General features: G+C 42.4%; 2 protein-coding genes across 4 annotated transcripts; one reads left to right on the plus strand and one right to left on the minus strand.

Annotated features, from left to right (window-relative positions):
• The first annotated feature begins 1750 nt into the window (after nucleotides 1–1750).
• LOC131204958 (pre-mRNA 3'-end-processing factor FIP1-like) lies at nucleotides 1751–47863 on the plus strand. 2 transcript variants are annotated; one of them, XM_058196670.1, is made up of 15 exons: nucleotides 1751–2138; nucleotides 13305–13341; nucleotides 14539–14620; nucleotides 17482–17582; nucleotides 18408–18466; nucleotides 19283–19393; nucleotides 23012–23142; nucleotides 25604–25728; nucleotides 27260–27365; nucleotides 30007–30172; nucleotides 32521–32578; nucleotides 34948–35003; nucleotides 40532–40688; nucleotides 42604–42762; nucleotides 45398–47863. In XM_058196670.1, exons 1-15 carry the CDS (start codon nucleotides 2066–2068, stop codon nucleotides 45528–45530), a joined length of 1554 nt encoding a protein of 517 aa, XP_058052653.1. In that variant the 5' UTR covers nucleotides 1751–2065; the 3' UTR covers nucleotides 45531–47863. The 2 variants fall into 2 exon arrangements, with proteins under 2 accessions (XP_058052653.1, XP_058052654.1); XM_058196671.1 differs by lacking the exon at nucleotides 45398–47863 and adding an exon at nucleotides 41915–42116 and having other exon boundaries at nucleotides 42604–42742.
• Nucleotides 47864–48005: 142 nt separating this feature from the next.
• On the minus strand, nucleotides 48006–117252 carry LOC131204956 (ligand of Numb protein X 2-like). 2 transcript variants are annotated; one of them, XM_058196669.1, is made up of 10 exons: nucleotides 117042–117252; nucleotides 77055–77513; nucleotides 74892–75118; nucleotides 70656–70852; nucleotides 68956–69312; nucleotides 60862–61053; nucleotides 56026–56200; nucleotides 55302–55530; nucleotides 51969–52127; nucleotides 48006–50717 (listed from the first exon to the last, which is right to left on the minus strand). In XM_058196669.1, exons 2-10 carry the CDS (start codon nucleotides 77441–77443, stop codon nucleotides 50582–50584), a joined length of 2061 nt encoding a protein of 686 aa, XP_058052652.1. In that variant the 5' UTR covers nucleotides 77444–77513; nucleotides 117042–117252; the 3' UTR covers nucleotides 48006–50581. The 2 variants fall into 2 exon arrangements, with proteins under 2 accessions (XP_058052652.1, XP_058052651.1); XM_058196668.1 differs by having other exon boundaries at nucleotides 117022–117252.
• Between the last annotated feature and the right edge of the window lie 26927 nt (nucleotides 117253–144179).

The following is a 144179-nucleotide window of genomic DNA, read 5'->3' on the forward strand; positions in this document are numbered from 1 at the left end:
AATTGGCCAGGCCAATGTAACATCCAGCTCATTGGTAGGTTAGTTGATCAGTTGCAGCATCTCCTACTGTGTCTCACCTTTCCAGCAGATTCTGAAGCGGAGGGCCTGGGGCTTCACTCATGCCCCAAACCAAGCATAGGGCACCCCCATGGTCCCCCAAATCTCAGTGCATCTTCCCTCCTGAATTTCAAGTCAGGAACTGGGCTTGGCAGACTTCTGCCTGCTTTGGTTTGATAAGGTTTGGCCTCTTCAAATATAGGTGTTCCTTTACTGACAATCACAATTGAGCCCCAAATTTCTGCTGCTAAGTTCTTGCCACAGCGGGTAAGTTAATCATTGTAATTGTTAAGTGAGTAACGCAGTTGGCTTCCCCATTGACTTTGCTTGTCAAATGGTCTCAATATGAGACCGTGTTGTCCCAGGAGAGTGCCACTGTCGTAAGTGCTTGCCAGTTGCCAAGCATCTGAATTTTAATCACATGGCCATGGGGAAGCCACTGAAAACTGACCATCGGTCACTTTTTTCAGTACCCTTGTAACTGAACGGTGGCTAAATGAATAGTTTAAGTCAAGAACTACCTGTAAAGCATTTACATCTGATGTAGTTTTAGAATGTAAAAAATGGTTCAAGTTTGCCTTAAATCGATTTCTAACCTCTGCCCACTTTTCCTTTGAACAACCATTTGTCTGAAATAGTGTAAGGTCTGCTTAAGAAAGAGGCTGGACTAGAAGACCTCCAAGGTCCCTTCCAACTCGATTATTCTGCAATAAAATGGAAATTGATAGAATTTTGACTTCACCTACATCCCTGCAATCGCCTAGTGGTCTCCCATCCTAACCCTGTTGTATTGAAATCCTTCCCAGCCTTTTCCCTGAGCACCCAATGCCGACTAGCAGCAGCCTGGAGGTTTGCAGTGGAGCAGCTTCCCAATCCCCCCACCCCCCACCCCCTGAAACTTCCCCCCAACTCATCCTACAAACGGAAATACAAGGATGAGGTTTCAGGGTTTGCAGCCTCTCAATCTCCTTTCTTCCCGCCGGGTAAGCAAAGATGCCATCTTAACATCAGGGTGGGGCCCCCAAATTCCCGCAAAGCCCCCTTGGGCGAGATTAGCGGAGAGGTCGCTCCGAATCCACGAGTCCAGTCCAAGAAAGGCGGTTTGCACTTGGGAACGCCAATCCCGGGTTAACCGAATAACCCGAATTGGAAGAAGGGACCTTGAGGGTCTTCTAGTCCAACCCCCTTCCCGAGCCGGAGACCCCAGAGTTACTACCACTCCGAACAAACGGTTGTCCAGTCTCGGGTTAAAAGCTGCCGCTGATGGAACACCCACCACTTCTGGAGGCAAGCCGTTCCACTGGGGCAGGGGTCTCCAACCTTGGCAACTTTAAGCCTGGAGGATTTCAACTCCCAGAAACCCCCAGCCAGCAAAGCTGGCTGGGGGATTCTGGGAGTTGAAGTCCTCCAGGCTTAAAGCTGCCAAGGTTGGAGACCCCTGCACTGGGGAATTCTTCTGTCGGGAAGTTTTTCCTTCGTTCTAGGTTGCAACCCCCGCCGCCCACTCGCCCGCAGATGATCCCCTTGGCGCAGCCGGCCACCCCGGAGCCCATCGCGCGGGCCCGAAGCGCCGGCTCTGCCCAGGCCCGGGCAACTGGCAACTCGGCGGCGCGCTCGGGCTGCGGGGCGCTAGGACCTGGCCGTCTCTCGCTGCAGGGGCCGCCGCCGCCGCCGCCGCCTCCCTCTCCCGGCCTGGGCGCCGCTGGCTGCGGCTCCCCCGCCGGAGCTGGGCTCTTTTTGTGGCGGGTGGCTGGCCGGCGACCGAGCGAGCGAGGGAGGGAGGGAGCGAGCGCGCGCTCGGCGGCGGCTGCTGCTGCTGCTGCTGCGGCGCCTCCGGGGAGCAGCCGCGAAGGGCGAGCGGGGATGGCGGCGGCTGCAGGGGCGCTTTAGCCCGGCGGGGCTGCCGCAGCGAGCGCTCCGTGCAGGATGCAGCAGCCGGGGCGGCGCTGAGCCCGGCCGGTTCTCCCTCTGGCTGCAGGCGCGGCCCGCGCGCCCCCCCGGCCCCGCCATGGCCACCGACCTGGAGCCCGCGGCCGTGCAGCTGGAGGCGGAGGAGGACGAGGAGCAGTGGCTCTACGGAGGTGGGGGCGGCAGCGGGGCGGGGGGAGGCTGTGCACAGGCCGCCGCTCGTCCGCGCTGGGGAGTGGGCGAATCCCGGGCTGCCTCCCCCGCCGGGCGTTGCCGCGGACCCGGGATGCAGCCCGGCGAAGCTGCGGGAGGTTGGAGCGCTTTGCGCTTTCCTCTCCGGACAATGCTGCTCGCCGGCCCGGGCTTGGAAGCCCATGATCCTCGGGCTGGTTGGGGATGATGGGATTGGCCGGCCGGCGCGTTGGAGGCAGAGCCGGCGGCCCCTCGGTGGGAAATCGGAAGAAGAGCGGGCCGGGGGCTTCTCTGGGCAAGGGCGCCCCCCGGGTGCAGGAATCCGCGGGCCGGGGACCTCCGGCTCGGGGATGCTCCGCCCGGTGACACCCCAACGGACAGGGGAGGGTTGGGAACACAACAACGCACCAGCAAGGTCAAAGCCTTTGAGAATCCGAGCAAGTAGGGAGGGTTCCAGGCCAATGCGGGTGCCCCCCTCCCCGCCCCCCCGGCCCCCCTTCCAGAAGATGGGATCTGCTGCCTTGAAAATATTTCAGTCTTTCCTTTAACAGAACAAGAGAGCTGGAAGGGACCTTGAAGGTCTTCTAGTTCAACCCCCTGCTCAAGCAGGAGACCTCTATCTACCATTCCAGACAAGTGGCCCATCCAGTGTTTTCTCAGAGACCAGCCGACCCCTTTCAGAAGAAACAATTGATGGTTCACCGTGATTCACACTTGGGCTGGGTTTACGCAACAACTTGGACCTCAAAGTAGCCAACCACATTTTCATCCAGGTTGTTGTGTGATCCTGACCTCTTCTCTCATGTGACCCAAGCAGGGGTCTCCAAACTTGACAACTTGTAAGATTTGTGGCCTTCAACTCCCAGAATTCCCCAGCTAGTAGGGCTTGCTGGGGATTTCTGGGAGTCAAAATCCGAAAGTCTCGAAAGTTGCCAAGTTTGGAGACCCCTACTTTAAAGTAAGGGAATAGAAACTCACCTGAGCATTCAGGAAGGCTCTCCCCAATCTCTGGCCAGGTCCAATAGTCCAACCCAGATTGATCATATCATCTGTCAGTGGTAGATGAATGAAGAATAAGGTTTCCCGTCCCATGGGGGTTACAGTATAATTTGATAGGAAAATGAGCAGCAAGGAGAAGTCGACGAATGGAAGGAGAGCTTAAACTTTAAGGAGTGGTTGGAGAATCTACATTCAGGTGGGTTGACACCTCCTGAGAGTTAATCACAGCAAACAAGTGTGCTTAAGTGGAGACTTCAAAAAACTTTGGGGAGGTTATAAGGAGGGATTGGGAGAGATGGCTTGCCATGGGGGACAGTTCTAGGACTAAGGGGAAGCACGGCCTAGTGAATGGCCCTTCAAAGGAAACAGAATTTCAGGTGAGGCAGCTGCATGACCCTGGTTGGGACATTTAGGCCCAACTGCTTCTCAAAAGTGAAATGCCTGGTGGGGGAAAAAGGAAGAGTCCTCTTCCAAGTAAGTAATTTAAACAAAACTTGTGGTATATTATTAGGGGATTCAAACGATTGAATTTGTGCTTGCCCAGAATGGGGTGGTAGAAAGGACTTGCCATGGGAACCACCTGGACAGGACTTCCAGATGAAACCAAATTGTATACTTTCATAACTATGTTAAAAGAATGTTCGTTTTCATTGTGATTTCTGAAATTCAGGGAGAACTGGCAAGAATGGCTATTCTTCCGTGTTGTCATTGTATGAACAGCTAGGATTGAATTGGTGGTTTTTCAATACAGTGGTTTAATGTTAAACTAGGGTTTCCCAACCTTGAGAACTTTAAGTCCTGAGGAATTCAGCCCCCAGAATTCCCCAGCCAACAATTGTGGACTTTAAATCCCAGAAATCCTCAGGCAGCCATTGCTGGCTGAGGAATTCTGGGAGTTGAAGTCCACAGGTCTTGAAAGTTGTCAAGGTTGGGAAACCCAGCATTAAACCATGATTTTAAGTTAAGTGCATAAGCAAAAGAAGGGGGAAAAAACCCCAACCCCATACTGAGCAAAGTTTTAATTGTCTTTTTTAGGTACGAAAGAAATGGTTCCATTTTATTTCTCCTGGTTGCTTGCTCTTGGTTCAGTACAAACCAAGTTTTGTGTCTTAAAATATAACACTTGCCAATTGCTAATCCAGCTGTTTGCAAACCTTGTATTTAACCTTGTTAAGAAGTAGCTTGCATTTCTATCAGGCCAAGGATTCCTGGTTTATATAATAACATTCTGGGTATCAGAGATGGTTTTTCCTATAGATTTGTGTGTTTTTTTCCACTTTTAGAACTGTGCTTTAGGACCATGCCTAAATACAGTCAGAGACTTCATTTATCCATCAAAGCTTGGCCATTCAGTACAGTATAGTAGTCCTTGACTTTCAAACATCCATTTAGTGACCATTCAAAGTTACAATGGCACTGAAAAAAGTGACTTATGACAGTTTTTCACAAATACAACCCTGCAGCATCTTCGGGTCATATGATAAAAATTCAGACATTTGGGAATAGAATAGAATAGAATTTTTATTGGCCAAGTGTGATTGGACATACAAGGAATTTGTCTTGGTGCATATGCTCTCAGTGTACATAAAAGAAAAGATACGTTCATCAAGGTACAACATTTACAACACAATTGATGATCAATATATCAATATAAATCATAAGGATTGCCAGCAACAAAGTTACAGTCATACAGTCATAAGTGGAAAGAGATTGGTGACGGGAACTATGAGAAGATTAATAGTAGTGCAGATTCAGTAAATAGTCTGACAGTGTTGAGGGAATTATTTGTTTAGCAGAGTGATGGCCTTCGGGAAAAAACTGTTCTTGTGTCTAGTTGTTGTGGTGCACAATGCTCTATAGCGTCGTTTTGAGGGTAGGAGTTGAAACAGTTTATGTCCAGGATGCGAGGGATCTGTAAATATTTTCACGGCCCTCTTCTTGATTCGTGCAGTATTCAGGTCCTCAATGGAAGGCAAGTTGGTAGCAATTATTTTTTCTGCAGTTGGTTCCTATTTATGACGGTTGCAGGGTCTTTGGGTCGTGTGATCATCGTTTGTAACATTCTGACCCGCAAAGTCCGTGGGGAAGCCGGATTCATTTAACAGCTGTGTTACTAACTTAACAACTGCAGTGATTTCAATATGGCAAGAAAGGTCATAAAATGGGGCAAAATTCACTTGAAACTGTTTTGCTTAGGAATGGAAATTTTGGGCTCAATTGTGGTTGTAAGTTGAGGACTACTTGTAATTTGGTAGTTGGAATATTAAATTAAGAATGTGACACGAAAAGGTAATTGTTGTTTGACTGCAAGGTGATTTTAATCTTAAGACTATTCCGTTTATTTGGCTTTATCAGTCCCACCAGATTTATTATAAGGATACACAGCTTTACATTCTTGGTGGAAACACAAAGGGATTCAAACATTTCTGAGTCGTCGTAGGCTTTGTAAAATTAGTGCAGCAAATTCCAATAGTAGCATGTTGGTGCTTTGGGTGTGAACTTATGGTTCAGAAGTAGCCTTGTGGATCCATCTCTGCAGTTCTAGCTGAGTTAGAGCTGGAGAGCTAAGCAAGCATGGATAAAATTGGGTCATGGAATCAAGTTATGCAGTATTGTAGGCTAAGGAACATGTTGCAGACACTTCTCCATTTTTCTGGGTTGTTTTTTTGTTCGTTTGCTTGTTTGTTTCTAAAAAGATCTGTGCAGTGGCCGTTTTAATCAATAGGCAGATTATCTAAGAACATCATTGGCATCCTTCAGTCTCAAAAGTCTTGGGTATCGTGCTCTGGAAAGAGGTCCTAAAACAGCATCTAATGTGGCTAAAAAGGCCAATTCAGGAGTGGCAATCCCTTCCACACTGAGGGCAGATACATTCGGTCCCCTGCCCAGCCCCCAGATTTCGCTGGTTCTGGGACTGCCTCTTTGCCTCAGCCTGCCGAACAAATGTCTCTTCTAATTGGAGAAGGCGGTGCTGTGTCTTTAGCCTCCAAGCTGAACGATCGGAGGTGAAGGTTTTTCCATTGTTAATGTCCATTCCCAGGGCCTTTAGGTCCCTCTTGCAGATATCCTTATATCACAGCTGTGGTCTCCCTCTGAAGCACTTTCCCTGCACTAATTCTCCATACAGGAGATCTTTCGGAATCCGACCATCAGCCGTTCTCACGACATGCCCAAGCCAGCGCATATGTTGCTATTTCAATAGTGTATACATGCTAGAAATTCCAGCACGTTCCAAGACTGCGCTATTTGGAACTGTTGTGTCTTGTCCGCTCTCACCGCAGCCGGGGTCTGCTTATCTGCTCCTGAACACGGAGGAATGTATGCCTCCCGGCCCCAGTCCTGGCTCCATGCCCATACAAGCTGCAGAGGAGGGGGCACCTCCCGGTCCCAGCCCTGGCTCCATGCCCAGGCAGGCTGCAGAGGAGGGAGCATCCCCTGGCCCCAGCCCTGGCTCCATGCCCAGGCAAACGGAGGAGCTAGACCCCTCCCCCTCCTCCACAGCATGTGAGCCTGAGGAAAGTTTACTTCCAACAACAGCTGATTGGAGTGACCCTCGCATCAGAAGATTGGATAGGCAGAGGCAACAGAAGGAAGGGAGGGGCAGGCCTTCATGAGTGCTGAGTCATGGAGCCACACCCCATGGCCTATATAAAGGATCTGCTTTCTGGCAGTCTCTGAGTCAGGCAAAGTCGAACTTATCTTGCTGAAGTCACTTACTGGTCTCCTGCCTGCTCTGAGGACTTTGCTAGGACTTTGGGCAGAGCTGCAGAGGCAAACCTGATTCGGATTTCCCTGACCCGGCCGTCAGCGGAGGAGTGGGACACGACAGGAACTTTGTCTTGCCAGGTGATGCCAAGAATATGTTGGAGACAGCACATATGAAAGATGTTCAACTTTCTCTCCAGCCGTATGTAAAGGGTCCAAGACTCATCTAAGAACATAGAGAACAAATTAATGTGGGAGATCAGGTTTTAGTTTCTTAAGGTTGGGAGTTAACAAGTATGCTAAACTGCTTTAGTTCCCAGATGTTATTGTGATAAAGAATAATGAAATAGAATAACAGAGTTGGAAAGGACCTTGGAGGTCTTATAATCCAACATCCTGCGCAATACCATTTCCTACAGAGGCTGTCCAATCTCTTCTTAAAAACCTCCAGTGATGGAACACCCACAACTTCTGGAGGCAAGCTGTTCCACAGGTTAATTGTTCTCACTGTCAGGAAATTTCTCCTTAGTTCTAGGTTGTTTCTCTCCTTGATTAGTTTCCATCCATTATTCCTTATCTGGCCTTCGGGTGCTTTGGAGAATAGTTTGACCCCCTCTTCTCTGTGACAGCCCCTTAGATTGGAACATAGCTATCATGTCACCCCAGTCCTTTTCTCCCTTAAACTAGCCATACCCAGTTCCTGCAAACCATTCCTTGTATGTTTTAGCCTCCAGCTCCCTAATCATCTTTGTTCTTCTTCTGTGCATTCTTTTCTGGAGTCTCAACATTTTTTTTTAATATTGTAGCAACGAAAACAAAATTCCAAGTGTGATCATACGAAGGCATAAAGTGGTATTAACACTTCACGTGACCTTGATTCTATCCCTCTGTTAATGCAGCCTAGAACTGTGTTGGCTTTTCTGGCTGCTGCAGCACATGGCTGGCTCATACTTCAGTGATTGTCCACTAGAACTCCAAGATCTCTTTCACAGTTACTGGTATTAAGCCAGGGGAACAAGAATGAAATATGGCTGCTCTGTCCCTTTCAGAAAAAAAAAATGTCTTCATTACATTTTAAACTGCTAACTCTTATCTATGGATCAGGAGTCTCAGCCAGACATAGTTTTCATCAGTCTGTATTTTGAGTTTCCTGGCAGTCATCAAGAGTGACTTTTATGCTCTATTTTTTAGCAATGTTATTTCAGACTTTAAAACTATTGGTGTGATGATACTCCCTAGTTAGCCAGGTGTTTCTAGACACATACCAACAAAAAGCTATCCAGTTTTTTTAAGTTATGTAAACCATAATAGATCTCTTGGATGGTATCAAAAATAACATTCTGGGGACCTTTAGAACCTTACTTGGATAAATAGGAATTTTTCTTCTTTTCTAATGTGTTTAGGTTATTATAATGGCACAGTGTTGAAGCCTATTGGTTCCAGGTCTCTATTAAAAGAATGTTAGCTTCCGTCGTGAGCTTAAAACACATTTATTCATCTGCGCAGGACTGGACTAGATTTTAAATTTATAGTGGTTTTAATTGGTTTTAATATTTATACTATTTTTTTAATAATTTGGCTTTTAGGATAAGTTTTTTAATGGTTATCTTAATTTGTACATATGTTTTTTACTTGCCTGTGAAGCGCCCTGAGTCCTCCGGGAGATAGGGCGGTATACAAATACGATTAATAAATAAATAAATAAATAAATGTTAAGAACGGAGTCATCTGACCATGCATTACTCTTGAGAAGATGAACCGAGTCTTTGGTTTTGCACATAGGCCATCAGTGCAGAGTTTCCATCCTTTTTTATTTGAAGCAGAAGTGCTTTAAATAAACAAAGATAGGTAACTGAACCCAGAATGAATTAATGGCGCAATAAGAGCAAATCTCTCCAGTGAACTGTTTAAACAGGCCCAGCACTTAAGAAGGGAGAAACATGTTGTATAGAGGAAGTGAACTGTCATACATGCCATCTCAATCAAGAGGGAATTTTTAAAAAAATTTCGTAGGCTGTTTGTCAGATCAGTACTAAGGAAAATGCCACTTCCTTAGCATCTGCTTGATTGGAACTGTTGCTATTATCCCGGTATATTAAATGTGAATGTTATGCTGCTCTCTGAGCTTGCTGTTTGCCTGAAGACATTTTGTTACCCAACTAAGTAACATCATCAATGCAAGAGAATGTAGGGTTTGCCCCCTGTTTATGTATAGTAGCCTGGATTGCCAGGGTTAGTGGAGGTCTGGTTCTGCTCCTTCCAAGTTCCTTGATTAGAGTATTGTTTTCTGCTTGATCGTTCAGTGTTGGTCCCTGCTTAACTGGTTTATCTCTATGTGTCTGTTGTGTCAGTCAGCCATAGACACAGAGACACAATAAACGTGTGTCAGACATCCATAGAAACACAGACAAAATAAAATAAATGTGTCGGCCATTCACAGATGCATAAGCACAATAAAAATGTGGTAGCCAGCACATAGGCGGAGGGGTCTAGGACGACTTGTTGCGGCTAACTAAGTTGTCCCATTCTGTAGACAGAGATAAGCCACATTTACACAGCATTTAAAAGAAACAATTAAAAAGTAAGAAGGTAACAAAAAGAAGAACTCAAAAAAGAACAGAACACAGGCAATCAAACCAGCAGAAAATAGTATCTTAATTAAGGAACTACCACAGGGAAACTTACCCCGCAGGGTAAGCTCCTGTATATAAACAGGCAGCAAACCCCATACTCACTCACACTGATGATGTTACCTAGTTTGGTAATGAAATGTCTGCAAGAAAACCACCAAGCTCAAAGAGCACCAAGGACTCCACCGTTCAACCCTGAGCTACAATTTGTTGTGTCTTGCCCGCCCTCAGAGCAGCCGGGGCCTTCTTACCTGCTCCCGAACACTGAGGAATGTATGCCTCCCAGCCCCAGTCCTGGCTCCATGCCCAGACAAACTGCAGAAGAAGGAGCACCTCCCGGCCCCAGCCCTGACTCCATGCCCAGGCAAACGGAGCAGCTAGACCCCTCCCCCTCCTCCACAGCATGTGAGCCTGAGGAGGGTTTATTCCCAACAGCTGATTGGAGTGACCCTCGCATCAGAAGATTGGATAGGCGGAGGCAACAGAAGGAAGGGAGGGGCAGGCCTTAATGAGTGCTGAGTCATGGAGCCACACCCCATGGCCTATATAAAGGATCTGCTTTCTGGCAGTCTCTGAGTCAGGCAAAAGTCGAACTTATCTTGCTGAAGTCACTTACTGGTCTCCTGCCTGCTCTGAGGACTTTGCTAGGACTTTGGGCAGAGCTGCAGAGGCAAGCCTGATTCGGATTTCCCTGACCCGGCCGTCAGCGGAGGAGTGGGACACGACACAATTATTCTCTTCTAGTGGAAGTATGAGTTCTATTTTGCAAAAGTTTTAAAGAGTTTCTTTTGCACAGAGAGGGGGGGGGATTATTAGCCCTACATGAGTGAGGCATGCAGATCCATTTGTATAAACATAAATTATACAACCAGCCTGCTAATATCAAAATAGGCCCCAGATCAAAATTCGTGTGCATCCTCTTTGCCCAGGAAATGTGATGTAGGAAACATTTTGAATGTGGCTTCTTCCCTGATTTCTAAATAAAAGTAATTATGAATGAGCTGTCTGAGGTATTACTCCTTACCAACCCTTAGAATCTATGGAGTCCGGACACAGGTCCCGAAGGATGATGGGTTCTGTTGCACTGGCTGCAGAAAACTTCCCTGACTGCCCATTTGGAAATCCTGCAGTTGGAAGATCCTCAATTCAGATTTCTGCTAGATGCAGGAATCCAAATGAAAGCATCCCCTACAGAAACACACCCAGCAAAAGGGAGATGATCACTTTGCTTGGTTGCTGCTCCTACTGCCAAATTGCTGTCCTCACTTATTCTTGGAATGTTTTTCCAACATTCAACTGGCATTTGCTTTCTTGCAAATTGAGAGCGTTGTTCTGTCTCCTGATATGGGATGATCTGGATGTTAGGAAATCCTGGAGGTTGTAAATAAACAAAATATTTTGGCAAAAGCAGCAGCAAAACACTTCCATGTGGCTGCCAAGAAAACGCCATGGAAAAGTTCTCGAAGTCATCAGGGTTGATTCCGGGTTGAAGGATTGCTGCTTGGGTGTCACTATTTATTTATTTATTTATTTATTTATTTAATCAAATTTGTATACCGCCCTATCTCCCGAGGGACTCAGGGCGGTTCACAGGCAAATAAAAACATATAAATACAAATTAAGATCACAATTAAAAAACTTATTCTAAAGCCAAATTAATTAAAAATGATATAAATACTAAAACCAATTAAAATCAATATAAATTTAAAATCTAGTCCAGTCCTGCGCAAATAAATAAATGTGTTTTAAGCTCATGACGGAAGGTTCGGAGGTCCGGAAGTTGACGAAGTCCTGGCGGGAGTTCGTTCCAGAGGGTGGGAGCCCCCACAGAAAAGGCCTTTCCCCTGGGTGTCGCCAGACGACACTGCCTAGCTGACGGCACCCTGAGGAGTCCCTCTCTGTGAGAGTGTACGGGTCGGTGAGAGGTATTCGGTAGCAGCAGGCGGTCCCGTAAGTAACCCGGCCCTATGCCATGGAGCGCTTTAAAGATGGTTACCAAAACCTTGAAGCGCACCCGGAAGGCCACAGGTAGCCAGTGCAGTCTGCGCAGGATAGGTGTCCTATAGTTAGAAGAGAGACATAAGATAGGAAGAGATGGAGTACAGGGACAGTCTAGAAAAGCAATTGCTCCTTCTTGCTCACTTTTTTGTCTGCATCCAGTGGTGAAGTTCAAAAGTTTTCCCTACTGGTTCTGTGAGCCTGGTTTGGTGGGTGTGGCTTGGTGGCAGTGGTGAAATTGATTTTTTTTTAACTACCAGTTCTGTGGGCGTGGCTTAGTGGTCATGTGAGTGGCTTGGTGGGGCTGGGGGGGGGGTCATGTGAGTGGCTGGATATGGCCAACTCAATGTCACTCCCAGCCACATCTACCCAGGTTTTGTGGCTCCTGGTGTTTTCTGTGAGAAATGGGTCATGTGACTGAGTGGGCATGGCCAACTTGATTGGTCTCACCCTTAGGAAATTTCTCCTTAGTCCAACTCACAATAAAATAGCACAATAAAATACCACTGTTCCAATATTTAGAATAGAATAGAATAGAATAGAATAGAATAGAATAGAATAGAATAGAATAGAATAGAATAGAATAGAATAGAATAGAATAGAATAGAATAGAATAACAGAGTTGGAAAGGACCTTGGAGGTCTTCTAGTCCAACCCCCTGCTTAGACAGGAAACCCTACACCATTTCAGACAAATGATTATCCAGTCTCTTCTTAAAAACTTCCAGTGTTGGAGCATTTACAACTTCTGGAGGCAAGTTGTTCCACTGATCAATTGTTTTGTCAGGAAATTTGAGGGGCTCCTACAAAAATGTGGCAGTTAAATCTATTTTCCAAAACACCAAAAGGTACAACAAGGAACAATGGATGGAAACTAACCAAAGAGAGAAGCAACCTAGGACTAAGGAGAAATTTCCTAAGGGTGAGACCAATTAACCAATGGAATAGCTTGCCTTCAGAAGTTGTGGGTGCTCCATTACTAGAGGCTTTCAAAAAGAGTGAGGGAAGTACACCTCAAAATGACAGTGCCAGGAACCACTAAAACAATGCAGAAAACTTAAAACAGCCATTCCCCCTTAAAAAAATCAACCCCAAAGCAAACGCAGCAGCTGAGGGAGACTAAGAGCAGCTGCTCAGGCTAATTGAAAACCTGGGCATGCTGCCAAAAGCCATTAACCCTCCCAACTCTATTATTATGTTCTCTATGTTCTAAATTGGGTGCTTCACAGCAGAGGCAATACAGCTGGCTGGACCACACATGCATTAAATTTACGGCCTGTATGATCAAGCTGCATCATTGTCCCCTCCTGTATCTTTCCCCCCAGTAAGAAACAAGAAGTAGCCAACATTGCAGCAGCTATAAAAGGTCTTGGGAAACTCCAGGGAGTAGCTCCAGCTGATCACAGAGGTGTTACTTAATACTCTTTATAATGAAAATGTTCATAATCTTATCATTTTATCCTTCTTCCTGAAGGGAAGAGGTTAATCCTGTCAATTTGTGTTGTTTATTGACTTGATTCAGCTGCATTTCAGCTGCAACTCTTAAGTGGAGCTATTAACTGAAGGGAGGGAGAGAGAGAAAAAAACCTCTCTTGCTCTTTATTTTTAACCAGTTCTCCGAATTGCCTAAGCAATTTGGGGCAAACCGGTAAGAACCAGTTGAATTTCTCCTGTGTCCGCATCCCACCACCCTTCCATACTCCATTGTAATTGGTCAATAGGAACACCTCATAAGACTACAGTGAGTTCTTGTTTACAAATGTTGAAGGATTAATCTTTGCCTTTAATTAATATTTGTCTTTCTCCCTATTTTTAGATGACAATGGTAAGCCAGAAGATGGACCAATATCTGGGTAAATCTTCAAGTTTTTCATTTAGAATCAAACATATTTAGGTCAGGTAGCAACCTTCTGTAACATGATGCTCTTCAGATCTGTTGGACTTCAATCTCCATGACACCCAGCAAGGTTATGCCATGCTAAATGAACATCATAGCATATAACATATATAAATGCTATATTTCTATATAATATTATATAACGTTTCTGGAGCACATAAGTTACGGAGGTACTTGATGTTACATTAAGTTAATTGAATTACATTAAATTTACGTTACCTTAGATTAAATTAATGTTGTTACATTAATTGTAAAAGCTTTAGTGTAGCTTTGTCACTTCTGCTTATTTTTTTATTTTTTTATTTTTTTATTTTTAATTTACATTTATATCCCGCCCTTCTCCGAAGACTCAGGGCGGCTTACAGTGTATAAGGCAATAGTCTCATTCTATTTGTATATTAGAATCAAACATATTTAGGTCAGGTAGCAACCTTCTGTAACATGATGCTCTTCAGATCTGTTGGACTTCAATCTCCATGACACCCAGCAAGGTTATGCCATGCTAAATGAACATCATAGCATATAACATATATAAATGCTATATTTCTATATAATATTATATAACGTTTCTGGAGCACATCAAGTTACGGAGGTACTTGATGTTACATTAAGTTAATTGAATTACATTAAATTTACGTTACCTTAGATTAAATTAATGTTGTTACATTAATTGTAAAAGCTTTAGTGTAGCTTTGTCACTTCTGCTTATTCCCAGCATCAAAACCTCATTACTTAAAAAACCCCAAAAATTCTTTTTTTATATCTGTTATTTGCATTTTATTTTCTCATTTGGAGTTCTAAATTCTGTTTTAGTCACATTCCTTTGGATGGATGGATGACCAGGAGCAGGCTTGCTTTCCAACTGAAGACAGGATAAGAATTTGTGAAACCAGTGCAAAACTCAGCCAGGTAGTTGGGAACCAAGCCTGTTCCTGGTAAACCAAGCCCATTAATTGTTTCTTGAGCTCAGGGTCCTGCAGGAGCTTAGTTTTGGCTGCAGTTGAGCATGCCAAGGATAACCCTATATGTGACATCTGCATAGGAAGGAATACTTTGTACGCTGGAGGGTCAGTTGTCCTACTGATTGACCAATGTAATCTTTATCTTATTGGATGGAGAAACTTGCCCTTATTGTTGTGTTTACATTTATCAGACACACTGAATCTCATCCATTGCAAGACATTCCTAAGGAGACCAGGATTGTTATCAGTGAAGACCAAGAACTGTTGCAGCAAGTAAGTGATGATCATCAAGTAGAAAGTCCAGCACAGCGTTTCCCAATCATGTGTCTGGCAAATATGTTGGAATTCATTCCCAGTCCTGTCCAGCATAGACAAGCACTGGATATTTTTCTGTCAAGGTCTAGCTGTGCTCAGAAATCTATAGAGAGTTATGTCAATGATGGGCAGAGCTCACACTAACAATAGTTGGGACCTGCCTCTTCTTTTTTTTTTTATTCAAAAAGTTTTACAGAAAATGTTTTCCCCCCCTTTCCCCCTCCCTCCCCTTCCCCCTCCCTTCACAACCCCCCTCCCCCCCCCGACTTCCCGGAACGAGCACAAGGTATAGTTAAAAATAAAACAAACATAACCTGCCTCTTTAAGTCCTGCTTTGCTGCCTCATTCTGGCAAGAGTTGGGGTGTGTTTTGTTTTGTTTTGTTGTTTACATTTATACCCCGCCCTTCTCCGAAGACTCAGGGCGGCTTACAGTGTATAAGGCAATAGTCTCATTCTATTTGTATATTTTTACAAAGTCAACTTATTGCCCCCCCAACAATCTGGGTCCTCATTTTACCTACCTTATAAAGGATGGAAGGCTGAGTCAACCTTGGGCCGGGCTTGAACCTGCAGTAATTGCAGGCTTTTGTGTTCTTAATAACAGGCCTTACCAGCCTGAGCTATCCGGCCCCTGGGGGAAATGACCAAAAGTGGGAGTGTCAAGCTAAAGTAGAGGAAGAAAGTCACCCATATGGTCTTAAGCACATTGCCATTTTCAAACAGAACATCAAAAGTTATTTTGAGTCGTGAACATCATTGATAGATACCATGCAAGTCTATGACTGTAATAAATATGTGATTGATTGATAATTGATAGAAAACCAGAGGAACCATGGATTGGATTTTAAAAAGTAATTAAGGATAAATGTGAAAAGATACTGCTGAAGAGGAAAAAGAGAAGAAAGCAAACTGGATTTTAGAACAAACCATGGAAACTGATGAAGGGAAGAGAAGGGAAGGGAAGAAGACCAAAAAACCTTCTGAAAGGCAATTAACTAAGAGTTCCAGAGACAAGAAGCACTATTACAACTGCTGTAAAGACACTGAAGGTAGAAAAACAAGAAACATCTTCCAAAAGATTTCTGAACAAAGAGGTTCCAACCTCATATCAATATGCTAAGGGACACCAATGGACAAATAGTAACCAGTTCAGTGAAGATCAAACAATAAGTAGACTGAAATTCTGTAGAGTACAGATGTCAGCATCAAGATTCTTTATAGTAGTCTTAGTATTAGCAGATGAAATCAGATCAATATTTCCATTATTACCAAGTCAGAAGGCTACAAGAATTGAAAGAACTACAGAAATATGGCAAGTAACAGAAGTATTGGTAATGGTTCCAACCTAACACAGTGGCCAACAAAGAAGTTGGTCTACATGTCAGTACCAAAATTAATGAGACTTTAGCAGACTGCACATGCTATTGTATAATATCTATAACATGCTATAACATCCAACACAGAGCTCCACATGTAAGAACTTATAAAGCTTATTTTAGAAAAGTTCAAAGAATAAAGTTCAAAGAATGGGGTTTTTTTCCAAAGAAAAATATTCAAAGAACGGTTGCTAATGCACATTAGATATCTGGAAAAAGCCAAATAATAACCAAAAATTAATCAGTAGGTGCTTCATTGATAAAATGATTGTTTTGTCAACATCAAGCTGTGGAATGTCCTTAGGAAAATGGGAATTCCAGGACACCTCGATGTCCTTCATGTATATGCAGTCAGAAAGCCACAGTCCAGACAGGACATGGCAAAACTGGCTTCAAATTGCAAATGAGTGAGAGAAGGCTACATAATTACACAATAGCAAAGTTGGCTATTAGTTAGAGATCTTCTAGTCCAGCCCCCTGCAGAAGACCCTAATACATTCCAAACAAGGGGCTGTCCAGTCTCTTCTTAAAAACTCTAGTGATGGAGTGCCCACAGCTTCATGAGGCAAGCTGTTCCACTGATTATTCTCTTTATAAATTATTACCATACATATATTTCAACATATATAAGACTATATGTTATTAATTAGTCAACCCACCTGTGGAATTTTTATTGAGAAAAGCTGGATTGGGAGAAAATGAACATGGTTGTAAAATTGAAGGAAGAAACATCACTTGCACTATGCTGATGATACTACTCTGAATAATTAAAAATGCAAATAATCTAGAAGTTCCTAAGATTAATTACAAGCAAAAGTAATAATAACTGGCCCAGCAGCCCCCAGGAAAGCCTTAAAAAAGATCATTCAGATGCCCAGTTGTGTCTCTGAGCTAAAAAATCAGAATTACACAAGACATTTTTTTTCCTGGTGACATTCTGTGGAAGTGAAAGTTGGACTTTAAAGGAGCAGGACAGAAAGAATACTGGTATTTCTCACCTTTGGTGTTCAAGAAGTCTCCTAAGAAACCTGCGGATAGCCTATGGATAGCCAAATCTGGAGTTCTCGATGACCAAGTTCAAATTACCCTACTTGGGAGGGATTATGAGAAGACCTGGCTCTCTGGAGAAGGTTCTGAGGCTCAGTAGGATGGAAGGAAGCAGAAGAGGAGAGTCAACAGCAGAGGTTCATCAGCCCAAATACAATGGTGTGAGGGCGTTGTTGGAAGACCCGAAAGAAAAAGTTTAGAGACAGATTGTCATGGAGAAAAAGTTCTCTCTCTGATTGGCAACAGTCAACACTAATCTGATAATACATAATCAGGATCCAAATCCAATTAGATGGAGCTCCCTGTACTCTCTTTTTTTTCTCATGTTCTCTCTTGTTCCTTGTGACAACTCACCTTAGTTTCTCATACTGGACATGTTACTGTCTTTGCTGTAGATCATCCCAAGTGGGGAAGATGATGAGGAGGAGAGCGACAGTGATGATGATGACATTCGAGTCACGATTGGCAATATCAAGACTGGAGCCCCATCTTATATGTATGTGTTATACCCTCCCCCAAATCCTATTCTTTACCTAGTCATGCAAGGTTTTTTTTGAGATTAATGATGCTTTGCTTGTTTAATTTATCCTGCCTCTATTATTTTTATAAATGACTCAAGAAGGTGAACATGTATAATATTCCTTCCTCCTCTATTTTCCACATAATCCTGTAAGGTGGATTAGGCTAAGAGAGACTTGAGTGGACCCAAATCACCCAGGCACCTTTCATAATTAAGGTAGTAGGAGAACTCAACCATCTCCTGATGATTGACCCAAAGTCACCCAGCTAGTTTTCACACCTAAGGCAGGACCAGAACTCATTGTCTCGTGGTGATTGGCCAAAGTCACCCAGTTGGTTTTCATGCTTAAAACAGGACTAGAACTCACCATCTCCTGGTGATTGGTCCAAAGTCACCCAGTCACTTTTTCATGTCTAAGACAAGACTGGAACTCGCCATTTTCTGGTTTCCAGCTGATCAAATTTCTGCTGGATGTACAAAGTCATTGAAACAGCTTTCAGTTAAACCAGAGTGACTCAACCTGACACCATCCAGATGGGCAGGACCTCCGCTCTCATCATTCCTGAAAGCCAATTAGAATGGAGGGAGGGCACTACCAGCCCTGCAGTGTTGTCTCTGCAAAGAAGATTCCACTCGCCCCTTCTCCTGGGTCAGCCTGTCCATTCAGCCAATGATTGGAACTACCCAGTGATGTTTTTCATGCTGTTATTGTTTGATTTGTACTGGTTTAAGTCTGGTAAAGATGAATGGAGCCAAACCCTACATAGATTGCCCAGAAGATCTGTCTTCATTCTCTTTTAGGGGGACTCCGATGAACCTGAATCTAAAAACGGGTCGAGGCTATGGAGCACCAGCCACAGGTATGAATGGAGCTTTATTATTATTATTATTTATTATTATTTATTTGATTTTTATACCGCCCTTCTCCCGAAGGACTCAGGGCGGTGTACAGGCAGAATAAAACGAACAATACAAAATACAATTAAAACGGAATTTAAAAAACTTATTTAAATTAGCCTGAAAATTTAAAAATTTACCATACACTAAAACCCCATTTAAAATTAATAAAATTTAACATTTAAAATTCAATTTAAGCCAGCCCCGCGCGAATAAAAAGGTGTGTCTTCAGTTCACGGCGGAAAGTCCGAAGGTCTTTATTTTTGGTTATCTTTTTTTCTTTGGGCAAATGAATACTTTATTCTGAATTAATGTTCAATACAATCAAAATAGCTTGTAAGCCTATCTCAGACCATATCAGGCTTTGTAACATATGCTATTAATTAATTAGGCTTATTTAATGAGCATACTGACTCTTCTTTCCTTCCCTCCTTCCTTCATGTCCTTTCCCTTTCATATTTCCTTCCTTCCTTCCTTCCTTCCTTCCTTCCTTCCTTCCTTCCTTCCTTCCTTCCTTCCTTCCTTCCTTCCTTCCTTCTTCCCTCACCTCTACTTGCCATTGTTTTCGCCATGGAGCAAAACAGTGCATTGTGTTGAGAAAGACACACACACATACACACACAAAGCTATTTTATTTGCAAATGGGCAGAGCTCAGGAGCTGAAGCTAAATTTATCCAGGAAGAATTTTCTGGTTTTTCGAGCTGCACAGTTTCTTCACCCTGGAAACAGTTCCGCAGGCCGTCTTAAGCGCTAACCATCTGCTTTCCTTTCTTCAAAGCCAAGTCGCAGCCTAAAGGTATTGATTTAGAGGCTTCGGGGAATATTAACGGCTTGCCAGTAATCGAGGTGGATTTAGAATCGTTTGAAGACAAACCGTGGAGGAAACCAGGTGGGGCCTCAAAGTTTCTTGTGGTAAATATGATCAACGGCTTTCTTTTTTTCCCCCCCTGTAATTTGGTTTGGTTTGGCCCGGCATCGCCAGTCCTTGATGAGGTGGGACAGGTGGATACAGTCTCCAATTTATGGGCATGCTCTCCATAATGTGTGCTGAAATCTAAGAGCAGCGCTATCATTTTGGAAATGGGGAGATCTTTTTCTGTGTAGTCTGACCATCTGATTGGTTCACTTGGGTTTGGATAAATAGAGTCCTTGCGGATTTTACTCCGCTAGTCATTGCCGGCTCTAGGGGGCACTGCTCATCTCCATTTCAAGGTCATTGAGCCAGCGCTATCAGAAAACAGTTCTGTGGTCATGTGGCCAGCATGACCTCACAGAGCACTGTTACCTTTCCACCAAAGTGGTACCTATTTATCTACTTGCATTTGTATGCTAGGTTGGCAGGAGTGGAGCAAGGATGGAAGCTCACCCTGTCATGTGGTGCTTGGGTCTCAAACTTGGGCTTAAAACCCAATGTCTTAACCTGCTGCTCCTTGGGGTTGGACAGCTCAGCTCAGCCAGGGATGGGCTTTTCAATCATTGTAGCTCAGCTTCTGAGCTTTGCCTTGAAGCAAGAATTTCTCCTGGCTTTTTTTCTTGTTGCTCCTCATTTAGAAACTGAAATGAGGATAACCTTGAGGAAGAAGAGGAAGAGAAATCCAAGTCCAAACCAAAAGTGGAATTGGAGAGAGTCTTAGATGGCACTTTCCCTTGTTCTCTTGAGCGTGAATGCAGTTGCAAGATTGATGTACTTTTGAGGTAGATCTGTCAGGCTTCAAAGCAAGAATGACACACAGTTATTCTTCCAAGCTGTGTTCTTTATTATTTTCACAGCTATAGACCAAATCTTGGCAGGCTCCACCTAGAGAGCATGCATGAGAGAAAGATGGTGAGGACAGCCGCTTCCTAATAGCTCAATAGATGCAGATTAAAGTAGACGCTTGATCTCTAGGCTGAGTTGCCTCTTCCATTTCTGAAATAAATTCCCTTCCATCTAGGGATCCACATTCCATCACAACATTTGTGGACTGCAGCTCTCAAAATCCTTCAGCCATCATGGGTGGACTTCAGCTCCTAGAATTCCACAGTCGGCATGTGTCAGGCTCAAAACCATCTTTCCAGGCTGAGTTATTTATTGTTTTCACACCTATAGACCAAATTCTTGGCAGGCTGAGGACTCTACTTTCTGCATCTACAAAATATATTCTGGGAACTGTTAGGGAGGGGCTGTCTCCATCCGCTTTCTCTCACACATGGTCTCTGGGCTGAGTTGCCTCTTACTCTTCTGGAATCAATCCCCTCCCTCCCTGGGAATCCCCCTCCTCACCACATTCAACATAAGTTCAGACTTGAACATCAAAGAGATGAATACTAAATCTGCTTTTATTTATAGGGTTGCAGTAACAGACTGGTCACTCTCAATGCACCTCCCTCTCCCTGCCTTTCTCCTAAACAGAACTAGGGAGGGTCCAGCCTGAGACGTTTTCTCAAGTTACATTCCTGCTTTGGACTCAGATTTCTCTTATCTAACTTGTATCACTTCCTCCTCAGAAGGTTATTCTCACAGCCCTTACACAAACAGCCCTTGTTGGTGGAATATTTTTTTTAAGGGAATTCCAGAGAAAACATCTTGTTTGGAGTGTGGGGTTTTTGCACCTATCTAATCCAAAGAACCACAAACATAGATGTGAATTGTGTGTCTCCTGTTGCACAATCCACTCTCTGGAGTCTGCAGCCTCTGTGGCTTCCTCTACTCCAGGGATCTCCAAACCTGGCAACTTTTAAGACTTCTGGACTTCAACTCCCAGAATTCCCCCAGCCAGTTACTTTTTTCAACTTTGTTGTCATTTCAAACAGTCATTAATCAACTGGCTCTAAGTGGAGGGGCACCTGTACAAACTCTGGCTGATTTATAACCACAATTTGTGCACCTGCTTTGAATCTTAGTTTCAGCAATCATGGTTATAAATTGCCTCGTTGCACTGAAGATGGGTCCATTCAGATATTCATCAGTTTTCTTCTGGATTATTGCCATTAGCATATGTGTGTGTGCATGTCTTCATACTTGAAATATATTTCACCGTAAATGTTCCCAGATTTCAGGACCTTGAGAATGTTTAAAAGACGAAACACTTATTTTCACCTTCTACGACCCAAAAGGACCCTTTTCATCTCACAATTGAACGTGTCCAGAAATATTTTACAAGAAGAGTTCTCCATTCCTCTGTAAACAACAAAATACCTTATCCCACTAGACTTGAAATCCTGGGCTTGGAAAACTTGGAACTCCGTCGCCTTCAACAAGACCTAAGTTTAACTCATAGAATCATCTATTGTAATGTCCTTCCTGTTAAAGACTACTTCAACTTTAATTGCAATAATACAAGAGCAACCAATAGATTTTAACTTAATGTCAACCGCTTTAATCTAGATTGCAGAAAATATGACTTCTGTAACAGAATCATCAGTGCTTGGAATACTTTACCTGACTCTGTGGTCTCTTCTCATAATCCTAAAAGCTTTAACCAAAAACTTTCTACTATTGACCTCACCCCATTCCTAAGAGGACCATAAGGGGCGTGCATAAGCGCACAAACGTGCCTACCGTTCCTGTCCTATTGTTTTTCTTTTCTTCTTCATATATATATATATGCTTATACCTTTATATACTATATAACCTTTCTGTATGATATTTACATATATTGTTGTGACAAAATAAATAAATAAATAAATAAATAAATAAACAATCACCAACCTAAAGAAAAAAATGGTGCCAAAATAATGGTCCCATCCACTCGTGGGGGTCCTCTGGTTTGCGGGCCACAAAAATGTGTTGGGCTTGCACGTGGCCTATAGACCACGACTCATGAAGGTTACCAGGTGATCTTCAGCCTCCATAGAACCCTAACGAATGTGTCTGATGGTAACAGAAGATGGAAATTATCCTTCAGCAAGATTTGGAATGTTATAAATTTCCACTACAGGAAAAAAAGAAAACCTTGCAATTGTGCTGAACTGTAGCCACAGCTGGCCCGAGTTTTGGTGAACTAAGACAGCAGAGATAATTTGCAATAATGAAAAAGGTCATTAAAATTCCCCATGAGTCATGGAGACGGAGAGAGTCTACCTACGTGGGAGAATGAGGTAGAGACTTGAAGGATTATTGAAGGTTCTTGATTATTCTCCAGATCATCTTTTATAATTCATTTTAACTAGGGAAGGGGTCCCCAAACTTGGCAACTTTAAGTCTTATGGGCTTCAACCCCACCCCCCACCCCTGAATTCACTAGCCAGCCTTGCTGGAGAATTCTGGAAGTTGAAGTCCACAAACCTTAAAGTCGCCAAGTTTGGAGACTCCTGAACTAGGGGTGTAATATGCCAGCATCCCCTTTTGTTCTTTCCAGTAACTTTTATTTATTTTTAGTGGAAGAATCCCGAAAGAAGATTTCTCTGCTGCAAACAGAGGTTGCTCCAAGCCACTTTTCCACTTCAGCCCACCCACCACCCACCCCGGCCCCCATTTCTTTCTGCCTGGAGACCCTGTTCGTCAACACGTTTCGTTTCTTTCCAGGTGCTGACCTTTCTGATTATTTCAACTACGGTTTCAACGAGGAAACGTGGAAAGCCTATTGTGAAAAGCAGCGCCGGCTTCAGCTTGGCCTGGAGCCTTCGGTTCCCATCTGCACCGAAAACAAGATCACGGTAAAATGCAGAGCTTGGAAGTTGCTTTCTTTCAATCGCCCTGCTTCCCAAGGAACTCATCAACGTGCACGGGCTTGGAATGGTTGGGGGACGTAAAAGCTGTAATAATGCACAGGTAATCCTCGACTTACAACAGTTCGTTTAATGACCATCCAAGTTGCAACGTCACCGGAAAAAAGTGATTTATGACCATTTTTCACACTTAATGGCCATTTCAGCATCCCCATGGTCAAAATTTGGATGCTTGACAACTGACTCATATTTATGACAGTTCCAGTGTCCTGCAATCAACTTTTGCATTTTCTTATAAGCGAAGTCAATGAGGAAACCCTATTTACTTAACAACCATGTTACTAACTTAACAACTGAGGCAAGAAAGGTTGAAAATAGGACAAAATTCAATTAACAAATGTTTCATCTAGCAACAGAAATGTTGGGCTCTATTATGGTCGTAAGTCAAGGATTACCTGTAAAAGAATGTCAGTTTTAAATGCAATGAAGATGAAAAGCAAGTCAGGTTCTGATTTTGACATTTTGATCCTTCGGAGGGAGACAAAAGGCAATAAGTTGCTTCTAGCCTGTGGACCAAACCACAACCAAACTTAAGATGCCTGGACTTCAAATTCCCAGAATTCCCCAGTCATCTTCTGGGAGTAGAAATCCACCCATCTCAAAGCATGCTGCCTGGGGAATTCTGGGAGTTGAAGTCCACACATATTAAAGCTGTTAAGGTTGAAAAGCATTAAACTTTTGCTTCCTGTATTAAGATGTACAATTAGAATTAGGGTTATCCCCAGGCCCATCTTCTCTTCCCACGATAGAAAAATGGACGGAAAAAACTGATGGGTTCACTGAGAGAGCAAAACTAATTGTTTCAGTCAGAGAAAAGAATAGATCCAATTTTGTTTCTTTGTGTTCAAGATAGAAAACAGTGAAACCTTAACTCTGGAATTTGTCAATTAGATTAGTGGTTGTTATAGAAATGGCTAGTATCTACTAAGAGTGTGAAAATAAAAAATATTGTATTCTACTGTGGTGAAAAAAGTTGGAAATTAGTGCTTTTCTTTTCCTTTTCCCCCTTATCCTATACTTTTCCTTCCCCTTCCTTTCCCTTTCCCATTTCCCTACCATCTTTATTTTCATTCGTATTTTGTACTATGTTAATCTTAATTAAAAATAATAAAAACCAGAATGTACAATTTTAAAAACTCAGTAGGCCATCTCATGCACTTTCTGAAGAAGACTTGGCAAACATGTACGTATAAAAATAGTAGAAGGCTTTTCAGTCCAATAAAAATAGCTAGCGTGTGAACACAGAAAATTTAGGAATTCCAGATTAAAAATTAGATCCATCTGCATCCCTTCTACAATAGAACTTAACCCTTCTCCACTTTAAGGTGCTTTATAAAGACAGTCCTCGACATACGACCACAATTGAGACCAGATTTTCCATTGTTAAGCAAGGCAGTTGTTAAGTGGGTCATAACCAACTTTATGACCTTTTACCACAGTTGTTAAGCAAATGATTTGCAACTGGTGTCAATAACTGAAGTGAATCTGGCTTTTCCCCTACTGACTTTGCTTATTGGAAACTGCCTGGGAAAATCCCAGATGGCCACCAGGGTGCCAAGCCATCATATATGGAGGTGGTCCTCGTCCTGCAACAGTTCACTTAGTGACTGTTCAAAGTTACATCGGCAGTGCAAAAAGTGACTTATGACTGGTTTTCACACTTATGACCATTGCAGCATCTCGATGGTCGCCTGATTAAAATTCAACCACTTGGGAACCTGACTCATATTTACGACGGTCACAGTGTCCAAAGGTCACGACAACCGTTACTGTTACTAATTTAACAACTGCAGTGATTCACTTAACAACTCTGGCAGGAAAGGTCGTAGAATGGGGCAAAATTCCCTTAACAAATGTCTCACTTAGCAACAGAAATTGTGGGCTCAGTTGTGGTCCTAAATCGAAGACTACCTGTATGTGCCAATGGCCAGATGCCCAAATTTTTGATCACTTGACTGTGGGGAAGCTGCAACAGTTGTGAGTGCGAGGATGCTGCTTATCCAAGTAGCCTTTTTAGCCCAGCTTGATCTAAAGAAGCCTCTTGGATAAGCAGTGAAATGTTGCAAACCAAAAAAGAAAAGAAAAGCCCAGTTACCAGGACTCAACTTCCAAATGGTGGTAGGTCACTTTTTCCAGTTCTGTTGTAATTTCAAGTGCTCACTAAACGAATGGTTGCAAGTCCAGGACCACCTGTAACGGTCAGGTGGTGGCTGCAGAAAAGAATTCCATCTCCTGGAAAGCAGCAGGAGCAGAATAGTTGCTGTCTCCGTTTAAAGTCGACCCCTTTAGTTAGTGAGAAAATGATGATTTCAATCGGAGGAGAAGGAAAAATACCTCGGATTTAAAAGGTCATTGTAGCACTGCAGTGTTTTTTTGTTTTGTTTTTAAGGTTCAACAAGGAAGAACCGGCAATGCTGAGAAAGAACCAGAGAACAACATCATCAAGATGGATTTTAAAACTGATTTTGTTGCCCTCGTTGGTGGAAGGATAAAAGCTGGACCTCCTCCAAACAGGTACTGAAGGGACCCCTCTTGAGTGACTGTTTTTGAGAGCCTTTTGCTTTTTCAAGAGTTTGAAGCCTTTATCTCTGGCTTCCTTATTTGCAAGACTTTCAGCAGCTTAAACTACCTCATGAATCGTCTCAGGCCCCTGACCTTCTCCAGATGAAGGAATCTTAAGCTTCCAAACAAGCTAAAATTCAGGGAAGCCCAGACCCAACCCATCCAGGGAAGACTCATCTAGATGGTCACCCAAACTGTGGCTAGGCAGATGGCCGTGTGCTGACCTGGAGGCAGATCCATCAGGTTTCCCACAATCTCAATCTTACCCCCTCAAAGCAAAGAGTTCAGTCATCTGCCCTTCAAATAGTGTTATTTGAACAAATATTCAAACAAATATTGTTCATTCCATAGAGCCTTGCAGATAGTTAAGACTTTAAAGCATTGTTCGTCAACCTTAGAAAATTTAGGATGTATGGACTGCAACTTGTAGAATTCCTAGCCAGCTTTGCTACCTGGGGAATTCTGAAAGTTGAAGTCTACACATCTTAAACTTGTCCAGATTGGCAAACACTGCTCTAAAGAAAGGATAAGTAGCTCTGGAGATGGTGACCATTTGGAAGTTTGAATGCAGTTCCAGGGAGGGACATCTAATCCCAAAATGGCTGCCACAGTAAGTATGGCTATCCCCAAAAACCATTCATCAGGAGAGAAATTGTCCCATAGATAACTCTCAATGCAGGGGCCGGGATAGCTCAGGCCATTAAGAAGCCTGTTATTAAGAACACAAAGCCTGCAATTACTGCAGGTTCAAGCCCGGCCCAAGGTTGACTCAGCCTTCCATCCTTTATAAGGTAGGTAAAATGAGGACCCAGATTGTTGGGGGGGCAATAAGTTGACTTTGTAAAAAAAATATACAAATAGAATGAGACTATTGCCTTATACACTGTAAGCCGCCCTGAGTCTTCGGAGAAGGGCGGGATATAAATGTAAACCAAAAAAAAAAAAAATATTTAGGAGGCCTAGAGGCATTGAAATAAATAGATTTATTTTTATTTTTTAAAAAACTAAACGGGATGGCGGTTGGTATTGGGTGCAAATCCAAGATACCATGTTGCACACCTCTGCACTAAGTCTTTGGAAGATTTTGAACTTGTGAGCAATATCCCAAGCCGTTTCTTGCTAGATAAAGTATTGTAACACTCCTGTCCATAGCATAGCAGATAATAATGTCCCAAAAAGCAAGATGCAAGTCAGTTTTTGATGGTTTTTTGATAGCAAATTCTGCTTTATGGAATTTTATCCAGACAATTGGGAAGCAAATGCCCATGAAGTTGCACAAAAGAAATTTGACTGTTAATGCATTGGAACTTAAGTTATCATCATCAAATTATGATGGTGTCCTGGTGGATGATGTGCAGTTATCACAACATGGGAGTTGAGTGTGTTTACAGCATCCATTATTCCAATGATGAGCTGTGTTACAGGAAGAACAATGTAATCAAGATCAGCTGCTGAGGCTGAATAAGTTTTCTTTTGGAAACAGGAAACTGGGTGGGACAATCGACGTGATTGGTGGACAGGCTGGCACTATCCGGAGGGTGGAAGGAAGGCGGCGTGACAAACATGCATCTGAAGAAAATCCCATTCAGGTAAGAACTGACAAGTGGACCTCAGGCCTTGCACATGCTTAACTTTCCATCCAGATTGGACGTTCCTGACTGGGGTAAGACTACACTTGGGCAATGCATCCATTTCTGATCACCACGATACAAAACAGAGGTTGAGACTCCGTAAAGTGTGCAGAAAAGAGCAACACAGATGATAAGGAGTCTGGAGGCTAAATTGTATGATGAATGGTTGAGGAAGTTATTGTAAGTATGTCTAGTCCAGGGGTCTGCAAACTTGGCTCTTTTAAGAGTTGTGGACTTCAACTCCCAGAGTTCCTCAGCCAGCAAAGCTTCTGGGAGTTGAAGTCCACAAGTCTTAAAAGAGTCAAGTTTGCAAACCCCTGGTCTAACAAAAAAGAGGATCTAAATCGCCTGTTGATTCATGGGGTATATTCATATCTATGCAGATAATTGCTTTAGTCTGGCAAGATTCTGCCTTAGGCGAACAACAAACTAAGTCTAACAAAGAGAAGGACCAGAGGTGAGCTGATATCAGGCTTCCAATATTTGAGGGGCTGTCACAGAGAGGAGAGGATCAACCAATCCTCCAAAGCATCTGAAGCAGGACAAGAAGTAACAGGTGGAAGATTGTGAAAGAGAGATTCAACCTAGAGCTAAGGAGAAATTTCCTGACACTGAGAACAACTGGAATGGCTTGACTCAAAAGTGGGTGGGTGTTCCATCAATGAAGGTTTTTAAGAAGAAGTTGAATAGCCATTTGTCTGAAAAGGTATAAGGTCTCCTGCTTGAGCAGGGATAGACTAGAAGACCTCCAAGGTCCCTTCCAACTCTGTTATTCTGTTACTCTATATCTTTGTATGCAAAGTTGGATTTTCCTCCTCTTTATTCCATTTTAAAATGTTCCTTCTTTCAAACTACAGTATGTTGAACATCATCTGAAGATCTATCTCAATATAGTATACCCCCAGATCATCTTTTCCTTAAATCTACTGGCATCTACCGACATCCCAGGATAATGCTGCAGGATCCAATCTTAGTTGGTTATTGAGACCAAAGTTTATTCTTCCAAGCTTTTGAGCTCGTGCTGGAGCCCATCGTGATTGTTAAATGACTTAATAGCCAGCCATCAACACCCTAAAAGCTACCCACAATCAGGAACCATATAAATAGAACATAGAATAACAGAGTTGGAAGGGACCTTGCAGGTCTTGTAGTCCAGCTCCCTGCACAAACAGGAGACCTTTTGCCATTCCAGATAAATGGCTGTCCAGTTACGTCTTAAAAACTTCCATTGTTGGAGCACCAACAACTTCTGGAGACAAGCTGTTCCACCGATTAATTGTTCTCATTGTCAGGAAATTTCTCCTTAGTTCAAGGTTGCTTCTCTCCTTAATTTTCTCCTTGATTAATTTCCATCATTGTTCTTGTCCTGTCCTTTGGTGCTTTGGAAAATAGTTTGATCCCCTCGTCGGACCCCATCCCAATATTGGAACCCCCTCAAATACTGGAACACTGCTATCATATCACCCTTAATCCTTCTTTTCACTAGACTAGACATACAAAATGTGTATGTATAGTATATGTGTTGCACTAGAACTACAACACAAATAGCCCAGTCACACACACAGACGTTCCCTGAGGATGGGCTCCAGCACAAGCCTGAAAGCTTGGAAGAAGAAACCTTTGGCCCCGACGGCCAACTCTGATTGGATCTTGCACACCTGAGTGCTGTGATAGGTCTCATCATTCTTATTTCAGTCCTGAAATGTTTCTGCTTCATGAGATGATCTGGTAAAAAGAGGCAAATATTTGTAGCTCAGGTTTGAAATGAAGGGTCCTTCCTACTCTCTGAGCTTGGCTGTTTTCTTGCATGAAAAAATGCACGAAGAAGCATTTCTTCATGATCCAAACTGAGTAACATCATCAGTGAAGAGGCAGTCTTCAATCTGAGGGCTATATATACAGGTAATCCTCGACTTACAACAGCGCTGAAAAAAATTACTTAGGACCATTTTTCATACCTACGACCCTTGCAGCATCCCCATGGTCACACGATCAAAATTTAGATGCTTGGCAACTGATTCATACTTACGATGGTTACTGTGTCCCTGGATCAAGTGATCCCCTTTTACGACCTTCTGACAAGCAAAATCAACGGGGAAGCCAGATTCACTTAACAATTGGCTTACTAACTTATCAGCTGCAGTGCTTCACTTAATAACTGTGCCAAGAGAAGTCGTAAAATGGGGTAAAACTCAAGTGTTTCGCTTAGCAACAGAAATTTTGGGCTGAAGTGTGGTCGTAGGTCGAGGACTAGCTGGCTTCAAAAACTTTCACTCTGAGCAATGAAATCTGAGCTCTGAAATAAATTAGGCAAACGAATGAATGGACAAGTATCTACGCAGGAGATGTTGAAACTTTGGAAGTCTTCTTAAGTGGCCACCGGCATGAGGCATTTCAAGTGTCCTTCAGGGTTGATTTGATTTGCTTGGGTTTCTTTTGAAGTTCAGCTGAATTCAAGACGCAGGATCTCCTTCTCCCATTCTTCTGCAGTCCCACGGTATTGCAGCCTGATGCATTTCCTGGTTTGGGACTTGCTTTAACTATGTTTCTTTTTTTCTTAAAACCTAACCTGTTTATTCTTCTGTGCCCTCTTTGAAAGGTACTTGGAGACCATGGGAGCAAAACTCAGCCTGCTCAGCCCCCTCAGCAGCAGCCATTTGTGCCCCCGGCAGGCCCACCTCCAGCATTAAGTGGGCCTCCGCCCCACTTCCTCCATCCTCCACCGCCACCAGTTGCCTCTGTCCCACCGCCTCTCCATCCTCCAGGTAGGTGTCCTGCTAGTGCAGATACTAAAACCAGAACTAGGACACACAACCATCTTGGTCTTTAAGTAGGGTGAGTTGAGCCAGAAGTCTGCTCTGGCAGACATTTGCAGGAGAATTGCCTTGGGGTTAAAACCGGAGATGCTCTTGCTTTTAAATTGCGTGAGGGGAAGAACGATTTACTCCTTAGCAGAACTCCGTTTCTGCAGAGAAGATTGGAAAGAGGTTTAAAGACCGGCTGGGCGTGGCTGGGCACAGTCATGTGACTGAGTGGGTGTGGCCAACTTGATGTCACTCATGGCAAGAAGGGGGGGGCACAGGTGGGCCAAAGTGGCCGTGGCCAGAGCCTTTGACTTACCTTTGTGCAGCAACAGCAACGGTGATTCTCCGATGCCTCATCTCTTGCTGGGTCTTGCTGCTCGACAGGCAGGGGTTTTAAAAAGATTTTTTGCAGCAGGAAACGGCAGGCAGATACTTTGGCAAAGCAGCTGCAGGCTTCTCGCACCGGCAAAGAGGTGATGGCTGGAGGATTCTTGGGGAGGTGGGGGGGACACAGTGAGGCCCGGCCACCTTTTGGGCCTTGCTCTGGGCTGCTGCCTGCTTGACCTCTGCTCCGCCTCGGGTCCTGCATCCAGCCAGCGACAAAGGGACATGCCGCTTCCAGGCCAGCCCAGCTGGTGGATGGGCGAGCGGGCAGCCCTCGGGGGATTTCCCTGGCTAATTCACATCCTTAATATTACCTGGTGGTCTCCCACCCAAGGACTAAGATCAGGTCCTCTCCTTAGTCTTTCTGAGATTATCTAAAGAAATAAGGAACATTTCCCTTAACGTCGTAAGGCACATCCACATGTAAGCATCAGAACGGCTTTTTCAAAATGTTCCCATTTGATTTAGATTCACACATACATATCTTTGTGATCTTTATCCTAGTTAATTTTAAACTGGATTGTAAATGTGACATGTAGTTCTTCTGTATGTATGTACGTGTACAGTGTGTAGGATAACCATCATTAGTTTCCTGGAAGTAAAGACTCTTTTGTAGAAAAGCATGGGAGAACAATTTGTCCCAGTCTGAGCTACTCGAGATCTGGAGATTGCTGAATCAGCAATGCTGGGAGTCAGTGGATTGGAACCAATGACGGATCAAGCCATTCCTGCTTTTTTTAAGGCATGACTTTTTGCCATATTTTCCTCATTTGAGACAGCCAAGTCCTTCTAGAATCTGCAAGTCCTTAACTTGCAACAGTTCATTGAGTGATTGTTTGAAGTTACAATGGCGTTAAAAAAGTGACCGTTTGTCAGACTTAAACCGTTGTAGCATCCCCATGGTTATGTGATCAAAATTCAGATGCTTGGCAACTGACTCTTATTTATGGCAGTTGCAATGTCCCGGAGGTCACTTTTTGCAAACTTCTCACTGGCAAAGGCAGTGGGAAACTCAAATTCACTTAACAACCATGTTACTAACTTAACAACTGCAGTGATTCACTTAACAACTGTGACAAGAAAGGTCGTGAAACAGGGCAAAACTCACTTAACAAGAGTCTCACTTAGGAACAGAAATTTTGGGATCAATTTATGGTCGTAGGTTGAGGACTACCTGTTCATGGTCCTAGCGAATTCTTCTCTGAAGCCACCAAAATGAAATTGTCCTTCAGATGTTCCTGACCTACCATGATCATCCCGATTGATTTTACATGGATCCATCAGGTGCTGCATGTGACATCCCACCCAGGCACCAACCCCTGGCAACCAGATCCATGTGTCCTGCTTATCTCGTGTTTATCCCATTTATTGTTGCCAGTTGACAGAACAGGAGGAAGGTGCAATGTGGTGACTTGTGGCATCTTGGCAGGGGTGTGTTAAGAAATTCAATTACTGGAATAAGATGGGAATTGTTTTCAGTGGTCCCCAAAGAGAAAGTGCTTGTCATATAGAATAGAATAGAATAGAATAGAATTTTTATTGGCCAAGTGTGATTGGACACACAAGGAATTTGTCTTGGTGCATATGCTCTCAGTGTACATAAAAGAAAAGATACGTTCATCAAGGTACAACATTTACAACACAAATGATGGTCAATATATCAATATAAATCATAAGGATTGCCAGCAACAAGTTATAGTCATACAGTCATAAGTGGAAAGAGATTGGTGATGGGAACTATGAGAAGATTAATAGTAGTGCAGATTTAGTAAATAGTTTGACAGTGTTGAGGGAATTATTTGTTTAGCAGAGTGATGGCCTTCGGGAAAAAACTGTTCTTGTGTCTAGTTGTTCTGGTGTGCAGTGCTCTATATAGTGGCCATCCTGTCTTCTAACGATTATTACTGATTTCTCATCATTAACAGGGCTGTTTCCTCCTCCTCTTGCTCCTCCACCCGCTCTCTTGATTCCAACTCTGGATGGGTAAGTGAAAATTAGGTGGGCTCTCTTGCTGCTGGTTCATGCCATTCGCTCAGCTTATGAATCTGGATACAGGTAGTCCTCGACTTACAACAGTTCATTTAGTGACCGTTCAAAGTTACAACGGCATTGAAAAAAGTGACTTACCACCATTTTTCACATTTTTCACGACTGTTGCAGCACCCCCTTGGTCATGTGATCAAAATTCAGATGCTTGGCAACCAGCTCATATTTATGACCATTGCAGCGTCCCGGGGTCATGTGGTCGATCCCCTTTTGTGACCTTCAGACAAGCAAAGTCAATGGAGGAAGCCAGATTCACTTAAAAACCGGGTTACTAACTTGTCAACTGCAGTGGTTCACTTAAGTGTGACAAAGAAATGTCGTAAAATGGGGCAAAACTCACTTAAATTCTCACTTAACAAAATAAATTTTGGGCTCAGTTGTGGTTGTAAATCGAGGACTATCTGTATTACTAAAACCTTTGCATCTGTAACCTTTTACTGGATGAAGCTGCGCAACGGGGCAAAACTTTTTCAACTAAGGTACCTCAAATGGGCTAAACCTGCAGAATGCTCCAATATCCAAGTTCCATGACTCCTGAGGAACTGAAATGTGGCAATTTTTATCAAACACTTTATGAGATAAAAATGATCATAAAGCAATTTATGGCATAATACCAAATGCCATAAAAGATTTCCTGCACTCAGCTACCCATGTTTGACTGTGCTGTACGGTCCGACCTGGGCTACTTTCAAGGCAGAGACCTCTCCCTGAATTTTCCAGATCCTTTAGGATCTTTTCAATCTGCCATGATTGAAAGTATTCAGGAATCTGGGAAGAAAATCTCTCTGAAATGATGACCCAGCAGGTCACTCTTACCATCACGTGTGTGAGATTAGGCATTTATAGAATCCTCAGGAAATGGGGCATCGAAGTAATATTAATAATATTTCACACCTCTCCTAGGTATTTCAGTATATAGCATATTCAAATATCACAGACATTTCATACTTCGCCTGAAAACATCATGCTGGGTGGGGAATTCTGGGAGTTGAAGTCCACATTTGTTGCCAAGGTTGAGAAATACTGATCTGGTTGTACATATTGCGCAATCATTTAACTGATTCTTGGCATCCATCACTGATAAGCAGGGAATGCAAGAGGTTCCTGAGATTAGGAGCCATGATTTTCTGAATCACTGGAATAAATGAATCGATGCAAACGTGCCGCGGTCACTGGCTTAGATGGCTTTATAAGGGAATTCCGGGAATTTGTGAGGAAACATCTAGTTTTCAATAGACTCTCATAAGTGAGATGGCAGTTTTGCTTTCAGAGAAAACGTTCAGCAGTCCCAGTGACTGAGAAGCAATCACAAGAGCAAAGGCAATTGCCATTCTGCTTTGTGGCAACTTGAAAGCTTTGCACATGTCAACTTGAAAGCTTCACACAGGCAACTTGGTTGTGAAGACCAGGATTCTGTGAATGAGATTTCTCCTTTGGCTTGATCTGGCCGGGTTTCTATTTGTTACTTCAGTACACATAGTCCTCAACTTACAATTCATTTAGTGCTCAGCTGCACTGGAGAAAAGTGACCTATGACCTTTTTTCACACCTACGACTGTTGCAGCATTCCCATAATTGTGTCATCAAAATTAAGACGCTTGTTAACTGGCATGTATTTATGAAGGTTGCAGTGTCCCGGGGTCACATGATCTTCTTTTGCAACCTTCTGGCAAGGAAAGTCAAGGGCGAAGCCAGATTCACTTAACAACCATGCTACTAATTTAACAATTGCAGTGATTCACTGTGGCAAGAAAGGTCGTAAAATGGAGCAAAACTCACTTAACAACTAACTTGCTTAGCAATGGAAATGTTAAGCTCAGTTGTGGTCGTAAGTTGAGGACTACCTATATTTGAATTGCTTAGTGCTTCCCACCAATGTGCTGGTCCCAGTGGATAGATTATGTTTGGTTAGGCAGTGGAGAAAAAATGCGGAACTTGCCATAGCTTATGTACCACTTCATAGCCCTCTATAGTGGTTTACAGAGTCAGCCTCTTGCTCCCAGCAATCTGGGTCCTCATTTTAGTGACCTTGGAAAGATGGAAGGCTGAGTCAACCTTGACCCAGTGGGAATCGAACTGCGGAACTGCTGGCAGCAGGCGGTCAGCAGAAGTAACCTGCAGTAGTGCATTCTAACCACTGCGCCACAGTGGCTCCTATAAGGAAGCAGTGGGTTGTTTACAGAGATAATCCAGTGAGGAAGTGGGATTATCATTTCCCTTCGTGATTTTATTTTTCAGCCTGGATTAATGATGGGGATTAGATGTCGCTAACCCTTCTTGTGTGTTCTCTCCCTCTCTCCTCAAAGCCAGCCTGCCAGCTACAGCAACCGGCAGCCGCCTCCCTTCAGCTACAACTCCACAGGTGAGCCTCTCCGAGCCCTTGCAGCAGATAGGCGGAGTGGATTGTTGTTTTGCACAACCCACGTTGGGTCACAAGGATTGGCCAGTTCAGCTCTTGTGGGTCAGCTCTGGACTCTTCTGTGATTGTCCTACGTTGGCTGATCATCTCCACCAAACTGGAGTTTACTGCAATGCTGCAGAATTCTGGCCTTTTGCTCCTCTTTCTTCCCTCAGGGCATCATTTGGACACCACTGTTAAAACTGGAGTTTTGTAATGGTATTTTTTATGTGTGCAATTATCTCTTCCTTTCACATATCAATGAATTCGTTTGCAAGGATTTTTGCCTTTCCACATATGCCTTATTCTTGCAACCTGAAAAAGACCCCACCCCAAACTGTGTTCCAATGGATCAACATTTATTTTTCACTGTCCCCCTGTCTTATTGTTAGGCAAATGTTATCACCGACCTTGATTGGGAATGTGGGGAAATACACACACCTCTTCATTCAGGCTAAAACCTGATGGTTTCTTTTCCAGCAGAAAAAGAGAAACTTCTGTGCAAAACAATTGCAAGTTATACATAATTCTGTGCATTTCTATATGATTAATTTTATGAATTGAGGACTCTCCTGTACGGGAAAAGTTACCAGAAGGATTCCATACTATGTCAAATAATATCTTCTATGACACTTTAATGATACTGATGTACACATATAGAGAACCATATCATCTCCTGTATGTCTAATTTTCCAAAGGGGCATCTTGACATCATGCTGAGATCTTCTTGGCCTTCATCCTGAAGGACTTGCTGGGGATCAGTGATATGGCGACTCCTTTGACCTTAGGAAATATTTATTACAATGTTCAGTGAGCTCCGTATAGTGTAACTGAACTCTTGTCAAGGATACGACGACAAAGGCTCCAGGAAAGAAAATTCTTAACATTTGCCATAGTGGGATCTATCATAAAACAGGATTTGTGGCAAAAGGACACCGAGACATATTTTACCCTGAAGCGACACTTGGCATTGACAAAGCATTTCCTTAAAGGCCAGGAGGAAGTGAGTAAATGTTTTGTCCACCACTGCAATAGTAAAATGTTCTGCAGGACAAGAGGACTTTTTACATCAAGATAGTGGAGCTTCTATAGGGGTGTAATATGTCTCCCTCTTTGCCATAAGGAAGACATTACTCATGGTAGTTGCAACAGTCTGGGACAGGGTTGGAGCTACTTATCCTGGCAGCTTTTCAACTTTGAGGATGCCAAATAGTTTAATACTTGGGGTTGTAAACATCCCTTCATTTAAAACTATGGTCAGGCCTGTGGGAAGATAGAAGATGCGCATTCTTCCATTCCTCTTTTGTTCTGCCCAGTTCTGAAGGAATTTGATCAAGGGACAGCCTGTTTGCTTGAAAATAAGTTCCAAACCTCGTTTTAACTGCAACTGACCCCACTCAATCCCTCTGCCTGGTTCTCAGCACCATAATTTAAGAAGGATTCGGTTGAAATGGAAGAGCTGCAGAGAAAGACTTGGAGACATCAAGAGATTGAAGTCTCCTGAGAAGCGATTGAAGGACCTGGTCATGTTAATAGGAAAAAAATAGAGGGTATATCATATTCTTCTCCATTATTCTATAGTTCAGGTCTCAGAATAATGGTTACAGGAATGCAAATTCTGGTTACAAATTCTAAGAAGGTCTCACCTTGCTTGAGTAGTTCAGAGGTCTTCAAACTTGGCAGCTTTAAGACTTGTGGACTTCAACTCCCAGAATTCTCCAGCCAGCATAGCTGACTGAGAGCTGAAGTCCACAAGTCTTAAAGCTGCCAAGTTTGAGGACTTCTGGAGTAGATGCTTGAATTGAAACTTCTGCCTGGCTAGGAAAGCCCTCTCAGCTCCCAGTTTGCTGAATGAGGGATGACACACAAGCAAGAGGTCCTTTGGATAAGCAAGTTCTTCATTTGTTTCAGGGATTAAGGTTTCAAGGGAGTTCAGTCTTCTTGCTTCTAGGGCAGAGATTCCAACCTTGGCAGCTTTAAGACTTCTGGACTTCGACTCCCAGAATTCCTCAGCCAGCCATGCTCGTGTCTGAAGTGGGCAAGAAGATTCTTCTCTCTCCAGGAGGCATTTCAAAATAACAGAGTTGGAAGGGACCTTGGAGGTCTTTTAGTCCAACCCCCTTTTTCAGTAATGATGGATGCTGCCCTTCTGTTATGCTTGGTGTGAACCAGGTAGCAGCAGCAGTGAGATTAGTCTCAGAGCGTTCTGGGCTTAAGAGTACAAATTGATCGAAAGAGGTTTATTGATTGGTTTAGAAGGCATTTATAGCCACCTATCCTGTACATGACAGTCCTAGGCAGCGCACAACATTCCATAAAATCAGAATAAATATAACCCACAAAATCTCCCAATACCATTCTATATCCTATCACAGCACTACAGCCTCCCATCAATTCTATACGTTTCATTTGCCGGATTCATTTCCCTCCTAGCCCGATGCCTGTGCAAAGAGCCAGGTTTTCAAGTCGCTCCTGAAGGGTAATAAGAGTTCGTCAGCACGAAGAGCTCAGCCATAGTTACTTGACTTTATAATTAATGTCTATAAGCAAACTATGTGAAGAGGTTCAGCACTAGGTGTCATCCACACTGCACCTAAGATCCTCTTTAGAATAGAATAGAATAGAATAGAATAGAATAGAATTTTATTGGCCAAGTGTGATTGGACACACAAGGAATTTGTCTTGGTGCATATGCTCTCAGTGTACATAAAAGAAAAGATACCTTCATCAAGGTACAACATTTACAACACAATTGATGATCAATATAGCAATATAAATCATAAGGATTGCCAGCAACAAGTTATAGTCATACAGTCATAAGTGGAAAGAGATTGGTGATGGGAACTATGAAACGATTAATAGTAGTGCAGATTCAGTAAATAGTCTGACAGTGTTGAGGGAATTATTTGTTTAGCAGAGTGATGGCCTTCGGGAAAAAACTGTTCTTGTGTCTAGTTGTTCTGGTGTGCAGTGCTCTATAGCGTCGTTTTGAGGGTAGGAGTTGAAACGGTTTATGTCCAGGATGCGAGGGATCTGCAAATATTTACACCCTAAAGCTTATTTTTATTAGCCTTTGATTCGAATCCCCAGAGGCTGGCTGTGTACCAGCAGATGTGTTGAGTAGGACTATAGGTAGACCTTGACTTACGACCATTCATTTAGTGGCCGTTCCAAGTTACAGCGGCACTGAAAAAGGCAAATTAGGAGCATTTCTCACACCTCTTGACTGTTTCATCATCCCCGTGGTCACGTGATCAGAATATGGATGTTTGGTGGCTGTCTCATCTTCATGACGGTTGCAGAATCCCATGAATCCTCCTTTTGCAACCTTCTGACGAGCAGCCTCAGTGGGGAAGCCAGATTCACTTGGCAACTGCAAGGGTTCGTTTAACAACTGTGGCAAGAAAGGTCGTGAAATAAGGCGAAGTCACTTAACAACTGTCTTGCTTTGCAACAGAAATCTGGGGCTCAGTTGTGGTCGTATATAGTGAATCCTAGCCGCGTGGGTACGGTGGTGACTTCAGCAGTACGAATGAAGGGCTGCCTGGCTGCCAACCTGACTGAGTAGGTCGGGCGCTTTAAATACAGAAAGGAGCCCCATGAAACCCCACTTGGTTCTTTTTAACCTTCTTTCTTGAGAAAAGAGAATCTGGTATCTATAATGTTTTCCAACGGGGAAATCCCGTCTGGTCATCCTTCACCTTAGAGAGGCTGCTTTCTCCAGAAAAGAGAATCGGCGTTTTTTCCCCGCAGCTGGGATTATCCTTGGAGACTGTCTGATGCTACAGCTGTGCAGGCTCTTGCTGCTGATAGAACACCTGGTCCCTCGCTTTCTTGTCTTGCCCTCAGGTGCTGTGGAGAACAGGTGGATCCCGTCTCCTTTGTGGTAGCCCCTCAAATATTGGAAGACTGCTATCATGTCACCCCTGGTCCTTCTCTTTGTTAAGACTTTATATCGTTGTTCACCTACAGACAGAATCTTGCCAGATTAAAGCAATTATCTGCATAAATATGAATACAAGTAGTCCTTGGCTTATGACCACAGCTGAGCCCAAAATTTACATTGCTAAGTCAAACATTTGTTAAGTGAATTTTGCTCCATTGTACGACTGTTCTTGCCACCGTTGCTAAGTGAATCACTGCAGTTATTAACTTAGTAACACGGTTGATAAGTGAACTTTTGCTTGTCAGAAGGTTGCGAAAAGTGATCACGTGACCCCGGGACACTGCAGCCTTCATAAATATGAGTTGCTAAATATCCCCAATTTTTGATCATGTGACCATGGGGATGCTACAATGGTTGTAAGTGTGAAAAACACTCACATTTTTTAGTGTTGTTGCAACTTGGAATAGTCACTAGATGAACTGTTGTAAGTCGAGGACTACCTGTGTAGTCCATGAGGCCATCTTGAACCTCGTCCTGCCTTCCAGACATTCCAGCTCCGCTGCCCCTTGGCCCTCTGGGGGGCAGCCCCTCCCTCCTGGGACTCCAGACTACATTCTACCACATTAGAACAGGATTGGGCGGTTTTTTGGTGTTCAAGCTGAATTCTGATTTATGATACGTGATACATCATAATTTTCTGGAGGAGCACAACAATCTGTGACATGCCTATACAGTGCAGGATGAAAAATGGAAGAATACATTCAACGTATTTGTCAGGAATCAGGTCACCATTGCTCATATTCATCAGCTGGCCATTGGTCATATTCATCTTCCTGTCCCCGTATTTTGTGGAAAGGTGCTTTCAAAAGTAAGGAGCAGGATTAGCCCTTCTCTGTATCAGGGTCTCCAAACTTGGCACCTTTAAGACTTGTGGACTTCAACTCCCAGAATTCCCCAGCCAGTCAATCCTACTTCTTCCACAAGTCTTAAAAGTTGCCAAGTTTGGATGGGCACACACACTGTATTGGGATGTCAAATTCAATTTCATTGAGAGCCACATCAGGGCTGTGGTTGACCTTGCGTGGGCGTGGCCAGCTGGGTGGGCGTGGCCAGCTTGACGCCACTCCCCAAACTGCTGGCATGTTTCCTCTTTGCATTGGGTAGACCAGGCTGAAGTGACGTGGGCCTGGTCTCTTACATTTTCCAGGGTGGCCCTGTGGGCCAGATCCAACCACATCGCAGGCAGGATCCAGCCCACAGACCTTGAGTTTGATAGCCTTGCTCTATATGCACAGAACCTCTTCCCTGACTGAGTTTGAGCTGAACAGACTTGCAGTATTCTAGTGCAGGGGTCTCCAACCTCGGCAACTTTAAGCCTGGTGGACTTCAACTCCCAGAATCCCCCAGCCAGCAAAGCTGGCTGGGGAATTCTGAGAGTTGAAGTCCACCAGGCTTAAAGTTGCCAAGGTTGGAGACCCCTGTTCTAGTGCACCGATAAAATTTCTCTTTCCTAATAAACCTGATATTATTTCTAGCTCCATCATGCAAGCGATGACATAGCTCATGTCCACTCCAGCTGATGCAAAGCTCTGCTGTTTCTCTCTAGATTCAGGTTTCATCACCTACCCGCCCATTTCGACCTCCCACACTCCCTGGGTGACCACCGTTGACAAGGCCTCCAGTGCTTCCGACAGCAGCCACTGGGAATATGCGGGCTCAAGGAGAGAGCGGGACCGGACACCCACCACAAGCGAATATAGCAAGTGAGTGTGGCTTCTAATGCAATATTAATCATGGTACAGCTACATAATTCAAGTTTGAAACTGAAGCTGGAATCACAGCATAATCCCTACAAGTAGTCCTCGACCTACGACCACAATTGAGCCAAAAATTTATGTTGATAAGCAAGACAGTTGGTAAGTGAGGCTTTTATGACCTTTCTTGCCAGGGTTGTTAGCATGGTTTTTAAGTGAATTTGGCTTCCCCATTGACTTTGCTTGTCAGATGGTTGCAAAAGGTGATCACATGACTTTGGGGCATTGCAACTATCATAAATATGAACCTGTTGCCAAGCAGCTGACTTTCAGTCACGTGACTGTGGAGATACTGCAATGGTCGTAAGTGTGAAAAACAGTCATAAGTCATTTTTTCAAACCTGTTGTACCTTAAATCAGGGGCCTCCAACCTTGGCAACTTTAAGCCTGATGGACTTAAAATTAGTGAGAACTTTAATCCCTTTAGTTTTTTGGAGTAAAAACTCAGTTCCTTAAATCAGGGGTCTCCAACCTTGGCAACTTTAAGCTGGTGGACTTCAACTCCCAGAATTCCCCAGCCAGCTTTGGCTGGGGAATTCTGGGAGTTGAAGTCCTCCACGCTTAAAGTTGTCAAGGTTGGAGACCCCTGCCTTAAATGATCACTAAATGAATGGTTGTAAGTCAAGGACTACCTGTATTCATTGTTTTCTTTCTGTCCTATCTTTTTTTTTCTGGTCAACAATCAGCATGTGCAAGATCTTGGCTTGTATTTCAGATAAAAAACATGACCCTTTCATGTTACAAGACAAAGGGTGAACTAATGTAGAAAAGAGCTGAGAAGTTAAGATTCCATAGCTGCTAAGAGAGAAGCTTAGTATAATTGCACAAACATAACTCAGCTTTTCTTGGCAGTGAAATCAAGTTATACTTTAGTGTTAAATCCACAAAATATCACAAATGGAAATTCTAAGAACAAACCACAGCGACAAAAAATGAATAGCCAGGTTGAGACTACCTGAGGCCATAATGATAGGCTTTCAGTTTGTTTTCAGCTTTTAAAAGAATTTATTTGGGTTTAAAAGTAGAAATGGAAGAGGAAGCTTTCGGGAGACAAACTGCTCACACATCCCCTTCCTTAGACCTCCCAGATGGTTTGCTGGGATTAGCATTTTAAAAATTGGGATGCCTATTGTTTGATTCTCAAATTTGGAGTGTGAAATTCCTGTCTCCCGCAGCCAGTTCCTGCACTGTATAGGCATGTCACAGATTGTTGTGCTCCTTCAAAAAACTAAGATGTTCACCCCACGCATGGCCACCCGAAATCAGAAATCGGCTTGGACACTGAATAACCTCCACACTCCTGTTCTGATGTGGTGGAACGTAGTCTGGAGTCCCAGGACCGAGAGGACAAAGGGGCAGCAGAGCTTGGAACGTCTGGTAGGCAGGAAAAGGCTCCAGATGGCCTCGATTCATGGAGTATATCCATATTTATGCAGATAGTTGCTTTAGTCTGGCAAGATTTTGTATGTAGGCAAACAACAAACAGAAGGACCAGGGGTGACATCATTTATTTTATTTTATTTATTTTATTTTATTTTATTTTATTTGAGATCAGGACAAGAAGTATTGGATGGAAATTTACCAAAGAGAGAAGCAACCTAGAGCTAAGGAGAAACTTCCTGACAGTGAGAACAATTAATCAGTGGAACTGTTTGCCACCAGAAGCTGTGATTGCTCCATCACTGGAGGTTTTAAAGAAGAGATTGGACAGCCATTTATCTGAAATGGTAGAGGGTCTCCTGCTTGAACAGGTGTGGGACTAGAAGACCTCCAAGGTCCCTTCCAACTCCGTTGTTCTGTTACTCAGAAGTAGTCCAAGTGTTGCTCTTGGTTTTTGAGCCTGACACCCATACTTCTCTCCTAGTGACGATGAAAGGTACCGTTATTATAGCCGGGAACGCAGTTACGATTTTGAGCGTGACTACCACAGGAGTAGAGATCGTAGTCGTGAGCGAGAAGATCGTCACCGGGAAAGGAGGCACAGAGACAAAGAAGAGAGCAGCAAACATAAATCATCACGGCGGTAAGTCACTGCCTGCTCCTCTTTTTGGTTCAGGCCAAATGCTTTTAAATGTAGTGATAACACAGGTAGTCCTTGACTTATGACCACAATTGAGCCCAAATTTTCTGTTGTTAAGCGAGACATTTGTTAAGTGAGCTTTGCCCCATTTAATGACTTTCCTTGCCACAACTGTTAAGTGAATATAAGGAGGAATTTCCTGACAGCGAGATCCCATCAACCCATGGAATAGAAGTTTTGTTTTTTTTTTTGTTTACATTTATACCCCGCCCTTCTCCGAAGACTCAGGGCGGCTTACAGTGTGTAAGGCAATAGTCTCATTCTATTTGTATATTTTTACAAAGTCAACTTATTGCCCCCCCAACAATCTGGGTCCTCATTTTACCTACCTTATAAAGGATGGAAGGCTGAGTCAACCTTGGGCCGGGCTTGAACCTGCAGTAATTGCAGGCTACTGTGTTCTAATAACAGGCTTTTACCAGCCTGCGCTATTCAAGTTGCCTTCAGAAGTTGTGGTTGCTCCATCACTGGAGGTTTTTAAGAAGAGACTGGAGTGCCATCGGTCAGAAATGGTAGAGGGTCTCCTGCTTGGGTGGGGGGTTGGACTAGATGAGCAACAAGGTCCCTTCCAACTCTGTTAATCTGTATCTGTATTTATCTGCATGAATCACTGCAGTTGATAAGTTAGTGAGTGAACCCGGCTTCCCCTTTGACTTTGATTATGAAACGGTCGCAAAAAGGGATCACATGACCCCGGGACACTGCAACCGTCATAAATATGAACCAGTTGCCAAGCATCTGAATTTTGATCACATGATCATGGGGATGCTGCAAAAGCCGTAACTGTGAAAAACGGTGACAACTCACTTTTTTCAGGGCCATTGTAACTTTGAACAGTCATTAACTGTTGTAAAGTTGAGGACTACCTGTAGTAGCACTGAACTGTATTCCAAACTAAGTTTGAGTTAGTAAAAACAAATCTCTACCTTGCCCACCCTAGTTAAAAGCTTCTGGTCAGTTAAAAGATTCTTCCCATATTGTATCCCAAGAATTTACTCCAGCTAGACTTGGAGTAAATTCTTCAAAAGTCTGGAGTCTCCACCAGAGGGAACCTCTTGGTCAGCATTGCCATGAGGTGTAGCTGAAGAGGGCAGAGGGAGAAAAGGAGGAAGGGCCATCGCCAAGGCAAAGACTTAGATAAGAGAGTCTCCAGCCCTGGTCAAGGAAGTTACTTAGAGACTGTCTCCCTCAATTTCTGTCTGGTTCACCTGAAGATAAAGGGAGTTACTTGAACTTTACAATGAAGGTAACCCTGATCTACAGGTAGTCCTTGACTTGTGACCAGTCATTTAGAGACCAGATGGACCTACCTGGGGGTTACCTATGACCCAGATTCAAAATTTCGATGGTCGGGGCCCCATGTTGCACTTGGGGCACTCAGCCACCAGGTCACACTTACCACCTGTTTGCAGCGTCTCAAGATCACATGACAGGGTTTTATGACTGTCATTCACTTCCGATTTTTGGCAAAACTGCCATAGCAAGCTATTGGTTCACTTAACGACCACCTATTAAAATTTGCTTAATGACCAAGTGATTTGCTTAAATTTTATGCAAAAATAGGTAAAATCGCATTGTATGACCATCTTAACTTGCAACCATGATAGTCAAGCTCCTGTATGGTCATCACTCAAGGACTCCCTCTCTATAATTTCAGTTTCTTAAGCTGGTCTGCCTTGTAGGGCCGAGAGTAGCACTGGCTGGAAGAAGTTCTGTGCTAAAGCAGGTAGTGACCCTCACAGTGAAAAGGTAGAACATAGAATCATAGGGCTGGAAGGGACCTCAGAGGTCTTCTAGTCCAACCCCCTGCTAAAGGCAGGAAATCTTATACCATCCCAGTAAAGGGGTTGCCCAATCATTTTTTGGACACCTCCAGTCTCAAATGATGGACCACCCACCAGGAGGCAGGATATTCTATTGAAAACGTGCTGGTCATCAGATTTTTTCAGCCTCATTTGGGATGGCCAGAATTTATCGTACTCAAGTATTCTCTGCAACCTTATGTGAATACTGGAAGCACACAGGCATGATGGGTTAACCGTGAGGCTTATCCAGTTGGTAATAAACAGAATATGGCGTCTATTTAACATGGCATCTATTTAACATGTCTATTTACTAGCTCGCTGCCTTCTGTTCTTTTCATAGACTGTAATATTTTTTTTGCCTATCAAAATGTTGAGCTACTGATTTCTAATAAGGTGTGGAATCTCTTTTAGAAGTATTACCTTTCTAGGTTAGGGCTTAAAAAGCTCAACATCAATAACCCTCATGAATATAGGGCAAATATACATATCCCAGAATAATGTTGCAGGATCCAATCTGGGTCGGTCACCAGGACCAGAGGTTTCATCTTCTGAGCTTTCAGACTTGTGCTGAACTTCTCTCTCTCACCAGAATTTGGTGAGAACATTCAAGTAAGAGAGAAGTTCCTTGAGGATGGGCTCCAGCATGAGTCCGAAAGCTCAAAAGACTAAACCTCTGGTCCTGGTGACCGACCCAGATTGGATCCTTTGTCAACAACTCTGCTGCATTTGTTCATTAGAGCTTATGCTGTGTTTCTTTCCTGGTCTTCCATCAGCAAGCAGCATGAGAGTGAAGAAGGGGAAAGCCACCGTCGACACAAGCACAAAAAGAACAAGCGCAACAAAGAGGAGAAGGAAGCAAGCGAAGATGGACTTGCAGAAGGAAACGAACAGGACGGCAAGGAGTAGCGAACCTGGACTCCACCAACCGAGGGTGGTGCCTCTCCAGCCAACATTTCCATTTTGGGTGATCTTCTTCATGGGCGAATGTCATGGAGATGACAGAGGTGCCCAAACACGAACACAGGTTGGGTTGCCAACATGGAAACTGCAGGACTTTGAGGAGAGGACCCAATCCAGCACCTCTGGCCTTGAGTGGTTCTATATGCAGGCCAACTCCATTGTGTCAGATCCTATGGCTTCTGATGGGAGTCCGTTTCAGCAGGAATTAATGCATTTAGAGACTAGGACAATATTGGGCAATTATTACTGTTTCCTTTTTTAAGAAGAAGCAGGACAGCAACCACATGGAACTGTTTTGGTACAAGAAGAAACCAGTGTTAGGTCATCCTCCAAGCCAGGCAATCTGGCTCCTATAAGCTAGTCCCATTTCGCCTTTGCCCCTTAATTGTAGCTTTGAACTTTGGACTTCATTCAAGGAAAGCTTGGTGGGAAACCACAAGTCAGCCACTGGAACATGAAATGTCCACTTTCTCTGAGGCGGCCATTTCTACCTAGGCCTCTGGAGTCTTCTAGATCAGAGAGTTTTATTATGACCAGGTTGAGTGGGCTTCGTGGTGAATTTCAACAGGGCCGTCTTTTCAAAGTTTGACACAAGCTACTTACTTATCAAGAGCCTCTCTTTTTTACCTAAAACGAAGTTAAAAATTGGCAATTTATCTCTAAGTCTCAGAGTTACTTTTCACAACTCTTAAAACACTAAATGTAGACATAGGATTTGTGGTTTCCTTTGGAAAAGAATACGTGAGGAGATACTCTTAAGGTCATCGCTCTTTTGTGCACATCCATCCTTGCATTATCTTCCACCCGTGGGAAATGTTTAAAAACGCTTCCTAAAAATTATTTCAAATTTATACTTTTTTTGTATTGTAGTTATGCGAGTTTGAGTGTTTATATGAAACTAACAACCTTGGACATGTGAGCCAGTATACCCATTGTATTCTGATTTGTATGCTATGATGGTGCAGTGAATGGGTAAATAACAGAAAATACGTAGGAAAGAAAACTTTTTTTGTGGGGGGAATGTGATTAGTTTCTGTGTGGTCATGGCATCTAGGACTCGGTGAAAGCAGCACTTAATACTAAATTTTACACTGCAAACTTAATTCACAGAAGCTTTCTTGCCGTTTTGTTTGTCATGTGGAAGTAGTGTGTTCTTAAGTCTCTCGGATGATACAGACTAACAGTGTCTTCAGGAGGACAAAATATGACCCAAGAGTTCACATTTCACTTTCTAGACCAGTGTTTTTCAACTTTGGCAATTTGAAGATCAATCAGAATAGAATAGAGTTGAAAGGGACCTTTGAGGTCTTCTAGTCCAACCCCCAGCTCAAGAAGGAGACCCTACACATATTGAGACAAGTGGCTGTCCAGTCTCTTCTTAAATGCCTCCAGTGATGGAGCTCCCACAACTTCTGAAGGGAAGCCATTCCACTGGTTAATTCTAACTGTCAGGAAGTTTCTCCTTAGTTCTAAATTGCTTCTCTCCTTGATTAGTTTCCATCCATTGTTTCTTTTTCCTGCCTTCTGGTGCTTTGGAGAATAGGTTGCGCCCCCCCCCCACTTCGTGGCAACCCCTCAAATACTGGAATCCTGCCATCATGTGAGGGTCAATTCTGGAAGTTGGTCTTCACATCTTCCAGTTACGGAGATTGACGAACACTGCTGTGGGGCAAGGGTCCCCAACGCCCGGTCCATTCAAACAAGCAAAGCCCAATCCATGAGATGCAGGCAGCGTGTGAAACCAGGCCCCTTCTGGTCCGTGGAAAAATCTCTCTCCACGTAACTGGTCCCTGGTGCCCAAAAGGTTGAGGCCAGCTGCTCTAGCGTACTGTTTTGTGTGTGGATTTCAAATCCCAGAATCCTTTGCAGTGGCCATGCTGGTTGGGGAATTCTGGGAGTTGAAATCTGCACATTTTTTAAGTTGCTGAGATTGAGAAACACTGGTCTGGACATGCTGTGTAATCATGGAAATGATACTTCAAAATAGACAAAACAGATTATAGGCTCTCCATACAAGGTTAGTAGTTTTTAAAGAGCATTTTGTTTAAAAAAAACAACACACCAAACCTTCAGCTACTTGGTTGTCTCAACGACTTTGTGGCCTTCAAAGATGACTATTTATAAAGTGTATGGTTCTTAGTGTTTTTACCTTTATGGCTGATAAAAGCTGCCATAACGTTTTAATAGGAAAGTTGTTAAGAGCCCAATCTATCTTGGAATATCTTCATGGAATATTTCAGATGCTGAGTGCTGGGAAGGGATATGATCTTCCAAACACCACAATTAAAGTAAGAATATATTTCAAGCTTGCAGGAGCCCAGTCTTCTCTGCATAATAGAAAGATACCAGTGATCACAAGGAAAAATGAAAGAAGTCTGTGAAAGTTGATCTCGTCGGAACAGAAAACCCAAACGTCTTGCATAACTTCAGAATAATAATTTATAAATGTATCAGAGCAATGACAAATGTCTCTACAAGTTTCAACAAATTCTTTGGTGCAAAATAATACAGTAGCTACTAGATTTCCTGCTGATTGTTGAAGGCACATTGAAATCAGAGAATACAATGAAATGAAAACGCACGTCCCCTTCATTTGAGAGAGAAAAAAATCCTTTTTATAGCTATTTCAAGAGTCACACATTACAGTGGTCACACGGGACTCAAACTCAAAGACAGAAGTCAGTCAATTAGGCAGACCAATATCCTTTCAAAGCACATCTGAAGGCAGACACTGACTTTCAGAAATATACTTTGACAAATACATTTTTAAGTGAATCAACATTCTTAAATGGAGCACTAGTACCTACTTGCCAGATTCAAATGAGGCAACAGAATCCAAGCATGAATCAGATTTAAACATAAATCATAAGTCCTTTTTTGTTTATTAGCTATTTCACACAGCCTCTGTGAATGCCAAGTCCTGTGTTTTCGTCAGCCTGACTTGCTGTTCAGTTGAAATAAGGCTCCAACTGAGAGGCACACCGGAACCTCCAGGAAGCGAAGGTCCGGAGGGAAGCAGAAGCCCCTTGCAAGTTGTTTCCTGAGATGTATGTACCTCCCACCCACCCATCTTGTGAGCAGATGAGAGAAGCACATTGTACAGCAGGGTCTCCAACCTTGGCAGCTTTTAGACTTGTGAACTTCAACTTCCAGAATTCCTCAGCTATCCATGCTGGCTGGGGAATTCTGGGAGTTGAAGTCCACAAGCCTTAAAGTGGCCAAGGTTGGAGAGCCTCGTAGTAGAAGGTTGCCGTGTTTCAGTAACCTAAAATTGCTGTGCAAATCAAGGTCTAGGAAATCCCTTTTAATTGGAGGTAGCAGGCCCTATTAATTTCCTAATTACGACAAACTAATAAATTCTCTAACTTATTCCACAACCACACAATATTTGCAAACGGGCTAGTGGAATCCCTTCGTAAATCGTGGAACTTTGTAGAGCACGGACAACAGAAAGCAGGTTTTCAACCCAGTGAAATAAATGTAGTGTATCCTATGCTTAAGAAAATAATTATTAAGGCTATTTAAGGAAAAAAGATTGCTTTTACAAAAAGAAAATGTCTTATCTTCAAGTGCCAGCATATGTGTGCATACACACATGTGCAAGAAAACATAGCAAAGGCCTTCCTTAGGCACAGGTTTGGCTATCTTTCCATAGGGCGGGCTGCTTATTCCTTTTTTTAATTTGCTGTGCATCTGTTCACAGGACAAAGTTTCTGGCCTGAACAAAAGGACATTCTTGTAAAGCAATCTTGCTAAGATTGTTAGGCAATCACAAAGATGCTCAATTAGTTTAGGAATATGACCCATCTAAAAACAAACAGCGCAGGGATCAGATTGAAGGAAAACAACACAGGGAGGTGGCTTTTGATGGCTTGTTTCCAAGCAAGTAAGGATGGTACGCTGAACACCTGTTCATCTCTTCTCTCCCCCCCCCCCATAAACCGCAGATAAAGAAGACAGCTGGAGGTTGCAAATTTATGCATGGGGAGGGAGAATGCCCTTGAAAGGACAAGCAGGGGTAGATGGCTTTATTTCCTCCTAAGTATTTTCTTTGGACGTCTTAATGAGCTACTGTGATAAGAAGCTAACTCAACCAGGATTGTGGTCCTAATGAGATTGTCGGATGGGAATGAGCTGGAAGAGAATCCTCCTTCAAGACCCCATGGGAGGGACAGGGCAGCTGGCCCTGCTTGAAAAAACCCCACTGTCTGCAGAGACACAATAAGCCTCTATTTAAGTGTATATCAAATGGCCAAAGTCTGCCTTTCATCAGTAGTGATACGCTCTTCCGGAGCTCATTTATATCCCCCTCTCACATGGGAAATAAGTGACAGGAGAGGAACCCAGAAAGGGGGCTCGGCTGAATAGGAACATCCTTCCGTTGGGCTTCCAAACCTCCTTGAAAGCAACTCCTGAAATCAAAGAAGGCTGTGAAGCCTTACATAAGTCTCGAGACTGGCTCAAGGCTGAACAACCAGATTGAGCAAGAGGCATAAATGCACCTCAACAATGGCTGAGCCTTCCCAGGCCGCCTACTTTGCAAGGCACCAGTAACTACAGTGAGACCGAGCTAAATGATTCACCCGTTGCAATGATTAGTATCTTGAAGGGTGCTACTTCAGTTCACGAAGAGCCGAGATTATCGTATGAAAGGCCATCAATCAGTTGAGTTTCAGCCTGCTGAACTTTAGTTCGGCAGGTTTAAGAGAAGAATTCAGGAGAACCAGGCTGTGGCTCAGAGTTTCCCTGTTCAACAAAAAATAACCACAGCACAAGATGCCTCCAGAGCCGCTTATCAGAGGACAGTTTTTAGCTTACCGAGTAGATGGATCTAAAATCAAACTCAACAACAAGCTACATTTGCCTTTTCTGTAGAAAAACCTGCACCTTGGAGGAAGCCTGTCTGAGACCTGCTCAGCCACTGGTTGGTTGATTCACTCCAAGGAAAGGTTCCCCCAAAGGCAGTTTGAATTAAGCATCCTATTACAGTTGGCACCTTAGACGTGGCTGCCAGGCCATGAGACCACCGTCAGAGTCACTTTATTCCGTTGTTCTTTCAGCATCGGAATGAGCTGACTGTTGCTCATTCCAACAGCAGACACTCCGTTGACAGCCACAATTTCATCTCCGCACCTAGTAAGGGAAAAGGAAACAGCCCTGTTACAACAGCATTTTTCACTGGGACTCGAACAGCAACTAAAACATGCGTTATGTTAAATCCCCTTTTCACAAACACAAGTCACTTTTCTTGTACATTTGTTTCTTTCTACCATTTTTACTTTTTTGCACTTTTTTTTCCTATTTCTTTCTTTTGCTAACCATTTGTTTTTGTTTTATAAAAAAAAATAATGTTTTTAAATACCATCTGTCAAAAGAAACAATAACAAACATCCAGCGCAAAATATTTTCAAGCCAATTCATGCACTAACTTCCAATTGCAAATTAGTTTATAGTAGTACCTTGGTACTCAACTGCTTCAAACTAGTATTCATTGTTTGTTTGGTACTCAATGCACAAGCTAGAACTTTTCAGTGTCACCTGTCTTGTGACTCACTACATTATTCCTTATGGGAAAAATCTGTTTTTGATACTCATTGTGCTTCCTGGAACCAATTAATGATGGACACCGAAGTACCACTATACTATAGGTGTATAACACAGTTTATAAAGATGGCATTTGCCAACTCTCTCAATTACAGCCTTGCTTCTAACATGCTACATACCAAGTCACTCCTGTTTTTCAGGAAAGAAAAGGGGGGAAACTAACACTTCCTTCCCAGACATTGAGCCATGGTGCACAGTGGTTAGAATACAGTACTGCAGGCTAATTCTGCTGACTGCAGGAGTTCGATCCTGACCAGCTCAAGGTTGATTTAGCCTTCTATCCTTCCGAGGTTGGTAAAATGAGGACCCAAATTGTTGGGGACAATATGCTGACTCTATAAACTGCTTAGAGAAGGCTGGGAAGCATTGTGAAGTGGTATATAAGTCTAAGTGTTATTGCTATTGCTATTTGAGGGGAAGTCATAAAAAGCCAGCTGAATTGCCCATTCAACCCTCACCTTCAAGTCCTGCTCTTAGGGGCAGTTGCAGTTTTTGCATGCTCTGGGGAAATCTTAAAGCAATGTTGACCTCCCTCCCACCAAGTCAATCTTGACTTCTAGTGCCTGCCTAGACAAGCCTTGCAGTTTTCTGGGCAACATTTTTCAGCATGCCATGGCCCTCTCTTTCCTAGGGGTGAGAGAGAGGGATGGTCCAGGGTTATCCAGCTGGCTTCATGCTTAAGACAGGAATTCAGTGTCTTTCAGTTTCCAGCCTGGGGCATTTAACCACTACCCCAGGCTGCCTCTCATGCCAAAACTATAGGAGCAAGAATGCACGCACTTCAGCCGCCGGTCCCAGAAGGCAGGAGTCTCAGGCACAATGGTTTTAATGAAGAACGGCTGGTTTCCTTTGCTTTCTTCGAATCCACCCACTATGCTGAATCCCCAGCTCTCCGAGTTGCTTTTGCGCAAGACGATATCTTGACAGCAGTGAAGCTGGCTGAAAGAGGGGAAAAAACAAGAACAGCCCACTGGAGTTATCGCTTACCTTTGTGTAGGGAGAAGGAAGAAGCATCACAGCAGGAGTGAATAACTATGGCAACCTTATGACTTGTGGACTTTAACTTTCTGTAATGCAGAGGTGGGGAATTGCACCAGGTGGTAGAACTTTGAAACAGTCTTGCAGGTATCACAGGTAACATTCACTCCAGTGTCCAGGAAATAATAAGGGATGACAAACTAGTTTATATTCCAGTTTCCCTGAGTTTATCAGCTTCAGTCATAAACACACAAACATCCATCCCACCATAAAAAAAGTCCCGCAGGGTCAGCTTCAGTTATTCAGTGATTCTATTCCATCATGCTTTACTTGTTCACACAGTCATGCCAAAATCCATCTCTTTCCTCCAAAGCAGTATCTGTCATATTGACTTCCCATGTTTCATTATTTCACATAATGCAAACTTGGAAGATGCTTAAGGAGGGTTTGGAAGGAGGGCCAGCCAAATCAGTCTACAGAAGCCCAGGCAGAATCCTCCCCAATTCCACTGCAATATGGAGTCCTTCCGAACCTGGAAGACCACCGAGGACTCCATAGTTCAACCCTGAGCTACAGATGTTCTCTTCTATGGGAATTACTGCAGTCCCCTGATTTGCCTGCCTGATCACCTACTAAAAAGTGTTCTTTGAAAAGCCACAGGATAAAATCAATCACCCAGCTGTAACAATCAGCAGGCTCACATATCAGGTTCATGGAAGGTAGCCAGAACTTGGACTAAAAGCAAAAAGGGAGAGGAAGGGGATTCACAAAGCAGGTGTTTTATGTGGATTCAAGGAAGGGTGTGCTGGGATTAAGTACAACAGTAGGGAAAGTTCTTTAGCACTGCAGGTCTGCATTTTCAATTGTCTCAGGTTGAGAACTGTGAAACAGCTCTAAATCAGGGTCTCCAGCCTTGGCAACTTTAAGACTTGTGGACTTCAACCCCCAGAGTTCCTCAGTCCACAAGTCTTAAAGTTGCCAAGGTTGGAGACCCCTGCTCTAAATGACAGCATTTCGACTCAAGCGTGGCTGTTTAGGCAAGAAAACCCAAATGCAGATACAGAATAGGTGACATTGGTTAAACAGCAGAGGGACCTAGGTGTCCTAGTGGACTATTACTTAAGAATGAGCGAACAGTGTGCTGCAGCTGCTAAAAAAGCCAACACAGTTCTAAGCTGCATCAACAGAGATATAACATCAAGATCACTAGAAATTACAGTACTGCTCTAATACTGCCTTGATAAGACCACACTTGGAATGCTGCATCCAGTTCTTGTCACCATAATACAAAAAAGATGTTGGGTGCAGAAAAGAGCATCAAAGATAATTAGGGGACTGGAAGCTAAAACATATGAAAATGGTCGCAGGAACTGGGACTGTCTAGTCCAAGGGTCTCCAACTTTGGTCTCTTTAAGACTTGTGGACTTCAACTCCCAGAGTTCCTCAGCCAGCTTTGCTGGGAGTTGAAGTCCACAAGTCTTAAAGGGACCAAGGTTGGAGACCCCTAGTCTAGTCTAATGAAGAGAAAGAGAATATTTAACAGGCTGTCACAAAAAAAGGGGATGAACAGTTGTGGGAACTGGTATGTCTAGCCCAGGAGTGTCAAACTCAAGGCCCGTAGGCTGGATCTGGCCCGCAGTGCTGCCTTGGGAACAGCAAAAAACTGGGCCACGTGCAGCCCTCCCAAACTCCGTTTTCAATGGCAGAGCACTCAGGCCACCACAGGCCCCCTCCGCCATGAGTGACATTGAGTTGGCCATATCCCCCACCCCAAAGATCAAACACAACCCTGATGTGGCCCTCAATGAAATAGAGTTTGACACCCCTGGTCTAGCCTAACAAAGCGAAGGGCTAGGTCTTATGTGATTGCAGTCTTCAAATATTTGAGGGGCTATCACAGAGAGTAAGAGGTTCATCTATTCTCCAAAGCACCTGAGGGCAAGACAAGAAGTAAGAGATGGAAACTTATCACGGAGACATCCAACTTGGAACTAAAGAGAACTTTCCTGACAGTGAGAACAATTAATCGGTGGAACAAACAGAACTTGTGAGAGCTCCACCACTGGAGGTTTTCAAGGAGAGACTGGACAGCCCTTTGTCCAGAATGGTACAGGGTCTCCATTCAACCAGGGGGTTGGACTAGAACAGGGGTCACCAACCTTTTGGACCTCAGGGACCACTAAATTCATAATTTTAAATCCCGTGGACCACTAATATGATCTGCCTAATGACCAGCTGGGTGGGCATCGCTAGGTGGTCATGTGACAGGGTGGGTGTGGCCAACTCGATGTCACTCACATCGAGTGGCGTCTCGACGGCCTCTACTCGCCCCTCCCCTCCCAGCCACTCCTCGCTTCCTCACCCAGGCTCCTTAGGGCCCCAACAAGAAGCAGTTTTTGATAGCTAAGGAGCCACCATGTTGGCAAAACAGCTGGCTCAGTTCAAATTGGATCTGGCCGAGAAGGAGGCTCAGCAGAAGCACCTCACTGAGGACTATGAGCATAGGCTTTCCAAGCAGAGGAAAGACCTGTGGGAGTGCAAGGCCAGGTACCAGTGCCTGGAGGCTCAACAGGCTGAGATAGTTAGCCAGTTCCAGGCCATGAAGCAGTCCCACTGGAATGAGGCCCTCTGGCCCTTCACCACCAGCGGTGCTTCCGTCCAGCCTTCACCCAAAGCCCCGCACCAGGAGGCTGAAGCAGACCCCAAGTCGGAATTTCTGTCTGTGTCTGACCCACACAAAAAGACTCTGAAGGGGGAGACTCTCTGCAGCAACACAAATGTTCTTTGCACATATCCAACCCAGGGGGCGTACTTTGAGGACCCCTAATTTAGTGCAATATAAAACAATGCAAATAATTTTTCTGCAGTCCATCAAAATTTTCTCGCGGACCACCAGTGGTCCACAGACCACCAGTTGATGACTGTTGGACTAGAAGACTCCAAGTTCCCTTCCAGCATTATTATTCTGAATTCTGTATTTTAATTCCACTGGCATCCTAAGCACACTTTCAAGCACGACTGTTGAAAGGCTAAATCAAGAAAAATGCCCTAAAGCATTAAACAGTTTTGTTGATCCAGCTGAGATAAGCAAGAAATACTTATCAGGAAGATTTCCTCTGCCACCACCAACCTTACCTTGGCAATCCGAGCCAGGTGATCCAGAGAGGAGACCAGCTTGCCCAGCTGTGCCCGTTTTCCCTGCTGTCCAGGCTCTCAGCCCCTTCCAATGCCTTCTCTGGGATTACAACCTCCAGCGCTTTCAGCACCACTGTCTGCAACGCTGCGTTCGACTTCAGTGCAGAGACAGCTTCGTTATAATTCAGATGAGTCAAATCGATATTGTTGATACTCAAAAGAATATCTCCTGTTACAGAAATCAGGAGGAGACAGATTAGAATCAAGATTTTGGTAAAAAAGGTATCTTCCTAGTTTCATTCACTAAGATCTTTGCAAATTCATGAAAGCACCATTCCAGAGGTGGGTTTCAGCAGGTTCTGACCAGTTCTGGAGAACCGGTAGCGGATATTTTGAGTAGTTCGGAGAACTGGTAGTAAAAATTCTGACTGACCCCGCCAACATCTATTCTCTGCCTCCCGAGTCCCAGCTGATCAGGAGGGAATGGGGATTTTGCAGTAACCTTTGCTGGATTGGGGAGGGAATGGAGATTTTACAGTGTCCTTCCCCTGCCACACCCACCAAGCCATGCCCACCAAGCCACACCCACAGAACCGGTAGTAAAAAAATTTTTTTGAAAACCATTCCTGTGTCAGTGACAGTATAATCAAGAAAAGAAAAGAAAAGAAAAGAAAAGAAAAGAAAAGAAAAGAAAAGAAAAGAAAAGGAAGGGGGGTTATCCTACCTTTCTTAATTCTCCCATCCCTCAAGAGACATCCAACTGGCTGGATGCTGGTTACATAAATAGGGAGTTTTGCTTTGCCGTCTCGTCCTCCTCCTATCGTTATCCCAAAAGACTCTTTGGGGTCCTTTTTTATGGTAACCACCTTTTCCTGGCTGAAGTATCCTTGGGGGAGTATCTAAAAGTTCAGAGGGAGGACAGGGAAGAAAGAAAATAACCTATATATTAAATGTACAACAGTTCATGTTAATTAACTCAGCTGATAAGATGTATATCCCAAGCCAGCAGAATTCCCTTACATCAGACTGAAACAGCTCATTTTTGTATTTTCATTTCCAAGCGAGATTTTGCAAAGGATGGATGATACTATGGCAATATCCAGAGGAGCTACATAGTGATTAAAATATTAGAAGACATTTCTCATGAGAATCTATAGGTGCTTTTTCCAAAGGCAACTGGACTTTCTTTGTTTTTCCTTGAAGATGTTTCACTTTGCATCCAAGAAGCTTCTTCATTTCTGACTGAATGGTGGAGAAAAGAAGAATTAATATTCCTTGCAGTCATCTGGTTATTAGCACTCTCAAGAGTCGTTGAGGTCACTTGGAGGTTTATCTGTACCCTCAGGGTCACTTGAATACTGCAAGGAATATAAATCCTTCCATTCTCTACCATTCAGTCAGAACTGAAGAAGCTTCTTGGATGAGAAGTGAAACGTCTTCAAGGGGGAAAAAAGTCCAGTTGCCTTTTGAAAAAGCGTGTTTGGGACAACCCTGACCTGGATGACTGAGAATCTTCATAGACATTTCTCAGAAGAAATTCTAAATAGTTTGATTTGGAGAAAGGAAAAAAATGTTATGTTTAAATGAAACCCAAAAGTCTATTGTCTGGGACAACTTTCAGAGTTGAAAACCTATTTTTTTAGGTTTGAATTCCTGGGTAATGGGCTAAGAGAGGAAGGTAAAATGATGTATTCAAAACACGTTTCTCAGCTGCAAATGTTGTGCCCGACACCCTCACAATTGTGTCCTATTCTCTCTCGTGTCTTCACTATATGCTTAATTTTCGTGAAAGGGATACAGAGTCAGTTTCTTTCCTGACGTTAAAGGTGAACAGGAAGTGAGCCAGACAGGCATCCTGGCTAGAAAACAGGCCAGCCCATCTTTTGCAGAAAACAAGCTGGCTTGCAAAATGTTCCTGAATATAATTAAGAGCAGTTGTTGAAAATGATTTCAAAAAGCACATTTATGCTTTTGTGTGGATCACCAGCTGCTTGAACTATTTCTGTACCATACAGAATGTTTGTAGTGGTGCATTTTTTGTTCCAGGGTGGATAAAAATTGATGTTTTTTAAAAAAAAATCAGATTTTTTAAAATTTAAATTGGATTTTTTTTAATTTTATCCAATTATTTTAATAAAATGCTTTTGGAGTAAAAATTTATCAAAAGATAGTTTTCTATTTAAGATACATTAATAATTTAGTTTATTCAGCATGAAATGGAGCTAGTTATGTATCATGAGGCTGTATATTCTGCAGTATTGGGATTGTCGGTGAGTCAACCGCAGGTCAGAGGAGGAGCTGCTGCAGGACAGAGATGACAGCTGCTCTTTAAAAATTATGATTTAAATCAAGTTGATTTAAATCAAGCCTTTTCACTAGTGATTTAAATCATGATTTAAATCGTGATTTAAATTGACTTGATTTAAATCAAATCAAATCCAGCCTGTTTTGTTCACATTTCAGTAGAGACAGATAAATAGCTACTTCAATTCAGAATTAGGATGAAGTCCCAATAATGGTAAAATGAGAAATACCCTCTACACGGACCATCTGTATGGGAATAACAGGGTATGGAAAATTCATTAATCATTCTGTTTTTTCCAGGAGACAGAAGCCCTATCTGTGGCAATAGATTTTGGACCATTAAGTCCTGAGAATAATATGCAGATCCCCGGCAATCATGGGAAATGAGCAACCTCATAGCAATAGCAATAGCACTTAGACTTTTCACAGTGCTTTACAGCCCTCTCTAAGCTGTTTACAGAGTCAGCATTTCCCCCCTAACAATCTGGCTCCTCATTTTACCGACCTTGGAAGGATGGAAGGCTGAGTCAACCTTGAGCCAGTCAGGATCAAACTGTTGGCAGTGGGCAGAGTTTGCCTGCAATACTGCATTCTAACCACTTTGTCACCACAGCTCCTTTAATTATGCTTTAATTAACCAGGATAAGGGGTCTGGGAGCTAAAACATATGATGGACAATTGAAGGAACTAAGTATGTCTTGTTTATTGAAAAGAGTAAACTATAAACTAATAGGGATGACATGATAGCAGTCATCCAATACTTGAGGGGCTGTCACAGAGAAGAGGGGACTGATTTATTCTCCAAAGCATCTGAGGTCAGAATCAATGGGTAGAAGATCATTAAAGAGAGATCCAACTTGGAACTAAGAAGGAATTTCCTGACAATGAGAACAATTGATCAATGGAACAATGCCTCCAGAGGTTGTGGGTGCTCCATCACTAGAAGCTTTCAAGAAGACATTAGACAACCATTTGTCCGGGATGGTATAAGGTCTCCAAGGTCCCTTCCAGCCTTATGTTCTATGATCAGGCTTTTACCTGATCCCATCCAGTGAAATCAGTGTTTCTCTACCAGAAGAAGACATTGATGATGACACTAGAACAGGCCTTCTCACAAACAGCATTCCGACTGTTGAATTTCTCTCCCCAAACCAATACAGATTTATTCACACACACACTTCCCCCTCCCCACTACATTCTATTCTACCTTGCCTTACTTTTGACCTTCTCTGCTACTTTAATGACTGGGCACTTGGTACCATTTTCATGACATTCTAGTGTTTTTACCCAGAAGATTCCACATGAGCCCTTATAAGTGGCAAGGGGGGAAATGTTGCAAAGTCAGTTTAAAATGAAATTAGAGCATCAAATCTCTATAATCAGCTCCCTGTTCATGTGCTCTTTTCCTACCCACTGTCATCAGTTTCCTATTCTGCACAACTTCTAAGTTCCTAGTTATTTATTTATTAAATTTATTTGCTGCCCATCTTGTTATTCAAAGAGTCTCTGAGTTAACACAATAGAAAACATAAACATAAGTACAATTAAAAATATAATACTAATCTAAAAATTACAAGAATTAAGTACAGACTAACTCAATCGGAAATTTCTGAGAACTCTAGGAGTGGAATGGTCTGATATATAATGGATTGGAAGAAAAGTATCTTCTTTGTCTTTGGAAGGGGAGTGGAGGTTTTAAGGAATGAGTATGGATTATGATTTGTGCTAGATTTTAATTTTTGTTGTTAGTTTTATACCCTGTATTCGGTTCTCGGAAGTCCTGGGGGGTGGGGGGAGGAAGGGGAAGGGAGGGAGGGGCAGAAAATGGATTGATAGTTAATGTACAAAGATGATTGAAGATGTATAATTAATGTAAGATCGGACCTGCCTGGCTACTACTTTAGAATGATGGGAAAGAAGGAAGTAGAAGAGAGAAGGAGGAAAGAGAAGAGGAGGAGGAGGAAAGGAAGGAAGAGGGGAAGAGGGAGAAGAAAGGAGTAGGGAGGAAAGAGGAGAGGATGTAGATAAGAGAGGGGGAGGATGGTCATGGAAAGTAGAAGAAGGTAGAGAAGGAGAGTAAAAGGAAAAGGAAGGGGGTGGTGACCGGGCAGATCCGATTAATTGTATATGATGGTACATTAAATATGTTATTGGATATGTTATTGGATAAGAATGTCAAAATAAAACTTTTTTGAACAAAAAAAAGAATTAAATACAGACTGAAAGCCAATCACACGACCAACTGACCAAACTGGCACACAAGATAATAAGCTAGGGAGAATCGGACCAGAAAATCCTGATGATGATGTTACCTACTCTGATAACGAAATGTTCAGCAACTAAACTGAAACGCGTTTGGAGAGCAAAGCACTGCCAAAATAAAAGCCAAGGTCTCTGTCGCTGCACCAACCGCCTCCAGCCTAGAGCGCCTCCATTAGGGCCCCCAAGCCCACTGGCAGAGCCATTACACAAAATGGCACTCCCTCTTGCCAGGCTGAGAGGGGATCAAAGGCTGCTTCCAAAAACAGAGAGCAGAGCCAAGGCAAAAATTAATTTTCATCTCATTTCACTTCTGTTTACAGAAATACAGTTAGCCTAATTACTTACTCTCGCACAATGCATTTAACAATCCCACCCAGGTCATATTTTAAAAGTTACAATCTGAGAGCCATTTTTTGGGGGGTTCTGGGGGCTGGGCTTAAGACTTGGGAGGGATGGGTGGGGGGCTAAATTCTTCCTTATGCATTAAAGTAAAGGACACCGTCTGCATCCTGGAGCAAGCTAGACCTTTGTAAAGGAGATCATCTTAACACTGCAAGTTAAAAACATTCCCATGCAAAGATCTTTAACCAATTACAGGTAGCCCTAAACTTATGACCACAACTGAGCCCCAAATTTCTGTTGTTAAGCAAGACAGTTCAGTGAGTTTTGCCCCACCTTGCTTGCCACAGTTAGTAACATGGTTGTTAAGTGAATCTGGCTTCCCCATTGACTTTGCTTGTCCAAAAGGTCAACAAAGGTGATCGTGTGACCTTGGGACAAGCAATTGTACGCGCCAGTTGCCAAGTGGCTAAAATTTGATCACGTGACGATGGGAGTGCTACAACGGTCGTAAGTGTGAAAAACAGTCATAAGCTGAGGGCTACCTGCATGTCGTATCGTTCGTTCACAAATGGCATTTTCAAAACAATCTTTGCTCAAAGCAGAGCAGAGATCAAGTCAACGTCCCAACCAAAACTGACTGAGCAGCCAATACCTTCTGATAGTTGGATCTTCGCCGGAAGTGATTTTGCTCCGGCTTCCGGCGACTGTGCTGCACAGGGCTTCCCCCGTTGCTGCTGCTGCTGCTGCTGCTGGCGTTGGAGGCGCTGCTGCTGTCCTCAGTGGCTTCCGGATGCTGCACCCCAGACTGACGGAGGACCACAAAGCTGACCCGGGCTTCACTGCTCTGTCAGGGGACGTCACAGAAAAGGAGATGCTTAGAAGAGAAACAGCCCAACTTCTTTAGCGCCCAATGAGATCATTTAATCAGAGGCTTTTAAAGAACCTCCAGGGTCCCTAGGAAGCTAGAGTAGCCTTCCGTTAAGGGTTTGTTCTATTGTTTAAAACTGAAGTGGCTTTATGACAGCCTTAAAAAAATAGAACTTTCAATATATGTCAAATGGGAAGACGTGGCCAGCGTTGCGATGGGATGACGCGAACCCTGGGAAATCCGGGAAGAGCGCCAAAATTTGTCGTTTTGGGGGTCACCACAGCTGTCCTAGAAGGACAGCGAAGAAAGAAGGCACCAGCCGGCGTGAACAGGGAAGTTGCGAATTCCCTGCAGCATCGGCATCCAGCCTTTGACCCAACGACAGGAAAGGCAACCATTAGAAGCCGCCAAAGTCGAGACGGCCACACAAGAAGATTGAGCAGGAGGAGAGATCAGAACAGAGTATTGTTACTGGGCAAGCGATTGGCCAACTCGTAGATAAGAAGAAAAAAACGTTTAAAGCTCAAAAATTCTCCTGCTTGAAGTTAGCAGCTAATTGGCATGCAGAAACTTAAAGTGAGTGGAAACAAATAGTAAAGAGGATCTATAAGACAAAAGCCCTAAAAGAAACAACATTCCATCTGGACTTAAAATTGGTTTTGGAAGAAAATATAAATATTAAAAGGAGAAGAAGACTGAGAGAAAGCATCTTTTGCTAACAAAAGGATTTAATAGAGGAAGAAAAAGAAACTGCTTTTGTGGATTAATGAGACACATTTTGTTGCTAGGAGTTGTGGATTGGAGAGAAACATCGCTGGAGAAGGAAAAAATAATAATATTGCATTGTTTAGGTTACTAAGAGAAAAAGAAACACCACAGGAGTACTTGTTTGAACAGCTGTGGCATAGTTTCAAAGAAGTGGAAAGATTAAGATTGGAATTAGGAGGACCTAGGAAAAAAACATTTGAACTAGCTTGCATTTGGAAATAGAAAAAAGAGGGGGGGGAAGAGATAATATTTTGGACTTGAATTTGGACTATACATAAGTTAAAATAAGTAAATTTTAAAACTCTTTCTCCTTATATTGAAAATATGGAGAGTTGGGAGGATGAATATGAGGAACTATGGGAGATGCTTCAAATGGTGCGAGAATCCTTTAATGGGAACAAACAAGCAGAGCTGTGGCTTAAAAATAAAAAAAGAAATTATGAAGAAATTATGGGGAAACAAGAAGAACAAAAATATAATGTTGAAAAAGAAACAAGTGAGGATAATACAGATGATCATATTGGGATTGATAGGGAAAGAATAAAAATGGAGAGGGGGGGAAAGATATTTAAAAAGAAAGGAAAAAAAGAAAAGAAGAAAAGATTGAGGGGGGAAATTAAAAGAGTGAAAAAAATAGATGATTACACTGGGATTAGCTGTGACAGAACAAAGAGAAGAGGAAGAAAGAGAAAAATTGAGGGGGAAAATTAAAAGAGTAAAAGCTAGAGAAAGGAGGTGGAAAAGAGGATGCAAGAAAGGGAGAAAGAAGAAGATAAAAGAACAGGAGAAAGGGAGAAAAATATTAAAAGATGGGATTTGGGAGAGACTGAAAGAAAATGGTTAAAAGAAAAAGAAAAATGAATAGCAGAAAAGAAATTAAAATAGTGGTAGAATATTTTTTTTTAACAATGGAAATTAGAAGAAATATATAGATTATTGTAAAAAGGTAGTAAAAAGGTTGAAATGAAGAGAATGAAGGGAGTAAAGAAAAAGGAGGAGAAGTAAATTAAATGTGAAAGATATAATGGGATATATGGTTTTTTTTCTGTTTGTGTTTGAGAATGCATGGAATGAGAGAGAATTATAGTTAATGGTAAGGAAATAAATTTTAAATATATAAAAGAATGGAAAAATTGATTGAAGTTAAGATATAAAATTGAAAAAAGGTAAAACAAAAAAAGAAGAACTACATTGTTTAAAAAAAAATAGTCCAGCAGATGAAATGTGAAAGATAGTATGGTTTATAAGTGAAAATGATTGAAATTAAGATGTAAAAGGAAATAAAATTGAAATGTTAGTAAATGATGTACACTATTGGAAGAAAATAATAAGTATTGAATTGTGAACAAAAACTCTAAGAAAATAAGAGGTGGAAAGTTGCATTAATTGATTGTAAGATAATCAATCAATTAGACAATGTTAATAACTAAAATATAGGAGGGAAGGTTTGAGAAATATGTATAATAAATGAGAAAATCGGGGGTTGTCTGGACACCAGAAATATTGAAATGAAAATAAATACAGCAATGGAGAGAGATAAAGAAAAAGGGAGAAGGAAAGAAAAGGAAGAGGAGAGGAGGAAAGGTAGGGGAAATAAGAGTAGGAGAGAAGGTTAGATAGGAAAGAAGGAAAGAAGAGGGGGAGAAAGGAAGGGGAAGTAGAGAAGGAGTAGGAGAGGAGAGGAGAAAGGAGGGAGGATGAAAGGAGGGAGGAAGAGGAGTAAGAAGGAGAAGAAAGGGTGTGGAAAAAAAAGATGAAATGGAAGAAAGGCAACTCTGAATATATTTGAATATATTAGGATAAAAATTGAAATAGTTAAAAAAAAAGAATGAAAGAGAATGAACACTAATAAAAATGGAGAAATTAGAACTTGAGTGCAAAAGAAGACGTGACTTAATGAAATGAGCAAGAAAATATTAGGAAATGAATAAAAATTATAAAAAAAGAATATTCTGACAAAAATTGTAACTAAGTAAAATATATTTGAATATATTGAATTGTATAAGATATGATATGGCCAATACTCTGTTCATAAATCATGTATGTGTGTAGGGGGGGGAACTAAAAAATCAATAAAAATTTGTTTTTAAATGTGTGTGGGTGTGTCAAATGGGGGCACCCGATATATTCAAACACAGAGACCTAAAATAACTGAAATAGAAGTGAACAACTAGCCATTTGCACAATCAATACATAACTGTTAAGGAAACGTGTCATTATTTATATCCTAACCTTATTATTTGTATAAATAACTCAAAGTGACAAACATACCTATCACTCCTTCTATTTTCCCCACAACAACAACCCTGCAAGATGTGTTAGGCTAAGAAAGAGAGGGACTGGCTCAAAGTCACCCAGCTGCCATTCATGCCTAAGGTGGCATCGTCTCCTGATTTCTAGCCTGGTGCCTATAGTTACGTAGAGGTGAGTTAAACCAAACTGGCTCTACCTAACTATTAAGCATGACATGAGCAATAGCACTTGGACTGCTTCATTGTGCTTCACAGCCCTCTCTAAGTGGTTTAGAGTCAGCATGTTTCCCCCAATAATCTGGGTCCTCATTTTACCAACCTTGGAAGGATGGAAAGCTGAGTCAATCTTGAACCAGTCAGGATCGAACTGCCAGCAGTTGGCAGTCAGCAGAATTAGCCTGCAATACTGCATTCCAACCACTGCACCACTACGTTATAAAACTGCAGCAGTTTCTGTTTTACCTGTATAGCCTTGAATCCAAAATTTAGGGCCAGAACAGGAAATCGACATGGAAAAGTCCGAGAAGGAATTCCTGATTCCCCCATCCCCAAAAAATTCCTCTCTTATAACAGGAAGGGTCAAGATTACTATACACATTTAGAAAAAATGGACAACTGCAACTTATAATGCATAACCTTGAAATATTAATGCAAGTTAGTGTTAATTTATTCTGTCAAATTCTTGGATTTACTCTTAACCCAGCTCAAGTAAACACTTAAACTGCGGCCCAAACTAATTGCTCATTTACTAATACAATTATTCTAAAACCTGTTGATACATCACACTACAGTGCAGTGTTGTTCTTGTTTACTCAATGCAATCCCATAATTATGATTTGCAAACCACAGTATAAAGCTTAAGGTTTGTACATCACACCAATTATGGTTTACACAATAAAATATGAGTCAGCATGCCAGCCTGTCAGCAGAGTTTCTCTTGGTTTTGTTAGAAAGAAAGACAGGGGATTAGTTATCCATTATCTTAATCACCAAATGGAATTCCTTAGAAACAATACATATTTTCTTCCCATCCTATTTATGTGTAATTTATCATCAGCATCCAAATAAAAGCACATATTGGAGTCTTTGGTGCTCTCTGAATGTGATAGGTTTTGTTTGGGTTTTTTTTTCCAGATGTTTCATTACCAAACTAGGTAACAGAAGCAACAGGACTGATGAGGTTACCTAGTTTGGTAATGAAAAGTCTACAAGAAAACCATCAAGTTCAGAGGACACCAAGGACCCTTCATTGCCTAGTTCGTATATAAGAAAACCACCAAGAGCCATGGTGGTACAGTGGTTAAAATCCAGTATTTCAGGCTAATTCTGCCAACAGTTCAATCCTGATCAGCTCAATGTTGACTTAATCTTGCATCCTTCCGAGGCCAATAAAATGAGGACCCAGATTGTTGGGGGCAAGATGCTGATACTGTAAATCACTTAAGAGAAGGCTGTAAAGAACTGTGACATGGTATATATGTCTCTAAGTGCTATTGCTAAGCTCAGAGAGCACCAAGAACCGCAGAGTTCATCCCTGAGCTACAAATATTCTTCCTTTCTATTAGTTAGGTGTGCTCCTAGAACCGCATAGGTTACACCTCTGCTCTGTGAGCTGTACTGATTTCCAGTTTCCTTCTGGGTTCAACTCAAGGTGTTGGGGATGACTAATGAAGCTATACATAGCATGGGGCCAGGTTGCCTGAGGGACGGCCTTGCCTCTCCCCAAACATCCCATCAGATCTGGCAGGAGGGTCATTGTTGTGGGTCAACATCAGCCAAGGAGCCTTTTATTGGCAGGACCTAGGACGAGGGCCTTCTCTGCTGTGGTACCCTCCCTTTAACACATCATGTGAAATTGGCCAACCCAATTGGCTTGTCCAGAAGACCCTTCAAACTCTTGGGGGTTGGGGATCCCATGGAAGTGTGGGGCACATTAAATGGTTGTTGGTGTGTATGGCATTCTCTCATATTTTTGTTATTATAGTTTAACTGTTTTAGTTATTAAACTTATATGCCACCCATCTGACTATAACTGCAACTCTGGGCAGCTAATTTAATTTTAATTGTTTTTTAATTATTGTAATTGGGTTTTTTTTTCTTTTAGTTGTGTACACAAGCATGAGATGGGTGGTTGTATCAATCTAGTACATAAATACAGTGCTCAGTACATAAATATTTGCTTTAACTCCTTGCATTTGTGTTTCTATTGTATCTGTGTTTCTTCACACGTGCTTGCAATCCTTGCTCCATAAATTCTTTCTATTTTACCAATAGTTGTTTTGTTTTATTGTTTAACTTCCCACCAGCATTATGAATTTACAAAGTGACAAACTTGGCTTATTTTCCCCAACCTTTCTTGAAGATTATTTATCCCCTTTCTTATTATTTATGACTCAATATCTTTCCAATTTCACAGCTGAAAATTTAAATCATGTCAGTGCTGTAGTATTTATCAAGTATTTGAAAAACGTTTAACAGCATTTAGGGGAAAAAAACACGTCTGGAAAGCTAGCAGACCTTGGTGCACAAACAGAACTGATTCCAGGAATTCCGTGCCAAAATTCAAAGAAAGAAAATTAAAAAGAAACCCAACCCCAGACTACAATTTGCTTTGATGTATCTGTTTCTGAGCTGACAGGAAAATGAAGATGTGCAAGGCAATTATCTGACTTGATTAGTCTGTGGTTCTTGGGGAGAGGCCGTACCTCCTCGCTGGCAAACATGCTCTGAATACAGGAGGAGCCAAGTTTAGTTGCCACAGGTAGTCCTCGACTTACAGCCATTTGTTTAGCAACCAAAGTGGCAATGACACTGAAAAAAGTGACGTGACCAGTTTTCACATTTACAACCATCGCAGCATCTCCACGGTCAAAATTCTTTAGGAGTCTTGCAGCATCCTGTGGTCATGTAAGTGGATCACAAGCTTCCTAACAAACAGGAAGCAGCAGGTGAAGCTAAGCAAGATCACATCAAATACCTGTACAATTAGCACAGGGGCCCCCCAAGGCTGTGTGCTCTCCCCACTTCTCTTCTCTCTGTATACCAATGACTGCATCTCCAATGATCCATTTGTTAAGCTACTGAAGTTCGCAGATGACACAACAGTGATTGGTCTCATTCGAGACAATGACGAATCCGCATATAGACGAGAGGTCGAACGACTAGCCTTGTGGTGCAACCAAAACAATCTGGAACTGAACACACTCAAAACCGTAGAAATGGTGGTAGACTTTAGGAGAAACCCTTCCATACTTCCACCTCTCACAATACTAGACAACACAGTATCAACAGTAGAAACCTTTAAATTTCTAGGTTCTATCATATCGGAAGATCTAAAATGGACAGCTAACATCAAAAACATCATCAAAAAAGGACAACAAAGAATGTTCTTTCTGCACCAACTCAGTAAGCTCAAACTGCCCAAGGAGCTGCTGATCCAGTTCTACAGAGGAATTATTGAGTCTGTCATTTGCACCTCTATAACTGTCTGGTTTGGTTCTGCAACCCAACAAGAAAGACACAGACTTCAGAGGATAATTAGAACTGCAGAAAAAATAATTGCTACCAACCTGCCTTCCATTGAGGACCTGTATACTGCACGAATCAAGAAGAGGGCCGTGAAAATATTTACAGATCCCTCACATCCTGGACATAAACTGTTTCAACTCCTACCCTCAAAACGACGCTATAGAGCACTGCACACCAGAACAACTAGACACAAGAACAGTTTTTTCCCGAAGGCCATCACTCTGCTAAACAAATAATTCCCTCAACACTGTCAAACTATTTACTAAATCTGCACTACTATTAATCTTCTCATCATTCCCATCACCAATCTCTTTCCACTTATGACTGTATGACTGTAACTTGTTGCTGGCAATCCTTATGATTTATATTGATATATTGACCATCATTTGTGTTGTAAATGTTGTACCTTGATGAAGGTATCTTTTCTTTTATGTACACTGAGAGCATATGCACCAAGACAAATTCCTTGTGTGTCCAATCACACTTGGCCAATAAAAAATTCTATTCTATTCTATTCTATTCTATTCTATTCTATTCTATTCTATTCTATTCTATTCTATTCTATGTGATCTCCATTTGTGACCTTCCCAGTCAGCTTCTAACAAGCAAAGACAATAAAGATTCACTTAATAACCACATGATTCACTTAACCCTGGCATAAAAGGTCATAGAGTCAGGGGTGACAACAATTGTTTTGCTTAGCAATGGAATTTCTGGTTCTAAATGGGGTCCAAAGTCGAAGACTGTGTATTACTTTCCACAGAAATACCTCAGATTACAAGGGTGAAGAAACATCTCACCTTGATAGCTGCAGCAATCCAAAACAGTCAACACTACAGGATACGGATCAAGATGCTGTCTCTCAACTTGCAGTGGCTTCATACAACCAAAGCTTCTCTAGATTGAACTACCGTACTCCAGATTACAGGTAGGCCTTGACTTGCAACATACACACTCTAGCCCAAAATTTATGTTGCTAAGTAAGACAGTTGTCAGGTGAATTTTGCCCCATTTTACAACCTTTCCTGTTACAGTTGTTAAGTGAATCAGTGCATTTGTTAAGTTAGTAATGCAGCTGTTAAATCTATCTGCCTTCTGCATTAACATTGTTTGTTGGAAGGTCGCAAGAGGATCACATGATCCCAGGACGCTGCAACCGTTATAAACATGAGTCAGTTGCCAAGCATCTGAATTTTGATCATATGATCATGCTACAATGGTTTTTAACTGTGAAAAACAATCACAAGTCACGTTTTTCTGTACCGTTGTAGCTTCAAACAGTCTGAACTGTTATAAGTTGAGGACTACCTGACCTGTCTTTCAAACTTACCTGAATTATCTGCGCAGCTGCTTCAGGCGTTCCTTGGCGTAGATCCTGACCATTTATAGACAGGACTTTATCATTCCGATGCAGCTTCCCATTCTTGGCTGCCAACCCTCCGTCTAACAGGTCCAGAATAAAGATCCCAGGTTCATCTGTTTTTCTGATCAGTTTAATGCCGAGGGGTTCGGATCGGTCTCTTTTGACGAGGATAACATGGACCACTTCCTGGTTCACGACCGGGGGAGCCGTCCGATTGGTAAAGCCCTTTTCTTGGAGCACCAGGAAATGGAGCTCATCACAGGGTTGACGCAAGAGCGAGATGGCTTGGCAGTGGGTCACGCTGCTGATGTTCACACCATTCACCTGGGAGAAGGACAGAAAGACGGGCTGGTCAGAAGATGGTTTCCTAAAGGTCCTTGTCTCAGGGTACTTTTCCCTCCTCTCTGTACTACGGCAAAAGAAAACGAAAGGATGTAAGCAGTCTAGGAAGGAAATCCTACAAAGAAACTGCCAGGGCTGCCCTCCTGCTACCTATGCATTGCTTGCTGGCAGCCTGCCATGCTAGTAGGGGAGGGAGAGCAGCGGGGCAGGATAAAGGAGGGCTTCGCATGAGAGGAATCGGCTGTCCCAAGGTCATGCTGTGGAATGCAGAATCCATCACCTTGCGAAGACAGGAACTGTTACCCAAACAATATCCAAACAATTTGTTGGCGCCTTGATTGGACACTCAAGGATAATCAGGGGAAAAGGTGGGAGCAAGGAAAAAGTTTGGGCACAAAAGCCTCAGATCCAGCTTTGCTTCTTCTGTAACCACTTGGCTTTAAAAAAGTCTTTCTTTTCTAACTGAAAAAGTTGGGACACCTGACAGAAACATTTGATTTCTCCAGAAATTTGCCAATTTGCTTAAATAAGGGCAAATAAAATAGGATCATTCTGAAATATTAAATATACTGGTTGTACCAGAAGTGATTCATGGAGGACCGGCACAAATCATCACCATGGAAGGTCATGAAAATCTGATGAAAATAAAGAAGAAAATAGACCAGGAGAAGCATTTCCTTTCTCTCATAAAAATCAGAAAAAGTAAACCAGAAAAGTTGCAAAGGTTTTTAATACACCATTGTTCATTCAAAAGCACTGCCCGGTTTCCACACATCCTGGCACCGTACCTATTTTATGGCTTCCCGCCGTCTCTGTCTCCTCCATGCTTTACAGGTAGTCCTCAGCTTACAATCTTTCATTTAGTGACAGTTCAGAGTTACAATAGCACTGAAAAAAGTAACTTATAATTTCTCACACAACTGCTGCAGCATCCCCATGGTCACATGCTCAAAATTCAGATGCTTGCCAGCTGGTTCCCATTTAGGAAAGTTCCAGTGTCCCAAGGTCATGTGATCCCCTTTTGCGACCCTCTGACAAGCGAAGTCAAGGGGGAAGCCAGATTCATTTAACAACTGGGTTACTAATTTAACAACTGCAGTTATTCACTTAACAACTGTGGCAAGCAAAGTTGTAAAATGAGGCAAATCCCTTAACAACTGCCTTGCTTAGAAATCTTGGGCTCATTTGTGATTGTAAGACTACCTGTACAACCTTCAAAAATCCAAGTCTACTGATATCACTAGTCTTTAACTCTGGTTAAAATCTGCTACAGCCGATTACCAACTGGTCATTTTGCCATGAGTTTTTAACGATAGCAAACCCACCTCTAGGATGTGGTCTCCAGGTGCGAGTTTCCCATTGGCAGCCACCAGAGAATCCTGAAATATCTCCTGCACAACGATGTTCCCGAGAGGAGTGTCTTTGCCACCAACTATACGCATGCCAAGCTCTTCCTCGGGGGTCTCTCGGTGGATTTCGACAGTGTTTGTCTCCGCCACAAGACTCGCTCTCTGAGGTAAATCTGACAGAGAAGTCAGAAAGTGCATGAGTGAAGAGGAAGGCCTGGATTTTTAACAATGTACAGCAAATATGAGCAGCTTGCATCCATCCCATCCTTTCTCATCAGTGGTCCTGCAATCTCCAGCTTGGTGAAGGTAGAATTTTGGCTACTTGAGGAACCGTCTCATGCTGATGGGATTGACCCACCCCGCCCCATCGGCAGAGGAGGCATTCTGTGGATCCCATCCGTCAAGGAATGCCAGCTGGTGGGGTCCAGGAGAAGGGCCTTCTCTGATGTGGCTTTTGCCCTTTGGAACCTCTTAACCCATGAGATGACATGGGCTCCACCCTCTTGATTTTTCTTAATAGCCTGAAGATCTGGCTCTGCGTGATGACTTGGAGACCCCATGGGGGAGCTTCACACTAGAGGTTGCTGACTAATTAAAAGCTAATCTCACCTCCAACTCCACCCCCATGTATCCAGCTCCCCTGTCACTGTCTTGTGTTAATTATTTTAATTTATCTGCTTTGTCATTTTATATCTGAAGATTTTCATGTTTGTTAATGTTCTTCTCCTGTAAGCCACCAGGAGTCATTTGACACAAGACAGACATCAAATAAATTTCATAATAATTAAATAAATACTAAATTTTGTGTCTAGAGTTTTTCCTTCCTAGTTTCTAGAAGCTAACCCTGGAATAACTTGACTTCAGGCTTCTGAAATGTACTTTGGAAAACTTTTCCAAAATAGAAAACTTAGTAAAAACTTTCAACTACTACTTCTGAACCAAGACGTGCAAGTCAAAGTATGCCTTTCTGTTATTACGGATGAAAACTACATGACACAATTTTCAAACTGAATAGCACAATTGCATAGTGCTATTCCATCAACCCAAGTATAACCATAACAGAACACATTTATTTAAGCAATATTTACAAACCTTAATTAAAGTTTTTTGTAATTATACAGAAATCCATATAAAGATCTACCATAAATCCAAACCTGCCTTCTGGCCAGTTATACTCAAATCAAAATTTTTGACTAATATGGAATTTTTCCTGGATATCTTAAAATCCAGCAAGGCAAATACATATTTTAGTTGTTGAGGGCATTTTGCCTCCTTGTTTCATCAATGAGTATCAATGTCAGAAGTGCTCCCTCTCTGCCAGTCTGCCATGAACCCTTGGGGGAGGCTGGAAGAGAGGGCAAGGCTTTGGGGGAAAGTGGAACTGAACTTTGAGAACCGAGACGTCTTCAGGGCCGTTTCCCTGGGAGAAGAATGGCAACAAGTAGAGTGACTGTTTCCAAAACATCTCTTTTTAAATTGATTGGACACTGAGAGAAAAGCAATGAGAAGGAACCAAGGGAAGAAAGTTAACTGGGAAATTTCGGCACGCTTTGCTCTACTGCAATTCACATGGCTCCAAGTAAAATACACCTTTCTCAACAATGGAATTAAGGATTGTTTTTTCTTAGAAGTTAATCAGTTGAGACAGCTAATCTGACAATTTAGATTAGAAGAGCAGGACTAGCTTGAATGTAGTTTTAAACTGGGATTTTTAAAAAAGGGGTTTAAATGAGGTTTTAAATTTGTATTTAAAAGTTAGAGCATCAATTGAATTTAACTATCTATTCTTTTAGCTGTTTTTTATGTATTATATGTTTTCTGCTGTTTTTTTTGACTGTGAACCGCCCTGAGTCCTTCGGGAGATGGGTGGTATACAAATATAATAAATAATAATAATAATAATAATAATAATAATTAATTGTACAAATATAGTCCATTCACGACAATGGCCCATGGATAGAAGATATGGGGATCATATGAAAAGTAATGCCTAAATGTACTAAGTTGCCAATAGATAACACTTCTAGGCTCTGGCATGTTCTTTTTTTTTTTTTTTTGAATTTATATCCCGCCCTTCTCCGAAGACTCAGGGCGGCCCACACTGTGTTAAGCAATAGTCTTCATCCATTTGTATATTATATATAAAAGTCAACTTTTATTGCCCCCAACAATCTGGGTCCTCATTTTACCTATCTTATAAAGGATGGAAGGCTGAGTCAACCTTGGGCCTGGTGGGACTTGAACTTGCTGTGCAAGCAGCTGTGTTAATAACAGACAGACTTAGTCTGCTGAGCCACCAGAGGCCCATTCTTCAGCATTTGCTGTTGGGTCTCCTGCTTGATCAGGGGGTTGGACTAGAAGACCTCCAAAGTCCTTTCCAACTCTGTGATTCTGTGATTCTTTCACTTCAGTTAGGGGAATTTGCTGTGTGAAAAGGTTGTGTTTGCTTTTATTCATGAAAATGGAAGCCTGCAGTGAATACTCCTCAAAGGGCTGTGACTGAATTCTTAACTGCCGAAGGAGTCCCTCCAATTGAAATTCACTGCCCTATGAAGACTGTTTACGGCGATTTCACTGACGTGAGTATTCTGCATCATTTGGTCAAAAAAAATGCAGAGATAGATTTTTGCACATGAGAAAGGCTGATAACTGGCGAAAGACAATCAACATATCACTCAAAGGGATAGAGTGTCAAGCTTGGCATTTCAGAGGAATGTGTGGATTGTATCACCGATGTTCTTCAACATTGGAAGGCTTGTACAAAGATGAAATGCGGGTAGGTGAGACGAAAGCTTCACAGTTGAACAACAGTTGGAAGGGACCTTGGAGGTCTTCTAGTCCAAGCCTAGATCATTTCAGACAAGTGGCTGTCCAGTCTCTTCTTGAAGACCGCTAACAATGGAGGGACCACAATTTCTGGAGACAAGCCGTTCCACTGATTCATTGTTCTCGCTGTCAGGAAGTTTCTCCTTAGTTCTAGGTTGCTTCTCTCCTTGATTAGTTTCCACCCATTGCTTCTTGTCCTGCCCTCAAGGTGCTTTGGAGAATAGATTGTCCCCCTCTTCTTTGGGGCAGCTCCTCAAATAGTGGAAGACTGCTATTAAAAAGTAAAGGTTCCCCTCGCACATACATGCTAGTCGTTGCCGACTCTAGGGGGCAGTGCTCCTCTCCATTTCAAAGCCGAAGAGCCAGCGCTGTCCGAAGACGTCTCCGTGGTCATGTGGCCAGCATGACTCAACTCCAAAGGCGCACGGAACGCTGTTACCTTTCCACCAAAGGTGGTCCCTATTTTTTCTACTTGCATTTTTACGTGCTTTCGAAACTGCTAGGTTGGCAGAAGCTGGGCAAGTAACGGGAGCTCACCCCGTTACACGGCAGCACTAGGGATTCGAACCACTGAGCTGCCGACCTTTCGATCGTCCTAGCCCCTGAGCCACCTAAGACTGCTATTATGTCACCCCTAATTCTTCTCTTTGTTAGACTATCAATACCTGATTCCTGCAATGATTTTCATGTTATGAGAATGAAAGAACCGCAGGGTCCTTGGTGCTCTCTGAGGCTGATCGATTATTTGCAGATTTTCATTATCATCATCCACTCTAGTGGTTGAAGTCCAGTGTTCTACCCTGAGCTGCATGCATTATTTCCCCATGGGAATGAAAGACGTAATGAGAATGAAGGGAAGGAATTTCTTCACAGCATTGTGACAGCTGACAGAATATGGGATCATTTTTTATTTATTTTAATTTATTTATTTCTATCCCGCCTTTATTTTTTATGAATGACTCAAGACAACAAACATACCTAAAGCGCCTTCCTCCTGCTATTCCCTCCAACAACAACAACCCTGTGAGGTGAGTTAGTCTGAGAGATACTGATTGGCCCAACCAGCTTTCACGCCTAAGGCAAAGACAAGAAGCAATGGATGGAAACTAATCAAGGAGAGAACTAAGCACTTTATTGTAACCTAGAACAAAGAAGAAATTTCCTGACAATGAGAACTGCTTGGCTTCAGAAGGTGTGGATGCTCCATCACTGGGGGCTTTTAAGAAGACAGCCATTCATCTAGAATGGTAAAGGGTCTCCTGCTTGTGCAGGGGGTTGGACTACAATATCTCCAACTCTGTTTTTCCGGTTCTGTTATTCTGGAAATTTGCTCACGTGCGCTCTCACATCAGCCTTCATTTCTCTAGCAGTTTAAGAGATGCCTACCTTCTTCACTCCCATCAAAGGCTGGGTTAACCAGGCCAGGATCTGGGGTCTCTGGCGACACAACGGCAGCTACCGAGCCTCCAGTCGCTGAAGAGGACACTCCATTTGATACTTCAGGATCTTTTACAGCCTTTGCTTCCACCCTAGAAAGAGAATCTCCCTTCATCCTGGACCGAGGATTCCTCTTCCTTTCCAGACGCTCCATGTATTTCTTGAAGCCAGGACACCTGCATTAGACAGCAAACACCAATTCCCAAAAGAGCTCCATGTCTGTCCTCTCACACCCTAAATTAACCACCTGAAATATTTTTGTAACTTGTGCCTGAATTTGGGTGGACAAGGATGTTTTTTAAGAAAAGCAAAAGATTAATAAGTGCAGCAGAAAGTCGAGAGCACAAGTGTGCAACCTTGGCAACTTCAAGACTTCCATACTAAAACTCCCAGAATTCCCACACCAGCATAGACAGCTAGGGAACTCTGGGAGTTTAAGTCCACTCATTAAAGTTGTCAAGGTTGGACACACGTGTTCTAGAGGAAAAGGAATTAGAACAGTTGATAATGAAACCCTGATCTTTCAAATGTGATACCTCAGTACTCATCATTAATTGGTTCCAGGAGGCACAGCAAGTACCAAAAATGAAGCGTACCAAACATTTTTTTTCCCATAAGAAATAATGTAAATAAATGTAATGCATTGCCAAACCAAAGACAATGCACATTTTTAAGGCAATGTAAATAAAAAAATGGGATTGCATATCATTATTTGCATGAGAAATAAACCTAAAAATTAATAAATACTTAGATTAAATAAAATAAAAATGTCACTTTACCTATACCGATGAAAAAAAAGCACATACTCAAAATGACCACAGAAGCTAAGTTAAGACTGCAAGGGGATGTGCACAGGGCAAGAGCCTCCATGTGACCTTTTCACGTCATAAGCCTGTAAAACATATGATCCTTTGTTCTGGCTGGAAAAGATAGCAAGTCATAAGGCAGCTGACACCGAGAAGTTCTAGCATACGCATCGAATACCAAACAAATGATGAGTACATGTAGTTCAACTTAAAACAATTCATTTAGTGACCGTTCAAAGTTACAATGGCACTGAAAAAAGTAACTTATGGCCACTTCTCACACTTATGGCCATTGTAGCACCCGTGGACACATGATAAAAATTTGAACGCTTGGCAAGTGATTCATATTTACGATGATTGCAGTCTCCCAGGATCATCTGATCAGCTTTTGCGACCGTCTGGTAAGCAATCTGCAGTGAGTCACTTCACAAGAAAAGCTGCAAAATGGGGCAAAATTCACTGCTGTCCTGCTTAACAACGAAATTTTGTGACTCAACTGTGATCATAAATCAACCTATACTGGGACAACATTTTCACATCAAAATGCATTTAATATGACATTCGACAAGTTTCAAAGCAGTTAAGTACCAAAGTATGACCGTATACTATTTTTGAGATACAAGTAAATAGGTGAACCTGAGAAGAAGCAGGCACATTGGCAGTTTATAATTTTTTTAAAAAAATGCTTCTTATATGCACAATTTCCTTAAGTGAACTTATAAATAGTTGGAGCTATTTTTACCTTGAGCCAAAATGTTTTTTTCAAACTATCACATTCCATCTAAAACTTTCAAGAACCAAAAAAGGGCAGATTAGTATTTCCAGAAACACCAGAAGTGTCCATCAATGGAGATTTTAAAGAAGAGACTGGATAGATTATCTGAAATGGCATAGGGTCTCCTGCTTGAACAGGAAGTTGCACTAGAATTATCCTCCCAACTCTGTTATTCTGTTTTCAAAATCATCCTTTTTTTTAGTAACTCCCTACCAAAATTTCTCAATTCAATTTCTTCCATTCAAGTTTCTTTCTCCACCCACCCTTCCTTAATTAGTTTCAGTTTCTTCCCAAAACTAATAGGTAACTAAGCAGAATGTCATCCTAGCGTCATTCAGACACTTACGGCTTTTACTTGAGTAATGTGGACAGAATATGAGTCACTCAAGGACATTCCTCTCTGAATTGTCATTATTATGTGCAATATTCAGCACAAGGCTGACATAAAATTGTAAGTTACTAGCCGTGTCAAGAATAAAGAATAACATGCAAGCATCGCTGAGGCTACAAGGGAAAATTAGGCACACGCACCTGTTCTGCAAGTGACCTTCGAGTTCACATCGCTGCATCGTCTGTGCACAGTCTTCTTGAAAGGGACAAAGGACAAGGAGCTTATCCAGCAGATTCCGCACCAACAAGCTAGACTTCCGGCAGTTCTGGAAGGACAGTTTCTTCCGATCCATGGGGCAGAAGCTGTACTCCTGCATGAAGTTTTCAAGGCATTTGAAACAGTACGTGTGTCCACAAGGGGTGTCCATAGGCTGGAGCAAAGGCTGGAGGCAAATGTGACAAGTCAAGTCATCATCTACTTCATCCTGGAAGTTATAAAGATGGTTGTCGGGCAACAAGTGAATTTGTCCACATTCATGGCAAAGTTCTCCAGATTTAGAGACAGGTTCTTCTCCTGCAGGATTGGCCATGACTTCAAACCACCGATGAGCTTACGTCAGCTGATCCTCCTTTCCACTGGCGATGATAAAGAGCAAGTTCCTAAAATGAAAAGGAAAAATGAATATTGTATAGCTTTAGTAAATTAGATTAATTTTTAGTAAATTAGATTAAATTAGCAAAATCACCAATACGATGATCAAATTCCACACATTTGGGGAAAGCAGACTTCACAATGAACCTTTTTCTCTGAAGTACTATAAAAAACCAGAGATGACCTTGAAGGGAATATTCAGAAGCATTTACAGAAACTAGAAGGGCAGAAGCATTCCTTAACCCCCCGGGGAAAGGAGATAGTATTAGGAAGAGGCTCAGGCTGGCTTTTCCTTGACTTGGGGGGGGGGGGGGAGAGGAAAAACACAACCAGATTTGAAAGGTTTGCTTATTCTAGTCTAGCTCAAAAAAACATACTTCTAGTTCTCTTGTGCAGTCAGCTGGTCTATTCTACCTCATATGGCTGCTAAATACACCATATCTACTGTAAACATTAAATTGAAAAGGATTTTATTTATTCCAGTTGTAAAATGAACGTTGGACTTACCTGAACATTCGTTCTATGTGCGCTGCATGAGAGTCCAAGCAATGGACTGATTGGCCAGAGGTGAGTTAAAAATTTGTTTGTTTGGCCACACCTCCTCCACCTGGGCTGGGCTCCAGTTTCTTCAACAATAAGATGGTGTTGGAGAGGCGTAACCTGTAAAGGTAGTTCATCTGCTCCTATAACCTGGACCCTTACGGAACCACGGAGGGGTTGGACTTTCATGCAGCGCACATAGAATGAACTTTCAGGTAAGTCCAATGTTCATTCTCCTGTGTGCTGTTTAGAGAGTCCAAGCAATGGGATATACCCAAGCCAATTATCCCCAGGGTGGGACCTGGTGGGTCCAGGGTTCCCCCAACTGGAAGAACCTGTTGTAGCACCCTTTTTCTGAACACTGCCTCGGCCAAAGCAAACTGATCAATTTTGTAGTTCTTGATGAAAGGTGAGGGCGACGCCCAGGCAGCCGCCATGCAAATTTCCAGGATAGAAGCCTGTGTAACCCAAGCCGCCGAGGTGGCTGCGCTCCTTGTCAAGTGCGGCGTAATATGGGCGGGCTGTGACCTGGCCTGATGCTTGTAGACCAATGCGATGCACGCTTTGAGCCAGCGACCGATGGTAGATAGAGTGACCCTTGATCCCACGGACTTGGGTTGAAATGAGACAAATAGTGATTCATTTCTCCTGAAGGAAGCCATTCTGCTGATGTAGTGTCGCAGGGCTCTGCGTACATCTAATGAGTGCCACCGTCATTTCCTGGGGTGTCTGGGATTTGGACAAAAATTCAGGAGAATGACCTCCCGGGCCCTATGGAACCAGGTATTAATTTTGGGCACAAATGTTGGATCCAGGCATAGTATGACTCTATCTGGGTGAAAGATGCACAAATCTTTACGTGCCGAAAGGGCTGCCAGCTCAGAAATTCATCTAGCAGATGTAACTGCAATGAGAAAGGTGACCTTGAAGGTGAGTATCTTGAGACTGGCAGACCCTAATGGCTCAAACAGAGGAGATGTAAGTGCCTGCAACACTAGAGATAGGTCCCAAGATGGGTATCTGTGGACCGTTGGCGGCTGTAAGTTGGATGCTCCTTTTGAGAAACTATGTATCCTCAGATATTGTGAGAGGGTTAATGCACTATCGCAGGTCAGGATAGGATAGTAACTAAGGCTGCTACCTTTCTGCAGAGAGTGTTTCTGGCTAGTCCCTTATCCAAGGAAGTCCAAGACCTGTGGGACAGACACTGATTGAGGAACGAGACTTGTCTTGGTGTACCAGCGGCAAAAGGAGGACCATGTAGCCTAATATATGCAGTTCGTTGATGGGCAGCAAAGAGGCCTGAATGGTGGAAATGACTCTCTTGAAAAAATGGTCTTTCTTTAGAATCTCCCATTCAATTGCCATACGGCCAATTGGAGCCACTGAGACTCTGGGTGGATGACGGTCCCTTGGCACAGGGAGATCCTGTCTGAAGGAATCTGCCAGGGTGGAGATATGGACAGATTCACTAGGTCCGCGAACCAGACTCATCTGGGCCAATGAGGGGCCACAAGCAGGACCTTTGCTCTCTCCTCCAGGATCTTCCTGATGACTTGTGGTATTAGAGGGATAGGAGGAAATGCATACAACAATCCCTGAGGCCACAGGCAGCGGAGGACGTCTGGAACTGGGAGTAGACTCTCGGTAGCTATGCATTTCAAGGGCTGGCAAAGAGGTCCACACATGGTTGTTCGAATTTGGCTGATAGTTGGAGAAAAAGGTCTGGATGTAGTTGCTATTCGGCCTGATCGATGGTGGTCCTGCTTAACCAGTCCTCCTGGGAGTTGGATATCCCGGAGATGTGTTCCACTTGCAAAGATAGTAGATGTTTCTCCGCCCATAGATCCAGCTCCGCTGCTTCGTGCATCAGTGCCCTAGAATATGTTTAAGGGCCGTAATAGCTCAGGCTGTTAAGAGCCTGTTATTAGAACACAGTAGCCTGCAATTACTGCAGGTTCAAGCCTGGCCCAAGGTTGACTCAGCCTTCCATCCTTTATAAGGTAGGTAAAATGAGGACCCAGATTGTTGGGGGGGCAATAAGTTGACTTTGTAAAAATATACAAATACAAATACAATATACAAATATATTGTATTTGTATACAAATATACAAATAGGATGAGACTATTGCCTTATACACTGTAAGCCGCCCTGAGTCTTCGGAGAAGGGCGGGATATAAATGTAAACAAAAAAAAAACAAAAAAAAGAATATGTGGCCCCCTAACGGTTCACGTGTGCCTTGGTGGCAACATTGTCTGTCAACAAGAGCACGTGGTGGTCCAACAACGGTTGTTGGAAATGCCGGAACGCCAGATGTGCAGCTCTCAATTCCAGCCAATTGATGTCATTTAAGAGGTCCCCTGAAGACCATTGAGTCTGGGTTACACCGGGGTGCAGGTGGGTTCCCCAGCCAGAGAGGTTGGCATCTGTGGTCAAGGGGTTGCCTGAAGAGACAGCTTTTCTCCATGGCTGTCAACGTCCACCATTCTAAGGATTTGATCACCTTCTGTGGAACCCTGATCCGTATGGTGGCATTGCTGAGACTGACTTTTTGAATTGGTAACAGTAGCCACCAAAGTGGACAAGAGTGTAATCTCGCCCATGGTACTATTGCCAAACAGGAAATCATTCTTCCCAATAATTGGGAGAGGAGCACTACGGGCACTCACCTGCACGTTCTGATCTGTTTGACCATGGACCTGATGCTGGCTAGACACTCTGGGGACAGAAAAACCAAATAGTCAGGGTGTCAATCCTTGCTCCTAAGTGGAGCAGATTGGTGGAGGGCGTCATGTGGCTCTTCTCCAGGTTCATGGAGAATCCATGTTCCTGAAGAGTTTGGATTGTAATCTGGAGATCCTGGCTGGCTTGTTATGGGGATGACGACTATATTAATATGTCGTCGAGGCAACATTGTATCCTGACAGGTCTCGCCCGCAGGTGAGCCGCAACCACGCCCAATAGTTTGGTGAAGGTCTTTGGGGCTGAAGAGAGCCTGAAGGGCAGGGCCCTGTATTGAAGTGGGCTCCTGCGTAACTGAACCTGAGGAACCTTCTGTGAGATGGTCTGATGGGTACGTGAAGATATGCCTCCTTGAGATCTATTGATGTTAAGAGATCTCCCTGTCTGATGCCCCCAAGGATGGAATGCAAAGATTACTTTATGTGTACATTCAGCTTTTTCAGATCTAGGATGGCCCTGCTCCCTCCTGACTTCTTTTGTACCAAGAAGAGGATCGAATAGAAACCAAAACCTCAATGTTGCGGGGGGACCGCTTCTATGGCCTGGATTGTCAGGAGATGTTGAATTTCTGTTTCCATCAGAGATCTCTTGGTGGCATCCCTCAGCATCGGGCATTGGATGAACCACTTTGGGGGCTTGGAGCAGAACTCCGGGTGAGACCAAGAGATACAGTCTGCAATGCCCAAGAGTTGGTGGTAGTGCATTGCCATCAGTTGACAAACCTGCCAAGATGACCGCCAATGGGACTGTTGTTGGAACAGTCACTTGGTCCAGCAGTAAGGCCAGTAGCCTGCACCCCGAAAGGGGCATCTGGATTGTGGTTGTCTGGTATGATCTCGAAAGGATGTCTGTCTGCTGATCTATCTGTGCCCCGAGGATAGGTCCTCTGATAATTTGGGGCCTAGAATCCAGTGTCAGGGATTCAAAATGGCTGTCTGCGATAGGGAAAGAAGGGCCTCCTGTCTTGTCCTTGCCTTCCACGAGGATGGGGTCTAGGGCCTCTCCAAAGAGGTTGCCCCCTTTGAAGGGGGCCGACGCTAGCCTCCATTTCATTTTCATGTCAGCTTGCCAAGGTCTCAGCCATAAAAGACGTCTGGATGTGACATTTGACGCAAGAGCCCGTGAGGAAAACTTTGCCGTATTGAGGTTTGCGTCCACGAAATACTCAGCTGCCGCAATCAGCTTATTTATGTCCTGGTTCAATCGAGTATCATTGGGGGATACGCGTGACTGAATTTGGCAAAGCCAAATTAGAGATGTTCTGGCAAAGAAAGATGTCGCTGTAGCAGATCGAATTGCCCATGCAGCTGCTTGGTGGATCTTACCAGCAGCCAGCTCCACCCTCCTGTCCTCAGTTTTCATGCCTTCAGCCAAATCTAAAAGGAGGATATTGGAGGTAGCCAAGTTGGCCAGAGGCACGTCTACGGTAGGTAATTTCAAGAGCTCTTTGAGCTCTTGCTCCACAGCGTACATTTTCCTATCCATCCCACTAGGGCAGTGCTTCTCAAATAGTGGGGTGGGCCCCCCAGGGGGGGTGCGAGGCTCCGTAAAGGGGGGCGCGTTTGACCTCGGCAAACACTGTCATAACAAGCTAAGCCCCGTGTTTACAGTCGCGTGGGGGGCGCGAAAAATGTTTTCTTCTTCCTAGGGGGGCATGACAGAAAATAATTGAGAAGCACTGCACTAGGGGCAGAAATGGACCCAGGCTGATTCCATTGATGTTGGATGTCATCAACAAAGAGTTTGGGTCTTGTTTCATGTCAGGTTCAGTGAAAAGAAGAGAAGTGGGATCCCTGGATCCCTCAGAATGCCCAATAAGCACCCCCATATTAGCCGTTGTTTTTTGCCTTGAACAATAGAGTTTTAAATAGGTCATGGCAGAAAAGCCCCGTGGTGGCAGGTCTATCTGGTAGGACACCCTCGTCTTCAGAAAGATTATAATCTGCCATGTCTTCCTTATCAATAAGCGACAAGTTGCTATAATGTGAGGTTAAAGGAGAGTGAGGCTCCTGAATATATTCCCTGTCAATATGAGCTACTGGGTGAAGGGCCCATTGGCAGGGTTCAGACAATGGCAATGGGGTTAATATACCCCTGTGTGAGGGATACTATCAATACCCTTAAAAATGGTTTGTGCAATCATGTCACACATTTCCTGTGATAGTTCAGATCGATGACCTTCCTCCAAACAGAACCCAGCAGCGGTGGGAGTGAAAGTGGCAGAAGCACTGGAAGATCCGTGATGGGAGGAGGACCCCGGTTAGCAGGTAATGGCACCAGCTGGTAGATCCAAGGTCCCAGTGTGTTCAGGGGCCTGAAGTACCTGTCTCCCAGTTGTTAAATCAGGGAACAAATCAAGTTGATCCGACTGATGGATCTGAGGTAAAACCTCTCCCTCAAGAATAAACCAGGTCTCTTTACTGCTGCTTGGTACGGCAAGCCTCAGCCCGCTTCTGGGCCTTCGCAAAGTGTTTCTCTAAGGCCTTTTGCCTCCTCCTCTTTATCAGAGGCTGAGGAAATGGATCTTGAATCCGAGGTCTTGGATGTGGTGGAGGGTCCCTTGGAGGTAGATCTCCCCCTTTTTGGAGCCAGTGCCTTTGAGGCCCGTTGTCTGGAAGGGGAGATTGAAGAGTCACTTGACTGAGACCCACTGCGATCCATCATTTTGAAAGGCTGAATGGGCCTTATGCGATAGCAGAACAAGACCCAGATGAATCACAGTCCAATTGAGGCCTCCCTCCTTGTGCTCCAGTGATTATTGCCCAGTAATTGCTAATTCTATAAACTCTATCAGCTTAGGGGCTCATGATGCGCCAAACCAGCAAAACTGCTTGTAAGCGCCAATATTAATTGCAGCGGGGCGTGGTAGAAGTGTGAAGCCGACACCGGAGCTTCAAGCTGATTAGACCGCAGCTTTAAACAAGGGGAATTATGTGGACCGATGAAACGGCCACAATCTCCAATCCCTGTGTGCGCAAAACCGACACCATGTTTTTTTAACGCGCAAATCCAGCCGCCAAACTCACGTGGACCGAATCCTCAGTCAGTGAAGCCTCCACGAGGTGTTCTGGCGAGCCCGAAAGTGTAAACCACTGTGGCAAAGCCATGTGGCTCAGCTGAGCAGCACCCGGCCGGGCGAGAGCCAAATAGTCGTAGCTGCCATGGGAGAGGAATCCTTCGAGCAACAATTTTGTTCTACTGAAATGCAATATTAGAAAAAGTCCAAGCAATGGAGTTAGCAAATACAAGTCTCTCTAGTCCAACTGAGTTAACGAAACTGGAGTCCAGCCCAGGAGGAGGAGGTGTGGCCAAACAAACAAATTTTTTAACTCAGTCTCTGGCCAATCAGACGAGGTTAACACCCATTGCTTGGACTCTCTTAAGAGCTCACAGGGGAATAACTCTGTTATTTTCTAAAGCCTACTTATCTAACATGTAATGGCATGAATCTAATTCAATGATCTGTAGCTTTCAAATTTTGTTCATTGATAACAAGAGTTCTTAGAAGCCAGTCAGAGAACACATCAGTTAAAAAAGGAAGAAAGACAAACACAATCCATGATCAACTTTGCATCTTGGACTGAAAGATATTTTCTGGTATATTAAAACTATGAACTATACATGGAAGAAACTGAAATATTTATAGGGGAGGGAGGGAGGGAGGGAGGGAGGGAGGGAGGGAGGGAGGGAGGAAGGCAGGCAGGCAGGCTAAGATTTAAAAATAAACATTCTGAGCTTTTATTATTTGGTTCTCCATTAATCAGTCAATTTCTGTCTGAACATCATCATTCTTCTTGATCTATTTAGAGTTTCATCGCTGAGCTGTCAGTTTTCTAGCACTCAAGCAACTGCTGGATGGAGCTTCAATAGTTTCTCTGAAGTTGCTTTAAATTCCTGGAAACTAGACTTGAACTTAAGAGATAAAAGGTAATCCACACCTGTCTGCAAAACAGGAAGGTGAGCAGCCCCCTTGGAGACAGCAAGCTGCAACTGGTCAATTGTGTCTCCTGCAAAAGAATATCTGACACCCAGGGCTCCATTCAGTCCACAAAACTAAACACGTATTTAATGAGGGTTTCAATCAATTTTTTTGTAGTAGATTCCATTTCACTATCGTGGATTTAATTTATTCAGTTTTTCTACTTGGATACGGAGAGAGGAAGGGGGTCCTCTACATTTTCAATCACGCCTTAATAAAGCTTGGTTCCCTGGGAAATTTTTTAAAATGGCTGTATTAGAAGAGCAGCAATAAAAATACCAAATTTCAGGTGAGAAAAACTCAGACAGGGTTAAAATCCACTTCAGTGAAAGAGAGTTTTTTCAAGGGAAAGGGGGAAAATCTTCATTTTTCAGAATTTTGGAATGTGTCAACAGGTGAAAATGAGGCGTTACTAACAACAGTAGAATCTGGCAGTGGTAACTCAAGAGAATATGAAATAGACAGCTATTGTTTTATCTTTCTTTTTTCTAAAAAGCATGAATAGGTGTGGGAATCTTGTTAAGTTGGCAAAATTTAAAAAAAAATCCTAAGTTCTTAAGAGTTCCACAATTATTCTTCTATTTAAATATGTTTAATTAGAATGAATTAGTTAAGTATAATTACCCTATTGTGTGTATTAGAGCTTTTCATTTAATATGGATGAGTAAAGCAAAGTACGTCAGATCAAGTTTATGTTATTAAAAAAGCAAAACAAACTTCAGAAAGTATAAAAATGAATATTGCAAAAATGTAAGTTTTCTCCAACTTTCACTTTTTCTGGAAAACGATGAAAAAATACTCCCTTTCCCCCAGCCTCATGATATCAATATTCTCCACAAAGCTTAAAACAAGAAAAACCATCCTGATCGTTAAAGCTTTTTCTTTTTCTTCAAAGGAAACAACCAGAGTCCAACCTCCCGAAACGGTTTGGATGGGGAGGGAATGCTTTTAAAGAGAGCAGTCAGATTGATAAGTGCAGCAGGAAATCTAGAGCACAACCTTGGCAACCTTTAAGACCTCTGGTTTTAATCTCCCCGAATTCCCCAGCCAGTTTGGATGGATGGGGAATTCGTGGAGTTGGGAGTTCCCACATTAATGTTGCCCCAGGTTGGACACGTGTCCTCTTAGAGGGAAAGGAATTAAAACAGTTGCTAATGAAACAGAAGAGCAACAAAGATGATTAGGGGACGGAAGGCTAAAACAGTATGAAGAACAGTTGCAGGAATTGTGTTTGTCTAGTCTAGCTAGTGAAAAGAAAAAGAAGACTAGGGGTGACATGATAGCAATGTTACAATATTTAAGGGGGTCAACTTATTTTCCAAAGCACCAGAAGGCAAGACAACAATGAATGGAAACTAATCAAGGGGAGAAGCAACCTAGGTCTAAGGAGAAATTTCTAAACAGTGAGAACAATTAACCAATGGAACAGAAGTTGCCTTCAGAACTTGGTGGGTGTTCCATCAATGTTGATTTTTAAGAAAAGACTGGACAGCCATCTATCTGAAATGGTATAAGGTTTCCTGCTTGAGCAGGGGACTGGACTAGTAGAAGATCTCCAAAATCCCTTCTAACTCTGTTATTCTGTTGTGTATCCCCACAAGATTCTAATGAAACATTTATACGAAAGCTTTACAGGTAGCCCTAGACCAGGGGTCTGCGAACTTGGCTCCTTTAAGACTTGTGGACTTCAACTCCCAGAGTTCCTCAGCCAGCAAAGCAAATGGTTAAGACATTTGTTAAGTCAGGTTTGCCCCATTTTACAACCTTCCTTGCCACAGTTGTTAAGTGAATCACTGCAGTTGATAAATTAGTAATCTGGTTGTTAAGGGAATCTGGCTTCCCCATTGACTTTGCTTGTCAACAGGTTGCAAAAGATGATCACATGACCTTATTTATTATTATTTATTATTATTTATTTTATTAATCACATTTATATACCGCCCTATCTCCCAAGGGACTCAGGGCGGTTCACAGGCAAGTAAAAAGCACATATAAATACAGACTAAAAGAACAATTAAAAAACTTATTCTAGAAGGCCGAATTATTAAAAAACAATATAAATAATAAAACCCATTTAAAACCAATACAAATTTAAAATCTAATCCAGTCCTGCGCAGATGAATAAATGTGTTTTAAGCTTGGGAAACAGGAATGGTGAGATAAGTATGAACCAGTTGCCAAACATCTGAATTTTGATCACATGATCGTGGGGCTGCTACAAAGGTTGTAACTGTGAAAAATGGTCATACGTCACTTTTTCAGTGCTGTTGTAACTTTGAATGGTCACTAAATGAACTGTTGTAAGTCTACCTGTATAGCAGGGGTGGCCAACTATGGCCCCTTTACAACCTGTGGACTTCAACTCCCAGAATTCCTGAGTCAGCCATGCTGGCTCTGGAATTCTGGGAATTGAAGTCCACAGGCTGTAAAGGAGCCATAGCTGCCTACTCTGCATATAAGGAAGGAACAGGAGGACAAAATGTGATTGGAGCACAGATGACCACACCCATCACACCTGTCGGGAGGAACTTAAAACAGCAGATGAGCTTTTTCTCAGCTCCTTCTGCAACTGCCATGCAACCTCTGAGAAGAACATGTCTGGTTTGAGATAGTCCCGACAGGTGCTCTGCGCAAACCTACATACACTCCACGTCACACCTTGAAATTCAAACACAGCACAATTCTCTCATTAATTTAAAATTATTCACAATATTAGCAAGTTGCTCAGGCCCATTTTTACCATGCCTTCTCTTGTTATTTACTTAATCAGTAACTTCAGGAAACATTTTAAAGGAACAAGGGAAGGCAACACATTTTTTAGTTGGGTTTTATTTTGACTGAATTTTAAATCTACAAATAAACTGTGGAACACAATGGTCTAAAGGAAGTCTGCATTTTTTTACTTTTCTATTTAATTGAGGCCATTTTGAGAATTCATTTCTACAGATGTTTACCCAAAGTACTAATACCCAGTTCTAATTTAGAATTTAGATCTAATTTAATTTTTTAGTTCTAATACTAATACGTCTGCAAATTTACGCATACTTAATTCCCCAATTATTTCAATGATACAGTAGCAAAGCAGACTGCCAAATAGAAATATGAGGCAGGATGTGCAACATTCCAGAACAAACAAACAAGGGTAGCACCCCCAATACCGTTTTGGGGCGTAGTAGATAAAAAGATACACCTAAGCCTGCTGGCTGAGATACGTTCTCTTTTTACAGCCAAGACTGCCCAACAATTCCACCAGAGACTGGGCGTAAGAACAACAGACAGAGGAAAAAAATCAATGCCCTGTATGGACCAGAAGAACCAGGAGTAACGGAACCAAAGGTTCTTTCCCGAAAAGAAGGATCTGCGCAACCCTTCCAACATTTTTTCCTACTGAGTTCACTTATAACAAACTTCATAATACCATTTGCGGAATATTGAGATTGCCACTTTGCCCCTTATTGGTGGCGTGGTGGCTCAACAGTTAAGACGCTGGGCTTGTCAGCTGAAAAGCCAGCAGCCCAGTTCAAGACCCAAGCGTCATGTGATGCGGTGAGCTCCCATCCTCACCCCAGCTCCTGCCATCCAAGCAGTTCGAAAGCATTCAAATGCAAGTAGACAAAGAGGTACCACTTTGGTGAGGAGGAAACAGCACTGGTGGAAATGTCTTCGGACAGGCTGGCTCAATGGCCTTGAAATGGAGATGAGCAACCACCACCCCATAGGTGGTAAAGACTGGCAGAGACTTCTTTATTCTGTCCCTTACGTCGGGAGAGTAAAATAGTAAGTTCTATTTATTCAATCAATCAATCAAAACCTTGCCTTTTTACCCACAGGCATCTAAAGCCATTAGCATTTTGAAATCTAATTTGTACAGGTAGTCCTCACTTACTGACTGCTTGTTCAGCGACTATTTGAAGTTACAACAGCATTGAAAAAGGAGTCTTATGACCAGTTCTTGAATTTGCAGCCATTATAATGTCCCTGCAGTCATGTGATCATAATTAAGCTGCCTGGCAACTGGCGCATATTTACGAAGTTACACCATAGTCACTTCACAACTGGTTCCAACAAGCAAAATCACTGGGGAAGCCAGCAGGAAGTCAAGTCATGGTCACATGTTGTCACTGTGGTGATTCACTTAACAACTGCAGCAGGAACTGATGGTGTTAAGATATAGACACATGTTTCCCTTTACAACCATGTCATTTAGCAATGGAGTTGCTGGTCCCTATTGCAAACAATAGGGACCTCTATTAATAAAATTCGAAAGTCCTGGCAGAACAGAAAACTTTATTTTACCTTTCTAAAAAGTGAAAGAATTGGAAGCAATTCTCTTGATTATGTACCCTAAATATTCTCCAGCCCATCCAAAAACTAGAGGAATTTGGCCCTGAAGTCATGTCCAATTCTGTCCTCTTTCATTCAACTTTTTCAGTGCTCAGCAGGACAACTCGCCTCCAGAAAGCCTAAGAGCCGAAACAAGGGCAAAGAGTGTCCAGTTTCTTTCTATAACGCAGGGTTTTTTCCAGGAAGTTGAAAAACCAAATTTGTCTCATATGTACTAGTACCTCAACTAGAGCAGGGTCTCCAACCTTGGTCCCTTTAAGACTTGTGGACTTCAAATCCCAGAGCTTTGCTGGCTGAGGGACTCTGGAAGTTGAAGTCCAAAAGTCTTAAAGGGACCAAGGTTAGAGACCCCTGAACTAGAGATATTATAATTTTTTACCTTTTCCAAAGGGGTTGCAGCTGCTCTGCAAAGCAGCTTTCTCTTCCATCCACTAAGCACTTGGCTATAAAATTTGTGATAACCAAATCTGAAAGAACTTGTTTAAAAAAATCCCTTAAGTGTCTATGCCGGTTTTCCAAGTATATTCCTGAAGAAAAAAACCCTAGATAAGAAAAGCCACAGGCTATCTTGACCCCACATTCTTCCACCTCAATTACAACAGAAATCAACCTTTTCAGAAAAGTTGTGTTTTTTCCCACAGCTACCAGATGATTTACTGAAAGTGATCTGATCCTACTGCAACCTACTCAAAATCGCACAATTCACAGCCTACAAAAAATCAGAGAAATTTGCTTTCCAGTTTGTGGGTGCTGATGCTTGTAAATTGCAAGCTGAGGATGCCCTGTATTCTCTACATGAGGGAAGGGAGAAAAAGGAAGAAGCAGCAATAGGAATGTTAAAAAAAATATAATCATTTTATAAGCTGGGGTGGGCAACTATGACACCTTTAAAACCTGTGGATTTCAACTCCCAGAATTCCCAAACCAGTGTGGCGGCTGGTTCAGGAATTCAGGGAATTGAAGTCCATAGGTTGTAAAGTTGTCACAGTTGCTCATCCCTGCTAAAAAAGATCTACTGACCCAAACAGGGTCACTTGAATTTGGACCAAGCTTGGATTCCCAGTTGTCCAGAGTCATCCTCTGAGCTTTGTGCTCAACTGGGAATCCAAGCTTGGTCCAAATTGAATAAAGTATATGTCAGCTTCCACCTTATGCGTCTTGTGCTTTATTGCTATGCGGTGACATACTGCCATGAATTTTTTTCTTTTCAAATCCTTATTGTTGCACTATGAACCAACAGACAAAAGCATTGTAAAACTATACTCTCACTTCCTGGTATTCCCCAAAGGAGGGGGGGTGTACAAAGCCATCCAGAAAAAGAAACATGTGTGACTTCTATAAAACACGGGGTTGGTGGAGAGTCCAATATAGGACAAATAAAGGGATTCAAATCATCCTGACACGCAACACAAGTAACAACCAAAGCAATATGCTGAGAATTACTTTCGTTCTTCAGCTGTGGCAAATTTGCTTTTTGTGATTACTGGTATGCAATTACCTCTTATTCATTACCTCACTGCAAAGAGAAACGTTGCATTTATTTATATTTTTTAAAACATTTCTAACCTTAATGAATTCTGGGCAGGGTTCCATGTCTTAAATTAGATCCAACGTATTCCCAACAAATACTCTAGAAGTCTGCTATGAGCTCAGGCCAAAGGAAGAACTGTAGGTAGACAGACCATCCAATCAACAGCACAGGATGTCTACAACCACACTTTTTATAGCAGGATCTACCTAGTGGCACTGAGGGATGCGAAACGTTCTTACGTTTCCTCCCTCGTTGCGTCGGCAGATAACCGCCCGGCCGCCCTATTTCGGGTGACCCATTCTCTCCTTCAACAGGAGGGGCGGGAGGACCCACTACAAGGGCGTGCCGAGGAGTTTAACGGTTATCTATACGATAAAACCGTTCAGCTTCGGGACAGATTGGATCAAAATTGGGTAGATCCAGATGAGAGTTCCGAGACCCGTCTTGTTGAGGTGGTTTGGGATGATTTTGACCCTGTGACTCCCGAGGACATGGACAGGTTGCTGGGTAGGCTGAATGCCACCACATGTTTACTGGATCCGTGCCCCTCCTGATTAGTACTGGCTACACAGGAGGTGACACGAGGCTGGCTCCGGGGGATTACAAATGCTTCTTTGTGGGAGGGGGTCTTTCCCGCTGCCTTGAAAGAGGCGGTGGTGAGACCTCTCCTCAAGCCTTCCCTGGACCCAGCTGTTTTAGGGAATTACCGGCCAGTCTCCAATCTTCGCTTTACGGCGAAGGTTGTAGAGAGTGTGGTGGCATGTCAGCTACCCCAGTACCTGGATGAAGCTGTCTATCTAGACCCGTTGCAGTCCAGCTTCCGGCCCGGATACAGTACGGAGACAGCTTTGGTCGCGCTGGTGGATGATCTCTGGAGGGCCAGGGATAGGGGTTATTCCTCTGCCCTGGTCCTATTAGACCTCTCAGCGGCTTTTGATACCATCGACCATGGTATCCTGCTGCGCCGGTTGGAGGGGTTGGGAGTGGGAGGCACCGTTTATCGGTGGTTCTCCTCCTACCTCTCTGACCGGACGCAGACAGTGTTGACATGGGGGCAGAGATCGACTCCGAGGTGCCTCATGTGTGGGGTGCCGCAGGGATCGATTCTCTCACCCCTCCTGTTCAACATCTATATGAAGCCGCTGGGTGAGATCATCAGTGGCTTTGGGGTGAGATACCAACTGTACGCTGATGATACTCAGCTGTACTTTTCCACCCGGGCCACCCCAGCGAAGCTGTCGAAGTGCTGTCCCGGTGTTTGGAAGCCGTACGGGTCTGGATGGGGAGGAACAGGCTCAAACCTAATCCCTCCAAGACGGAGTGGCTGTGGATGCCGGCACCTCGGTACAGTCAGCTGCAGATGCGGCTGTCTATCGAGGGCGAGTCGTTGGCCCCGATGGAGAAGGTACGCAACTTGGGCATGCTCCTGGATGGTCGGCTGTCCTTTGAAGATCATTTGACGACCGTCTCCAGGAGAGCTTTTTATCAGGTTCGTCTGATCCGCCAGTTGCATCCCTTCCTGGACCAGGATGCCCTATGCACAGTCACTCATGCTCTCGTTACCTCTCGTCTGAACTACTGCAATGCTCTCTACATGGGGCTCCCCTTGAAGAGCACCTGGAGACTTCAGCTAGTCCAGAATGCGGCTGCGCGGGTTATTGAGGGAGCGGTTCGAAGCTCCCACGTAACACCTATCCTGCGCAGACTGCACTGGCTACCTGTGGTCTTCCGGGTGCGCTTCAAGATATTGGTTACCACCTTTAAAGCACTCCATGGCTTAGGACCGGGCTACTTACGGGACCATCTACTGCCGGCCTCTATCTCCCAGCGTCCGGTGCGTTCCCACAGAGAGGGACTCTTCAGGGTGCCGTCAGCCAAACAATGTCGACTGGCGGCCCCCAGGGGGAGGGCCTTCTCTGTGGGGCTCCTACCCTGTGGAACGAGCTTCCCCTCGGGCTTCGACAACTACCTGACCTTAGGACCTTTCGCCGCGAACTTAAAACCTATTTATTTTGTATGGCTGGACTGGCCTGATTTTAAATTCTAAATTTTAAATTTTAATTGTGGGTTTTAAATTTCTGTAATTTTTATGGGGTGTAATGTTATTTTAAATTTCTGGCGAATTTGAACCAGTTTTTTAAGGGTTGTTCTGTATGTTTCTGTTTGTATTTTATCTGCCTGTTCACCGCCCTGAGTCCTTCAGGAGAAGGGCGGTATACAAATTAAAACATCATCATCATCATCATCATCATCATCATCATCATCATCATTATTATTATTATTATTATTATTATTATTATTATTATTTGAGATTGGCTATTAAGAACAGAAACTTTCAAGTCTGATTGTGCTGCCCCTTCGCCTTCCTCTGAGGCAGGTGTCCGTCTGAGCAGCTTCTGAACATGCTCTAGACATGTCCTGCACTTGGCCTGTTTTGCCTCAGCAACATCACTTGAGCATCTCCAGGAAGGACATCTTCCTTATCTGTACATTACAACAAGGGTTTCCAAACTTGGCAGCTTTAAGACTTGTGGACTTCAACTGTGTTCCATCACTGGAGGTTATTTACAAAGGGGTTGGACAGCCATTTGTCCAGAATGGTGTAAGGCAGGGGTCTCTAACCCCTGGTCTGTGGATCAGCACTGGGCTGTGGCTGCCAGAAACCGGGCCACACAAACAAGCAAAGCCACATCCGTGGGATGCAGGCAGCATGCAAAACCATGCCCCCTTCGGTCCCCAGAAAAACCACTATCCACGGAACCAGTCTCTGGTGCTCAAAAGGTTGTGGGCCACTGGTGTAAGGTCTCCTGCTTGATCAGAGGGTTGGACTAGAAGATCTCCAAGGTCCCTTCCAACTCTGTTATTCTGCATTCTCTGAATTCTCATACACAATTACAGACTGGAATTTTTGACTTAGGCCACAGGGTTGATCGCTGCCAACCACCATCACTAACATTAATCACTTTAACTAACAGTACAAAGTTACTGTTGATGGTACTGAATTACACGGAGAGATTCCAAAGGATTGCTAGCTGATTAGGGCAGGTAGCATTACCTCCTCCCACAAGGAAGAATTAACTATCTCACACACCCTGCCTGACCACCAAAAAAGAACCAGAAAAATGCAGAGCTCAAGCCTACTGACTCAAACCACAAAGAACCCTCTTCCACTTCCTCATGTTCCACATGCTTGAAAGAATCCAGATCACATGACAAAGCTTTGTCTTGTTCTCCTCCATAGCTCTGCCCTAATTATTCCAGCCCAGAATAAATGCACCACTTCTGACCTACCCACAGGAGATTTGTCCCAGCCATCTTTCCAGATTGTTTTGAACGGGGCTAGAGCAGAATCTACAAATGCAGACAGTACAGACGTGAACTATGATCACCTGTGCACAGGTACAGATTTTGCTGTTACCAGCGCTCAGTCACTGCCACTTCTGTTTTTCACCATTGTGCTATGCAGCTTTCCAATCACTTCATTTCCCACAGTTCCTCAGCAAACAAGGGGCCTCATTGGAGCTCTGGCTGCCTCTGTCCCATGGACCAGCGGTCCCCAAACTTTCCAGCTGGGCGGATCGATAGAGGTGGCAGTGGGTGGGGGGAGAAGGGCTGGTTTCACACAGGCACCACCACTTTCATGCAATCCAGTACCGGGCCACGGACTGGGGTTTGGGGACCCCTGCCACAGACTGAGCAAGCAGAAGATGAAGTTGCCAAGAGCATTATTATTTATTTATTTAATTAATTAATTAAACTTTTATACCGCCCTTCTCCCGAAGGACTCAGGGCGGTGTACAGCCTACATTAAAACAATTAATATACACACTAAAATAACAGTTAAAAAACTTATTCAATAAAGGCCGAAATTAAAACATCATCATCATCATCATCATCATCATCATCATCATCATCATTATTATTATTATTATTATTATTATTATTATTATTTGAGATTGGCTATTAAGAACAGAAACTTTCAAGTCTGATTGTGCTGCCCCTTCGCCTTCCTCTGAGGCAGGTGTCCGTCTGAGCGGCTTCTGAACATTCTCTAGACATGTCCTGCACTTGGCCTGTTTTGCCTCAGCAACATCACTTGAGCATCTCCAGGAAGGACATCTTCCTTATCTCTACATTACAACAAGGGTTTCCAAACTTGGCAACTTTAAGACTTGTGGACTTCAACTGTGTTCCATCACTGGAGGTTATTTACAAAGGGGTTGGACAGCCATTTGTCCAGAATGGTGTAAGGCAGGGGTCTCTAACCCCTGGCCTGTGGATCAGCACTGGGCTGTGGCTGCCAGAAACGGGGCCACACAAACAAGCAAAGCCACATCCGTGGGATGCAGGCAGCATGCAAAACCATGCCCCCTTCGGTCCCCAGAAAAACCACTATCCACGGAACCAGTCTCTGGTGCCCAAAAGGTAGTGGGCCACTGGTGTAAGGTCTCCTGCTTGATCAGAGGGTTGGACTAGAAGATCTCCAAGGTCCCTTCCAATTCTGTTCTTCTGCATTCTCTGAATTCTCATACACAATTACAGACTGGAATTATCGACTTAGGCCACAGGGTTGATCGCTGCCAACCACCATCACTAACATTAATCACTTTAACTAACAGTACAAAGTTACTGTTGATGGTACTGAATTACACGGAGAGATTCCAAAGGATTGCTAGCTGATTAGGGCAGGTAGCATTACCTCCTCCCACAAGGAAGAATTAACTATCTCACACACCCTGCCTGACCACCAAAAAAGAACCAGAAAAATGCAGAGCTCAAGCCTACTGACTCAAACCACAAAGAACCCTCTTCCACTTCCTCATGTTCCACATGCTTGAAAGAATCCAGATCACATGACAAAGCTTTGTCTTGTTCTCCTCCATAGCTCTGCCCTAATTATTCCAGCCCAGAATAAATGCACCACTTCTGACCTACCCACAGGAGATTTGTCCCAGCCATCTTTCCAGATTGTTTTGAACGGGGCTAGGGCAGAATCTACAAATGCAGACAGTACAGACGTGAACTATGATCACCTGTGCACAGGTACAGATTTTGCTGTTACCAGCGCTCAGTCACTGCCACTTCTGTTTTTCACCATTGTGCTATGCAGCTTTCCAATCACTTCATTTCCCACAGTTCCTCAGCAAACAAGGGGCCTCATTGGAGCTCTGGCTGCCTCTGTCCCATGGACCAGCGGTCCCCAAACTTTCCAGCTGGGCGGATCGATAGAGGCGGCAGTGGGTGGGGGGAGAGGGGCTGGTTTCACACAGGCACCACCACTTTCATGCAATCCAGTACCGGGCCACGGACTGGGGTTTGGGGACCCCTGCCACAGATTGAGCAAGCAGAAGATGAAGTTGCCAAGAGCATTATTATTTATTTCTTTAATTAATTAATTAAACTTTTATACCGCCCTTCTCCCGAAGGACTCAGGGCGGTGTACAGCCTACATTAAAACAATTAATATACACACTAAAATAACAGTTAAAAAACTTATTCAATAAAGGCCGAAATTAAAACCGTCCAATTGACCATATAAAATACCCAATAAAATATTAAAATTGAAAAAATTTAAAATTTAAAAATTTAAAAATCAGGCCAGTCCCGCTTGGATAAATAAATAAGTTTTCAGTTCCCGGCGAAAGGTCCGAAGGTCGGGTAATTGGCGTAAACCGGGGGGAAGTTCGTTCCAGAGAGTAGGTGCTCCCACAGAGAAGGCCCTTCCCCTGGGGGCCGCCAGCCGACACTGCTTGGCGGACGGCACCCTGAGAAGACACTCTCTGTGAGAGCGCACGGGTCGGTGGGAGGCATGAGGTAACAGCAGGCGGTCCCGTAAGTACCCGGGTCCTAAGCCATGGAGCGCTTTAAAGGTGGTAACCAAAACTTTGAAGCGCACCCGAAAGACCACAGGTAGCCAGTGCAGACTGCGCAGGAGTGGTGTTACTCGGGAGCAATGTGGTGCTCCCTCAATCACCCGCGCAGCTGCATTCTGGACTAGCTGGAGTCTCCGAGTGCACTTCAGGGGTAGCCCCATGTAGAGAGCATTGCAATAATCCAGACGAGAAGTGACGAGAGCATGAGTGACTGTGCATAAGGCATCCCGGTCAAGCATGGGTATTCTTCAATGCTGAGTACGTTATCATAGGAATTTTAAAACATTTGTATGGTGACATTATCACAAAAATTATGTAAATATTTGTGCCACTGCATGTAAAGTTTGGTAAACCACTTTCACTGTTCTTTGAGCTTAGCAGAAAATTGCTTCTACAACGGCAAACAATTCTTTGCTTTTCAGTTGCTAAAATTTTGACTGACTATAAATCTCTCTTTTTAGACCTTAATCCGCCTATTCTGTTCTTGGGAGAAGAGGAAATAAATAAAAGTTGGAGTAAGGGCTAGAATGACCAAGCAAAGAGCCTGAGGTTTTATTCTGCAACAGTAGCACAGATGTCAAGCCCCCTCCTCTGCTTTTATCCCATTAAGGTGTATTAATAAGAGCAGATGTAAGCTTTGAATCCTGCAACTGTTAATATATATAAAACCTGAGGTTTATAGTTGGGAGTAGCTAGAGGCGGCTTTTCTAGTATCTGTAATAAAACTAGCTTATAAAAAGCAGTGACCTTGAAATTCTGGCTCTTAGCCTTTTAATTCAAATATTGGCCTAAGGGAAGATCTATTTCTTATTTTGATTGGTGGATATATGTGTTGGTCTCATTGCTGATGTCCAAATTGAGCACAATGGCCTTTTTAGTGCCACAACTGGGAGAAAGCATCAATCAGCTTAATCTTTATCACTGACCAGAGTTCCATAAAGCATCATTTGGAAATCCGTAATTCATCATAATGCAAATACAAATGCATTTAATAGGTTAGCAGCCTGCTCAAATTGCAATTATTAATTATAGAGAGATACTCAAATTGCCTCATTTTCCCAAACAATTCTAATAAATTGAAAGGTGATGCAGCCAAGACACAATAATATAAGGTATTTTGACTCCATTTAATATTTGCATTTAATAGGGATACATGTGGTAATAAAACTAGAATACCTCTGTAAAAGTTGCCATCAGAAAAATACTGCAGCACTGGACTACACAGCGAGAAGGAACTGAAATTATGACAAAGATCAGAAACAAGAAATGACAGGTAAACAGGAAGTATTAGTTGACGACAAAAGAACATTTCTTGCAATATAGACTGAACATAAACACATACAATTACTACCTGGTGACTAATGATATCTGATCTTGAAAATTCTGATGCTTTATGTTGCCTGAATGAAGTGCAAGCCCTTCTATAAATTCAAGTCTTACAAATATATTACTGCAATTACCTACGTCTCAAAAGACACGTTAAACGGTTGGAAGCCCCAGGCAATCTACAAGAGGTGTACAGCTAGTCCTCGAATTACGGCCACAATCGGGAGCAGAATTTCCATTGCTAAGCAAATGGTTAAATGTCTATGGAGATTCTCAATCATCCAGATCGTGATTGTCCCAAAGGTGCTTTCCCAAAAGGCAACTGGACTTAACAATTGCAGTGATTTGCTTCACAACTATGACAAAATTTGTAAAATCAGGTGATTAACAGCTATCTTGCTCATCTCAAAGGTGCTTTTTCAGAAGGCAACTGGAATTGGGTTTTTTTCCTTGAGGAAGACATTTCGCTTCTCAGAAGCGTCTTTCAGTTCCGAATAAATCAGTCAGTCAGACTGAATCAATCATTCAGCCAGAACTGAAGAAGCTTCTTGGATGAGAAGTGAAATGTCTTCTTCCTCAAGGAAAAAACACATTCCAGTTGCTTTTTGAAAAAGCAAATCCCTAAGTGAATCATGCAACAGTTAACAGAATCTGACTTCCCCCATTGATTTTGCTTGTCAGAAGCCAGCTGGGAAAGTTGCAAGGGGCCATCAGGAGACCCTGGGGTGCTGCAACCCTTGTAAATGTATACGGACTGCCATGTGCCTGAAATTCGATCACAGGATCACATGACTGTGGGGATGCTGCAATGGTTATAAGTGTGTGGAACAGCTGTCTCTTTTTTTCAGTGCCACTGTAATTTCAAATAAATGGTTAATGAATACCTATAAGGCATAACAGAAGGTGCACAATGCAAGAAAATCTGGAATTTCCCGAGACAGGGATTTGCAATGGCGTGATCTCGCTTCTGATACTGTTCCCTTGTCTATGGTTGTAAATCGAGGATTACCTGTATTGTTTCTTGCCTATAACTCTGAACTGGCTTTCTGCATCCATACCAGCATGGATTCACTGCCATTTTTCTGCTACTGAGCTCAAAGCTCACAGTGCCATCATCTCTGGGCAAAATGACAGCCAAGAGGCAGCTTAGCAGGTGAATCTAAGCTCCCCAGCCCTGTCTATCAGCCATCCATATTCTGAAGACCCTGAGCAGTCTTTCAGAGGTTTGTAAAGATGGCAACAACTCATTAATGTAACTTCATTATCATTATACATGCAATGTGTATGTGTGTATGCATGTACGTATTAAAGCACTTGTAAAATAAGTGCATGTCTTGTATCCTAATAAACCTATGGAAGCCCTTTAGAAACAATGAGTTTCACCACCATTTCATTATCACGAAACAGCATCAGAGACATAACCAACAATAAAATGCAACAATGTTCTAAGAAATAATGCAGAAACACAACACAGATATATGGTTATGTAAATATTAGAATGATCAAATACTATACAGGTGCAGGAAGTGTGACTACTGAACTTTATTTTATTTTTTTTCATCCATGGCCTCCTTAGCTGGAAAATAACTTTCCTAGCCTCAAATCTATAAACAATTTACTTTTCTGAGTAATTAAACCTAAGCTCTAAGTTATAGATAACTCCTTTTCCAGTGCTTAAAGCCTATACATTTCTGTTCAGCCACCTAAATTTATCTGCTATAAGGATCTTGATAGGTATTTTGTGCGTCAGGTTACACAGGAAAGCAGCTGCAATAGAAGTTTAGAAAAAGTTCAAGAGGAAGAATTCAAACAAAGCAGCTTGTATTTAGTGGCACAGTGTGGGAGGAATACAAAAATAATAGAATGTAGGGCAAGAGAATAGTTAGCAATATTAGACATAGAGACAGGTTTTCTTCACTAAATCAAAACATTGGTCCTACAGATAGTCCTCAAGTTAGGACCGCAATTGAGCCCTGCAATTATGGTCATAAGTCGTGATGGTTGTAAAGCAGATCACCATATGACTGAACACAATTTTGTGGCAGTCATTAAGCGAATATGGCAATTGTGAAGAGAACCCATTGTACACTACAGGGCTCTGTACTATATGGCCATAAACCAGAAGTAAATGCTGGTTTTATAAATCACAGTCAAGTGACCACAGAGGACAACAATGGGCTGTCAATGAGGGCTGGATGCCAAGCACCAAAAATGCCGGCACATGATCAAGGGGGTATGTGACATCAGAACTTCGAAACTGGGTTGTAATTTACTTTTGGGGATCTGTTATAATTTCAAAAGGTTGCTAAGGGGCCGGTTCAGGACTATCTGTAATTCAATACTCCATGCTTGGACATTTCATAGAGCAGCATGTATTAGCTCTATCTCAAGATGGCAAAAATCAAAGCTGGAATAGATCCTGGACAAGAATCTGCCCACAGCCACCAATTTTTGGGAGGATACCAAGTCATGCTTGTAAAGCAAATTGGTGTTTGCTGTTTGCCTGAGTTCACAGAAAGCAAAGGAGACATCAAAGAAGCTTTAATACATTTTGTATAAACTGTCAATGCAGACTAAGTGACCCAAAATGCTCCAAAACGCCAAAGGATACAGGCACAAATGTATAAAGGAAAGACTTTCTTGAAAGGAGAAAAGCCATTATCTTACTTTCAATCAAATATGACTTATGTGGTTTATTTCTAGCCTGCTTGTTGATTTGAAATTTTACCTATTTACAAAGTTTAGTTTTTGTCTATTTAAGAACTGTAGGAACACACAAAATGAACTGAAGGGTTATCAATGCACAAATATTCCAATAAAGGAGAATATTTGTAGCTCAGGATGGAAATGAGGGGTCCTAAGTGTTCTCTGCTCTTTCTTGTAATGTTTTTTCATTACCCCTAGCTAGGTAACATCATCAGTAAGGAGTGATTTAGGATGGTCACATTTTCCCTGTTGAAACTATGGTTAAATCTATACGTTGTGAAATGTCTTCTGCCAGTTGGTGTTCATGGATATGTTCTGCCAGTCCTCTGCTTGTTTGTCCAACATAGTGGTGGTTGCAGTTTTACACTGTATGTTGTAGATGACTCCTGTTTTTTCTTCTGAGGTTGCTGGGTCTTTTGGTTTGCTTAAGACGTTTTAAAGGGCTTTAGTTGGCTTGTGTGCTACGCTGATTACATGTGGTTGCAGTAGTCTATTTGTGGTTTCTGAAAAATTCTTGATGTAAACAGCCCAACCAACGAATCTCTTAAGATCGCCCCAACCCACACAGTCAGGCAAAAAACCAGTAGCAAACAACACTCCTTACTAGCACTGATGTTGTTACCTAGTAAGGGCAACGAAACGTCTGCAAGAAAACAAGCAAGCTCAGAGAGCACCAAGGACCCCTCACTCAAATCTTCAATTGTCTTTTCACCTTGAGAACATTTAACTGAAGTGGTGACAGGGCTGAACATGAAACTGGAAGAAATGATGGACTCGGAGTTTACACTGTGATGTTCAATCAAAAGAAAAGGAGATACGGGTTTCCCTTGTTTTTCAGAAATGCCTTTTATGCGATTATGCTATTATGCAATTGATCATTTTCATCCAAGAATTCAAAGAGAAAACACTGCTGTGTGCAACTGGCACCAGTATACTGAATTTCTGCCAAAGGTCTGCAAATGTCCAAGAGATCTTGCTGCCAAAACCACTTTCTAAATTCACCTTTAGGATGTGCAGCGTTTTCCTGCTTTGTGCCCTGTCTCCACATCTGTTATGCACTTCTACACTTGTTATACAGTTAGCCCTCAACTTACAACATTTGTTTGGTGACAATTCAAAATTACAATGGCACTGACAAAAGTGATTCATGACTTTTTCACACTTACAACCGTTACAGAATCCAGGTGTCTTGTGACTGCCATCTGTGACCCTCCTAACTGGCTTCTAACGAGCAAAGTGTACAGGGGAGGCTGGATTCACTTAATGAATGTGTGATTCACTTAACAACTGTAATGATTTACTTAACCACGGAGGAAAAAAGGTTGTAAAATCACTCAATAACTGTTTTGCTTAGCAACAGAAATTCTGCACTCAATTGTGGGACCAGTATGCCCATTAATAAGCGTGACTGTGCCAACTTTAAATGGCAGTTCTGGCAGTTCCAGGTGTCATAATTAGGCAAATCCAGCAGGGTTTCAGTCTCCTGTGATCACATAATCGTGATTCACAACTTCCTGCTAGCTTCCCCATTGCCTCTGCTTGTTGGAAGCCGGCAATGGAGCTTGCAAATGGTGATCATGTGACCACAGGGTGATGCAACCATCGTAATTGTGAGTCAGCTGCCAAGCATTCAAATCATGATCACGTGACTGCAGGGATACTGCAATGGCCACCACCATGAGAGTCAGTCATAAGTTCCCTCATTCAGCACTGTCGTAACTCTGAATGGTCACTGAACAAAGACTATTGTTACTACGAGGTTGAAACGGCCATCAACATCTTGTCCAATACTCTTAGCAAAATATAAAGGGAAAAGAGTTCTAATAACACCAGAAATTAAGTTGGGTGTACCACATTGTGTTCCAAAGCTGGAAAAGGATCTTCAGTCCTAAAATGAGCTTTGGACCTGGTGAATCTACTGTGAATCAACGTAAGAAGAATGCTAGTAAAATCTGTAGTGCTTGTGATGCATTGTATCACTGTCATAACTACACACATTAAAAATCCAGTTGTATGTAGAAAAGATAGGATAAAATGCTTTCACTTTAAATAGTACATGAGACAAGGAAGGAAGTCCATCTGAGGAATGTGGAATACGGCTCTAAAAATTTATAAATTTGGGTTACAAAATTTGACACCATACTCCAACTCCCTTTTTTCCCCTAATTTGATTTCACATTACACATGGTTGGGGGAACATAATTATAAAATAAAGGAAATCTGTCTTGTGAATAATACACTAGTCTCAAAGAAGCTCAAGTACCTTTTAATTCTATTTTCTAAAGGTGACTCTTTAATTGTTTAAAATTCATATAAGACAACTTGAAAGTAATTAGCTGGCATGAAAAGAGTTAAAGCTATGCTTGGACAAGATTTCAAAGAGACATCTAACCAGAGTTGAAAAACTTCATTTTTACTCACAATTCAAAACACCAGATCTTGCTTTTAAGTCTCTGGTCACCCTGAAAGGCTTATTTCTACCTGCCGAAACCTGTTTGAGTTTTAAATTCTTTAAATTTTCTTCTATAAAATAGAGTTATTTTTTATAGTGTCATCTTCTGAAGTGAGAAGTGTCCTTATTATCACACCTCTGTTTTGATTCTTTAATTATGAAATACAAAACAACACACAATATAAGGAGAGCTAGCTAGCACTGGTATGTGCAAAACCAGGTTAAAATGCAGTACTGCAGGCTACTTCAATCCCGACCAGCTCAAGGTTGACTCAACCTTCCATCCTTCCCAAGTCAGTAAAATGAGGACCCAGATTGTTGAGGGCAATATGCTGATTCTGTAAACCACTTAGAGAGGGCTGTGAAGCACTGTGAAGCGGTATATAAGCCTAAGTGCTATTGCTATTGTTTCATGGTATTAAAGGTAACATCATAGGATGTAAGATGCTCCAAACTAAACCTGCCTTTTGCAATTGACCGATGATGACTTTATCAATGCCGGTGGTAATTGTTTTGGGCTAGTAATAGTACCTACTATTATTGGTACTACCTTTGTTCTCTTTTGCCCTAGTCATTCTATTTTTATATGCAGCTCTTTGTATTTTTGTGATTTTCTCCGGGTCTTTCTCTTATTCTGCTGTCTACAAGTACTGCAACATCCACTATCCAGACTTTTTTGTCTTTCTTCTCAACAATTGTAACATCTGGGGTGCTATGGGGCAGATAAGCCTCAGAGCACATTAGTTTCTTTGTTTTCTATTATTTTTTCTACTTTGGGGTCCCACCAGTTCTTTCTTGCAGACAAATAGTATTTCTTGCAGATCTTCCAATCCACCATTATTGCTATTTTGTCATGCCGTTGTTTGTAGTCAATCTGTGTGAGCTTCTTGCAGCAACTAACTAGGTGGTCCACAGCTTCTTCAGGTTCTTTGGAGTGGCGGCATTTGCTGTCTGTTCCCGTTTTCTCAATTCTGGCTTACTGTGCATTTAATCTTAAGGCTTGGCTTCTGCATCCAGAATTAGCCCTTCTATCTCTTTATTCAACTTTACTGCTCTTGGCCATTGCAAGGTCTTCTTGTTATCTGCTTGACCTACTAGGTTTTTTTGCATACTTTGTAATACAGGTAGTCCTCAACTTACAACATTTCATTTAGCACTGAAAAAAGTGACTTATGACCATTTTTCAAACTTATGACAGTTGCAGTATCTTTATGGTCACAATTTGCATTCAGATGCTTGACAACTGGTTGATATTTATGATAGAACAGAACAGAATGGAATAAAATAGAATAGAATAACAGATGGATCGTTAGAGATGCAGTCATTGGTATACAGAGAGATGATGGTTGCAAGTGTTCCAAGGCCATGTGATATTTTGCGACCTTCTGACAACCAAGGTCAATGGGGAAGCTAGATTCACTTAATAATGTGTTACTAATTTAACAACTGTAGTGATTCACTTAAAACTGTGGTGGAAAAGGTTATAAAGTGGGGCAAAACTCACTTAAATAATTTCTCAGCAACATAAATTCTGGGCTCAACTGGGATCGTAAGTTGAGGACTACCTGTCCTTGGCACTCTCTTTTCTATTTTTCATTTGGCCTGTTTTGTAGGCCACTGTGGCTTCTCCGTAAGCTTTCATGGTCCATTACCAAACAGCACACATCTTCTTCATGGCTTTCCAATATTCTCCCAAAGCCCTTTGTTCTTCTTCAACTGTCTGATGTACTTGCAACATCCCACGCCCACCTATTTTCCTAGGTAAGTAGAGTCTGTCAACATCACTTGAAGGATGAAGGGCATGATTCATTGTCATTATTTTTTCTGGTTTTCCTATCCAGGGCTTTTTGTTCTGCTTGACTTCAGTCCATTATTCCAGTTATGTATCTAATGACTAGAATTGCCTCCATATTGTCTTAATGATATTTCCTCCACTGAGTTTAGACTTTAAAATCTCTCTCATCACTCTCGCAATATATTCACTTCTAACCTTCTTCTTGACTGCAGTGTGCAATTACAAGGTAATAGGTCCGTAGTTGCTTGGTGTGGCCTCCCCCCACTTTTTTAATCTTTCATTATCAGGTAGGTTTTGCCAGGTGTTAACCAATCTTCAATTGCATCTGCTTGCAGTATGTTGTTAAACTGCTTGGCAATGAGTGGGTGTAGACCAGTCAGATGTGTCAACCAAAAACTATGCAGTTCATCTTCACCTGGCGCTGACTAATTCGTTATCTTTCTTACCTTTTTTCCATCATTTCTACTCTTATTCCAAGTTCATTTCACACTTTTATTTTATTGTTGTCTACCACCTTTATCCAAGCTACATTTTTGCTTTATTTCTTTGGATTGTTTCTTCTTGTCAGGTGTTGGCTGGTTCATTGTAGTCTCTCCATAGATGGTAAAGTGGTGGAAACGTTTCTGATTTAACTGAAATGGGCAATTCTGCCTATAACAGGCAATTTGAGCTTTGTATTTGCTGATCTTCTTGGCTATAGCTATTATTTGCTACTTTATTATTTCCAGAGCTTCCTTAAGTATTGATCAGGTATTCTTTGGTCTTCTTGTTCTTCAGCTTCTTTTATTCATCTGTTCTAGCTTGCTTGCATTTGATCTTAGCATGCTGATCTTATTTCCCAGTCAAATCTTCAACTTTGGTGATGCTCTTTGATTTTTTTCCTTCTTTATTGAATTTGCATCCCAGATATTCAGTTATAACTGTATCCATACTGTAAATTAGTTGGTTTGTTTCTTGAAGTAAACTAGGGTTTATATTTGATATCAGAGTATTGGCATCTTTCAATGCTTGTGCTAGCTGTTTCTTCAAGGCAAGCAACCTTATTCAGTTATTTTTGTGCCGTCCTCAGCGCTCAGTAATTCTCTGTTTCAATTCTTCTACTTCTTTAGAGGTCTTTGTTCTTTCTGAGAAGGCATAGGAGAGGATACTTGGTTTTGGGAATGAAAAGAATTCAATAAGTATGCTGGCTTCCCCTACTGCTGACTACCCCTGGTTTGCCTCTACAATCTGAGCTTCTTCTGGCAAGACTTTGATTTCTTTGCAGTATCTTTGTATGTCTGCAGTTCTACTAGTCAATACTTCTACCAGTTCTACCAAGTCAATACTTTATGCGATAATATACATCAACATTGACAAAAAGAGGGCTGTGAAAATATTTACAGATCCCTCACATCCTGGACACAAACTGTTTCAATTCCTACCCTCAAAATGACGCTATAGAGCACTGCACACCAGAACACCTAGACACAAGAACAGTTTTTTCCTGAAGGCCATCACTCTGCTAAACAAATAATTCCCTCAACACTGTCAAACTATTTACTAAATCTGCACTCCTATTAATCTTCTCATTGTTCCCATCACCCATCTCCTTCTACTTATGACTGTAACTTTGTTGCTTGTATTCTTATGATTTATACTGATATTGTTTCCTGATTGCTCCTTTGTAGCCTATGACTATCATTAAGTGTTGTATCATTAAGTATTAAATTTGTACCCTATGACTATCGTTAAGTGTTGTGAGTGTTGTACCTTGATGAAGGTATCTTTTCTTTTATGTACGCTGAGAGCATATGCACCAAGACAAATTCTTTGTGTGTCCAATCACATTTGGCCAATAAAATTTTTTATTCTATTCAATTCTCTGCTAGCCTCTGTTCTGTTCTTTCTGATTCTGGATGTTGTTCTTTCCAGAACTGTTACATTCTTTTTCTTCTCGTTGGACTTGCTTTGTAATTATGGTTTGTCACACAGATGTTTAGACTGGATTTGGCATTTTCATCCAGCTATCAAGTCCTTCCCAAGAACCTGGGATGGCAGATGTTTTTCACATTGCTGGTGTTAAAGGTGTTAAAGATGTAAGTTGTTCTAAATAAAGCTGCCTTTGGCAATTGACTGATGGTGAATTTGTCAATGTTGACAGTGTTCAAGTGATGCTCCAGTTGTTTGGAGATTATTATTAGGTTTTAGTATGAATATTGTTTTTAAGAATCTTTTGCAAATGTCATCAAACTAGAACAGGATCCAAAAAAAGTGTATCAAATAAATATATAAAAATAACATACCCACATATTTTTAATTCCTCTTATTTGATTTATCAGCTTTGTTTACTTTGGAAATGAAATTTTTGGAAAATTACTATTAATTTCAGTGGCTATAGATAATATTTTCTACTCTCATTATGTTATCTTCATGAAAATATATTCCTTCACTCTTAAACACAGAAATCTAGACACAATTCGTCACACTTTGCTCCATAGATCTTTTATTTCAGAGAAGACAGAAAAGAACTTGGCATGCAATTTTAAGGACCAAGACTGAACAAATCATGTCTGTCTGCTGCAATTAAAACACAAAATCCCTAAACAAAAGAAAATGAGAGAGGATTTAGTACATTCACTGAAGAGATTTAGTAATAAAATGTTTAGCTTCTAAACAGCAAATACAACGTTGAGACTCAGTGTCTACCAACAATTTTCTTAAAAAGCCCATTTCAATACACACATCATTCAATCTTTATCAGAAAATTACAGTTTAGTTGCTTTTACAAGAGTTAATCCTAAATAATTATTCTATCTTAAGAAGTATTAGCGAAGTACAATGCCTACAGCCACATTTCTAGTTTGGCCCTTTTTTTTTCATTCTAGCCCAATCATGCCACGTACAACGTTTTTAGCAGCCTCAGACATGAAAGAGATTGTTGGAAAAGGCAAACTGTCCATACAATACTAATAATCACAGATACACTCTTTGCCCTCCCTCGTCATTAATACTCCCTGAAATTTACTTGGCAAGAAAAATTCCTTATCCAACAGAATTTGGAAATGTTAATCAGAGTGTCTAGCCAAACAGTGATATACTTTCCCATACCCAATCATTCCTCAAAGGTGACACAGCAACAAATCCTCTTATCTAATATATAATTTTGAAATATTATTCAGAAGAGATAGTCAGACACTTATTAGCGTATCATATCACGAACAATTCATTCCAGAAATAGAATGGCAAGAAACAACAGCTTCTGTTTTGAATTTAACAGTAAGTTTAGATGCAGTGGTGAGAAAAGTAAGGTCTTGGACTAAGAAAAATCAAATGCACAGGTGTAGAATAGGTGGTACCTGGCTCAACAATAGTAACTGAGAGAGACCTTGGAGTCCTAATGGACAATCACTTAACACTTAAATATGAGACAGCAGTATGGTGGAGCTGCCAAAAAAGCCAATGAAGTCTTAGGCTGCATCAGCAGAAGTATGATAATGATGATGAAAATATATACTGCCACCTACTTGCACATGGTGACTCAAGGCAGTTATCAAGGATACAGGTAGTCCTTGGCTTACAATCACAATTGAGCCCCAAAATTTCTGTTGCTAAGTAAGGTATTTGTTAAGTGAGTTTTGGCCCATTTTATGACCTTTCTTGCAACAGTTGTTAAGTGAATCATTGCAATTGTTAAGTAACACAGTTGTTAAGTGAACCTGACTTTCCCATTGACTTTGCTTGTGAGAAGGTCGCAAGAGGGGCTCACACGACCCTGGGACTCCAATTTTTGGTTACGTGTCCCTGGGGATGCTCCAATTGAAAAATGATTATATGTCACATTTTTCAGTACTGTTGTAACTTCGAATAGTCACTAAATGAACAGTGAACTTCAACTCTGCAAAGCTAGCTGGGGAATTCTGGGAGTTGAAGTCCTCCAGGCTTAAAGTTGCTAAGGTTGGAAACCACTGACCTATAGTATCAAGTTCATGTAGACTGTTAGTACCACTTGATGCTGCACTGGTAACACTTCATCTAGATTTGGTGACTATGGCACAGAAAAGATGTTGAGACTCTAGAAGAATGCAGAGAAGAGCAACGATGATGATAAAGGGCCTGGAAGCTAAAAGTGAACAGATGAACAGTTGAGGGAATTGGGTATGTCAAGCCTAATGAAGAGAAAGATTAGGGGCGACATGATAGCTGTCTTCTGGTACTTGAGAGGCTGTCACAGAGATGAGAGGGTTGACCTATCCTCCGAAGCATCTGAGGGCAGGGCAAGAAGTAGAGTGGAAGAGTGTAAAAGTGAGAACCAACCTAGAAGAGATGGTGAGTGGTATAAATAAATTGACATTTCAACTATTCAAAATTCCTGAAATTGTTTCTAAAAAAAACTTTGAAATTTGGCCATTCTTTTCGTGGAGGTAAGAAAATGGTCTTAAAAACAGCGTCTCAGGACGCTGACAAAAATAAAATAATTTTTTGGGAGTCCTATCCTGTGCTGTCAGTGTAATTTTATGAATGACGAACGTAGTTTCACAATAGAAACATAGGGATGGAAGGGGCCTATGAAGTCTTCTATTATACACACACACACCCACACACCCATTGACCTCAGAGGTCTGGAATGGTGTAAGAGACCCTATACCATTCCAGACAAATGGCTGTCCAATCTTTTCTTAAAGGCCTCCAATGGTGGAGTACCCACAACTTCTGGAGGTAAGTAGTTGCACTGATTAATTGTTCTCACTGTTAGGAAGTTTCTCCTTAGTTCTCTACGACTGCTCCCTGCAACCATGCACCACTTCCATGCCTGCCCATAGCCAAATACACTTTTCCATTACTACTCTGCCTTCCAATGACTCTATCCAAAACTCATCTACTCCTGAACACTATATGCCAAATCCACACATTATTTAGCATAATTACTATGAGAGCCAGTCTGGTGTATGCTTAAGGCCTCAGGCCAGAAATTGTGAAACCATGACTTCTAGTCCTGCCTTGGGCAAGATGCCAGCTGGGGGACCTTGGGCCAGTCACTCTCTCTCAGCCCCAGGAAGAAAGCAATAGCAAGCCACTTCTAAAAAATCTTGCCAAGAAAACTGCAGGGACTTGTCTAGAGAATAGAATAGAATAGAATAGAATAGAATAGAATAGAATAGAATAGAATAGAATAGAATAGAATAGAATAGAATAGAATAGAATAGAATAGAATTTTATTGGTCAAGTGTGATTGGACACACAAGGAATTTGTCTTGGTGCATATGCTCTCAGTGTACATAAAAGAAAAGATACGTTCATCAAGGTACAACATTTACAACACAATTGATGGTCAATATATCAATATAAATCATAAGGATTGCCAGCAACAAAGTTATAGTCATACAGTCATAAGTGGAAAGAGATTGGTGATGGGAACTATGAGACGATTAATAGTAGTGCAGATTCAGTAAATAGTCTGACAGTCTTGATGGAATTATTTGTTTAGCAGAGTGATGGCCTTCGGGGAAAAACTGTTCTTGTGTCTAGTTGTTCTGGTGTGCAGTGCTCTATAGCGTCGTTTTGAGGGTAGGAGTTGAAACAGTTTATGTCCAGGATGCGAGAGTGTCTCTGAGAATTGGACAAGATTGAATAGAAGAAAAAAATCTTCCCCAACGAATATATTAGTCTGTCTGCCTAAATGACATCCAGGTCAATAATTTTGTCTCCGTGGCAATAAAACTCTTTATAGGGCACAGTTCTGCCAGCATCAGGGCCTAACATTAGTTCAGACCAGATTTATAAGAAGGATGCCATAATAGTTAACAACGAAACCTCCAACTCTCACCAAAGCTACGGGTGATATTCAATAGGTGCAGCACAGAGACCCTGACAGATGATGAATAAAAATAATTCTAGAACATTATTCTAGAACATTATTCTAGATGTTTTAAATTGAAAAAATCTTCAGGCTAGAGGTTTTGCTATTACAAGTAGTCCTAGACTTACAACAGTTCACTTAGTGACCATTCAAAGTTACAACAGCACTTTAAAAAGTAACTTATGACCATTTTTCACACTTATGACTGTAGCAGCATCCCTATGGTTACATGATTTACCTTTAGACAACTGACTCATATTTATTACATATTTATTGCAGTGTTCCGGAGTTGCTACCTTCTAACAAGCAAAGTCAATGGGGAAACCAGATTCACTTAATAACCATGTTACTAATTTAAGAACTGCAGTGATTCACTTAACAAATGTGGTAAGAAAAGTCATAAAATGGAGCAAACTTACTTAACAAATTTCTCACTTAACATCATAAAATTTGGGCTCAATTGTAGTCGTAAATTGAGGACTACCTGAATTTCTTGAAAACTAATAATAGGCCAAATATACATATCTTTAGCATAATTTATTCTGGGCTTATTGTGAGTGCCAGTTTGATGTAATGCTTAAGGCATCAGGCAAGAAACCACGAGACCATGCCCTGGGCACAAAACTGACTGGGGGACCTTGGTCAAGCCACCCTCTCTCAGCCCCAGGAAGGAAGCAATGGCAAACTACTTCTGAAAAACCTTGCCAAGAAAACTGCAGGAACTTTTCCATACACTCGCTGAGAATCAAGCACAATTAAAGAAAAAGAACATTCTGAACATGTTTAATTCAGACTTCTGATTCTGATCACCATCATATATATTCCCATCTTATAAATTAATAGATCTCAACATCGCCACATTAGGTTTTTGCAGAAAATATCAGAAATTGGTGAATTTATAAAAATTAGCAGACAGCTCTGCATTTCAGGGCTATTAAGATCAGATATTGGTCAGTTGTATTAAATTAGTTTCTCACTTCAGTTGGCTTTCCCCATGCCATGTTTATTAGGAGAGTATCATGTTCCAACATAAATATACAGTACTGAGAGGGCTAATATGTAGCAGAAAAGCATACTGGCAAATCTAATGACAACTGAATCAACACCATTTCATAAAACATGATTTCTGAACTGTTAAAGCACAGACCTCCATTTTCATTTTGAAGAAATTTACACCCAAATCAAATGCTATGATTAGGATCTTAATCAGTTCTTAATAGGTAATGATACTACTGTAATAGATCTCTCAAAGATTGTCTGAAAGCTTACGGCCATGATGGCAAATCTGTGGCACGCCGAGCAGAGGTGAAATCCAACCGATTCGGACGGGTTCAGGCAAACCTGTAGCAGACATTTGGCCTGGGTCGCTGAACCAGCAGCAACTACTGGCTGGCCACACCACGCCACCAAACCAGTCCCCCAGTCGCCGCTCACCCGCCCCATCCAGTCTCTGCTCTGCAGCTTGCCTGCCTGAAGCGCTGTGCCCCAACTGAGTGGTCCTGATCTACCTGCCAGGTAAGCCTGCGAGTCACAGCCTAGCTAGCTCCCCCTGCCCCCCCCCCACTGTCCCAACCTGCAGCCCGGACATGCTTGCCTGCCTTCCACGTGACCTTCCCGGTGTCCCTGTGGCCAGCCTGTGAAAGCAGGCAAGCAAAAGGCCATGTGGAAAGCAGGCAAGCATGTCCGGGACGCTGGGAAGGGAGCTAACAGCCTACTCCCTTCCCCGCAGCCCTGCCATGCTTGCCTGCCTTCCATGCAACAAAAACAAACAAACAAAAGCGAACGGGCAATGGTGGTGCTTTGGGAGACCAGGCGGACAACTGCAGCCAGACGGGGAGGGAGGGCGGCGAGAGCAGCAGCCCCTTCCAAGTGCAGTGCAGGGAGGTGGTGGGCAAGGCAGCCTACCATGCCTGTTGCTGGAGAGGCATGACGATCACTCAGCCAGGGTGGCCTTGGCGGGGGTTGCATCAGCCTCTCAGCCCGTGCCATGCAGCCCTGGCATGCACCCCACCCCCCACATATCCCCACACACCCTACACACACTCCATCCCTGCACATGCGCGCCACTCCCTGCACGTGCCCCATCCCCCATATATGCATTCACAAACCCCCACATGCACCCCTCCCCCTGTGCATGTGTGGCAGAGACCCGATAATCAGCTGGCCGGTGGGAAGCATGCACACATGCATGGCAGAGCTGAACTGGCGCAATGATTTGCGTGCCCACAGAAAGGGCATTGTATGCCACCTGTGGCACGCATGCCATAGGTTCGCCATCACAGCCCTATGGCCTTTGGTTGATCAATATTTAGAGCCGAGGTGGGGCACTGGTTAGAATGCAGCACGCCAGGGTACTTCAGCTGACCGCTAGTTGCAGTTGACATTTCAAATCTCACTGGCTCAATGTTGACCTTCCGAGGTGTGTAAAATGAGGACCCAGATTGCTGGGGGCAAGAAGAGGCTGACTCTGTAAACTGCTTAGAGAGGGCTGTAAAAGCACTGTGAAGCGGCATATAAGTGCTATTGCTATTTAAATTTATAACATTATTGATAGTATAAAGCTGTCTTTGTTACCAAAGATTCCCCTCCAAAATTATTATAGTCATTTGTATTTTCCAGTCTCTAATTTCTGTTTTTATATACTATATCAGCACACCATCTAAGGCTCCACCTAAATTCTCTTCAGTAAAGAACTATAACTACTATGTTGCCTCTAAATGAAAAGGCAAACTTTACCCAGGAATTTCCTGTCTAACACCAGGGATTTAAAAAGGTGAGCTCTTTAAAGCAGCAAAAACATCTTTATCTGAATTTAAAGATTCCCATTTTATGGGAATATCACAGTTGGTTTTTTTACCACCAGATGTTGAAATTAAAATAAAGGGGCGTGCATAAGAGCACAAAAGTGCCTACCGTTCCTGTCCTATTGTTCCCTTCATCATATCAAATTGATATAGTTGATGCATATTTTTTTAATACATATATGTATATTTTCTTCAAATTATGTTGTTTTATCTATGACAACTGTTTGTGTATACTGTTGTGACAAAAAGAATTTTTTTAAAAAAAATTGTACCCTTGTTCTATCCATGTCTCTAAGCTACGAATACAGATTTCTCCCTCCACTACATACTCAAACATAAGAAATGCCCTAATTTCAGTGATTGCCGTTGTGAGCCAAAAGCGTGGGGAGTGCAGGAGGGTTGCGTGTGTGCTCACATCCATAATTCAATGCGCCCTGCCGCCCACACATGCACACGCGATCCCTCCACACTCCCCATGCTTTTGGCATGTGATGGCACTCTGGGCCCACTGGGCCCGTTTTTCGTCCTCCCCAGGCTCCAGGGGCTTTCTTGGAGCCTGGGGAAGGCGAAAATGGCCTCCCCCCCCCACCCACCCCCTCAGAGGCCAGAAACAGCCTCTTTCCCAAATTCCAGTAAACCTGAAAGGCCCAAAATCAGCTGTCCGGTGTGCACATGCGTGCTGGAGCTGAACTAGGGCAACACTCGCATGGCCACCGATATGGCTTCGCGTGCCACCAGTGGTACACGTGCCATAGGTTCATAAAAAATTGTTATTTTAGGGTGTATATAAATTGTTTTAATGCAGGCTGTACACCGCCCTGAGTCCTTCGGGAGAAGGGCGGTATAAAAGTTTAATTAAATAAATAAATAAATAGGTTCACCATCACGGCCCTATTTTATCCCACCAAAAAATAGGCCAGATGGAACTTTGTTTTAAAATTGCTACATACTTTGCCATGTATGAAATGCTTATTTGGATGCATTTTATTAGCCTCACCCAAGTAAAACATTATCAGAAATACCGGTACTTCTTCCTGGCCTGTACATTTTTCATGCCTGTTTCATTCCCGTGTAATTATGCACCTTTCTTACTGGAGTGTTTGCAAAATGAAAGATGCTATTTCAGAATGTTTTACACAGAGGGCTGGCGAAACATTTAACATTCAAAAGTGAGCGATACTCCCAAAGCAGCAAATTATCCCTTCAATCTCAAAGCTCTCCTTAAAGCTAAGCAAATTCAGTTAAAACTCTTTCAAACCGAAGACAAACAAGTGGTTACCTAATCAAAAAGGGCAGAGTCCACGTTTAAACCAACGAAAAGGGCAACCGTGAATCACAGTGTTATTGCAAATACAGCCTTTCCATGGTGTTACAGACATATCAAAAAAAAGGAGGGAAAAAGGAAAGCAAGGTGAACAATTATATCAGATAAAGCCTCTTAATATGTTCGGCTCAGGAATAAATTACTGCATTTCTAGAGCCAGCTATTATTTCTTAAAAGCATTCCTATTTGATATAATAGGAGCATGTGGCAGTTCAAATTAAAAGCAATCCTGAATTATGCTCCTAAATACATTTACTAGAACTACAATTACACAGCACCCAGGAGTAGCGACATATTCACGGCTACTGCCCTTGGGGTAGCCATGAGTCAAGAATGCACAGGCAGAAATGGCGAAAGCTGCACCTGGGCTCAAAACCCATATAGTTTCTCCCATTAGGGAGGGAAACAGTTAATACTGGGTCCCGAATGGGTGATACATGTAGCTTTAAGAAGGCAGTTTGCTATTACTCCCTGCAGGGATGCAGAGAGTCACAATGGCTCTTGCTATTGAAGTAGATTAAAAAAGAATACTAAAATAATCTTTAATCATGCTGATTATACAGGCAAAAAAGTTTTTTTTTAAGTTTGAATCTCTAATCCCCACTCTTTCTATAGTTTATGGATAGCTCAAAACACTACTTTGAGAAATTAAAATGTTTAATGTCTGCACTGGGCAGCGTTGTAATAAATGTAACCCCTATTTTTGCCAACACAGATATAGTTTGGACAGAATATACGTGTAGCCACTTTATCCACAAGGCAGAGAAAATATTCCCCTCCCAGCAACCCTGTAAGTACCAAGGCTAAAAATTACAGGTTGTCCTTGTTTAATGACTATCTTGTATAAGTGACTGTTTGCAGTTATAACGATGATGAAAAAGGAACTTTGTGACCAAGCCTCACACTAAAAATCTTTGCAAGTTTGTAAAGCAAAGTTGAAGGAAGCTCATAAACATGGTTACATTTCAATCAGCAACCAGTTCGCTTAACAGCTGAGTTGCCAGTCCCAATTGTGGTTGCTATATGAGGGCTACCTGTAGTAATTGGCTCCCAATTATCAGCAATTGGTCCAAATTTCTTGAATGAGACTCTTTATAAAGTAAGCAAAAGCATCCGCTTCAAGCCAGGATTTGAGGTATCTTTCATTCCTAATTATATTATCACAGTGGAGCTGGACAAAGAAGATTCAAATTCCATCCATTCTCAACCACAGAAACTCACTAGCGCAGGGGTCTGCAAACTTGGCTCTTTTCAGACATGCGGACTTCAACTCCCAGAGTTCCTCAGCCAGCTTTGCTCTGGGAGTTGAAGTCCACAAGTCTTAAAAGAGCCAAGTTTGCAGACCCCTGCCCTAGGAGATTAATAAATAAACCAGCTTTCTCTCCATCATGGTTTAACCAGTGGGGATACCCCTAAACTAACCAGTGGGGATACCCCTAAACTAACCAGTGGGGATACCCCTAAACTAACCAGTGGGGATACCCCTAAACTAACCAATGGGGATACCCCTAAACTCTAAGCAGGCTTAACCAGGAGCTTTATCAAAGCTTAGAAACTCACAGGATCCTCATTAATATTAAGGGACCACAAAGTGAGCCTGGAAAGTTTTTTTAAAAAGTGGGGGGGATCATTTCAATTATTTATTTGTCAAGCATATATAAGATTACAGATACAAGGATAAACATGATTTGAATACGAGTAAAAAGGGACATTAAGGTAGCCGCTTTGGTGCGCTTATGGAAATCCTTTGAATCCTGGGGGGGAAGCACCGGGAGACCATTTGCCGAAGAAAAACACCGAGGCGCACCTGAAGCCCGCAAAGTAGTTAAAGTGAAATATGCAAACTGCAATCCTGCTTAATTATACGCGCTCCAACCTGATGCTCGCAGGAGGCGCCCACCTGGCCAACAGGGGATGATGGGAGTTGGAATCCAAGATTTCGGGGTGGGGGGGGGAGGCAAAGTTGGGAAAAGCAGTGTGTGGGGGGGGCTCTATCTACACCTTCCTCCCCCCCCAGGATTCATTCCTTATTTGAAAGCGAAAGTTCAATTAAATGAAAAGAAAATTAAAGGCAGTGAAGTGAAGTTGCGGAGAAATAAATCCAGCCACGGACAATACAAACAAGACGCGCTGGTGGGGGAGGAGGGAGGGCGGGGGCGCCACCTGCTGGGAAGGGGCGTGGCCGGCGGCCGGTCTCCCTGCCCCGCGCACGCGCAGTCCCCTCTTCTTCTCCCCCCTCCCCCCCTCCGGGCGTCTAGCTACCTGAAGGGAAGCCTCCTCACCTGGCGGCGGGGGGGGGGAGGGGCGCCGCCTCAGGGCGCGCGGCGGGGCTGCTGCCCTTCCTTCTCCTCGTCGCCCCGCCGCCCGCCTGTTCGCTCGGCCAGCCGGCCCGGGCAACGTGGCCACTGCCGCCAACGCCGCCGCCGCCGGTGCCAGCGAGTTTCCGGGCAGCGGGAAAAGGAGGCGAGCGGCGAGCGCGTCGAAAGCAGGAGAGGGCGGAGAAAGGGCGGAGGGGGAGGGGCTGCAGCGCTGCGCCTGAAGTGGCCCTGGTGGGCGGGGCCAGGGATTGGGCGGGTCCTCCTGACTCCGCCCCCTCCCTCCCTCCCTTCGCTTTTCTTCTTCCTCGTCGTTTCCCTTGCCTTCCTTCTATTGTTTCTTCCTTCCCTCTTCTCTTTCTTTCCTTTTCCTGAAATATTTTTCTAAAGCAGGGGCCTCCGACCTTGGCAGCTTTAAGACTTGTGGACTCCAACTCCCAGAATCCCTCAGCCAGCTTTGCTGGCTGAGGGATTCTGGGAGTTGAAGTCCACAAGTCTTAAAGCTGCCAAGGTTGGAGACCCCTGTTCTAAAGCACTTATTGCATGAGAGCAACCTCACAGATCCCATTTCCTAGCTGAAATACTGCTGCATTTATTTATTAAATTTATTCGGCCCCCCCTCCCAACTGTCGTCAGCCCTGGAAGTGAGGATTCCCTATACGGCTTTCCATATTTGCTGACTTTTGCCCCACTGGGTTAGGATACGATTCAATGTACTGTGGAAATTCAGAAAAATAATTATCGGAATGTCACGAGTGGATGCCTATAAGTCTAAAAAGTAAATTTGCCTTCTCTTAATTCTTGTTCCATGGCATCACGTTTGTCCTGGGTATTATTTATGAAATAAATGGCTATGCCGTATAGAACAGGGGTGTCAAACTCAAGGCCCGCCCAGGGTGCTTCGATCTGGCCTGCGGGGCCGCCCTGGAAACAGTAGAGGACTGGCCTGCAATGCCTCTGCCAGCAAAAACGGTGCTCGGGAGGGCCGCAGGCTGGCAGAGGGTTGCAGGAGGAGAGCCTGTTTTGTCTGGCAAAGCGCTCGGGCCTCCACAGGCGCCCCCAACACGAGTGACATTGAGCTGGCCGTGCCCACCCTGGCCACGCCCTGTTCTGTCCTCCTTCGCCTCCGTCAGAGTGATGGCTTAATTAGCCGGCACTATCAGCTCTGGCAGCAGAATAGCGAGCGTCTGCCAAGTGTCTCTGTTATCTCCCTTGACGCTGATGAGTCACCCAGGAACAAACTTCAGCTCTTAGTTAATCAGTTGATTTGCCTGCTACGAAGAGGCACAGCAGCTCTCGCTGCCTTTATATCCTGTGGGGTGTGGCTCCATGACTCAGCACTTCCTAGGCCTGCCCCACTCCTGCGTCTGTTGTTCCCGCCTCTCCTGCCTACGAAACCTAGGGTCCAGCCAGGCCTGATTGCCATCAGCTGGGCCTGGAGGAGTGGCCTGGGGGGGGAGAGTCAGGGGATGGAGGCCTCGTTATCTCTTCCACCTGGCCTGCCTCTGGCTCCTGGAGCTGAGCCAGGGAAGCCGGTGCCCCCGAGGTAAGTCCTGACAGCCCTTCCCCCTCACTGTCCAAGTCACTTTCTGGCAGGAGGCCCGGCTCGGGGGGCGCAGACACAACATGCCCACTCCAGACCCCTGAGGTCAAACACAACCCTGATGTGTTGTGAATGAATTTTTTTTGCCTCATGTTATGATCTTTCTTGCTACATATAACTGATAATTTATAACCCTTATAATTGATTTTATCCCTCTGCTGATGAAGCCTAGGACGGCCTTGTGCTGTTTTTTTTTGTTTTGTTTTTTGGTGGTGGGTTGTTCTGAATTATTTTCAGAATTGTTTATAATTGTTCTCAATTATAAACCACCCAGATTTGCTGAAAGTCCGGCAGCATATAAATTTAATAAATTATTATTGTCGTCGTTGTTATCATTATAGTTGTTGTTACTATTAACCATCACACAGTCAGCCAGATGTTCAGACTGGGTTTGGCGTTTTTGACTACCTACTGAGTCCTTACCAAGGACCTGGGATAGGCAAATCTGGATGTTTGACGGTGTTACAGATATTGTCGCAGGATGGAGGCAGTTCCAAGTAAAGCCACCTTCTGCAATTGACTGATGGCAAATTTGTCAGTGTCTATGGTGTTCAAGGGGTGCTCCAATTGTTTTGGGATTGCACCCACGGTGATGATGATGATGATAGATTTAATGTTCAGTTTGTCTGGGACTGGTAAGAGCTGTTAAGGTAACATCTAAGTATATAGGAGTAGATCATCATCATCATCAACCCCCCTCCCTACTGTCAATAACTGGCCACGGAAGAGAGATTCTTTCGGCCAACTCTCTTCTCCCCCAAGCCTTCCATGGGGACAAAACGTCTATTTTGCATCATTGCTTAGAGTCCAAAGTCCAGGCTTTGCTCCTTACCTTTGCACCAGCTTTCCACTGGTTAACAACATTTCTGTGCTCACAACAGCAGAGTCATCCCCTGCCAGTGACTGATGGCACGCAATGACAAATGGAGCATGGCACATAGATATGTGCACGTATGCAAGTGTGTCACATGTACACCGTCATTGAAGATCCTGCACTGATTTTAACTAGAGCTGGCAGGGAAAATGGATATCAGGACAGCTATACGCTGTATATGTTTTCTGTCTAATTGTTTTTTAGGTATTAGGTCATTCTTAGGTAATCCTTCAAATGAATTATATGGGCAATACAGGTTTATTTATTTATTTTATTTATTTTATTTATTTATTTCGATTTTTATACCGCCCTTCTCCCGGAGGACTCAGGGCGGTGTACAGCCAAGTAAAAATTCAATATATAAACATTAAAAGAAGTTAAAAAGAAATATTATAATGTGGCCGAAATTTTAAAACCATTTAAAATCTTAAAACATAAATACCCCAATAAAATTTCAATCCAGTCCCGCTTGGATAAATAGGTGCATTTTCAGCTCACGCCGAAAGGTCCGAAGATCAGGCAATTGACGTAAACCGGGGGGAAGTTCATTCCAGAGCGTAGGAGCTCCAACAGAGAAGGCCCTTCCCCTGGGGGCCGCCAGCCGACATTGCTTGGCGGACGGCACCCTGAGAAGGCCCTCTCTGTGTGAGCGTACGGGTCGGTGGGAGGCACAAGGTAACAGCAGGCGGTCCCGTAAGTACCCGGGTCCTAAGCCATGGAGCGCTTTAAAGGTGGTAACCAAAATCTTGAAGCGCACCCGAAAGACCACAGGAAGCCAGTGCAAGCTGCGCAGGATTGGTGTTACATGGGAGCAACGAGTTGCCCCCACTATTACCCGCGCAGCTGCATTCTGGACTAGCTGCAGCCTCCGGGTGCACTTCAAGGGCAGCCCCATGTAGAGAGCATTGCAATAGTCCAAGCGGGAAGTGACAAGGGCGTGAGTGACCGTGCATAAGGCATCCCGGTCAAGGAAGGGGCGCAACTGGCGGACCAAGCGTACTTGGTGGAAGGCCCTTTGATAGATAAGCCCAATCTCCCACACGGAAGGGAGGTTGAGGAGATCGGTGTTTATCCGCTTGTTTTTTTATGTGCCTCAGCGGCTTCCGCTAGCACTTTTCCAGTCTTCTCCCAGCCCTTCCTCAGCAACTCCATCCACTCAGTCAGGGTCATAGAAGAGGGAAGTTCTCTGGGCAGTTCGGGCATGGGGACAAAGTCCACGCCACTGGTGAGCTGGAAAGGGGTTGATCTGGGGCTGCTGTGCACGGCGTTGTTGTAAGCCACTTCTGCAAATGGCAGCAGGCCCGCCCTTAAGAACAGGTGGTCCTTGATTTACAACAGTTCACTTAGTGACCGTTCAAAGTTCGGACGGCACTGAAAAAAGCGACTTACGACCATTTTTCACACTTACCACTGCAGCATCCACCTGGTATGTAATTAAAATTCAGACGCTTGGCAACTGAGTCATATTTACGACGGTTGCTTTGTCCCAGTGTCATTTGGTCCCCTTTTGTGATTTCCTGGCAAGAACAGTCAATGGGGAAGAAGGATTCACTTAACAACCATCTTACTAAGTTAAAAACTACAGTGATTCACTTAACAACTGTAGCAAGTAAGATTGTAAAATGGAGCAAAATTCACTTAGCAACAGAAATTTTGGGTACCATTGTGGTTGTAAGTCAAGGATTACCTGTTGTACTATTAATAACTTGGAAACTGAGCGATAGCATTAACGGAGTTTTAATTCGGTGTTTGTGGCCAAGATAGAATCTGAGGGAAAATTTTTATAAAATGTTTTATAGATGGCACTTAGATCCTAAAAAATTATCGTGTATGTATCCAGATATGCAAGCAAAATGTTGGAGATGTAATTGTGATGACGCTACATATTTTCACATTTGGTGGACTTGTAAGGACATAAAGGCCTTTTGGATAAAAATTTGGTGGATTTTACAAAATGTTTTGAAAAAGAAGATAAAGTTCCTGCCGCAATTTTTCTTGTTGGGAATTATTACGGATTGTACAGTAATTGAGACTAAATTGATTTTAAACCTAATAACAGCAGCAAGATTACTAATAGGACAATACTGGAAGAAAAAAGAAGTACCTACAATAGAAGAATGGATATTGAAAGTTGCCAATTTGGCTGAGATGGCGAAGATATCAGCCTTTTTGAAAGACAATACGCAAGAAAGATACTTAAAGGAATGGAAAAAATGGATTGACTATATTCAACGTAGATATCAGACTAAGAGTTATCAGACTGTTTTTGAATGATTATGATGTATTATTCTTGATTGTTTTTGGGGGAAGTTAGGAATTGATGATTGTAGGGGTATAATTAAGTTGGGATGAAAATTTTTTAGCATATGTTTGTTTTATTTTTAACTATACCTTGTGCCCGTTCCGGGAAGTCGGGGGGGGGAGGGGGGTTGTGAAGGGAGGGGAGAGGAGGGGGGGAAAGGGGGAAAAAATTTTGTAAAACTTTTTGAATTAAAAAAAAAAAAAGGATTACCTGTTGTACTATTAATAACTTGGAAACTGAGCGATAGCATTAACGGAGTTTTAATTCGGTGTTTGTGGCCAAGATAGATCTAAAGAGAGAAGTATTGCATGGACTCGGTAAATATTTATGTGAAATAAGTGTGTGTGAGTTCTAACAGAATGAAATCTTGAAAAGCACTGAATCCAGATGGATTTTATGAGCAATTCCTATAAAATATAAATCCATTTCTCAGACTATTTGCTCAAACGTTTTAAGGTTCCTGCTTTTTGCCACACCTTATTCTGAGTCATTCAGGTGTGCCAGCAAACTATGTTGAGACACTTTCGGTTTGTACTGTATCAGGTATTCAAATAAAGAATTGTGTTCTCTGGACCAACACAGGTAGCCTGTTGCATTTTATCTCACCAGTTGGGAAGGAGCAAACACTTTCATGGGATGAACAGGTGTGCAAATCATTCTAGCTTATTGAGATGAGGCACAGAGAATTGTGAGAGGTATTTTATTTCTTCTTACAAACAATTTTGTCTCAAAGAAATAAATGATGTTTATTCCTTTAAATAAGAAGAAAAGAGTCCAGTGGGCTTCTTGATGGCTGCACATTGTTCTTTTTTACCACAGAGATAATAATTACAATTGCAATCTTATCTTGGGAAGGGCTGAACTGAATCTGCCCTCCCAAACTATTCCCCAGGAGTATTTGATTATCAACAACCCAACTAATCTAATTAATTAATAACCTTTTGGTCAAATAATAACTTAAAAATAAAATGGGCTTTCTTCTTATAGGTAGCTATGATCCCATCATCAAAGATGAAAATGCTATACATTAGCTTTATGCTGGTGTTTATATTTTCCTAAATGAGAAAATATCTCTTCTAAGAATAATATCTCCACGAGACCCAAGAAACCATCATTCCTTTTCCAGTGCTGCAGGGTCAACTTCAGGATGCAAAGTAGAACATAGAATAACAGGGTTGGAAGGGACCTTCGAGGTCTTCCAGTCCAACCCTCTGCTCAAGCAAGAGACCTCTGCCATTCCAGACAAGTGGCTGTCTAATCTCATCTTAAAAATTTCCAATGATGGAGAACTCCAACTTCTAGAGGCAAACTATTCCAATTAACCAATTAACAATTAACTAATGGTTCTCACAGTCAGGAAATTTCACCTTAGTTCCAAGTTGTATCTCCCTCTGATAAGCTTTCATCCTTCTTGCCTTGTTACTTCTTGTCCTGGCGTCAGGTGCTTTGGAGAATAATTCCACCTTCTTCTCTGAGAAGTTCCACCCTCAAGTAAAAGAGGAGGACCCATCTTCAAAGCTGAGATTTGGTCTCATAGGGGAAATGGAGTATAGTGGACATGGAGACCGAAACTCCTTTCTAGCTGTCATTGAAGTGAATTGCTCATTCAGAGTTATCTATGAAACTGTGGCAAGGTTAGCCTGACTTGGTGCTATGTGGTGTCAAGGGGAAAACATCTCCTAAAATAGAATAGAAATTATGACTGTATTATATTCATGTACTGCTATTTGGACCTCTATGATTACCGCTTACATAGTACATTTTAAAGCAATAATGTACTACAGGTAGTCCTCAACTTACAACAGTTTGTTTAGTGACTGTTCAAAGTTACAATGGCACTGAACAGAATGACATGACCGTATTTCACCCTTACAATCTTTGCGGCCTCCTCATGGTCAAAATTAAGATGGTCATAAATCAAGGACTACCTCTATTGGTTTAAAACAAAGGAGACAAGAAGTGAATAAAGTACGACCCAACTAAGTAATAATTCAATATAATATGCTTTGTTTATGTGATAATTATTTCCTTCTGTCACATCCAATTACAATTTAATAGCATATTTTTCTGGGAATTGCTAGCAATGTTCTCAGAGGCCACATCCCACTCTGGAGCCTCAGGTTGTGCAATCTTGATCTACAGTAAGTTTAAATAATGCATAATAAAAGCTAAGTAGCAACAATATACACATTATAACTTTCTAAAGGTGTTTGGCAAGCATTATTAAACCTCCTAAATACAGATAGTCTTCAACTTACAACCATAATTGTGCCCCAAATTTCTGTTGCTAAGGACATTTCTATCATATCGCAAGATCTCAAATGGACAGCTAACATCAAAAACATCATTAAAAAAGGACAACAAAGAATGTTCTTTCTGCGCCAACTCAGTAAGCTCAAACTGCCCAAGGAGCTGCTGATCCAATTCTACAGAGGAATTATTGAGTCTGTCATTTGCACCTCTATAACTGTCTGGTTCGGTTCTGCAACCCAACAAGAAAAACACAGACTTCAGAGGATAATTAGAACTGCAGAAAAAATAATTGCTAGCAACTTGCCTTCCATTGAGGACCTGTATACTGCACGAATCAAGAAGAGGGCCGTGAAAATATTTGCAGATCCCTCGCATCCTGGACATAAACTGTTTCAACTCCTACCCTCAAAAGCGGCTATAGAGCACTGCACACCAGAACAACTAGACACAAGAACAGTTTTTCCCGAAGGCCATCACTCTGCTAAACAAATAATTCCCTCAACACTGTCAGACTATTTACTGAATCTGCACTACTATTAATCGTCTCATAGTTCCCATCGCCAATCTCTTTCCACTTATGACTGTATGACTATAACTTGTTGCTGGCAATCCTTATGATTTATATTGATATATTGATCATCAATTGTGTTGTAAATGTTGTACCTTGATGAACGTATCTTTTCTTTTATGTACACTGAGAGCATATGCACCAAGACAAATTCCTTGTGTGTCCAATCACACTTGGCCAATAAAAAAATTCTATTCTATTCTATTCTATTCTAAAGTGAGTTTTATCCCATTTTATGACTTTTCTTTTGTTGGTAAGTTAATCACTGCAGTTAATAAGTTAGTAACCCCATTGTTAAGTGAATCTGTTTCCCCATTGACTTTGCTTGTGAGAAAGTCGCAAAAGGGGTTCACGTGACCTTGGGACACACCAACTCATAAATATGAACCAGTTGCCAAGTGTCTGCATTTTGGTCACAGGATCATGGGGGATGCTGCAAATGTGTGAAAACATTTCACATAAGTGTGAAAACTGGTCAAAAGTCACTTTTTTCAGTGTTTTGAACAGTCACTAAATGAACTGTTATAAGTCGAAGACTACCTGTATCAGATTCTAAGATAAAAGTTGGAGAGCATCCTCAGGACACTATTCTGAATTTCAGAGTTTAAGGAATCTGTCAGAAGGGAAGATAGGAAACATTTTATTGACTGTGAGTGTTGCCACGTCACAGTGACAACAATTGCATTTAAAAAAAACTACAGCGCGGGAAGAAAGTAGGTAGGAAAGAGTAGAGAAGGAGGAGGGGAATAAGAAGGTTAGATAGGGTAAGAAGGGAGGAGTGGAGAAGGAGGAGAGGAAGTAGTAAAGCGAAGGAGATGAAGGATGTGAAAGTAGTAGAGGGTAGAGAGGGAGGTTGTGGTCCTTGAGTGGCGCAGGCTGCTAAACAGCCTGTTATTAACAGCAGCTGCCTGCAATTATTGCAGGTTCAAGTCCCACCAGGCCCAAGGTTGACTCAGCCTTCCATCCTTTATAAGGTAGGTAAAATGAGGACCCAGATTGTTGGGGGCAATAAGTTGACTTTGTATATAATATACAAATAGGATGAAGACTATTGCTTAACATAGTGTAAGCCGCCCTGAGTCTTCGGAGAAGGGCGGGGTATAAATGTAAATAAAATAAAAATAAATAAAATAAATAAAAGGAAGTGGCAATCGGGCAGGCCTGAATCAGTAATAAATGAAAATTAAGGATTAATGATGGATAATAGTTTGCACATAAATATGATGTTGGAAAATGGAAATAAAAATTATTTATTAAAAAAAACTACAGCTGGAAGAAAGTAGGTAGGAAAGAGTAGAGAAGGAGGAGGGAATAAGAAGGTTAGATAGGGTAAGAAGGAGGAGGAGAAGGAGGTGAGGAAGTAGTAAAGCGAAGGAGATGAAGGATGTGAAAGTAGTAGAGGGTAGAGAGGGAGGTTGTGGTCCTTGAGTGGCGCAGGCTGCTAAACAGCCTGTTATTAACAGCAGCTGCCTGCAATTATTGCAGGTTCAAGTCCCACCAGGCCCAAGGTTGACTCAGCCTTCCATCCTTTATAAGGTAGGTAAAATGAGGACCCAGATTGTTGGGGGCAATAAGTTGACTTTGTATATAATATACAAATAGGATGAAGACTATTGCTTAACATAGTGTAAGCCGCCCTGAGTCTTCGGAGAAGGGCGGGGTATAAATGTAAATAAAATAAAAATAAATAAAATAAATAAAAGGAAGTGGCAATCGGGCAGGCCTGAATCAGTAATAAATGAAAATTAAGGATTAATGATGGATAATAGTTTGCACATAAATATGATGTTGGAAAATGGAAATAAAAATTATTTATTAAAAAAAAAAACTACAGCGCATTCATTTTTATTTTGAAATAACTTTAACCAAGTACTTACTTGTGTTTGTTTTTTAACTGAATAAATAATTTCCTCTCCAGGAGGGAGGATAAATCTGTCAACTAGAACAGCAACCCAATATCTAATCCAAGGTTTTTTCAACACAAAGATATTGCCGTTTATAGCTATACTTTTATGGCTGGAGACCTGCTATTTCCTGTGTATAATTGAGGGAAGAAATAATCTTTGCTGCTAAACATCTGGTAGAAACCCTGTCATTAAAGCCTTCAAAGGGTCTGTGCTAAATGCCTTTACTCTTAACTTTGATAACATCTGGAGGGCAGAGACAAACATAATTGCTTTGCGGTTTTGAAAAGTACTGCTAGGAGGAGGAAAATGAATTTACGAGGTGTTCCTTATGAAGGGCTTATAATGAAAACATACGGCAAGTCTTCGTCTTGGGAAATTCATCTTCAGAATGTGAACTCACCATCAGTTCAAAGTTATCTCTTGTTTTGCACAACAAGCGGAAAGGATTGCTTAGTGAAACAGAGGAAGTCTTCCAGATGGGTGAATTCAGCCCTTGGAGGAGAAATACAGTCAAAGAGAAGCAGGCTTTTAATTACTGTTACCTGTAGCGGTTTTCTTCTGCCTGTGGTTCTCCAGGTATGTTGGCACTGCAGCTTGTGGCATTTCAAGCAGGGTGATCGTAGGGCAGGACCGACCAGGAATTCTAGAGGTTGGATTCCTGGCACAAAGTCTAGAAGACAACACAGGTAGCCCTCGACTTATAATAGCTCATTTAGTGACTATTTTGAAGTTAAAAGAGCACTGAAAAAGTAACCTAAGACCATTTTTCACCCTTACGACAGTTGCAGTATCCCCATGGTCACATGATTTACATTCAGATGCTTGACAACTGGTTCATATTTATGACAGTTGCAGTGTTCCAGGGTCACGTGATCCCTTTTGTGACCTTCTGATAAGCAAAGTCAATGGGGGAAGCCAGATTCACTTAAACAACTGTGTTACTAACTTATCAACTGCCGTGATTCACTTAGCAACTGTGGTGCAAAAAAGATCGTACAATGGGGCAAAGCTCACTTAACAAATGTCTCACTTAGCAACATAAATTCTGGGCTCAGTTGTGGTCGTAGGTTGAGGACTACCTGTCCTTTAAGGCAGGGGTCTCCAACCTTGGCAACTTTAAGACTTGTGGAGTTAAACTCCCAGAATTCCTCAGCCAGGTATGGGGAATTCTAGTTGTGCTGGCTGGGGAATTCTGGGAGTTGAAGTCCACAAGTCTTAAAGTTACCAAAGTTGGAGACCCCTGTTTTAAGGTATTGATCCATTATTTCTCTTTCAGACGGGAGTCTACTGTATACATGTATTGAGTTGACTTATGACCAGTTCTTTAGTGACCATTCAAAGTTACAATGCATCTCCCCAGAAGCTGGTTCTGAAGTTATGATGCTTGCCTCACCCCCAAGTCATGTGATTGTGTGTCAGGAGCTCAGCAACTAGCCTGCATTAATGGCCATTTGCAGTGTTTTGCGGTCATGTGACCTCATTTTACAACATTTTGGCATTTATTTCCAATTGGGGCTCCTACTGAACATTGTGTTCGCTTTATGATAGTAGCATTCATTTTACACCTCCAATGTTCAATCTACAACGGTGGTGTTCCCTTAACAATCGTTGCAAAAAACAATCATACAATTGATTTGGTCACAAAGGTGATCAGCTTTATGACCATTACAACAAACCTTGCTCTGTCTCTGACCCACCCAACAATGAAAGGATGAGGCAATAATATGGACATATCTCTATTTGTTTTGCAGAGAAGAATAAGCAGAGATAACTGGAGGAAAAAGGAAGAAACAGACTCACTTAGGTTAAATTCTGTGCAGAAAAGAGCAACTAAGATGATTAAAGGCCTGAAGGAAGAACGGTTGCAGGATTGGGGTTTGGCCAGGCTAGGGAAAAGAAGGACTATGGGGGACATGATAGCAGGATTTCAGTATCTGAGGGCTTTGGTTTGTGACGGACAAAGAAGGGGGGGGTCAAAACTAACAAAGAAGGGGGGGGGTCAAAACCAAAGCACCAGAAGGCAGGAGAAGAAACAATGGATAGAAACTAATCAAGGAGAGAATTAAGGAGAAACCTCCTAACAGTGAGAACAATTAACCAGTGGAACAGAAGTAGCCTCCAGAAGTTGTAGGTACTCCATCACTGGAGATTTTTAAGAAAAGACTGGACAGCCACTTTTCTGAAATGGCAGAGGGTCTCCTGCAGGGAGTTGGATTAGAAGACCTCCAAGCTCTATTTTGATTGATTGAATGAATGAATGAATGAATGAATGAATGAATGAATAGAATAGAATAGAATAGAATAGAATAGAATAGAATAGAATAGAATTTTATTGGCCAAGTGTGATTGGACACACAAGGAATTTGTCTTGGTGCATATGCTCTCAGTGTACATAAAAGAAAAGATACGTTCATCAAGGTACAACATTTACAACACAATTGATGATCAATATATCAATATAAATCATAAGGATTGCCAGCAACAAGTTATAGTCATACAGTCATAAGTGGAAAGAGATTGGTGATGGGAACTATGAAACGATTAATAGTAGTGCAGATTCAGTAAATAGTTTGACAGTGTTGATGGAATTATTTGTTTAGCAGAGTGATGGCCTTCGGGAAAAAACTGTTCTTGTGTCTAGTTATTCTGGTGTGCAGTGCTCTATAGCGTCGTTTTGAGGGTAGGAGTTGAAACAGTTTATGTCCAGGATGCGAGGGATCTGCAAATATTTTCACGGCCCTCTTCTTGATTCGTGCAGTATACAGGTCCTCAATGGAAGGCAGGTTGGTAGCAATTATTTTTTCTGCAGTTCTAATTATCCTCTGAAGTCTGTGTTTTTCTGGTTGGGTTGCAGAACCGAACCAGACAGTTATAGAGGTGCAAATGACAGACTCAATAATTCCTCTGTAGAATGAATGAATTTCACCCTCCGAACCTCTCTGCCACTTTCACATTCTCTCTCAAGTGTTCTCATTCTTTTAACAAGGTTCCCCCAGGAGGCCACCCAGCTTTGAGACCAACTCCTCCACTCGTTCTCCAAGTGAGGATTCCTCGGGGACGAATCATTCTGAGTCTGTTCTTAGTCCCCTCCGTCTTCCCAGGACTTAAGGAATGCCTCCATCCTCTTGGTTTAATATAAAATTATTTTCAGTATATTCATTTTTATTTTTATTTATTTATTTTGTCACAACAATATATGTAACTATCATACAGAAAGGTTATATAGTATATAAAGGTATAAGCATATATATATATATATATATATATATATATATATTTTTATATATATATATATATATATATATATAGGAAGAAGAAAAGAAAAACAATAGGACAGGAACGGTAGGCACGTTTGTGCGCTCATGCACGCCCCTTATGGTCCTCTTAGGAATGGGGTGAGGTCAATATAAAATATACTGAATATCTGCTACAGTGGAATTCCGCTTGAAGTCTTAAAGTTCCCAGGGTTGGAGACCCCTGTCCTACAGGATATTTCTGCTAATTGTGCCGGTTGGAAAAGCCAGAGTGATTTTCCTGATTTAGAAGAGCAGAAGGAGACAGCTTGGGCGCCCTCTGATGGACTTTCACAGCCTCCGCACCTTAATATTCAGAAGCTGCCAGTAAAAGCAACACAACACCCAACAGCGTTGTGCTGGGCCTTCTTGGTGTATGCATATTGATCTTTTTGGGGGAAGCATTGTAGAAGACATCCTCGACTTACAACCACAAATGAGCCCAAAATTTCTGTTGCGAACAAAGCAAGACAGTCATTAAGTGAATTTTTGCTCCATTTTTCTCGCCACAGCTGTTAGGTGAATCATTGCAATTGTTGAGTTAGTAACACCAGTGTTAAGTGAATGTATATGTATTTGTATTTTAATTGTGTTTATATTGTAACATGATTGTGTATTTTATTTGGCTGTGAACCGCCCTGAGTCCTTCGGGAGAAGGGCGGTATAGAAATTTAAATAATAAATAAAATAAATAAATAAATGTGGCTTCCCCATTGACTTTGCTTGCCAGAAGGTCACAAAAGGGGATCACATGACCCCAGGACATTGTGACTGTCATAAATATGCGTCAGTTGCCAAGCACGTGAGCATGGAGAAGCTGTAAAGGTCATAAGTCACATTTTTCAGTACCATTGTAACTTCAAACAGACACTAAACAAACTGTCGTAAGTCAAGAATTATCTGTATGGAAATGCTACTCCTAACATTATATTAACGAAGTGAAACTCCAAAGCCAATACAGGTAATCCTCAATTTATGACCACAGTTGAACCCAAGATTTCTGTTCCTAAGTGACAAATTTGTTAGCGAGTTTTGCCCTGTTTTTTTCCCCAAAAGGTTTTTTGTTTTGCCTTATGAACACTTTACTTCATAGGGTAATATTGACATTCAGGTCAGTCCTCAACTTACAATCACAACTGGGATCAAAATTTCTGTTGCTAAGTAAGATTATTGTGTTGTGCCTGATTTTATGACTTTTTTTTAACCATGGTTGTTAACTGAATCACTGCAGTGCAGGTAGTTCTCAACTTATGACTACAATTGCTAAGCTAGACACTTGTTAAGTGAGCTGTGTTTCATTTTATGACCCTTAATGCCACAGTTGTTAAGCTAGTAACAGGACTTTGCTTGTCAGAAGGTCGCAAAAGGTGATCACATGACCCCGGGACATTGCAACCATCATAAGTACATGCCAGTTGCCAAGTGTCTGAATTCTGATCACGTGACCACAGGGATGCTGCAATGGTCGTAAGTGTGGAAAATGGTCATAAGTCACTTTTTTCAGTGCCGTTGTAACTTCGGACGATCACTAAACAAATGGCTGAAGTAAAGAACTACCTGTATTAATATGTCATCTAAAGAATATCTTTTAGTCATAATCAGAGATTTTTCAAGAATAAAACGCTTTTAAAATTATATATTATGGGGGACAAATAAAAATACTTCCCTTCTTTCAACACTTATCAGAATAAAGCAGTAATTATTGCAAATGCAAACAATTAAAGTGCATATTCTGGCTTTTAGTTTGCTTATAGTATCAATATGTCTTCGATATTTTTGTCCTTTTTAGTTCAGGAGATTCTGCTTAGTGAAATCTTAAGCATAACCTACAATGGGCTGGATAAAATTTGGCAATAGGATAAAGTTACAATTTGGAACACCATAGAGCTCCCTAGATGTGCATGCACATGCACCCAAATACACCCTCACCCACCAACCTACGCATAAACTCACTCTTCCATGGTGTGCCAGTCAGTTCCCCAGTGTTTATCTGGATGATTTCCCAATGCCTGTTTGATCTTCTATGGCGACGATAGGCCTCCCACTTTGAGGACAGCTGGGGCCAGTTGGAGGGGAGACCCTCTTTCCCACCCACCTTTTCCTTTGACAGACCCTTCCTGAGGCTCGAGGCTGCCCTCTGTTTACATGTTCCCAGTTCTGGGAGAGACTGTGAATATCAAACAGGTCTGAAGTCCTTTAATGTGGCCAAGGGATGCTATCAGTTCGAGGGGGTGAGTGGGGTGGACCTTCGTGGTATGTCCTGGGTCTGTGCCTGCTCACCAGCCCACCAGATCTTCAAACAATGGGTGTTGAAGCTGGCATTCTGTGCAAGCCTGTGGAGTGGTGCATGAGCCTGTTTGTGCGTTAGAAACAGGCTGGTGAGAGAAGGGTCTGCTTCCCGGTATCTTTGCAGCTCCAGCCTGTTTTGGAATGAGGCCTCCGGGAACTTCCTGTTCGAAAACCACAAGCACCGTTGGGTCAAAGCTTCAAGGAGTCTTGATGGAAGCAAGAGACCAGTAACAGTCACAGAGTTGGAAGGGACCTTGGAGGTCATCACAGGATCAAAGTCACCTCTTGCTCACAAATTCCCCCAGATGAGGGGGAGACGTAAAAGGAATCATGGAACATTTTCTTCCCAAAATATTCACTTTAGAAAAAGGCATAGCCAAAGAACGTCGATTTGTTTTCTAGAGCAACCCCCACAAATATTCTGAAGTATATTGCACCATCTACTGTACAGGCAGTCCTTGTCTTGCAATAGTTCATTTAGTGACCATTCAGAAAAATGTGCACTGAAAAATGTGACTTATGGGCAATTTTCAGAAAGCCATTGTAACATCCACATGGTCACATGATCAAAATTCAGATGCTTGGCAATTGACCCGTATTTATGACGGTTGCAGTGTCCCTGGCTCCTGCGATCACCTTTTGTGACCTTCTTATGAGCAAAGTCAATGGGGAAGATGGATTCACTCAACGGCATACTTCATTTAAGAACAGCACTGATTCAATTAACAAGCGTAGTAAGAAAGGTTATAAAACTGGGCTCAACTCACTTAATCTCTTTGCTTAGCAATGGAAATTTTGGCTCAATTGTGGTCCTAAATCAAGGACTACCTGTTCCCTGTCCTTTAATTTTTATATCAAACTCCCCCCTCCCATATGAGTTCCACCCATCTGTGCTCGCATTTGATCCTATGTCAGTCCTTCCAGGTGACGGCTATGCAGCTACCTTGCCTTACCTCGGACAGGCCAAAGGTGGGATCCACAAGCATTAGCAATGAGCTGTAGCAATGAAAAGTTAAACATTGACTTCAGCGACAATTATAAGTTCATTTTTACAAGAGACAGCAGTTGACTTCACAATTGGAAGATCAATAACATAACCATTGAGCAAGTGAAGTCTTATTAATATTTTTATTGGGTTTTTAATCTTCCTTAGCGAGAGCTACTTAGTTCTAATGCAGGGCTCTCCAAACTGGGCAACTTTAACACTCATGGACTTCAAATACCAGAATTCTTCAGCCAGCTGGGAGTTGAAGTCCACAAGACTTAAAGTTGCCAAGTTTGGAGATCCCTGTTCTAATGGTTAAGGCATCAGGCTAGAAAGAGGGAGACGATGAATTCTAGTCGTGCTTTAGGCAAGAAGTTAGTTGTGGGGGACCTTGGGCCAGCCACTCTCTCTCTCAGCCCCAGGAAGAAAGCAATAGCAAGCCACTTCTGAAAAATCTTGCCAAGAAAACTGCAGGGACTTGTCTAGAGAGTCTCTGAGAATTGTACAAGATTGAATAGAAGAAAAAAAAAATCTTCCCCAACGAATATATTAGACTGTCTGCCTAAATGACATCCAGGTCAATAATTTTGTCTCCGTGGCAATAAAACTCTTTAAGGCAAAGATATTAAGCTTTATAGGGCACAGTTCTGCCAGCATCGGAGCCTGAGGATGCTAACATTAGTTCAGACCAGATTTATAAGAAGGATGCCATAATAGTTAACAATGAAACCTCCAACTCTCACCAAAGCTACTGGTGATATTCAATAGGTGCAGCACAGAGACCGAGACAGATGATTAATGAGAACTTCTGAGGAAAGTTAAGTGGAGAAGGACTGTGTTTTATCAATTCTAGAACAAGATGTTTTTAACTGAAATAGTCCTCCAGCCTAGAAGTTTTGCTCCTTTTATTTTTTTAAACAAGTAGCATACCCTGGTATCTTCTGCCCTCTGTTGGCAGTAAATTACTTTCTAAACTTATTTCCAAACCATTGGAGCTAATAACCTGATCTTCCTGATCCCAGCAAACATGGGGCTGTATTCATTCATTTATTTAATTTAATTCTGCCTTTATTATTAGCAGAAATAATTCAAAGCAGCGAACAATCATTATATTCCTTCCTCCCCCCAATCAATAATGCTGTGAGGTGGGCTAGGTTGAAAAAGAATAACTGGCCCAAAATCATCCAGTCAGTTTTCTGCCTAAAGCAGGACTAGAACTCACCATATCCTAGTGATTGGCCCAAAGTCACCCAGCTGGCTGTCGTGCCTAAGGTGGCACTAGAACTCACCTTCTTTTGATTTCTAGCCTGTTGACTTAACCACTAGACCAAACTGGCTCTTTAGATCAAAATATCAAACTAGCGCTAGATCAACGTGGGAGGGTAGTAGTATCTCTGGTACAAAACAAAGAGACATGGCTTGATAAGCACCCTTCATCCTGTTCCTACTGACTTTGATGCCTGCAACAGTAACTCCTCTTGCCCATTTTCAATCATAGGTCCGTCCAATGGAGACAACGTCATCCTTTGGAGGAGCATTGCTGGTGTCCACAGTCCCTTCTGAGCCAGATCTTTCATGTTGAAGATGATCCTTTTGAGTGCAGGGTTCTGAAGGATGAACACCACCAGTCTGGGGTAGGTTCAGAAGTGATCCAGAACTTTGAAACTCACCTAATATCGTATTTTAGGGAGAAACAGAAATAAATTATATATAGATAGTTCATGACTTACCACCACAGTTGGGACCAGAATTTCCACAGTTAATCATCCAAATTTTGATCACATGACCATGGGGGTGCTGCAACGGTCATAAGTGTGAAAAGCAGCCATTTCAGGGGTGGGTTCTACTTACCGTTACTACCGCTTTGCATTGTATCCACGCCCACATGCATGCGCAGAAGAGTTTTGATGAGGTTTGGGTCAGTGGGCAGAGCCTCCCGCCGGTTTTACTACCCATTATACAGAATGGGTCTGAACCAGGGGCCACCCACCACTGAGCCACATGCCACTTTTTCAGTGCTGTTGTAACTTCAAACTGTCACTAAATGAATGGTTGTAAGTCTAGGACTATTTGTAAAATATCAGGGAAATCTTGGGTTGGAAAAGGAGGTTAAGAGGTCTAAACAATGGAGAAGCACACCATCCTGTGGTTCAAAAATGATACTTCCAGCAACCCAGTGAGTTGGTAGATGGTGGTTTTTCTCCTGGAATCAGACGATGCTTCAAGGTTGCCCTCCTGTTTTTTTGTCGTTTTCTACAAAAGGCAAGTGAATTGGATCCAACTGATTTATCTATCTTGGATCATCTTAGACCAATTATGGGGTAAGATGCCCATGGGCTTGTCTGACTTGCCCCCGAGAACTCATGACAAAAGAGAGATTGGTACTGAGTCGCCAAGAACGCATTTGGAGATGTTCACTTGCCCTGAGGTAGGGAAGAGCCTGCCTGCTTTACCAAACACAGAAATTCTAAGGTGATTATCACAGAAACACGTGGAATAATTTCTTGGGGTCTCATTATCCTCAAATAAAGGATGGATTGAAGCACCCCAAGTGAACTCTGCCTAACTTGGAGCAACAAAGAGACAATTAAAGGTTACGGCTATCAGACATTTCAAGGAGCGAAGGTACATGAGGTTGTGCTACCTTCCTTATGCCTCTTTTTAAGTAGTACCCAGTGAACTCAACTAAATGCAGGGTAGAGATGTGACATTTGGAAAATCGTGACTTCATGGCATGTATCTTGTTTTGCAAGTCTTGAGAGAGCTATAGGAAGAAGAGGAAGAAGAACTGCTGTCACTAATGGCAACCACACAACCTTGAAATGTCAAGAACAGATCATGGTTGTCCATGAAGACCAGCAAGGGAGGGCGAAGGGGGTGTTGTCCTGCAGGGAGAGTTTGCCTATCTTTCCATCAGTTTGATAGTTTTATTTACTTGCTTTTTCCTTGCCAAAGAACCGAAGGGGATTTGCAAACTCGCTCTTCACAGCAATGTTTCTCAACCTTGGGCACTCTGGACATCTGGACTTCAACTCCTTCAGTCTGTCTGTCCATTTGAGACTTTCTGATAAATGAATTTTCCAGCAATGGAAAGAGCCATCTACCCAAAGCTGTGGGGAAAGAGAAGCAGGATTTTCCCTTTTTGGGAAATTACAGCCTAAATCATCAGGGAAGGAAACAAAAGAAATATTTCTCAAAAGTCTCTCTCCTGGCAAATATATTTCACTGGAATTTTTTTTTTAAAAAAAAAACAGCCTTAAGGAATAGAGAATAGAAACTAACCAGTTCTGACAGTTTAAGCCGCTGCCTTTCAGGTGCAATGAGAACAGAGGTCATTCTCTCTGTCTCTCTGGCTAAAGCATTTGTTTAGCTTTCACCATTAAACCACCAGTTCTGAAAGTGCCTCTCTTCAGGAATTTCAGGTTGTTCCTAGTTCCCGGGTCCTTACAGTATATATTACAATTATACAGGGATTGAGACTAAATTGATTCTGAATTTAATAACAGCAGCAAGACTGTTGATTGGACAATACTGGAAGAAAGAAGAGATACCTACAATAGAAGAATGGATATTGAAAGTTATTAATTTGGCTGAGATGGCGTTTTTAAAAGACAATACGCAGGAAAAATATTTAATTGAATGGAAAAATGGATTGATTATCTACAAAACAGATATCAGATTAAGAAATATCAGATTGCCTTTGAATAATTAGAAAGTTATTTTATGTAATGGGGAGGGGGTTGGGAGATGAAAAGCTTTGGATGTGGTTATTTGGATTGGAAGGGAAAATTTTATTCTATGCTTGGTTTATGTATAACAATACCTTGTGATTGACCCGGGAAGCCGGGAGGGGGGGGGGAGAGGGGGTGTTTTTTTTTGTTTTTTTTTTGGGGAGGGAGAGGGAAAAAAGGGGGGGAAATGTTTTTGTTTTTTTAAAAACTCTTTCAATAAAAAAAAAAACAATTATAAACTTTACACACATTTTCAAAAGTCACAGTATGTGAAATGCATGTATTCACATCCGTAATTCTTGCTTCAATTTCCAGCCTTGGTTTATTTAATTGAATTTTCCGAATTGACTATTCAGAAAAAAGGAATCAGAAGGAAAGAGAAAGACCCAAGACAAGTAGTCCTTGACTTTACAACCACAATTGAGCCCAAAATTTATGTTAAGTGAGACAGCTTTTAAGTGAGTATAGCTCCATTTTACGATCTTTCCCACCACAACTGTTAAGCGAATCACTGCAGTTGTTAGTAACAAGTGACTCCAGATTCCCCATTGATTTTGCTGGTCAGAAGGTCATAAAAAGGGACCACATGACTCTGGGACATGGCAACCGTCATAAATACAATCAGTTGCCAGGGGTCTGAATTTTGATCATGTGATCATGGGGACGCTGCAGCGGTTGTAAACCAGTTTGTGGTGAAAGTGTGAACACCAGTTACAGGTAGTCGTCAACTTATGACCACAATTGAGCCTAAAATTTATGTTGCTGAGGCAGTTGTTAAGTGAATTTTGCCTCATTATATGACCTTTCTTGCCACAGTTGTTTAAGTGAATCACTGCAGTTGTTAAGTTAGTCATATATACCGGTAGCTGATCAGTGAACCTGACTTCCCCATTGACTTCGCTTGTCAAAAGGTCGCAAAAGGTCATTCACGTGACCCCAGGACACAGGGGTCAAATATGAAGCAGTTGCCCAGCATCTGAATTGTGATCAGGTGACCACGGGAATGCTGCAATTGTCATAAGTGTAAAAAATGGTCGTAAGTCTCTTTTTTCAGTGCCGTTGTAACTTTGAACCGTCACTAAATAAATTGTTGTAAATCACGGACACCTGCATAAGACACATTTTCAGTGCTGTTGTAACTTCAAATGATGACTAAACAAATGGTTATAAGTTGTGGACTCCCTATAGCAGGGGTCTCCAACCTTGGTCCCTTTAAGACTTGTGGACTTCAACTCCCAGAGCTCCTCAGCCAGCTTTGCTTAAAGAATAGAATAGAATAGAATAGAATTTTATTGGCCAAGTGTGATTGGACACACAAGGAATTTGTCTTGGTGCATATGCTCTCAGTGTACATAAAAGAAAAGATACGTTCATCAAGGTACAACATTTACAACACAATTGATGATCAATATATCAATATAAATCATAAGGATTGCCAGCAACAAGTTACAGTCATACAGTCATAAGTGGAAAGAGATTGGTGATGGGAACTATGAGAAGATTAATAGTAGTGCAGATTCAGTAAATAGTTTGACAGTGTTGAGGGAATTATTTGTTTAGCAGAGTGATGGCCTTCGGGGAAAAACTGTTCTGGTGTCTAGTTGTTCTGGTGTGCAGTGCTCTATAGCGTCGTTTTGAGGGTAGGAGTTGAAACAGTTTATGTCCAGGATGCGAGGGATCTGCAAATATTTTCACGGCCCTCTTCTTGATTCGTGCAGTATACAGGTCCTCGATGGAAGGCAAGTTGCTAGCAATTATTTTTTCTGCAGTTCTAATTATCCTCTGAAGTCTGTGTTTTTCTTGTTGGGTTGCAGAACCGAACCAGACAGTTATAGAGGTGCAAATGACAGACTCAATAATTCCTCTGTAGAATTGGATCAGCAGCTCCTTGGGCAGTTTGAGCTTACTGAGTTGGCGCAGAAAGAACATTCTTTGTTGTCCTTTTTTAATGATGTTTTTGATGTTAGCTGTCCATTTGAGATCTTGCGATATGATAGAACCCAGAAATTTGAAGGTTTCTACTGTTGATACTGTGTTGTCAAGTATTGTGAGAGGTGGAAGTATGGAAGGGTTTTTCCTAAAGTCTACCACCATTTCTACGGTTTTGAGTGTGTTCAGTTCCAGATTGTTTTGGTTGCACCACAAGGCTAGTCGTTCGCTTAAAGCTTTGCTGGCTGAGGGACTCTGGGAGTTGAAGTCCACAAGTCTTAAAGGGACCAAGGTTGGAGACCCCTGCCCTATAGCTAAGAAACCGGAACAGGTGACATTAGAGACAATTGTTACGGCATCTCCATCCAGCCTACTGCAATCTTCCTACTGGGGGAAGAAAGTCTTCAATTGGTCATAAAAAGCTCGGCTCTTTTGGAAATGCTGCTCTCTGAATTTGGGATTTGTGAGTCCCTGGAGACCTTTGACCAAAAGCTCCCACTGCTTTTTCATTCCATCAGTGGCCTCCCCACAGAGCCGGGGGTGGGGGAAGCAACCAGGGCCGTGTTACCCTCTTACTCCTGGCTGGGCATATATTCAGTTCCAATGGACGTTGCAAAGAAGTTTAGCTGCCCTTCAAATGTGTCACTAAAATTCTTGGTTCCTCCATAAGGAAGAATCAGGGAGGGAGGCAAAAATGTTGAATGGAAACTATGATGAATGCTTGGTGATAACAGCTGTGGGGCCAGAATGTCTCAAAAACAGCAGAGGCAGAAAATAGAAGTGCCATTTCGTCTCATTCCAGATGTGGTTTCATTTAATATAAATTTATATTATTTATTTATACATGTAATGACTTGAAAGATGCCTGAGCAGATAGACAAGTGGATTAAGAAAGAATTTATGTTATGCCAATAAAGAATATTCTATTCTATTCTATTCTATGCTATTCTATTCTGTTCTGTTCTGTTCTGTTCTGTTCTGTTCTGTTCTGTTCTATTCTATTCTATTCTATTCTATTCTATTCTATTCCATTCCATTCCATTCCATTCCATTCTTTCTAATAATCTAAGTCAAGGGGTCCCAAAACTGTTCAGCTCATCAACAACTTCATGAAGTTTCAGATTGTTCATCGACACACACACACACCAAGCATTTATTATATAAAATAATTTAATAAATACTGCTTTAACTAATAGCACTATGAATAATATTAGTAGCAGAAACAATAAGATCAATTTCTTGGACAGTTCCCAAAAGGCCACTTTGGGGGACCCTGCTGTAGGTTGGTTGTATTTCAATTATTTTTAATTAATGTTATATAAATATTATTGTGTCAATAACATTATTATTAATAATATTAATATTATAATAATAACATTGTTCCATTCCATTCCTGGTTTGTTATCTAGGATAAGCACAAGCCTTCCTTTTCAGTTATCTCCAGCTTGCCAGCAGGTGTCCTTGTGGATTTATAGAGAACAAAATGATTTGGCTGGAAAAATAAACCTGGCAATAATTGATCCTGACCTCAGTTCAAGTTGACTTTGAAGCACAGATGAAAAGAGAAAATGATCTGACATTCCCTGCTAGTGACAGATTTCCACTTCTAATGAGAGCTTCTTCCTTGCAAGAAGTTGCTTTATCCATTTATATAAGCGGTTCTTTATCCATGGCTTATATTGAGTGAAGTACAATCGGCTGGCTTTATAGACTATGCTAAGCCATGCCAACCACTTGGATCCTGCAGTCCTTTGGAGTTGGGCAGCCAATCAATTGACATGAATAAATAAATGATTCATCTATAGTGAAACCGCTCCACAGAATCAGTTATCTTTTTTAGTACTCATCAATTGTCACTGGTTTACTAATAGGGTAAATGCACCACTACACCAGTAGTCCTTAGTTAACCATGGTAATTAGGACCAGAAAGCTGAATAAGATGAGTGGCTAATAAATTTAATAAAATACATTAGTACTTGATTGAGATTCAAATCAATCAAGATTCAAAATGTGCATTCTTAATTCAAATTCAGGAGGAGGAGGAGAGGAGGAGGAGGACGAGGAGAAGAAGAGGAGGGGGGAGGAGATGGTGGTTTTGGTCAGGAGTATGCAGTGGATGAAGAAGCAAAACAGATTAACAGAATTGCAAGATACCTTGTAGGTCATCTAGTCCAACCCGCCCCCCACCGAAGCAGGAGACCCTACACCATTTTTGGCAGATGGCAGTCCAGTCTCTTCTTGAAAGCTTCCAGTGATGGAGCTTCCACAACTTCTGGAGGCAGCTTCTGTTTCCTTGGTTGATTGTTCTCACTCTCAGAAAATGTATTCTCATTTCTAGGTTGAATCTCTCCTTGATCGGTTTCCATCCATTATTCCTTGTTTGGCCGTCAGGTGCTTTGGAAAATAGGTTGACCACCCTCCTCTCTGTGACAGTGCCTCAAGTATTGGAACACTGTTATTATGTCACCCCTGGTCTTTCTCTTCACTAGACCAGTTCCTGCAACTGTTCATTGTATGTTTTAGCCTCTAGTCCCCTAATCACCTTGGTTGCTCTTCTCTTCTCTTCTCTTCTCTTCTCTTCTCTTCTCTTCTCTTCTCTTCTCTTCTCTTCAAAAGCATTTTTAAGCAAAAGAAAAGCACCCATCAAGTTCCTTGACAAAATTGTTCTGTCCCTTCACAAGGTGCAGGGTTAGGGTTATGACATACAGGTGGTTAACCAAATCTCTGAGCTTTGTCAAAATGCATTTCTCTTTCTCAAATCAAATCAAAATAAAATGAAGGAATTCTTGTCAACATTGTAAAAAGTGGTATGGGAAAGAATGACAAATAGAAAGAAGAAGAGATCGGAGGAGCAATGAAACAATCAAGATCTCAAATTCCCAAGAATTTCCTAATAATAAGAACAATTAACCAGTGGAGTAGCTTGCCTTCAGAAATGGTGATTGTTCCATCACTGTAGGTTCCCAAGAAGCGACTGGATAACCATTTGTCTGACATGACATTGGGTCTCCTGCTTGAGCAACGGGTTGGATTAGAAGACCTCCAAGGTCCCTTCCAACTCTGCTGTTTTGTATTCCGCATTCTTGTAAAATCTTAAGAAACAGTTGCAAATAATTCAACTTATCCTAGAAAGGGTCTTTCTCAGTAGTTCAGAAGGCCATATATTTCTCAGAATTATGCTTATATGTCGAAGGCATCACACTGGATGAAGGAAGATGGAAGGCAGAAAATATAAGTTGCAGGGGGATTTGAACTGGTGAGCTGCATTGCTGTTGTTTGGCTTCGTGTTTGTGGTCGTGCTACATCTTCATAGTGGGTGTCAGTCTGCTGCATGTATGGATTGGAGGGGTTTGAAATGGCTAATGTTGCAGTTGCGGTCTGGCTTCTGGTCCTTGGTCGTGCTTCATGATCAGTGTGGGTTTGGGTCTGCTTTCTGGGTGGATGTGTGGTGGTGACATCCTGTGTGGACCTTGTGAGTGTGGGTCTGGTGTCATTCCTCGTGTTAGGGACTCATTTGTCAATAAGGGCGGGTTTCCAAATCTGAGCACAACCAAGCCCCCACCCAAATAGGACACACCCCCAGCCAATCAGAGCACAAAAAATACCCCATCCAATCAGAGCACAGCCAAGCTCCCACCCAATCAGTTCAAACCCCCACTAGCAGTTAAAAAGGAAGAAACAGCTGCAATCATACATTGCTCCCAGAAGCATGAAGCTGAAGCCTGAAGATGACGAATGAGACTTCGTCGAAACATCGCCAAGACACTTCCAATTTTACGTGGGAGAAAACCCGAATAACCAAAGACCTACATACAAACACCCACGAAAACCTCAGAAAATATATATATATATATATATATATATATATATATATATATATATATATATATATATATATATATGTATATGTATATGTATATGTATATGTATATATATATATGTATATGTATATATATGTATATATATATATGTATATGTATATTCCATAAAGGTAAAGGTAAAGGTTCCCCTTGCACATACGTGCTAGTCGTTGCCGACTCTAGGAGGCGGTGCTTATCTCCGTTTCAAAGCCAAAGAGCCAGTGCTGTCCGAAGACATCTCCATGGTCATGTGGCCGACATGACTCAACACCAAAGGCGCATGGAACGCTGTTCCCTTCCCACCAAAGGTGGTCCCTATTTTTTCTATTTGCATTTTTACGTGCTTTCGAAACTGCTAGGTTGGCAGAAGCTGGGACAAGTAACAGGAGATCACCCCGTTACACAGCAGCACTAGGGATTCGAACCGCCGAGCTGCTGACCTTTCGATTGACAAGCTCAACGTCCTAGACCCTGAGCCACCGCATCCCTTTTATATAGTCCATACACAGTCTATAATAGATGAATCATGAAAGCCTAACCACTCTCCATCTCATACCAAAGACAGGAAGAGCTTGGTAATCTTTCTTTTCCTGTTTTCCTAGGCTAATAGCAATAGCAATAGTACTTAGACTGACCGCTACAGACTATAAGACGCACGTACTTTTTTCAGGGAGGAAAACAAGAAAAAAAGATCTGCCTCCCAGCAATTTGCCTGCTTGCAGCAAGCAGTGGAGGCCAGCGCGGCAATAGGCAATGGCAATGCCTGCAGCCTGAAACAGCTGAGGGCCGAGAGGCCGATCCAACTGACTATCAACTGCTTATGCTAATCAGGCTGTGCTGAAGCTAAAATGGGCTGTTTGCTGCTTGCTGCAAGGAGGTAAATTGCTGGGAGGCAGAGCCCAAAGGGTCTTATACATTCATATAAGATGCACCCAAATTTTCATCCTCTTTTAGGGGGGAAAATATGTGTCTTATACTCCAAAAAGTACGGTATATACCACTTCATAGTGCTTTTACAGCTCTCTCTAAGTGGTTTACAGAGTCATCATGTTGCCCCCAATGATCTGAGTCCTCATTTTACCCATCTCAGAAGGATGGAAGGCTGAATCAACCTTGAGCTGGTCAGGATCGAACTGCTGGCAGTCGACAGAGTTATCCTGCAAAACTGCATTGCATAACCACTGTGTCACTTCAGGTCTTCATATTTTTCCAGCAAATTACCCCATATTTTATTCAAAGCCATCCCTGCACTCCTCTACAATTGATATGAAGAACATTGAAGGGGCCAACAAATCGTTGTCCCAACTCTCGTAGACCATTTTCATCAACTTCAAATGGAGGCAGCATCTAGATCCCCTTCATTCAGTTTTTCACATCATTACACATATTCTTATGATGATCATCTTAGTTTCTGTTTTTTGGTAAAGCAGGCTGGCTCTTCCCTACTTCAGGACGAGTGAACATCGCTCAATGCGTCCTTTCATCATGAGTTCTCAGGTGCAACTCCGAAA

Source organism: Ahaetulla prasina, chromosome 11, assembly GCF_028640845.1.
Source record: "Ahaetulla prasina isolate Xishuangbanna chromosome 11, ASM2864084v1, whole genome shotgun sequence".
Classification (NCBI taxonomy): Eukaryota; Metazoa; Chordata; class Lepidosauria; order Squamata; family Colubridae; genus Ahaetulla; species Ahaetulla prasina.

Coding starts and splice junctions, on each gene's coding strand:
- LOC131204958 (XM_058196670.1), top strand. CDS start 2,066: ATGGCCACCGACCTGGAGCCCGCGGCCGTGCAGCTGGAGGCGGAGGAG. Junction 14,621..17,481: donor ACCAAGAACTGTTGCAGCAA/GTAAGTGATGAT, acceptor TCTTTGCTGTAG/ATCATCCCAAGTGGGGAAGA. Junction 42,763..45,397: donor AAACATAAATCATCACGGCG/GTAAGTCACTGC, acceptor GTCTTCCATCAG/CAAGCAGCATGAGAGTGAAG.
- LOC131204956 (XM_058196669.1), bottom strand. CDS start 77,443: ATGGCCAATCCTGCAGGAGAAGAACCTGTCTCTAAATCTGGAGAACTT. Junction 69,313..70,655: donor CTGGAGACCACATCCTAGAG/GTGGGTTTGCTA, acceptor TCCTTCTCCCAG/GTGAATGGTGTGAACATCAG. Junction 61,054..68,955: donor CAGCTGCGCAGATAATTCAG/GTAAGTTTGAAA, acceptor GTCCCCTGACAG/AGCAGTGAAGCCCGGGTCAG.